Raw genomic sequence first — 109,974 nt, forward strand, 5'->3', positions numbered from 1 at the left:
AAAGGGGAAGAAATTGTTACCAAAGTAAACGGAAATAATGAATTTCATAAACCAAAAGTGTAGAGAGAGAATAATAGTAATAATCCAAAGCCTAAAGCTAAATCTGAGAAATTAACTAAAGAGAAGAGGCACCCGTATCTAACTTAACAAAACGTATTTATACTTAAGCTAAAAAAAATCCTAATTAAAAACAAAGTAAAAAATCTTCGAAATCCTCTTCATAATCATGCGCCCGATCGGGCAGAGATTTGCCCAGCCGGGCCCGCTTTTTTGCTTGAGTGGAGTCTCGCTCGCGCCCGGTCAGGCGCGAACCAGGGCGAAGCTTTCGTTCTTCTTTTTTCTTCCTCGCCCGGCCGGGCGCGCCTTAAGGCGAGGCCACTACCAGGTCGGGCGAGCTCTCGGGCAAGGGATCATCTTCGATTGGGCCATTTTCTTGGCCCAATCCGGATTTCCTCTTTGGGGCCTTTATAGCTTGGTCCAATGCCTTGGTCTCTTCTTTGCCGAGCCTTTAATCACCGATTTGATAAAATCTAACCGGTCTTGGGCTACAAAAAATGGTCATAAATCTCTAATGCTCGTAGTAGCTCCCATAAGTCTAGGAAAATGCTCCAAATCTGCAATTTCCTATAAAACAATACCAAATCTACGAAAACACTAGAAAACGCCTATTAGTAATAAAAGTGGCTCTAAAGAGCCAAAAATACTCCTAAATATGACCAAGGGACGGGGGTAAAACACTATATAAAATGAACATATCAAGGAGTTATATTTGAGGCATTGCCAAACACTGGCATTGTGCTCCGGATAGTCATTCCCTCGAAAAAATTTCAAGGATTAAGAGAATACTGCTCTCGGAGTCTAAGACTTCTGAGCAACGAACTCATAGATTCTTCAAAAAAAAAAAGAAGAGAAAAGAAAAAGATAGAAACTTCAAAATTTTGCTTAGTACAACGGAAAACGAAGTAAGACTTCGTATGTGCGAGTAAAACCAAGAAAACCCCTTAGAAATTAGAAGATTAAATTAAAACGTCAGATTTCTAGGGGGCAAGAAGCACTCAACAGCCCCACTCTTCCAGCAGCTGGGGACCAGACAAATCCAAGCCGAAGCTCAACACTTAGAAAATTTTTGCAAAGTTAACAAAGAGAGCAAAGTGCAAGACTAAGTAAAAAAGGCAAGGCAATTGGAAGAGAAAGCAGCGCATCTAAAGCAAATAGATTATGCTCGGATCATCGAGCTACATCAAGTCAAATCTTGAAAATTCAAGAAACCAAATACTAATCGGAAGTCGTCCACAAGACGGATAAAAGCAGCAACCGAACTAAGTACAACTACTTAAAAACAAAAATAAAGAGTTTGTGCATAAAAGCAAGCTGAAGCAAAAAGGTACAAGAGGCAAAAACAAATGCGGCATATTTTGAAATTAAGAGCAAGTTGATCAGCAAGACAACATTCGCAGGATCAGGCAAAACAGCTACACCTTGGCCATCAGAAGCTTCAGCACCAGCCGAGGACGAAGCAGGATAAGCTAAGGCCTTCTCGGCTTCCAGCTTTTGGGCCGCTTCTCTCTCTTGTCTTTCAGCCTCCTTCTTCTCTTTGGCCTCGGCCTCAACTTGGCGTGCCAGAAAGTTGATCTCAGCTTGACTGGGGTTTATCATATGAACATCCGTAGCATCCAAGGCCTAGATTTCTGCTTGGTCCTAATTGATGCTCAGTTCAGCATGAAAGGCGAGTCGCCGAGCTACGTTAAAGCCATTCTCATAGCCCTCGGCATACTCAGCCTCGGTGTAGATCCGCACCACCAGCAGCTTCTGAGCTTTCTCAAGCTCGGTCTGAGTGTTGGAGGATTCATCTTGTAGCAATTTCAGTTGATACTGGAGTCGCTGAATTTCATTTTGTAGTCCAGTCTTATCCTTCAACAACTCCTTCTTGGTTGCAAGGGATTTCTGCCGAAAGCCCTCGGCCATTTTATCCTTCTCGCCTTCAAGCTCTCGGATTCGGGACTCAAGGTCAGGGAACTCCTCCACTTCGTACTTCCTCAGCAGTTCTGCTCCCTGATCCATGAGTAGGAACAGATGCTTCTCCAAGTCTTGGAGGACAATGTCAGTATTCGTCTGGAGATCCTTCATTTTGCGGCCTCTTCTTCAGCACCTCTGACTCTGAGTCCAGCAAGGTTAGCTTGAACTTCGGCCTCTTCATGTCTGAGAATTAGCTCCTCGTTCATTTCCACAGCCAGAGTGTGGTTCTGAACAGCCTGTAGAGGTTAGAAAGCGATCAGCCGAAATAAAAGAGTTGCAAAAAAAAATCTGAAGTAAAAATGCTCAAGTGCAAGAGACTTTACATGCATCAACAACCTTAAAGTCTCAGAAAAAGGGTCAGGCACCCTTACGTTAGGCTCGGCTATCCGAGCAGTGGCCCTAAGAGACCAAGTCTTAGCCCTCTCCAGCTCGGGCAGGCCAGACAGGTCGCCGAAGAACGAGACGGCCGAATCTCGATGCGACCAAACTGGGTACTGTCGAGAACATGAAGCAGTGGAGCCGATTCGAACCCCATGTCTTCAGACTGGAAGGTTCAAAAGGAGTTTTCCACCGAAGTTGAGGGCACACCAGTTCCCTTCATAGTCTCAGGTCTCTTCTCAGCCTCAGCATCCCTCTTGGGATCCTCCTCTTCAGAATTTCCCGGTTGATCATTCAGTACCCCCCTACTATCCTCAGTTTGATGCAGTTGGAGGGCATCGGTCTCGCGCCGAATGTCATCAGCGAAGGGCCCTTCATGAGGTGGAAGAGAGGAATGCGGAACCTTATCTTCAGAAGAAATCTCTTGAACGATAACCTGCGGCTCAGGGGGGAGTTTTCTGCTGAACTTTCTCCTTGGTTGGAGCCTCAGGAGGAGGAAGGGTCTTCTCCTTAATCTCCTCTGGCTTTTCCTCTTCAAGCCGAGGTTTCTTCGTAGGAATTGGGGTAGCCTAAAACTGCCCCGGTTTCACATAGCTCTCCTTTTCCTCGGCCCGGTCATTTCCTCATCTGAAGAAGAGTGGGCAGTCGCAACAGGTTCTCTCTTGTTTCCTCCTTCTTTGTCAGACTGCAGATTAAGGAACAGGGGGGCAAAGAATCGTATAAGTATTTAAAAACAAAAAAAAAAAAACCAACAACAACAGACGAGTCAAGTTTGGAAGCTCACCGAAGTCTTGAGTAAACTCTCGTCTTCGTCTTCTTCCTCTCCAACTCCTGGAGCAATTTTTTCAGTTTGCTCGGCAGCAGGAGCATAGGTCCAAGCAGCAGTGGAAATTCTAGCTGCAGAAGAAGCGCGAGCTGCAGTGGCTTGCTCTTCGGCAGAAAGAAGGAAATAGGGGTCGCTCTTATTCCACCAAGATTTCTACTATTGATACTCAGTCGCGCTGACTACCTCGAACTTCTTTTCGTGCAAGCTGAGAGGTCGATCCTTCGAGTCAGTGATCTTTGGGGTGTTGGTGACTGGATTTTTCTCCCGATCGGTTTCGAGCACTTCGTAATTGAGGCCGGAATTCTCTTCGTACAACACTGAAAAGCCAAGAACAAAAGTTATCTTTGCCGAAGAATATAGGCATTAAAACGCGAAGAAAACTAAAAAGAAAAACGATAAAGTCCTCGGCCCCAGCCAAGCTTCTTACGGCCTTGGTACTTTCGGCTGAGGCCGACAACAATGAGCATCTTCTCTTGGAAGATGTAGTGGTAGCCAGGTAGTGAGCACGTCCTTCATTCGGCATGTGGCCCCACGCACTGTGGTCCGGCTAAAAAGTGTCATATGCTTCAAATCCGCTACGGAAAACTCATCAGGGCCAATGCTAGGCATACTGGGGTCAAGCTTTCTCAGAGACCTCGGCGCACCGAAGTAGTTTGGATGGTCTTTGTCTTGGGGCGCCCTTACCCAGATCCATTGACCCCTCTAGTCTTTATCCAAGGTATCGTTCGGCCAGACCGAAAGGTAGCCCTTCTCATCTTTAATCTGCCACCAACCGGGGCCATGAAATCTGTTGGCCTGGGCGTTCGGGACCAGTTTGTGCATGCAACGAAAACAATGAAAGCTCGACGTGAATCCGTAAAATAGGCACACCTAGAGATAAGTCATCACTCTTCGGATGCTCACGGGAGTAAGTTGACACAGCGAGATGTTACCCGTTCAGCACCGAGGTTATGAAGGAGTGAAGTGGGAACCGAAGCCTGTACTGCAACTGACGAGTATAAACCCCAATGTAGCCATGTGGAGGACGGTGAATCCTATCATCAGCAGATGGCATTTGGCACAATACCCATCTTCCTCCATAATTCCGTAGCAAACCTTAAGTTGCTCGACGAAGTAGAATTCGGCGTTGTTTTCAATCCACCATTTATAAGGCGGAGATGACATGAGGCCAGCGTTTTCATTTTCATCCAGCCACTCCCTTTCCTCAGGAGTCAAAGGCCTAGATGCTGAAGCCGCGCTTCAGCCAGAGGTGCTGGCTTGTCCCGAAGCACGGGGCGGCAAAGTAGTTAAAGGGACGACCCTAATTACGGAGCCGCTAGAAGCGGTGGCAACACCAACCCTAGCCCTAGGGTTCTGGTCGCAAAGGGGTGGCATCATCGCCAAGGGACGGTCGGGCCGCAAAGTTAACTGCGGAACCTCCTCCTCTTCTTCATTACTCGGTTCAGCCTCCACCTTTCGCTTTCCACGGTCGCCGGCCATTTTTTACGGTGGTGGTGCGATAAACGGAAAAAAGGGGGGGTACTAAAAAAATCAAGATAACCGAAGAAAATTCTAGGAAAATTACCTTGATCAGACGCGGAATTTGTCGATCTGTAAGTTCGGAGCAACAAATTTTAGTTTTGAGCTTCGGATTGCTGAATACGAGAGAGAAAATAAAAAAGGTTTAGCAGCGGTGATTAGCGAGAAGGAATTCGAAATTAGAAAAAGGAAATGATGAAAGAATGTGGGACGAGTAGCTTAAATACTTTCCATAAATGGGAATCTTGGGAGTCGCGCCACTAACACCCCCACTAACTCCACTTCATTGCTCCACCTCTCCGTCTTCGTCTCTGATTAACCTCCCACTAAACCATCCAAATTCTCAATTAAACTCCAAACTGTCGTTAATGCCTCAATAACCGCAATAAATTAAGTGCCAATTAATCATTTACTTCCCTCCATTTTGCAAGTCAAAACCCAACTCATCAAACTTCCGAATCGGGTCTGGGGGGCAAGTTGTTTGGGTCCAATTTACTCCAAATGGGCCGATCTAAAAATGATTCAATTACAAAACCCAAAAGAAGGTTCAACTCTCCTAACATGCAAAGTCAGTAAAAGGCCCGATCAACATGGCAAGCCCATTCGAACTCAAGGCCCAATTTGACCTCTCTCTCTCTCATTCACTTCAAGCCTCAAGCATTAACTCTCTTGCATAACTTTCTCTCTCTAAATACTGTAATGAATTCGGCATTAGAGGGGCCTTCCTCGGCACAACCCCCGAGACTAATTTACGTGTGTTTGCTGTGCAGGAAACCCTCGTCCCGGTCATCACTTGGACCGAGTCCAGTTTTCAGCCCACAAGTAAGATCCAGATGAACGATCTATTGTTTAAACCCGAAACAACAAGTATATAATAAAAGCCATTCATAAATCATAGTAAAGTCAATCATGCCACATAGCATTGTCTCTCACATCATCTCCTCCAAGTGTCGATCGTGATGTCATTTAACACACACATAAACATGGTTGATGTAAGTTTTGAAGGTTTGAACCACAAATTAAACTCACGTTTGATAACCTAGTTATCCATTAATTTACTTCATATTACATGATATTAATTCAAAACATAATCTAATAAATGACAATTGAAAATGAAAAATGATGTGAGTGCATTTAATAACTCGGGGGCATTGACTGACCCTAAAATAGCTAACATAGTTTCTTATATACAATTGAGATTATTTAACTAATACTCTCTAACTCAATCTATTCTAATATGTTAAAAATTTAACATTGTTGTTGCAAGGTATCAAACACTTAACTTTTGAAATGAAAAATGAGTACTTAACCACCATTTCAATATAACATCAATGTTTAATACATTGTAGTTCAAAATAAATAATAATAAAGTCTTAAAAATATTTCTTAACATATTTAGGCAAATGGTTAGACATCCAACACATTTTTATTAATAAGAAATGAGTATTATAAACATCTTCTATCATCGTAATTTATTTTAAAAAGCCTATTAATATAAGCTATTTTTCATTTTCATATTTGTTAGGGTGGTATGTTGAAATTATCAAACAATTACTTATAATGTCATGGCGTTAAAATTTTTCTCACAAGAAATAGATTACATAAAGTAGTTACTTAGAACATTGCCGAAGATACACACTAGTTTATTAATAATAATTAGTTTTTGCCATTTTGGCATGTACAATGCACAAGTCAAATATCAAAATAAATGTGATGTGATGAAAAAAAATCGGTGTTTTCTTAAAAATGACCTTCAATCAAATGTATATACTCTGTTACTTTTTTTTAATAGGAAACAAGAAAATGTTTATCAACTTTTCAACTAAAATATAAAAATATAACACACTAGACACTACCTTGTACGGAGTACTTTATAATAAGATAGACGGTGCTCTAATATAAATTTAAAATGGAATTCAATAAACATATTCAAGTATATATGATTCCCTAGTAAAAAAGTTCTAAGAGTTCTGTATTTATATATTTTTTGGGCGTAATATAATGTGTTACATGTTCTTAGTTTCTACTAAAATTAAATATCTAAATATGTTTTTGATCATGTCCTAACTTTGTAAAGGTCAATTTTAATTTTGTTTAAACTTCGAATTGTTTGATTAAGAATTAGCATCCCGAAAAATTTACCCGAATTCGATTATGAACCAACATGTTTGAACTCGGAAAATGATGACCCGAATCCCATATGACCCGACCTGAAACCAACCCTAGACCCTACTTAACCCGAGTATTTGACCCGAAACCGAGACCTCCAGCTAGTCATTCCGATTACATGACTTCACTGAATAATTAGCTAGCTCCGTAATTAATTCTGAACCCTCTATCGGAATAATACACTTATTCGAAGGACACCATAACAGCAAAAATGGGGTTACTCTTATATATTAGGGGGTTTATTTTTTTTTATAGTCAAAATAAAAGAAAAGGGTTACTTAAATGAACAAATGAGATTACTTATACTTTTAATTAGTGTTGAGAGCTAGGTCGGCTTGTTAGTTAAATCATGTACGTATACATATTACAAAAGATATGGGATGGTGATCTTTAATGATAGATGGGATTAATGAAGTTTTGTGTGCTTAAACAAGGTATTATTCAAAAAAAAAAAAGTATTCATAAAAATCTGTGCTTTAAAACAAGGGAATAAAAGGAATGGATTTTAAGTTTTAATAAGAATATACAATATAACCAATAAGTGGAAGTGTGGAACAAGCATCAATTCTAAAGTTCAGAGTGCTCAACTTAAATTAGTGCACGTTTATTTAATCATTTTTTCCAAATGTTAGTTTTAGCGTTACTTTAATATGTAGTAATTTAAGCTACACTTTTCTGTCTTTCAACAAACTTGAAGCTTATAGGCTTGCATAATTATCAAGATTTAAGAATAATCCCTTATTTCAACAATATTTGTACTATACTATACCTTCGTCTTTATATATATATATATATATATATATATATATATATATATATATATATATATATATATATATATATATATATATATATATATACTTTTACCATTTAATATATAGTATATATTTTCACAAGTATGATGTATCTTAGTGTTCTTAGCTTATTTAATTTATATTTTCACTTTTTCTACTTTTGGCGAGGAATTTTTACCATTTTAGCCTCATTTGGTCTGTTCACAATTCACGTACTTGCAAATTTAGAGGTGTCAATTCAAGTGTTCAGGTTGGGTTCGGTGAACTAGGGTCGGGCCGAGTTTATTTCTAATATGAGACATGCTAAATTATTGTGTCCAAAAAGTCGAAATTTAATTTTTTTTTTTGTTTCAATTTGGGTCGGGGTCGGATTGGTTTTTGACACCTTTGCTTGCAATGTGTATGTTAATAACTTAATATAGGTTTTACCCGAACATTTTGTATTGTTCGTTCATTTGTCAATTAATAGTCACTCTTCTCCCTACTTGTTGTCATGTTTCTACAATCTCCTCCTTATTGCTTTAATTTCCATGCAAATATGCAAATAATACGTATCAAGAACATTAAGAACAGATACAATACCATGTATGTATAGCCAAGTACCAGCATACTAGTTACTACGTACATTCGATCTTAGTACATCACTTTAGTTAAGCTATAAGATTTAGTACAAAAAAACCTTAATCATAAGTGGTCTTTTCATCATGATTAATTAGTTGCATGTATGGCTTATGTTATGCGGGTCCTATTAAGTTAAGCTGGCTAGCACTCCACTAATTAGTAGTTCTAATATTAATCATGTGTGAGACAGACTCCAAACTTTCTTATAGTATAAGCCAATACTCATACAATTAATGTATGAATTAGTTTATTATATATATATATATATATGAAATTGCTAGAATAGGAATGAGAATATGAGAAAATCAATTAAAAGTTGGCACATGTCCCACTTCCTAATTTTTTAAAAAACAAATATTTCTTTCTTATATACTTTGTACTTTATAATGAATACGTAGCAGTTTTTAACTGATTTTCTCATATTCTCATTTCTCATTCTAGCAAATCCCTTATATATATATATATATAAACTTACATAAGTTTAAAAAAAAAAAACATGATTTACATTAATTAATTAATTAATTAATATAGGAATTGTCTAATTGAAATCATAATTCGACTAATAATAGACGACGTTTGTAAGAATTGTAACCATTCTCCTTGAACCACGTGGCAAGTAGATTTTTTTGAATGAATCACCTTACATAGTTACGTAACATTTTACACAAGCAATTAGATAGGCTCTCCCACTACTTTATTAAACCTTAGTCAATATTGTTGGAATTTAATTAGTACTGGCATATATCGGTTTAATATAGCAAACTCTTTGGATTATTTAAGTGCACACAAGCACTACAAATTGATACAAGGCTCGAAATTGTGATCTCAAACTTACAAGGATACAACATAAGATTATCATCATCGTCTTTAACCAACTTGTTTGGCTAGCCGATGACATTAGATCCGTCTTCTCTCAACATTCAACACATAGTGTAAATATGGATTACACGTAAAAGGTAAAAAGGCAAATAAGAGGGATATACACGTCGGATTATCCCAATTGAATTTTGACATAGAACTGGTGCACTGACGTGAGACGTCGCAATCAAAGAAGAAAGGGTTACCCCCCACCGCAAAAAACAGTACAAATAAGAGGGGTCAGTACTAGTAAAGCTGTTAAAGCAGTGTAAATGTTGTTTAGTAGTGATGGCTTAATCATGTGTGCTACTACTACCTTGCTTCCAACTTTACACAATTTTTCAAATAATTTTGCCCTTGCTTAGTTGCTTTATCTTTGGTTTTTATCATTATGTCAACTAAGGAATACGGAGAGTATATTCCGATATTGATTATCTCATATCTCTAAAAGTACTATTATACTCTTTCTGTCTTTAAAATATTGTTCTAATTTAGTAGATATTTTATAAGCTACTTTCTTCAATTCGATATGTGTTTATTCCGTATGTTTTTTCAATATATGATCTCTTGCCTATTGACTTAGTCAATCCATGTGCTCAAGCTTTAAGAAAGTAAAAATTAAAATATATGGATCCTTAAATGAATAGAGGGGCACATGAATTAGCTTGCTTTGGTTTTTGGTTAGGTTTAGTGATGATTATGTGTTATGGTTTTCCAAGCGTGGTGTCGGAGTAAGTTAGGCCTAATTAGTTTTAGGGTGAGAGAAATCAGCTAAATTCGATCGAATGGATTAGGCTTCCTGATTAATAGAGGTCGAAAATTTATTTATTGACCAATTTTAACCAAATTTGAATTGAATTAGAATGCACAAACCAAGCCAGAGATGATCAAATCTAGTTGTAGGGTGAAGGTAGATCAGTAGATAATCCATGATTGCCCCGTTGTTGTATTATGAGGTTTAGGTTGAAAGTCTCAATTCAATATAACAAATCAATAATATTCGATCCTGCACTAGATCCCCTTGAATGTTAATATTCGATCCTACACTAGATCCCCATTAAATTGAATAATCTTTGGTCATCATTTTTTACTCACTTATACCATAAACTCAAGAATTTGAAATAAGAGGTTTTTTAGTTACCATTTCGCGGAAGATTTCTCTGTCCCTATTAGCTTGAGTCATTTATGAAATATGACACTAGTAATTTTCATTAGTATTAGGTTGTGCATATATAGTGGGTATCCATCTTAGTGCCAACTTATTTTTTCATAACAACCGCACAAATTATAATTTAACTAGTGTTTAGCCTGGGCGATGTCCCGGATCTATACGTTAAATATTCCTTACATCGTATTATAGTTTTAATGTATTATACTAATCTTAAATACTTTTTATTAAAAAAATAATCTTAAATACTTTTATTATAGATTTAGTTGAAGAAAATAATTTGTACCAAAAAAAAAAAAAAAAAACTCGTGCCATACATTAACTATATTTAAGAAGAATAAATAAACAAAAGTGTTAGATAGCAAAAATGTTATGACTTCTTATTTATTTTCTAATGGACCCGAGTTCAATTCTTGACATAAACATTTTTTAATTGACAAGTACCAATTCTCCTTGGTGATGTGGCATCTTCTAGGTGGAAGAAAGGGGTGACACGTGGCGTGTATCCTTGATTAAGAATGCTTTTTAATATATAGTATAGATATATAATAACAATATTTCTTCATTAAAATAAGCACGAAAATTTGCCAATTATTATAACCAGTAAAAATACCCATTTTGCATGTTACAACCATTTAAGTTAATTGATTTTTGCAAATTATAACCAAAAAAGTCACCCAATATATTAAACTACAAACAAACTCCGATTTTCGACCACTTTCACTAGAATATGACATCATTACATCATTAAATGGCTCCAACTATAACTAGGGGCTATTTTTAATATCATTAGATTATTAATGGCGTTATATGTAGATGAAAGTGGTCGAAAATCGGATTTGTAGTTTAAAATATTAGGTGGCTTTTCTAATTGTAATTTGCAAAAATAAACTTAAACGATTGTAATAACCTGCAAAATGGTTACTTTTATTAATTGTAATTAGCAAATTTCCCTAATAAGTACTACCTTCGTATTTTTTTAGTTTCTTTATTTCTCCATGTGCGGAGTTTTAGGAAGAATAGTAGAAAGTAATAAAATATGATGAAAGTGAGGTTAATTGAAGAATAAAAGAATCTATATATAAAGGCGAAAGTGAGTATAAATGACACTAATAGGGGTTCTGGGTCTCCTTCTCCTTCTCCTTCTCCTTCTCACGGAGTTCTAGGTGGATCGTATTATGCATAGTGTTTCTTCGGTGTCCTTCTCGATTTTTATAAATGGGGCACCTTTGGGGGAGTTTACTCCTAATAGGGGTTAACGACAAGGTGACCTTCTATCCTCCTATCTTTTTATTTTGTGTGTTGAGGCTTTATTTGGCTTATTGAATAAGGCGGTGGAGAATGGTAGTTTGCATGGTATTAGTGTGGCGCTGACTGCCCCGAGAATTTCACATTTACTGTTTGCAGATGATAGCATTATTTTTTCGAAGGCAAATGTGGATGAGGTGATCAAGATCCGGGAGATTCTTCATACTTATGAGATGGCGTCGGGACAAATGGTGAATTTGGGTAAGACGACGGTGTCTTTTAGTAAAGGAGTGCCGGAGGATAGAAGAGGTGAGTTAGAGAATTTGCTTGGTGTGCAAATGGTGGACATTCATGATAAGTACCTCGGGCTTCCGACTATATTTGGGAGATCAAAAAGGGTACTTACTAAGGGGGTTCGAGAAAAGTTGTGGAAGAGGCTACAAGGGTGGAAGGGGGGAATGTTATCTAAGGCGGGTCGGGGGGTCCCGATTAAGGCGGTTGCCTAATCTATCCCAACCTACGCGATGAGCGTGTTCAAATTCCCTTCTTCTTTTTGTGATGAAATGTGATCTTTGGTTTCTAATTTTTGGTGGGGGCAAAAGAAAGGTGAGAGGAAGATTCATTGGCTTGGTTGGAGGAAATTATGTGAGCCTAAGGCAGCCTGGGGATTGGGGTTTTGAGATTTTAAGTACTTTAATGTTGCACTTCTCGGAAAGCAGGCGTGGAGGTTGTTGAAGTATCTGAACAGTTTGATAGCTCGAATTTTGAAGGCTCGGTATTATGCAGGTGGAGATTACTTGTCTTCGGATCTTGGTAATAATCCGAGTTATACATGGCGTGGGATTTGGGGAGTAAAATGGGTGTTGAATCGCGGAATTAGATGGAAGGTGGGGGATGGTTTAAATATTCAGATTTGGGATACCCCATGGATTCCGAATACTTAAACAAGAAAAATAATTTCACCCTGCGAGGAGTCGAGAAGGGGAATGCGGGTGTGTGACATTATTCGCTTAGCTACGGCTTCGTGGAATATCCTACTTATTAAGGAGATTTTCCTTCCTTTTGAGTGGGATAGAATTCTTAGCATTCCTTTGAGTTTTAGGCTGCCGGAAGATACACTATGTTGGGACTTGGAGAAGAATGGAGAGTATTCTGTTCGGTCGGCATATCGAGCTGTTTTTGGAGAGTGTGAGGATGATAATGTGGCTCCCTCGTCAGGTTCATCGCCTCTTTGGAATAAAATTTGGAATGCTAACACTATACCGAGGGTTAAAATATTTTTTTGGCATGCTTGTAGAGGGGCCTTGCCTACTTCGAAGGAGTTGAATAGCCAAATTCAGAGTTGCGACCCAACGTGTAGTGTGTAAGGTGTTGAGGAAGAGATGGAGTTGCATTGCCTTCGTGATTGTGTTATTGCGAAAATGATTTGTAATAAGTGTGAGCTGAACTTGGAGATGGGGGAGAGGTGCAGTGTCTTTGCGAACTGGGCTATGGTCCTACTGGGGGACCTACAGAGCTCCTTACATGGTTTGCTAATGACTACTTGTTGGGCTGTTTGAATGGCTAGAAATAGGTGGATGTTTGAAGGGGAGGCTTGCAACCTGATCATGCCAATGGAGTATGTCACGAAGTTGATGAAGGAGTTGAGCAAGGAGGAGAAGGTGATTGTAGGAGGGGCAACGCTGCTAGGCAAAGATAGTAGCCTTCAAGTGGGAGTGTGTGCAAGTTAATTGTGGGTGGGGGTTCTCTGGTAGGATCTGGTGCATCTGTTGGTGCAGTGGTAAGGGATGCGGGGGGTAGGGTGAAGCTAGCAGTTGCATGGAGCGTGCAGGATCGCTGCGAACCGACCATTGCCGAGGCTAAAGCTGTTCTTTTGGGACTGGAGGTTGCGGTGAAGTTTGGGTAGCGAAGGTTAGTGGTGGAGAGTGGCTGTCTAAGCCTTTTTAATACAATTACATCACAAGAGAAAGGGGGGAAGTAGCCTACATCTTATTTTAGATGATATATATCATGTGAGCAGTTTATTAGATTATGTATCTTGGAGCTTTGTTCGTAGGGAGGGGAATAAAGTAGCCCATGAGCTTGCTCATTGTTTGCCATGGGATACTAGTTATCGTATTTGGTATTCAGATTTTCCTTATTGTATTGTACCTATTTGGAGCATGAAATCCCTGTGAATGAAAGCTAAATGCCTTCGGGCTTTATTTCAATAAATAAATAAATAAATAATCTTGAAGTGTGATCGATATCAAATACGCCTTCTATTCCTATTTTTTTGCCCCATTATAAATAAATGGGTCAAATTTCAAAGACTTTAACCATAAATTTTCATTAATCAATAAGAGATGATATAGTCATGTGGACTCTAATTATATTCTTCTTATTGCATATTTTATTAATATCAAGTTATTATAATTTTTAAATGAATTTATATACGTTCTAACACGCGTCTTGTAGATCGTAAAAAGTCAAATGGAGCAAAAAAATAGGAATAGAGGGAGTAAGAGGCTATTAGATATTTTTTGCATAACGATATAACATTGAAAATAAAATAATAGTTATATATACTTCGTACACTATATAAAAAAAATTAATAAGAAATTATTGAGAGCTAGCCTCTTTTTTGGGCTGTTGTCAAAAACAAATCTAATATATATAAATAAAGTAGACATTTTTGGAGAGCATTATAAAGTAGACATTTTTGGAGAGCATTATAAAGTAGACATTTTTGGAGAGCATTCAGAGCGCCACGTAAGAAAAAGATTTGTATTTTATTTTTGAATTAAAAAATTATGTCGCCACCTAGATAAAAGTAACGAATTAGATTTGATATATCTAAAATTTTAATGTCACGTAGATTATAATCCACGAATTAAATTATTTTTATGAAAAAAATAAAGTAAAAATATAGGAAAAGATAAATTTATTAATTCAATACTACGAGTATAAGAAATCCAAAATCAATATACTATAAAATATTTAAATGATAAACGCTTATAATAAAGTTTGATACCTATCATTATAAGATAAAGTTTGATAGTATTTATGATAAGAAATACAAATTGTTCGTTAATTATAATTAAATTAAAATTTGTGATACCTGCCATTATAAATTGACACATCATTCGACACAAACAAAATTTCGTATCAATAAAAAACTCCATCAAGCGAATTTTGTGTTAGTAGTTTTGTGTTAATTTTTGGTCATCAATGGTCGGGTAATTTTCAGCTTAATTTTTAAAATCCTATGTTTAAATTAGTATTTCTAATTATTACTTACATTGTATTAATATGGGATACTCAACGATTATAAGTTTATGTTTTATTTACTAAATATTTTTTTACATGCAGATTTAACACATCAAACGACACAAATAAAATTTCGTATCAATACAAAACTCTATCAAGCAAATTTTGTGTTAGTAATTTTGTTTTAGTTTTAGGTCATCAATGTCCGGGTAATTTTTAAAATCTTATGTTTAAATTTATATTTGTAATTATTAGTTACATTGTATTTATTTAGGATACTTAACGATTATTTGTTTATGTAATAGCATATGATTAGATGTTGTATACTTAATATATGGATGGCTTTGGTTATTTTTGGAGATAGATGACGAAAAATTCCAATGCATAGATTTGATTTTATATCGCAACAATTTTTCATTTATTGGTAAATATATTGATTTATTTTATATAAATGTAAAGATTTAATTTATAGCAATTTCAGTTTTGCTAACATTTCAAGGTTCAATTTATCCGTTGATGTAGTAGGTTGGTTGAAGACGAGGTTGGTGATTCTAACGAAATAAAAGATATGGTAAAACAATGAATAATGATTTAGGATTTAAATTATTAAAAATTTATATTTCACATTAAAGATTTTATATAACGGAAAAATATCATATTTACAATTTACCTATATTTAATAAATTCATTATAAATTATAGTAAAAAAAAATAAAAAAATATTAAACTTTTGTAATTTTGTTTGAAATTATTAAATACAATAAATCAAATAATTAAAAATCTTAGATGAAAAAATCGTGCATTGCACGGATTTCCATCTAGTAAAAAATAAAATAAAGTTTAAAGAATAGTGCTTTGTTAAAAGAATTTTGGAATTTTCTATCAAATATTATACTCAATTCAATTCCGTGTTATGCCTAAACTTAAAATGCCAGCTTTTACATATAATCAAATCAAAAATATAAAAGCCAAAAAGCTAAACACCGGCACTCTAAGGTGGACTTTAGGTTAGATAGGGAGGTGTTTGTTGCAACTACAATTTGCTTCTTTATTCACTTCTTCTTCTTGACCCATTTTTTAAAAATCATTAGTGGGGTTTAACCATACATCTTGAGATGACATCTTGGCTTGTCATTCAAAATGGTGCATCATTAAAGTTTAGTTTTCAAGGGTTGATATGATTTTGTTATTCTTAAATAAAGACATTCATTTACAACTCACTTACGCCTCTGTAATTCTATAGTGTGATTCGCTATCTTTTCGTTCCTATTTGTTTGTCTCATTAGATTTGACATATTTTTTCTTTTGTTAAAAGTAATAATAAGAAAGAAAATGATAAATAATGTGTTAGTATGGGGTTTTTCATTAGAGAAAAACAAAAGTAGAGAGAAAAAAAATATATATGTGAGAACAAACCTTTAGAATTAGGCCCGTGAGGTACATGCGCAAGCAAATGGATGTGCTGATAAGGAATGTTGCTCATTTTTATGTTAAAGTAATCAATTAATTATTATATATTCATGTAGTTCCTTAAATAAGTTTTCATTTGGATTTGACACCAAAATAAGGATAGTTGCTAAGTTTGAACAAATAATTGATGTCAATTACAGAGATGAAAATCTAAGAAAAGTGTCATATTTGATGGAAAAATAGACTAAAAAGCTTAGGTGAAATTAGGGTTGGGCACTGGTTGGTAGTGCCCAACTTAGAGCACGTTACGGGCAAAGGCTAGCTCCATGCCTAAACACCAACCATTAGTCCATGAGTGGTGGGCTGCTTGTCGTTTGCAAAACTCTACTACAAGGCAAACTTTCAGGCAAACTACTAAAAATGATTATAATGGGGCTCGTTGGCCTAGCAGGCACAATCGCACGAGAATCCATGAACTTTGATTTATGAATTCAATTCTTTCTAACAAAACAATATTTCCATTCCAATGTCAAAAGAAAAAAAAAACATTTGGACCATTGAAAGAAGCTAAGCATGAGAATTTCAAATAATGAAGATAGTTGTTCACTTTTGATCTACCGCTCCGTCCCTAAAAGAATGACCCTTTTGACTAAATTTTAGTCCCAAAATATTCATCCTATTTAAATTAAAATACCCTTCAATTTACAATAATATTTGTGCAAAATTAGCATCCTCATGTAAATTTTTCTTTTTCCATATACTTTTATTATTTTCTCTCTCTGTTTTTTTTTGCAAATTTCATGTAAATTTACCTTTTCAATGTAGTTTTATTAGCTTCCCATACACTTGTATTTCCCATTTAACTTCCTTAATACCGGTGAAAACTCCCTAAAAGGGTCGTTCTTTTAGGGACGGAGGAAATATTAATTAGTTGAAGTTAAATAACAAAGAAGGTCGTTGGAATTGGTAATCTTCTTAAAATAGTAAAACATTGTGAGGAAAAACACATTCTTAAATGATAGACTACAAAAATTGTAGTCATTCCCATTTAATCTCTCTTGTGGCTGAACTCAATAAAAACTCTAGCTACCAGGGGCGAAGCCAGAAAATAAAATTAGGGGAGGTTGAGACTAATATTAAGTATTGCAAAAAATTTGCTTTTGCACTCTATTAATTAAATTTACACTGTATTTTTTTAGTAGTATGTAAACAAAATGTAATCTATATAATTTACTCAATTAGAATTATAGGGAAATAAAAAAAAAAAAAAAAAAAAAAAGGTATGATTGAAATGAAATTGATAGGCAAACTAATTACTTACTAATTTTTTTTTTGAAAGAACTAATTACTTACTAAATAAAGATTGAATGGATAAAAGAAATGTACATAAAGCTGATAATACTTTTAAAAGAAATAGTGGAATTAAATAAAATAAGTAGAATAAAACAAATTTTAAAAATTGAATGGATAGAAAAAATAATATGCAATTGACACTTATTAAGAATCGAACTTGGGACTAGCGTTCTTGTAGTTGCCAAAAACTACTGCAGTCACTAAGCTATAACTAAACATAACAATATTTATGCACAGATTAAAATTTTATCTATATATCTATGGGGCTCAGATTTGAATATAAAGAGGCTGGCAGTTGGGCCATGGGGGCCAGGCCTCCACCAGGACCCCCCGGCTCCGCCCTTGCTAGCTACTATGGTTAAACATTGTCCTCGATGTTTAATTATACAATAAACTGCTCGTCTTTCTTATGTTTTCATGACATATGATTAAACATTGTGTATACTCAGTAAAACATTTTTCTTTCCGAACAAAACTAGGGATGTCATCACATATATGCACATAGATTAAGACATAATGATTTCCAAAAACAAGAGTAACATAAGGATGTGCAAGGTAAGCTACTACACGACCCCTCCAAAATTAAAAGTCTCTCACTCTCTTATATTAATTAATTAGTTGCATTAATAGTGATCAATATAAGTGAAATTTAGAAAATTAAACACACAATAAGGGCCTATTCTGTTCACCTTATTTTTACTTATTTCAAGTCTAATCAGTTCAGATAATTTCAGTTAAGTTAAGATAAGTTCAGTTTAGGAAAAATAAGTTCATAAGTTCAGTTTAGGAGAAATAAGTTCTAATAAGGGATACTCAAGAGCAAATTACAACTAAAATAAGTTTTATTAAGTTCAGTTAAGTTAAGATACGTTCAAATAAATGAAAATTAGGCGAAGAGAACACACCTTTTTTACGAAGTAAATAATCAAAGAAGAAAAAAAATGGAAAACTGTAATCAAACCCGGTGAAACACTGAAAACGGGTACACATGTGACATTTGCCACCTATTATTCGTCCGACAATCATTATTATATTTATTTCAATAAAAAAAAAAAAGTTTATTATCCATGATATTATCTCTCCCCCCTCAATTTAAAAATAATTTATTTGGACGTAATTGACATCGATAATGGCTTGTTGCTAGCAGACATTTTCACATCCATATTTATTCTTCTATAAATAATAATAATAATCCCTTTTATTTTCATTTTTATTTTTTACACTATATTATATATTATTACTATACAGTACATAATAATTGTACCACTTTTTTTTTATTTTTTTTATCATATGCTTAGCATTTTTTTTGTTCTTTGATTTTTGTAGCAGATTCTTCTTCAAACTCTCTCTCTAAATAATAATACTTCCAATTCTTCTTACCTTCCTTACTTTAGCTTGATTTGTGTAGTTTTCTCTAAGTGTCAAAATCTGCAACAACCCACCACATGTTTGATTTATTGCTCCCAATTTTAGTACCTTCCTTAGGATAAGCTTAAGATTTCCTTGTCAGATTCCTACTTTTTTTTTTTTTTTTTTTTTTTTTTTCATCTAAAATTTTCTAGATTATGCTTCAATTTGATCAAAACCTTGTCAAATTTATCTGGGGTTAGCTTGAATTTGATCAAAATTGTGAAAATTTCTGGGGTTTTTCCTCATATCTTGATTTGGGTTGTGGTTGGTTGCTATTAGGATAAGCCCAAATTCTGTTTGTTTGGTAAAGGAAATTTGGAATCTTTTGTTTCTGGGATTCCTTATTTTTAATTTTATTTTTGGGTTTAAATTTGATGAAGGATAAGTTAGCATCTTCTCGTATTTTCTTCTTCTTACCCTTTATTTTTTTTTCATTTTATTCTTGTCCCTCTTTTTCTGGGCATTTATTCCCTTCAAAATTTGAATTGTTTTTGATTTAATAATCTTTCTCTCTCCTACTTTGGGAGCTGAGATTACTAGTAGTTTACTATACAGTGGATGAGTTTGTTACATGTTCTTGGTTTTGGGTTAAAAGCAGGACATGTACTGTTACTGCTATGTTGTTGGTTTATCTCTGTGATCCCCATGAATTGGCTGATTAATGGTGGTGTAATGGACGGCAAGCCTAGTTTGCTTGGCGGCGGCAGCAGTGGTGGTGGTGGTGGTGGTAAAGTGGTGGGTGATTGGTGGTTGAATATCGCATCGAATAGCCGTATGATCCATCATTACTATTACCAATATATAGGGTCAATGAAGTTGAGGAAATCATGGTGGAAGAAGCTTTTGGTAGCTTGGGTAGTATTTTGGTTCATATTTTGTTTTGGGGTTTTTTGGTTCATGAGTTCATATGCTGTTGAAAAAAGGAAAGAAAGTCTTGCTAGTATGTGTGATGAAAGGGCTAGGATGTTACAAGATCAATTTAATGTTAGTATGAATCATATTCAAGCTATGTCCATATTAATTTCCACTTTTCATCATGGCAAGTATCCATCTGCTATTGATCAGGTATAAATTCCAATGAATTCTATTTGTTTTACTAAATATTTGATGATTTTGTTTTTGATTTGTAGCTCCGTGTATGTATCTGATTCAGATTTTTCCCTAAATAATTATGTTATGAGTAGGAAATTAGGAATTATGGCTATATTTATCATGTATGTGGGCGAATTATTGAGAATCTTTGCAGTGTATTATGATACCTGAAAATGATATTTTTGATGGGGGGTTGAGGTGTTATTTTACGCCTGAAATTGTACTTCTGTTGTCCGCAGAGCTAATGGCCCGTGGATATTGACCATATTCTGTCCGTATTGTCGGATTTTATCTGAAATTGCTGGTAGTAGGTCATTAGATACTAACTAAGGTGAGCTTGGAAGGGAAAGCTTTTCACTTGGGTAACCTGGATGATAGATAGAATGAGTACACATTCTTGTATGTTTTCGAAGTTAATCAATCAGTATATGATGCTAAAAGTTGAAGTATGCGGGTGATTGGGATAGTTTTTGCCTAAAGAGTTTGTCATTGTGGCTGTAGAATAGCTCACACTGCCTCAGAGGTTTTATTTTTGTTTTTTCTTTGTTAATTTGGATATGGTCTTTGTTCCTACAGGTTAAGTCTGATAGTATGCTGTAATGGTTTCATTGCTAGTATTAGACAATTAGTAATTAACTAAGGTGAACATTGAACAGAAAACTTTTGCAAGATATACTGAAAGAACTGCTTTCGAACGACCTTTAACAAGTGGTGTGGCATATGCTGTGAAAGTGCTCCATTCTGAAAGAGAACAGTTTGAGAAGCAGCATGGCTGGACTATTAAGAGAATGGATACTGTTGAGCAAGAACCTGTTCATAAGGATGATTATGCCGTGGAGAAGCTGGAGCCTTCTCCAGTTCAAGACGAATATGCCCCTGTGATATTTGCACAAGATACCATTTCTCATGTTGTTTCTGTGGATGTGCTTTCTGGGAAGGTATGCTCTTATTTATTGTCTTTTCGTTTTGCTCGTAATTATTTGATGTCCATGATACATGTATATCTTGAACTAAGGTGGAGTGGCATGGCTGATGCTGGTCTTTTAAACCCAAAGGCTTCTAACTTTCTAAGCAACCAACTGTTTGCCTATCTGATCTCAGTTGTTTTGTATTTTGATAGGAGGATCGTGAAAATGTTTTGCGTGCAAGGGCATCTGGAAAGGGAGTTCTCACTGCCCCTTTCCCGTTGCTCAAAACTGGCCGCCTTGGAGTTATTTTGACATTTGCAGTTTATAAAAGAGATCTTCCTTCCAATGCTACCCCGGATGAACGAATTCAAGCTGCTGATGGGTATGCCTGCGACTAATAATCTCATACGCTAAATGTAGCACCTTCTTTTCAATTTGTGACTCGAATTGAGCTCCCAGGAATAAAATATCAGTTTGTTTCATGCATTGTACTACAAACATCAGATGACTATGCACAACAGGAAAAATGAAAAGAAAATTATTCCATAGATGTCTCAAGCTGGAAAGATGATAAATGCTAATTTATTGATAAAATTGCATGACAGTTAACCTAAGCTAGTGCAATTTATCATTATGATACGTTGGTACTTTTGTTGAGTGGAACAAGGAACTTTTCTAACATTACATAAAAAGATCGCTTCAAATAGGTGAAAAAAAAAAAGAAGAGAATTTTGCTTTCTATTAGAATGGTTAGAAACTAATGAAGCATCAATACTAACACTGCTTAATATTTTGGTAAACTTTAGGCGTGGTTGTGTCATGCCTTCTTGCTCATAGTAATAGATGTGCATTCTTTATTGCGTGAGGATTTACAACATGTTGAATTGAGTCATGGTAGCAATTGTGGCAGCGGCCACGAAACAGAAGAAGTCACATTTGGTTCTAATTTCGCTTCACATCAAGAAATGGCCATACCAAAATTATAACTTGGTCATTCTAACTTACTATTTTCTTTTTTTGCATTTTCTTTTCAGAATTGTACTTCTAGATGTAGTTATTTGTAAAGAAAATAAGAGGCTCTTGCATCCATAAACAAGCGTAATGGTTACTAACTTACTATTGACAATGGAGGCTTTAACAACCCATGGTGGATGTTGCAGTGTCATTCTGGAAAACATAATATGTGCCAACCTGTCATGTAGCTGCAATGTGAAATTCCATGGTGTATTGGTCTATTTTTCAATCAGTGCCAGTGAACCATGTAGGCATGTAGTAATTACGTAGAATCCTAAGTTGCGCCAGAGTGAGATGTATTACGGATGATAACGTCCTATGTTTGTGGCAGGTATCTTGGAGGGGTCTTCGACATAGAATCACTGGTGGAAAAGTTACTTCAGCAGCTTGCCAGCAAGCAGACAATCCTTGTGAATGTGTATGATATAACTAATCCCTCGCACCCAATCAGCATGTATGGTTCAGATGTATCTGGTGATGAGTTGGAGCACGTCCCGCTAATCTTTGGAGATCCTTTTAGACGGCATGAGATGCGCTGTAGGTGAGAATACATGGTTTCTACATTGTCGCTTATAAAGGTGTGCAGTGTATGCCACTGCAGTTTGCATTTTACACACGTTGCAATTTCTAGGGCTTCAAGCTTACCTGTGAAGCTGAGCTCGTGACTTGTGAGAGACTGTATTGAAACTTTTGCAGTTTGGATAAGACTTCAATTCTAGATTTCATTGGTTTTTACATATTTGTGCAGATTTAAACAGAAACCGCCTTGGCCGTGGTTAGCCATTACGACTGCTATTGGGATACTAGTTATTGCATTGCTTGTTGGTCATATTTTTCATGCAACTCTAAATAGGATTGCCAAAGTGGAGGATGACTATCTTAAGATGACGGAGCTTAAAAAACGAGCTGAGACTGCTGATGTTGCAAAGTCACAGGTACTCAGTTCTTTTAACTCGTATACAGAAATTCATAAACAATTTCTATTGTGTTTAGATCTGATCATGTTTTGATCGTCCTGCAGTTCCTTGCTACCGTTTCTCATGAGATCAGAACCCCTATGAATGGTGTTTTAGGTAATTGTTGTCACAAATGTTCTATGTTATCAACATATTATTTGAGCATGTGAATGTACAATTTGAGTAACTCATTTCAAAATTTCAGGAATGCTTCAAATGCTTATGGACACCGACTTGGATGTGACTCAACAAGATTATGTAAGGACAGCTCAAGCCAGTGGAAAGGCTCTTGTTTCTCTTATCAATGAGGTTCTTGACCAGGCAAAGATTGAGTCTGGTAAACTTGAGCTAGAGGCGGTTACGTTTGATCTGCGAGCAATTCTGGATGATGTGTTGTCCCTCTTTTCGGGGAAATCTCAAGAGAAAGGAATAGAGGTAACCGCTGTTGATTTATCTTGTTTGCAGTGCCCATGTGTTCCATTGAATTTTCTTTCGGGACTCAAATTTAACACTCTTCAACTTTTGGTATTCTAGCTTGCAGTATACATCTCTGAGCAAGTACCAGATTCGGTTATTGGTGACCCCGGAAGGTTCCGTCAAATTATGACAAATCTAATGGGAAACTCAATTAAAGTAAGTAACAAGTTGCAGATCAAGTTTCCTTTTGTTAGTATAACATTCCTAAGAATGTTTGCATGTTATTAATAGGCAAAGTATGGAAATTTGATTTTTATACTAATGAACATTAATACTATATGCAAATAGTAGCAAAGTTAAGTCAATTCCCTCTTAAATCAGACAAATCTCAGGAGTCTCCTTTAGAATTGTTCATTTAGCTAAAAATATAGCATAACTTTGATGTATGATCACTTAGCTTGAGTATTTCTTGATTGTGCAGTTCACAGAGAGAGGACACATTTTTGTGACTGTCCATCTCGTGGAAGAGGTGAGAGATTTTATAGAAGTGGAAACCGAGTTATCATTGAGGAACTCCTTGAGTGGCTTGCCTGTTGCAGATAGACGGAGAAGCTGGGCTGGATTCAGAGCTTTTTGTAAAGATATGCCTAGTTCATTATCATTGTCCTCCAACAGTCTTGTCAACCTAATTGTCTCAGTTGAAGATACTGGTTGTGGCATCCCTGATGAAGCGCAGTCTCGTATCTTCACTCCCTTCATGCAAGTAGGTCCTAGAAGTGGAGGCACCGGGATAGGACTGAGTATAAGCAAGTGCTTGGTTAGCTTGATGAACGGGGAAATTGGATTTGCTAGTGTGCCCAAACTTGGTTCTACCTTTACATTCACTGCATTTTTTAGCAATGCTAACTCGAGTTCAACCAAAAAACAACCAACGAAAAACCAAAATAGTTCAGCATCGGCTGAATTTCAAGGCATGACAGCATTAATTATAGACCCAAGACAAGTTCGAGTGAAGGTGGCTAGATATCATATGCTACGACTTGGTATCAATGTTGAAGTAGCTCCAGATTTGAACCAAGGTTCTGTTATTATCAGTACCGGAAAGCCATGCATTGATATGGTGTTTATCGAGCTTGAAGTGTGGAACGAATACCTCAAAGATGACTCTTCATCTATCAATAAATTGAGAATTGTCAAGAATGGGACAAGGCTGCCTAAACTTTTTCTTCTAACGAATAGTATCAGCTCCGTAAGAACTTCAAACTCTGGTACTAGTGATTTTGATACTCCTTGCATCATCATGAAGCCCTTGAGGGCAAGCATGGTGGCTGCATCATTGCAACGAGTAATGGGTGTTGGAAAGAAAGGTAATTCCCCCAATGGAGTGTTGCCGACACTGCCACTCCAGCATCTTCTTCGTGGGAGAAAAATTCTTGTAGTAGATGACAATACTATTAACCTTAAAGTGGCAGCTGGTGCGTTGAAGAAATATGGAGCTGAGGTGGATTGTGTAGATAGTGGGAAAAAAGCCATCGAGAAGCTTTCTCCACCACATCATTTCGATGCCTGCTTCATGGACATCCAGATGCCAGAAATGGATGGGTATGTATCTTTCTACTGCAACTATGAATGCCTTTATTTTTGCCATTTTGTATTTGAAAAACCAAGCCATTGCTCTAAAGTCTTACTACCTTTTGTTCTAAGATATACTGTAATTTGTTACCTAGTCGATTTGATCCCAAGTCATTCTAAAAATCTAAAATGCCGATGTAATATTATTTGTAACTATGTAATACCTATACACTATAAAATGCCACTTTACAAGATCAATGCAGCTTTAAGTAAATTATATTACTACTTAACATGTGTGAATTTCGATAGAGCAATCTATATTTTGGATAAGATGAAGAATGTTAAGAAAGACAAATAGTAAAAGTATAATAGCAACACCTCCAAAGGACCTTATTTATCTTACTAAAGGATGAGTTCATAGGTGCAATTTGAACTTGACTCTATGCTTTAGAAATTTTCAATCTTCTAATCTGAAATCTTCAAGTAACTACTCGTAGTACCATAATGTATCCACTATCCAGAAAGCTGTTCTTGTGGATTTTCTTACTAGTGGTGTTTTATCCTCTACTACATGCAACTGTTTGTCTGATGTCTTGGAGTCTGTCTTTTCCGAATTCCTTTATGCAGATTTGAAGCTACCAGGAAAATCCGTGAAAAAGAGCACTACATTAATGAGCGTATCCATCATGGTGAAGAAACTGCTGGCACCTATAAAAACATTTCAAGCTGGCATGTGCCTATCTTGGCCATGACTGCAGATGTTTTTCAAGCAACACATGAGAAAAGCCTTGAGTGTGGCATGGATGGATATGTCTCAAAACCATTTGAAGCAGAACAACTTTATCGTGAAGTGTCGCGCTTTTTCAATAAGAGTTCGGAGCAATGAGTAAGCCTCTTACCTTCACAGGAAGTTCCTCAGATGGTCTAAGCGCAAGCTTCTTGTCTGTTGGATGCTTTGGGCTTCATAAGTGGTCTTCTAATTTGCATATAAGTAAGTTTCCCGAAACACACCTACGAACTTGTTTTAGCATCCTTGTTCATTTTTAGTTTTGAGTTACTCCTGCCATTATCTGACCACTGAACTTTTATATCCCATGTTAACGGTCACCTAGAATATCAGTATACTATTCCTAGCAAAGATTAAAATACCATTGCAATGTTATTAACAACTTCGTAATCTCTGTGCATAACCTTATTAGTCACTTATTTGGGAATGGGACGAGTATGTTAGAAAACTAACATCAAATTGTATTTAGTGGTTTTCAGTTTTTAGTTTTTGATTTCTTAAAATTCAGATACATTTAAAGTAGCAATTTTTGAATTATATCCATTCTGCAGGGTTGTGACAGTCTTCAGATGGTATGTATATTCCATTTATTAGTATTAGTGTTTATTGCATTCACTTATATTTTCTTCTGTTGCATAAATTGCAGAAAATGATTGATTTCAAAATGAGAGATGGGATACACACCATACTTGATCGGTGATGTTTGGTTGCTCTTAGAAGCCAAATTCCTGACACATTTGTAAGATTCTTTCCGACAGGAGACAGATGTGTAGAATAAAAACCCCATGTATGTGAAGAGCCTTTCTTGAGCCTTTTTTCAGAGTTCATAGCTCCTCACGATGGGCTTTGAAAGGATTTGCGTGACTCGAGTTTGGTGCCATAATCCTCATTTGGACAGTATTTGTTTGTATCATAGATTAGCGTTTGCACATCAACACAGCGTGTAAAGAATGCGCCATGTATAGATTACTTGAAAAATAAGACATACATATCCTGTCATATATCATCACATTTCCTTCACTCACTAATTGTGATGGGAGAGGGATTACAGTATTATAATCACCATTTGAATGTAAATTATTGAACATGTATGCTGAGTATAGTTTGTGAGTTGTATATAATCGACTTTCAGTTTTATAATGTGAGTATACTCTGGTGACTTTCTTCTTCATAAGGTATCAACTATGTGCATGAACTAGAGGTTTGATTCTCAGCTCTTTGCTGTTAAAATTTACATAATCAAATATATGAATTCTGAAGGGTTAAAGGATGAAGATGTCGACAAAAACGTCTTGAATGTAAAATGAGTCATCAGTCATGCATGAATTGATGAACATATGTGCAGCTATAGAAATTACTGTGGTATATGTTGAGGTCTGTTGAAATTTGAAATCTAAGGCTACATATTTTTTTTTTTCCATTTCTCTGAGTTCATCAATAAAAGAACCTATGGTTATGTCAATGGAAAAAAAATATGGTCAAAAAAATATCCACCAAATAGAAAAGGCAAAAATTGGAGGGCAATCTGTAGAATTTCCCAAAATAAATTCATGGGATTGTAGAATAGTCGGGCCTAAGCCCAGCAATGAACTCCTTGCAAAAAATATGCAAGTTATGTAGTTGTTGGACCTTCTATAGATCAGTAAGATCACAAGAAAAAATTTCTCCCTAGCTTTTTTTTTCTCTTTCTTTTTTACAGTATTTTTTTTTAAAAAAATTTAGGTCTTTTTAATCAAATTTTAATGCTCTAACCATCAAAACTAGTTGTTTATCAGTATTAATATGATACAGAGTACATTAATATTTTGCGACTCATTGAATTGAATATAACATAATCCTACACGTTAATACTTGTATTGAACTATATTAATGTATGAGCAACCTATTCAACCTTGTGAGTGTAGTATCATGTGATGATTTCAATTTGGGCTGATTAAATTTGAGCTTTAGGTGTATGTTAATTTATATTGAGTCAAGGATGAATCAGGTTAGTATTAGACTAAATGATACATCATTTCTGGTTAGTATCTGATCAACATAATAATAAATAGAGGTGTAAGAAAACTAATCCGATCAAATCAAATTAAACATGACAAAGATTGAAAGTAAATTGATCCATAATTTGACTTGCATGGTACAAATCATACAATAGTTTATTATGATTTAAACTCTAACTAGACTTGACCAACCTTGACCCAATAAGTCAAATGGATACCTCTATAATATTACCAGATAAGTTATTACGGTATATTACAATATTCAACCCATATACCCTTAGGGACCGTTTGGTTTACACGGGGTAAACGGAATGAAATGAACAAAGGGAAAGAAAGAGAATGAAGTGAAAATACCTAAAATTTACTATGTTTGTTTTAAAAAACAAAGAGAAACAGACCACCAGTCCCACCACCATACAACATCCTATATCCTTTGCTTCCCACCTTTTCCGGCCACCACCCAGCCATCCCACTATTTGCCACACCTCCCCCACCACTTGCCTCGCTTCGCTGCCTCTCCCCCGTCCCTCCCCTCCCCCCAGCAAAACTCTCCCCTTCCCCAGCCTCGTAAAACCTTAGAAACCCCTTCCCCCTCCCCGTAAAACCGTCGTCCGCCCCTCCACCACCTTCGAGGGTTTTGAGGGTTTTGTGGGGGGAGGGGCAGGGGAGAGGCGGAGAGTGAAACTGCAGTAAGCAGTTGGGTTTTCCGATGGTGTAGGTAGGTAGGAGGGTGGTGGTATGGTGGTGCCTAGGGAATGGGATTAGAAATACCTTGGGGGGTAATCAACTTGAAAGGATTTGGGGGGAATGAAGAGAGTAAAGGAAATGGAAAAAAATGCCTAACAAACAACAATAAAAGGAATTAGGGCAGGTGATTCCTTTTCCCTTTGATGAATACCCCAACCGAACAACCCTTAATCCTTTTTAAAAGCTTATAGACTAAAATCTAATTCTATCGAACATACCTTTGAAAAAAACGCGTTGTTTATTTCACCCCCATCCGCACCTGATTTGCCCCTTTTCCCCAGTGGCGTAAATCTGAGGCTACCCACACCAAATAAAGTATAAAACCACCTTCACTCCCAAATCACACCCTTCGTGATCTTCATTTTTCCTGAGAGAAGAGGAGAGAGAAAACAACAACTCTACTACTCCAGAACAAAAATTAGGGCACAAAAATGGATCCAGATTCTGTAGCAAAGGCATTCGTTGAGCACTACTACTCCACATTCGACGCTAATCGTCCAGGATTAGCGAATTTGTACCAGGATTCTTCGATGTTGACCTTCGAAGGCCAGAAGATTCAAGGTACTCAAGCCATTACTGCTAAGCTCAACAGCCTTCCTTTTCAGCAGTGTCAACACACCATCTCTACCGTTGATTGTCAGCCTTCCGGCACCGGCGGCATGCTTGTTTTCGTCTCTGGTAACCTCCAACTCTCCGGCGAACAACACGCTCTCAAATTCAGTCAGGTAATTCAATTTTTTACATTTTTTTTTTATTTTGTTTATGATACGCTTTTTTTGTTTGTTTGATTGTGATTAATCGATTAATTAGGGTTTTCTGCATGTTTTCGTGAATTTTTTGGTTTTAATTTGCTTATATATACTCATTTGGTGACGGTTTATGCTTTGTTATGTTTGATCTGTGTGTTTAATGCTGATTTTCTGAGGTTTTGTTGTTATCGTTGCGGTAATTGGATGATGAATTGACTATACTATTGAAGTTAGGGTTTTTAGCTGTTGGAGACTTATTTGGAGGTTGTTAAAGCATTCTTAGGGTTAGTAATGTGCTATTGGTACTTGGAATCGATTGTCGAGTACCTGGAATCGATTGATGATTGTGTGTACCTGAAAGAGGAAGGAGAGGGCCGAGGCGTTAGTTAGAATTGAACATTTTGAATCAAATACTCTGTTGTTTTGGTTATTGTTACCGCTAATTAACTTCTTTAATATTCTCCTCCTCATTTGGCTTGAATAGAGTTTTAATGTAATGTTGTATTTGGGACTGTCCCCTGCATTTTGAAGGTGTAAGGTTATTTGAACCTTCATATTGAAACATTAATGGTTGTGATTTGTGAATGTTACAATTGACGTAATTAGATTTACAGGACGAATGATTTAATTTCGTTGTCTATCTGCACAAATGACTTGAACTCCTTATGATGGTTTTTTTCTATATGTACAACTGTAAAGATTTGATCAGTTATTTGCAGTATTCTACATAAGTTTTATCCTGTTTACAGTTAAAAAGCTTTCCTGACTGGCATTTCAACTGGGCTTGACTAAAAGGGGTTGCCCGGTTCTGATCCTTTAAAACTACCCCGTCCTCTTCTATTGTTGATTAGAGAATCTTATCGAGCAGTGGCTTCCTTTTGTACTACTGCACCTTTTTTATGTCACCAATTGTTAGAATTATTATCATTTAGGGTATTTATTTTGAAAATGCTCTAAGATGTTCCATAATATATGAGAAAATTCATTGACTGTAAATGAAATGGTGTTGTTCTCACTTGCTATTGTAAAGCTACCTTTAGCTTGGAATTTATATCTGAAAAATGAAATTCCATCAATCAGTAACACGGTAATACCATGAATCCCCATTATTTCCATGGTTTACTAGCTTCTTGATGATTATATCTGAGTTCTACGTTAAGTAAAATAGTAAAATGTGTTAAATTTTAGATGGCTAATTAAATCTTTTTTCACCTTCTTTTCCTTCTAAAATCTCTGCACACATGGTTGCTCTTCATTGAGAGAATCTTGTCCGTTGACTCTTTTTCCTTTGGCTTCTGATTTTTTCCCTCAGTACTCCGCAATGCTTTTGAATTGTTGTTATTTGGGTGATATAAGAGATTATATAACCTTCACTTGAGGTTGCTGAAGCCCTGTTTTTTCTCACTATCGTTCATGGTTTTTTCTGCTAGATGTTCCATTTGATGCCAACACCACAGGGAAGCTTTTATGTGCAGAATGACATATTCCGGTTGAACTATGCTTAGATACAGTGATAAGGCTCAGTTTGTCAACTAGGGTCGAAGAAATGTGTGGTCTTTGATTGTCCAAGATTGGTGATTACTATGTTGTAGTTCCATAACTCTTTGGAAACTGGAATTATTTTTGGCTGGTCATGTTTAATCATTGTCTGAATTTGCTTGTTACATTTGTCTTTAAAAATTTGGATTCTGGCATTTGTATGGGCAGTCTTTGGATGTTACGCTGAACAAACACCCCCATTCTTCAAAATTACATATACCAGAGCTATTTTTTAAATTGTTTTCCTTCTGTCTCTGTTTGTCTATCTCTCTGATAACACATTCGTGTGCTTGTGCCCATACTTGTGCTTTGGCAGGAGCCAAGAGGGGCTGTAGGTATTCTGGTATTGTTTTGTGGATACGGTTGTAGCAGGATGAGCAATGTTGTTCATAGTGCTGCATATTTAAATAGAATCTGTGGAAGAAAGTGGTGTGTCTCGCGCATGCAGAGAGAGAGAGAGAGAGAGAGAGAGAGAGAGAGAGAGAGAGAGAGAGAGAGCTAATAAAGCAAGAGATTGAGATCCAGATCCATAGAACCTCATGGATCTAATGATAGAAAGTGTGTTATACGAGTTGTTCATAGAGGGGTATACAATGGCCCATTTTGCGGTTGAACCCCCTTTAATGGAGAGGAACATGTTATTTTGAACAATTCTCCTCAGGGTTTGCTTAATTTGGCGGAACTCGATGATGCTAACAAATAGAAGCACAAAACGAGGCATGTGCACTAGGACAAGACATGAAAACACTTTATCCTTAAAAAAAAAAAACACTTAATTTGACAATTGAGGGTAGTGTTTGGCTTGCCTTCTAGGTTTGGAAAGTATTATCTAAAACTAAAGGCTATAATCCAGCCATTTGGATCATTTCAGAGGTTTCGCGACTTGATGTCAAAAAATTTCAAGATATTAGAGGATGCATTCTAAGGTTATATGATGTTATTTGAAATCATATACATCCAATAGTCGGTCACATAAAGGTCTGTGATGGCGTTAAGTAAATTAAGGGTGGTGTGCTATAAAGACAAAGTCGATGTTTGTGTTGTTGGGTTTGTGGGAAGCATTGTGACCTTTTTCTTTCGCGGATTTGAAAAAATCGAAAATTGTCCAAAACTGAGATAAATCATGCTTTTGGGCTAATGTTGGTATTTTTTTCGAAATTAAAGTGAATGTATGGGGTGTCTCATAGGGGCTAGGGTTATATAACTTGGTTTGGAACAATAACATGCCTACCAATAGGTGTATAAAGTCTTGAGAATAAGCGTGGTTTAGACATGTGGCTATTTTAGAAATATGTTACTATCACTAATAGTGAGATTGAGTTGCTAGAGATGGTTTCAAATTTCCAATGATCAAACTTGGCATCTCGGAAAACTACTAATGTGTATGCAATACTTCCTCTTAATTTGTGCTGTTGATTCCCAAATTCATAACTTACCATAGCAACAATACATAACGTGGTTATATTATACTAATCCTTTCTTCTTTATAATAATTACAATAGTTTGGCTAACATATGTGTCAATCAACAACTTTGACCATAAATATTTGTAATTATACATTAGTATGAAACATAAACGGTGAATATTATAAATATATACATAAGGATTAGTACAATAATATTTTACTACGTATGTGACAACATTTTTTTTTTTAATATTCTAGTAAACAATATAGTGAAAGTACTAGGTTAGACTTGTGCGAAATAAATAAATGGAAGAGAAGTCTTTCTATTTCAAGATTGAAGGAGAATGAGAGATAGCTCAAGTGGTTAAAACTCCATCCCGATTTCAGGAGATCCTGGGATCGATTCTCATCACCGCCCTTGTGGCTCTCTAAACACCAAAAAAAAAAAAAAAAAAAAAACTCAAGATGAAAAAGTATCCATAACCTCATAATGGAATATAACCTAATCTTATCTTATGGTTGTTAACAAGAATAATCACTATTGATATGGAAATCATCACACTTTCTTTGTTTTTCCCTTTTTATCTTATAAAATACATAAATAGGGATAATATATTTACATGTTAAAAAAATATTCTACTTTATGTGAACATAAACATATTATGTAAGTAACATATTTAATGTGCACAAACAATCCGTCCTTCCCTCAATCGCCTTATTCAGTTATTCCCACGTCAAAACAACCCCCAAACCTCAAAAAATGCTCAAAACGGGCACTCCCTAAAGAACTCTTTTACATAATGAATTGAACTCTTGATTATCAAAATTTAAAAAGCATACAATAGTTTCTTTTGAACAAACTAAGTTTGAAGTTTTCATAACTCAATTCATAGTGAAAAACTTTACACTTAACCAATGCGAGAAAGTTAAAAAAAGGAAATGCAAAACTGTCATCCCCCGTCCCCATTTATCAATCCTGCAATATCCATGCTGGGAAGTTTAAGAGGGTTCTCAGGCGTCTCTCTCCCATTTACCTTAGCTAGCACCGAACTTTCATCTGCTTCTTCCTCATGAAATGCACGGCGTTTAACCATTCCAACAAACATTTTTCCGAGAGATTTAAATGGATTACTAAAGCCAGACTTCAGCTTTAGTAACAGGGAGACCTCAGAGACTTGCCAAGCGACAGTGAGAACAATAAGAGCTGAAAGTAACCAATGTGTAGTTCTGTTCTGTTTATTTAATTTTTTCAGTTCTTTAACTACATCTTCTGCTTCAACCGCTGTGTTTTTCTTAGAAGCCTCACTTTCATCACAGCTCTTTGTTTCTTCTTCACTGGCTCTACCTGTAGGTACCTCCTTTGGCTCAACTGATAGTTCATTTTGGTTGGTAATTTCATCTTCTTTCATGGTTTCCAACTGTTCATAATAAAACAAATAATTAAAATTGCCTCTGAATTTTTTAGACAGAAGTTATCATTATAGGTAGTATGCAAAATCTTCCAAATACAAGAATGTAGACTGATATGTTCTCGAGAATCAGCAAAATTTGCAGATTACAATTACCAGAAGCCTCTTAAATAAGTACTACTAGCATTATTTGAATAACCATCACAATAATGTACCACCACAGGACCACAGCCATCTAAAAGTACCATTATATAAGCATGTACGACCACAAGATTTTAGAAATACTAGCACACATTCACTGCACCACCAAAAACATGGAATTGGACAGTTCTGTTGATCCCAGAGATAAACTTGAAATTCTTCACAATTATAGTAGCAGCACACATTTCTTACATTTAGGTAGCCTATCTATCTCCTACCATTAATGGATCATCCAGATTCTGCAAGCTTAACAGCTTATTGAGCATACATAGTAAGACTATCATCTATCACTAGGTTTATGACAGACAAGAAGCATTGACTTATGGTTTTCCAGAAAGAAGCCTCGAAAATCTATATTGGACAGACTGCAACTATGTTCACTCCCTGGACCTCAGACTATTATATAAGTTCGTATTAAATGGCCAGAAGTTAAACAATTCATACACAAACCAATTATACCATATGTCTACTAGATATACACTATAATTCTATTTCATGTCCCACCTACTTCAAGTCTTGAGCAAATCAGTTTTTTATTTCATTATGTGTCATTGTGTCTCATCGGCTATCCCAAATATTTGTCATCCTGCTACATCACCAACTTACAAAAACAATGGATGAAATGGATGCATCATAAGGAATGTGGTACATTAACACACAAAATAGGGCAATATATAGGTTATATGATCTGAATTTCAATCAATTCTGAGCCATCATTTAGATATCTCAGCTTGCTAAGCGCACTTAAAGGCTTACAGCAGACAGATTGTGCAAAAACAGTTAATTATATGCACAGTTCAATAGTCAGACTACCACATAAAACCTATCTTCAGCTGTACAACTGATGAATTCAGAGCATTTTAGCTCAGGCACTTTCTAGTACAAATAAATAGTCGTAGCTTTCCGGTCACACATCATCCAAACCACATTACGATCCTAGATTTGTAAAGAATTTCACTACTGTGTAGCAGCCAATCGGCCGCTGCTGACTCAATCATCCTCAACTAACACCAATTAACCAAAACATAGAAGCATAAGAACAAAAATGAAAAGTATTGCTAGGTAAAAAACAAATTAACACCTTGTTTTAACGCTTTCAATAATTTGATTAAATAATACTCCTGTCCAAACTTAAGAGAAAATACAAGTTTATCTCTGTGTTAACTTGTTTATTATGGGAAAGTGTAATTTTTGTAGGGACAATTTGTTTATCACAGAGATTAACTGGCAACCTCCAAACTTAACAGTCTAGTCTCAGTCACCCTACACTTAGGTTATTTATCACAGTATCACAAAACAAATTACGAAGTACTTGTTCCATCCTCTCTCCACCACTCCATTCGTTGAAATGGTATATTCGAAAATATAAGCACAATAAAAGAATCTGTTTTAGGAAATGTAACAACTTTTTTTAATACGTGTTCCGTGAGTATATGACTATTCATTCAAGACTGAGGGAGTAAATATGTCACTATTGGATCCTCAAACGAGTGAAAACGATTTTACATACTCCTTACCATTCATTTCACACATAATTCTAATCTAACTGCACTTAATCAACCCAGAATTATAAAAAATTACATGCACATATTCACATACACATCAGAAAACCTATGATTCATATAAATTATACTCCATATATATAACATAAAAATAGCAAATTATATACGAAGTAATTATCAACAATAATCCGAATTGTTGGTACCTGAGAAAGCAGTTTTACGAGGAGCTGGCGTTCGCCATCACTGTCATTTCCCATGGAAGTTTCTGTAGCTGATGATTGTTTGGATTCAATTAATTGGTGAATAGTTTTCTGAATTTGATCAATATTTTTGCGGGTAATTGCTGAACTTTCCATTTTTAGTAAGGATTGATTTATTATGTAATGGGGAATTTTTATGTATTTGAGAATTTTGAGGAATTTTTAATTAATTGGGAGGATTTCTAAGTATTTTGTGACTAGAAATTAACAGATTTCATACATTTCGGATGTAATTTGACTACTTCCTTCTTACCCAGTTACTCAATTAGACAAGAGAACAAGACACTGCCATTTTTGGTATTATGTAGCTCTATTTAGATTAGATTATTATTACGGAGTATTATTAATTTGATACGTATGTACTCGCAACACTCGCAAGTCGCAACTGGTTGTCATTTGGATAAAAAAAACTTTAATTGCATACAAAAAGATAAGATTGGGGATCAACCATTATTTAATTTAATTGTAATTCTGTCATACATATTTTAATTATTAATAACTTAAACAATGTATCTAATGTGTAAATACTTATATACGGTTGTTTATTTATAAGACGAAGAGAGATTTTGTTATGAAAAAATAAATAAATGATATAAATCTACAAATGTAACAATATATTTCTTCAAAAAAATAAATAAATAATGTAACAATATACAAAGATTTTTTTTAAAAAAAGTCACAAAGGATAAATGATATATACTCCCTCTATCCCTTATTTTTTTGCTTCCTTTTTACGGTGTTCAAGACGCGTCTTCAAATATATATATATATATATCCATTTAAAAATTATGAAAATTTGATATTAATAAACTAACATTCTAACAAGATTCCACATAAATATATTATAACTTATTGATTAACGAGAGTTCATGATCAAACATATTTTTGTAATGGGGCAAAAATTAAGGGACGGAGGGAGTACTTTGTACTACATAAGTTGGATATCATTTTCCATAAGGAGTACTTTTAAATCTTTAACCATCTAACTTAGTTAGAATCTATCTAACATGGAATTTAATGGTAAGTTTGTAAAAAAAAAAAAAAAAAAAAAAAAAAAAAAAAAGAATTTATTGGCAAGTTATAAAAAAGGCTTTTATGGCCACCCTTTTCTTTTCTTCAGATTTCTAAAGTTTCTTGTTTGTTGGATAAAGCACAGATATAAAAGTTGAATTCTCTAAAGTTTTTAATTCAAAATATAGTTTTTAAAAAGCTTTTTACTAATCGTAATCGTAGCATCATTTTCATCAGTGAATGGATGATGTTTTTGTTGCATGCTTGTGTTTGTTTTTTTAAACTGTTTTTGTCGACATTCGAATTCGAATAATTAAAAGTTTAAAGGATATTCCCCTTCCTTGCCCTGACTGAAAGAGTGTGGACTTATCCATTTAACTTCCTAAAGAGGAATACAGGTCAAGTAAAAGAAAACGAAGGAAGTACATAGAAATCTACTCCGTATTTGCTTAGATAACTTTCTGATGTCTTGAACTTGGTTCGCCTGCCATTGGGTGTGTTTCCAGACCGATATTGCTCTCGTTGCATCTCCAAGCAGCCTGTCTTGAGGATCATATTGCATTCTCTTTCATTGGCCAACTCGTCCATCCAATTTATCAGAACTCTATGCCTGCATCACGGTTTTGGCAATAATTCGGCTCCGCCCCTCAAGATGAAGGCCACCCTGCATTTCTGCTGTACATGAAATAGCAACTCCCCATTCACCAGGCTTTTTCGTATTAGGATCCTTCCATACCCCATAGACTGCTAGGGAGATGAAGCCACACGAGGAAGGTTGGCCTGAGGACCATGTGTCGTGGTTTCTGGAATTGAGTTGCACTTCAACCCATTTTTGAGACGGAAGTGCACCTTTATTTTATCTAGTCTAGCAAACAACTTTTTTTAAAAAAAAAAGGAAAAGGCAAACAAATAATTTGAAGTGGCATTCGATTGTACAAGCTAGTAATGTCGTGCCTCAAAAAAAAGCTAGTAATGTAGTAAAACAAACTTCGTATAATATCATGCAAGTGCCATGGTAAGACATTCAATATGATCAAATTCGACAAGGTATAGAGATGAACAGAAAGCTCTGGAGCACATGTTACAGCACTCTTTTTCAAACTGTCATATGCAAACTCAGTTCGCTAGCCAATGTCAGGTGAATGAGGATGCACCTGCTTAAATATTATTAGACCCGAAAACCAAATTATTTACAAACATTTACATCAACTTATGAATATCCTGAGCAGTAATAACCATATACTAACAATGGGTAGCTGTAAAATCTAGTACATATAATCTAGATGACTAGGAACAGCGCACAATACAACGGCTATCTATTCAATATATATACCTTGACGAGACCAAAGTAAACTAATACTGAATCCAAACCAATCTAGTAGCTTGAGTTAGACCAATCTTGTACCTACAAAGGTGAATCAACCAGAACTTTCAAGGAAGGTGAGGATATCATCATTGTCCATGCTGGAAACACAATCTTGGGAACCTGAAGCCCCTGAGCTTGTTAGGAGTTGGACCTCAGCCTGCAATAAAATGAATAGACATTCAGAGCCATATACAAGTTAGACCAGTGGACCTTCGGAAGTTCTTTTCAGATACAGAGTCCTCGTAAAATATAGAAAACTGCAATTACTGAATAATAGGAAAATAACAGTATGGTAAACTACAATAAATATTGCTGTATCCATAATTCTGAACAGTTTCTGTGCAAGAAACCGAAAAGTGAAAGTTTTAAGCTCAGTTAACATCTGCTTGAGCACCAAAAGTGTTTGCATGAGAGAAGCTTGGTGTGCAGACAAACAGCTAGTCAGACAATGAGGTTACACCTTAGGACATAGTTGCTCAAAAGATGTCAGAGGATCGTGCATGTTAATTGGGAAATTTTAGAGTGAGGAAAATTGTGAACCATGAATGGTTCTCCAGTAGTAGTTTTAGTGGAGGGGTAATATAAGCCATATATCAAGCTAATCAAACAGTTGAGATATGTTTTTAGTTTTCACCATAAGCCATAAGGCTTGTTTTCAGTAGAACCTGCCCATATATAACATTCAAAATAACTTTTTTTTAAAAAAAAAACAAAAAAAAAAAAAAAAACCTCAAATTGAATAATACGTTTAAAAAAAAAATTTGAAAAAAAAAAAAAAAAACTTCAAATTGAATAATACCAAGTATAAATTAATGTAATCCAAATGAGCTCAAGCTCAAACTACACATCCACACCTAAACTGCTCAACCTCAACCTGGTGGCTGGAACCCGAGTACATGATCAAATTTGAACTGCAAAATTCAGATCCAACAAACTCAAGTTTTAAGTTTTGAACTGAGCTGAGACTTCTTTCCCCTCCCCCACCCCCTCCACGTTTCAAATTTCACCTGCTTTCTAATCTATGTTATGTCTCACTAAACTTATCATATGTTCATTCTCTAATTGGATATTTTACTAGTTTTTCCAGCCTAGCATTGGTTCCCCCATAGTACTACAAAAAGGATCAATAGCCTATTTTGAGATTTGGAAGTACAGGAGCAATCACATACAATAAAATCATCCGCAAGAACCTAGGCAAAAGTATAAGAAATGCCTTCATTTTGATGGTAGGCTACTGGGCTGAGGAAGCAATGGATAAAATAAAACTCTCTCGGAAAATGAGGCCATAATGACAGCAATTAATTTTCACAGCTTATATATGTGAGAATACATTGGACATCAATATGATATTCAGCATTATTATTACCATGGCTTCTTGAGATCTTCCAAGCATGCGAAGATATTGTTGGCGGGCTTCTGGAGATTCGACCATGGATAGCACTCTTGTGACAGCCTCATCAATAGCAACATTGACCTTTTCTTTCCGGAAGACCTTAATAATGTCGTCATCATCTTCGTCTTCATCAACACAATCTGACTCAGGTCTAAATCCTCGCAAACCAACTCCTTTGCGGCGCCATCGCAGTATAACCTTGTCTAGAATACCAACTGCCCAACAAATAACCTTGTACTTTTTTCGAACCTGATAACCTCTCACATGTGCCTGCCAATAGCAGAAAATAACAGGATATAATATTCTCAAGGCATATACATTAGAATTAATTGTAAATGTAGTTCTAGCTCTAACCACCAAGCTTGATGAAAATGGTGGAGAACTCATCTTGTGACTTTAAGATCATAAGTTGAGCCTCACCATCTACTTGTATTTGAAAAAGGGGTTTCCCTTACCCTCCCCCCTCCCCCCCTATTTTCAATTGCTCAAGTGTTGCCTGTGAGAGGTGTCGGTTCAGTTTGGTCCTTCTCCCTACCCAAAAAAAAAAAAAGTTCCTCCCATAGTCCCATCCCTCTGACCCCAACCCAAATCAAAAGAAAAGTATAAACATATTGGACGTGACATGGTTATCACATATTGAAAAAACCATAACAATATTGAATATATAGACTTCTCTCTCAAGAAGGTAAAAGATATTGTAGGATAGTGTGAAAGAGAAGGGTATGAAAAAGAATGAGAGCAAGAATGACGATGTGGAGAAATGGTGAGGGGACAGTTAAGGAAAGACTGTATTATCAGTATAACAAATTACTATTTCTACAGAATTATACAGTAGGTTCTCCATATAGATGACAGCGTAGAAAGGAAGAGCTGAAATCTCATGTCATGAAGTGAAAGCAGATGTGTACCTGTATCTTCACAACTTTTTGGCGCAAAGTCAGAAAGTCTTTCCGGCCTTTCCAACCCCTATAGTTCTTCTGAATAGATAACGCGGCCTTTTGATGGTCATGCAAATTGTGAAATACCAATTTGGAAAGGCCCTGAATGTCATTTATAGTGAAACCATACTCATCTAGATCAGAAGCAACTTCCGAGCTAGGCCTATGTTGCCTCTTTTTGAAGGAATGGGCACGAAAAGCTGCTTGGATGCGTGCAGCAGCCTGAGCTGCATTCCTAACTGCTGCCAAGGTGTGTTTTAGCGAAAGTTGATCCTGATCAGTTGAGTTAATGTTCTCCTCTGAAAGGTTATTAATAGTTAATTCAGCCTCAACATTAGCAGAGCCTTTGGAGAGTTCACTTTCTTCCAGGTTGAGGGATGAAAGATGGCTAGTTAGCGCCAATTCTGACAAATAACCAGCGAGTCCCTTGTGCCCACTTGCCTCAGCAATGTATGCAGCATTTCTACCAGTTGGATCATGTGTACTGGGATCAGTCAATGCCACAGCTGATGCCCCCAAAGCAATAAGAGCAGCAACCATTTTTTCCCTGTCATAGAAACAATTTGTCATATGTCATTGCACAATATTCGAAAGTATTTCAGTCCAACAGTTAGGGATTGTAAGCCTAAATAAATATAAAAAGTAAAAATGAAAGCTTCCAATCCTTAATTCTCATATTAGGTTCCACAATGACATTCCTCACTAGGGGCTCCTTTATGAGATTATTAGAGAAAGAAATTCCAGATCGACGCATGGGCGCATGGCAACCTGGCCTTGAAAAATTAAGAGTGGCATACACAATTACACATCTCGACCATCAGTGAAAATCCAACCTATTCTATAACCAAAAAGCAGGAAAAGATATGAAAGCTCTTTGTAGATTTAAGGACTTAATCTCAGACCCTACTCAAGCATATGGTGACAACATAACTTGTCCTTAATCCTATAGCGTCATAATAAAAGTTAGAAAAGCAGATTTTGGCTATTTCTTTTCATAACTTGAAAAGCTTACCCAGGAGGGTTCACCAACTTGCGTCAGTCATCTCACAAAATTAGTAAAGATATTCATAATGGTATGAAGTTCTCAATAAGCACTTTGAAAATAGCTTGGTCTAGGAAGCTTATGACCTCATAAGAGTTTAGGTTGTCAAGCCTTTCAGCTTAGGATTCTGAGATTGACCCTTGTATTATTAAGATACCAATTCCTAGTTCTCGTCAAAAAAAAAAAAAAAAAAGAAGATACCAATTCCTAGTGGAAGCAAAAATATTAACACATAAACCTGTGGCTAGAATTCTAATTACCTGATCAAATTTTAAGGTACTGATACAGTCAAAAAAAAAAAAAAAAAAAGGAAAGTAAGAAAGACTTGGCTAAAATTACTTTAGATTGAGGCATAAGAAGTTTACTTTCCATAACAATCAATCAAAGCCTTAATCCCCATAAGTGGGGTCGGCTACATGAACCAAAAGTGATTATTCTGTGTATTCGTCGACAAAAATCTTCCTCCTCCATCTCTTACGATCAAATGTCTTATCCTCATGCAAATCCATATACTTCATATCCTTCCTAACTCCTTCCAATCAAGTCATTTTCGGTCTCCCTCTCCCTCGTTTAACCTCTTCATGGTCCCACTCTTCCACTCTTTGTACCGGTGCATCCTCGGGTCTCCATCTTACATGCCCAAACCAACGCAGGCAATTTTCTCTTAGTTTGTCTACAATTCCTACCACACCCACTTTCTTGCGAATAACCTCATTTCTAATTCTATCTCTTAGAGTGTTCCCGCACATCCACCTAAACATGCGCATTTCCGTAACCTCCATCTTTTTAATGTGCTCCTTTTTAGAAGCACTACCATACAGTAACACTGGTCTTATGGAAGTCCTAAAGAATATCCCCTTCAACTGTAAGGGAATGCTTCGGTTACATAACACTCCCGTGGCTGCTCTCCATTTAAGCCACCCCGACTTGATCCTGTGGGTCACGTCTTGATCAATGTCACCATTTCCAGGATGATCGACCCAAAGTATTTAAAACATACACTCATGGTCAAGTCCTTTCCATCCAAACTCACCAAATCATCGCTTGTCCCCCTCTAAGTACCAAAGCGACGTACCAAATATTCACTTTTACTCCGACTTAACTTAAACCCTCTAGATTCGAACCTTTGCCTCCATTGCTCCAATTTGACATTTACCCCATCTTTAGTTTTATCCACCAAAACGATATCATCCGCAAACAGCATACACCATGGAACCTCATCTTGAATTGGCGTGGTTACTTCATCTAGAACCGTTGCAAAAAGAAAAGGGCTTAATGCAGACCCTTGATGCAATCCAATTGTAATAGAAAAATCTTTTGTCAACCCTACACATGTCCTCACATTTGTTGACACATCCCGATACATATCCTTAACCAGGTCCACGTACCTTCGTGGGATACCTTTTATCAACATTGCCCGTCAAAGTACCTCTCTTGGCACCTTGTCATATGCCTTCTCTAAATCAATAAAGACCATATGAAGATAATTTTTCTTTACCCTATAAAACTCCATCATTTGTCTTATCAAATGGATTGCTTCCATAATAGATCTCCCATGCATAAAACCGAATTGGTTATCCGAAATGCTTGTGCATGCCCTCAATCTATGTTCAATCACACTTACCCACAACTTCATAGTATGGCTCATAAGCTTGATCCCTCGATAGTTAGAACAATCTTGAGCGTCTCCTTTGCTTTTATAGACCGGGACCAAGGTGCTCTTCCTCTAATCTTGCGGGATCCTTGTAGCCCTCCATATCTTGTTAAAGAGGTCTGTTAACCAATCAATACCAATCTTACCCAAACACCACCACACCTCTATCGGTATACCATCAAGGCCAACCGCCTTCTTAGGCTTCATCTTCTTCAATGCAATCTCTACTTCTACTCACCTAATCCTCCGCACATACTCCACACTGATTTCTTCATCATTCACATAAGTATCTACTGTCACAACTCCATGACTTCCATTAAACATTCCCCTTTCAAACCTTCCCCCCCCCCAAAAAAAAAAAAAAAAATTAAATAAAAAAAATAAAAAATATATATATATATATATATATATATATATATATATATATATATATATATATATACAGCCAATTGCTATTTCCAGAATTTAGCCACAATTACAGTACATACATTTTGTCAAATGTTACCTTATGGAGAAAAACCTTAAATTACAAACGGAAGTGAATAATAGCATATAAATTGCAGTCAATCCTAAGTTCCATAGTCAAATCCATATCATTAGAAAAAGCCACTTTTGACATTTTGAAAAAGAAGCATTTAAGAACACTGTTTATGAAAGTGGTACAGTGGGCTAAGAAAGTGAGATTTACCTTCCAAATCTAGCAGCCCAGTGTAGGGCAGTCCAACCATTGATATCACGAAAATTTATGCCAACTCCACATCCCAAAACTGGGTTCAAAGCCCACTCATATCCCAACCCAGCAATCATATGAATTACTCCTTGTTCCTTTCTTGACAAGAAACAGTCATCGCGCTCCCTTCCTTCCATGGATCTGGAGGAAAGCCATTGCTGCAATTTGTCCTTCAGAAGTTGTTGCAACACCCAATCAAGGGTGTCACTTGAAGAAGCACCATCAACCAGGAGACCTTCGATGATTTGATTCCACATATCACCATCAATCTTTTGTTTATCAAATCCCAATTCATTGTTTTCTCCGTGTTGGGCAGGTGGATTTGAGAAAATCATCTGCACCAATCGGACGAGTAACAACATCTCATCTGTACTTCTAGTTGTTTCTCCTTCATGTTTATTGCAATGTACACAAGTAGTAAGCTTATCACGGTACTCAAATTCTCTAATCTCACTGCAGGACTCTCGATTCCCAGAAGTGATGCAGAGGGTCACCTTTCCTGATGAATGAGGTGGAGCCTGGCAACTAAGGACGCCATTCTGGACAATTTGTAGTGGAACTTCAACATCACCAAACATGCAAAGCCACTCAGATTCTGACGGATCACAGAGAAAAGACCCAATAATAATGACCTGCATCAGAAAATAAAAACTGCATGATTGATAAATCAATCTGAGGATTTATATAGCTATAAAAAAAATGGAGGAAAAACAGAAAAAATAAGGGGAGCAAGAAATTAGAATGCAGCATTCCAGAAACCAATAGATATCAGCTTTCCAGCTTCATGCAGCACTATGATTATAAAGCACAAATAAGTGACATCCCCAGGTCAAATTGTCATTAGCATCGAAGAAGATATCATGACAGCCTCAAAAGTACCTTAGTAGAATCATCAGTAAATCCCCATTCTGGAGATATCTCTCGAATGGTAAATCTCTGCTCCTTCGCAATTGTCAAGCTTACATTAGAGTCAAGAGATAATCCGAGATTTGGATCAAGCAACATGGTGGAGAACTTTGGGCTGGAGGAATATATTGAAGAGGAATAAGCTAGGATATCTGTATCCTTGGAAGCTTCAGTCCCTGTTTCATCAGTTGTAAATAAAAAGCGACTGTCAAAGAGAAATACTTATTCACGCTCTATAATGAATTAAGATCCATGGGAGGGACCTTTACAACTTCGAGAGTTAAAAGAAAGATTACATTTTTGAGCAATATATGCCTCATAATCTTGAGGTTGATGGCTTTCCCGCTCATTTGGCCTCGCAGAGGAAGATGGTTCATTTCCCTGGCATGTGATTATTTCCAGAAATGTGTAAATAAACAGACAATATAATCCATGTTTAAGCTGAAATCCTACAGCATAATAGTGGCTTAAAAAGATAATTAAATAATAAAGACTGACTGTGTGTGATCACATACTGCAATAAAGTAACTTGAATTCTCTCCACTGAGCAGAGTATAAGGAAACAAATTTAAACACCCCCCCCCCCTCTAAAGAATAAAAACAAGGAATCATTCTAGTCCTTATGTTTTCCGTACCTAAATCACTTTCAATAACAAAAAACGCAATGAGTTATGACCATCATAACATAGTTAATCCAATAGTTAAATGAAAACAAATCATGGCCTATATGATTATAGTAGTTTTATGAAAGATGGTCTAGTCAACTGTTTATCCGGCAATTCAAATTAGTATAAGAACAGCAAAAAAAAAAAAAAAAAAAAAAAAAACTTTCAACATGCCTGGATTGAGTGAGTAACCAACAACATTATTGCACTTTCCTGCCTAACTCTTCTAGTCATACTGTAATTACAACCTAATGCAGAAGGTGTTACTAAGGTTGCATCATGTCTACAGCTTTGAACAACTCAGGCCATGGCTCAGGAAACATCAATCACACATCACAAAGCTAACCTAAGAAAGATTTTTTTGAAAAAAAAAAAAAAAAAGTACCCAAAATTTAATTTAAAAAGACATGTAAATGAAAAGACAACCATCTTATATACCTATGAACTTACATTTCCAATTACAATGTATGATTTCTCCCCTTCTGCCTTCTGATTAAGGGAATTCTTGGATGTATCAAAGACATCATTCCAATATAAAGAATCATTATTTTCAATACTTTGTGCCATGCCAGGAGTAACATGGTGATGCACTTCATTGCCACCTAAAAATCAAATAAATTTCAGTGACTAAATATCTCTTGATTACTGCATCTATCAATCTAGTGTATAGAAGCTTGGACACAGCAATATACTAATACAACTGTTCACCAATATGTGTAAAATAACAAAATTTGCGTCAGAAGCTCTTAGACATAAACTTTACACCTTAAAGGTCTAAATTTGGCTGAATAATTTCTTATTATTTTGTTGCAAGACAAGTTTTTTATATTAAACAACTCCCTCCGTTATAATAGTTCCAAACTTTTCTCATACAACTGTCGCATACATATACTTCTATAATATCAAGTTTTCTTATATAAAAAATATTGAAGGGACAATGTGTGTTGGGATGCATAACCCCCCCCCCCTTCTCTCTCAATGTTGCAATATTTAGGGAGCGGAGGAATTACATAATTATAAACATGATCATGTCATGTAAGATCTTAGATTATTTTCAAGATGTAGTTCAAAATTTCAAATTTTCAGATTTATTTTTTACTCATAATTAAAGACATTGATAAACCAAAGGTGTAAAAAAATTTAATTTTTTTTTTCCAAAATTGATCCAATTGTGAATTATATAGCCTACAATAGTACAATTTTACATTATTTTCACATTTTCCGAAAGTAGAAGGGATAGAGGACGAGGTGCTTCCCATGGACTCCATGATATCCTATGAGGCTACTAGAGTGGTTGGGACTATCTACTCTACCTCAACTTAGCTTGTTACAAATACATCTCTTGTCATTAACACGAGGCCATTCCGAGCCTTCAAAAGATAGAATGATAGATAGTGGCATAAAAGGTTCCAAACAACCTCCTATGATCCTAAGAGACAACTTCTACATCCACTATGGTTTTGGAAATCCTTCACAAAATTGATCCAAAATTGTGTTCTGACAGTAGAAATGATAGTTGGCAAGGTGCTTCCCATTGACTCCATGTGACAACAAGATGCTACTTGAGTAGTTGAGTGGTTGAAACCATCTACTCTCCCTCTTAACTATCAATTTAGCCTATTACGGATACGTCCCTTTCCAATAACTAAGGACACGACATTTATGTATGTGACTGAATAGTGGGCATATATGGTTCCAAACAACTTTTTATGAGCCCGAGAAACACCTATATTCACTATTGTATACATATAAATCATAACATCAATCAGAATTTGTGTATTACATATGATTGAGGACGAGGTGTGTCCCATACAATAGTCTCTTAACTATCAGCGTACCACATATGTCTCTCGTCATTGACTCAATTATATACCGGACGCACATATGACATATTAGTGGACATGTATGGTTCCAAACAACCTCTTGACTCTTGAGACCCCAAGACACACCTCCTACGCCCACTTAAGTTTTGAATAAATTTATGAAATTAATATAAATTTGTGTAATATAGCCTACAAGTTTACATGATTTAAAAGGGGAAAGGATAGAAGACAAGGTGTTTCTCATGAACTCCATGATACCCTGGGAGGCCATAAGAGTGGTTGGAACCATGTACCTCTAAACTACGAACACCTCCTAGACACACTTCAGCAATATTGGTTATTACAACCTCTAATTTTAGAGAGTTTTAGAAATTCTCAGAAAGGAAAGGATAGAGTATGACATGTTTCCTATGAACTCCTTGAGAAACCAAGGAGGTTACTTGAGTGGCTAGTACCATCACCTGCTACTTAACTATTAATTTAGCCGGTTACGGACACGATTCCCATTATTGACTTATCCCAAGCTTTTATATGACTAAATAATGGACACATATTGTTTCAAACAGCCTCACATGACCCACATATACACCTTTTACATCCACTTTAATTTTGAAAAACTGATCCAAAATTATGTATAATAGCCTAGACTTTTACAATTCTTAGAACTTTTTCGAAAGCAAAAAGGGTAGAGGACAAGGTGCTACCCATGGACTTCAAGATACTTCTCAAGGCCCCTATAAAGGTTGGAACCATCTACTCTTTGACGAGAGTCACCTCCTATGTCCACTATAAATCATTTAACAGTTTGCAAAATTGATCCGAACAATCTTTTATGACCTGTGAGGCCACTTACGTAGCTTGAACCATATAACATGTCTCTTAATTGTCAACTTAGCCTGTTACGAACACATTTCCCGTCATTGACTAAGGCCTTCTCGTGTTTATGTGACTAAAATGTGGGTAAACATATGATCTAACATTATTCTGAAAGCAGAAAGCAGAAAGGACAGAGTACGAGGTGCTACCCATGTACTTCATGAATCGTGATACCCAAGAGGCCAATACAATGGTTTGAACCATTTACTTTTCGGCCCTGTTCCCTTCACCTTATTTTTGCTAAACTGAATTTACTGAACTGAAATTATTTTTGCTGAACTTAAATTATTTTTACTGAATTGAAATTAATTTTGCTGAACTGAAAAATTTACCGAATCTCTATTATATTTCTTCTTTGAAGTTACTGATTTTTACTAAACTAGACTTATTTTTACTGAACTAGACTTATTTTTACTGAACTGAACTTATTTTTACTAAATATTATTTTTTTAAGATAAAGTGAACAGGGCCTTCCTTTAACAATCAGTTTAGCCTCCTACAGACACGTCTTCTACCAATAACACAAGGCCATCTAGAGCATTTACAAGATAGATTAGTGGGCATATATGGTTCAAAACAACCTCTTATGACACCAAGAGACACCTACTACATCTACTATAGTTACGGAAAATTTCCACATAATTGATCTGAAATTGTATATTATAGACTTCAATTTTAGAAAATTTTAATTTTTTTAGAAGCGGAAATAATAGTTGCCGAGGTGCTGCCCATAGGCTCCATGTGACTCCAAGAGTCTATTTGTGTGGTTGGAACCATCAATTTCTCCTCTTCACTATCACTTTATCCTAATATGGATACGTGACATACATCTCCTTTCATTGACTTGACATTCTGAGCATTTATGTGACTGAATAGTGGGCATATATAGTTCCAAACAACCTTTTATGACTCAAGAGACATCTAATACATCCACTATATTTTTTATAAGAAATTTCTTGAAATTGATCCGAAATTGTTTATAATATCCTTCAATTGTTCATAATAGGGTCATAAAACTCCAAAATTAAAAACCTATCAAAAGGAACTCAAGCCCTAAGGAGGGCCCGGATAGCCCAACCAAAGCTCTTGTCATTTGATTTTTGGTGCAAAAGCCTATAATTCATGACTCGCTCTCACTCTCCCTCTCATTTAGTAGGATCAAAGAGAAGGCCTGAAAAGCCTTGCTGCTGTAGTCTAAACATATTAAATGACACAAAACAGCCTGAAAGGAAATCAAATATGAATTTACATTACAAAAGTTTGTACCTGAGTCATATTGTGATAAACCATTTGAATTAGATGACACTCCAGCATACTTACTGTCATATTGATCATCCAGCGCTTTATATATGTCTGCATCCCCACCTTGATCATCAACTGGAGTATATTCTTTGAGGATGTCATCATCCAAGCTCAGTTGCACCTCTAGTCTTCGTAGAGCCTGGCTAACCTCATTCTCAGGCAACATACTCATATCTTCAGTTATGTTTGACCCATTTAAGCAGTCAATCCCTTTCCTCACAGCTGCATCTGAACTGACTTCTATGGATCCAGGGCTCGCGTGACTCTGGTATGATCCATGAAAGTCACTCAAACAAGACGATCCTGGGTTTTGCATAGTGTATGCGCTGGGGCTCTGACTGTATGTCGAAGATGTTCCCGGTGACAAGTCTGCAATGGATCCAGAACTAAGCTTCCCCTGCGCATATAAATGAAAGGACCTGTATAAAGATAGGTTTTAACTTTTTTCAAAAAAAAAAAAAAAAAAAAAAAAAGGTTTTAACTGAGAGCGTATAGTCCACGCCCAAGCCATGGCCTACAGGCTACAGCTATTGTGTAATATTTCAGCCTGCAGACAATTAGAGGGGTCTGGGTTTATCAATATTGAGGGTTGGGGGGGGGGGGCATCAGCTCCTTAAGAAGAAAAAAGAAATCTGAATCCTCCCTTTAATCCAACGTTTATGTATACCTAATTTCTTATAATCCAATAAAATGTCATTGTTAATTGTTAGTATGTTACAAGTAAACGATAATATCTACATAGAATTATAGGCCACTTTTCTACCATCAATGCAATATCAAATGTCTTTATACAATAACAATGCAAATTTATTGAATTAAACCAAGTTCTTAAATAAGTTTTCCCTCCGCTTCTTCATAGATTTATTTTATTCCAAAATGTATCCCAATATGTTCCACTCATGAAGCCACTACATCCTTTTCTAGAAAAGAAAGTAGCACATGAGGTTACTTAAATTACTTCTCATACGATTCTAACAAAGAGAACAATTCCTGGTTCGTAGAGGTGTATGTACCATGCGCATAGTACATACGTTTCATTAAAAAAAGCGGAAAAGAACATATTATAGATATGTAATGAACATATAGCTATAGTGAAAAGAACATACTATTAAAATGTAATGAACATATACCTAGAGTGAAAAGAACATACTGTTAAATAATGTTCTTTATCAGAAAACATGATATACTTTATATTAGTTTATAATGTAAATTTAATTATTAATACTATGTTCTTTTCATATGTTTATTATTATATCAGATAATAATCTTTATTAAATATATTGATAAACTATTGTAAATGTCCATGTTTTTTGGTTGTCAGTGTAATGTACTTTTATTTGTGACATAATGTTCATTGCTTATTGTGAAATGTTCTTTGAATTTTGTCTTTAGATTATGGTGGGTAAATATAAATAATGTTGATTACATAATATTATCATGTTCTTTATTAAAAATATGGATGTTCTTTAGATATACAAAAAGAACATAAAGCTGGATGTTCTTTACAAAACAGCTATATGTTCTTTACAAAGGCTGGATGTACCATGCTTGATACATACGCCTCTACCATAAAAATTTCACAAAGAGAATACATATAAGATTCTAAGAAATGGAGTAGCACATGGGGGTTGCATTTGTTTCTACCTTGATTCCAGCGAGGAATAACAAAATGAAACAGAGGGAATATTGAAGTACCAAAAGAAAGAAAGAAAGTGAGACTCCTTTCAGTGTGTCTTACCTCACGTACAATTAATTGTTGAGGCATCCATCAGCTATTGTTAAGCCCCTTTTTGTATTTGGTTTCAATAATATTTTCTATATTAGGTTTAGTCCATATAAATAATATAGATGGTCTCTCCATTTGTGAGAGGTATCTCTTCTCTCCTTGAGTGTTGTTAGGTCTAACTAGTAATTGGAGTTTTCTTTGCTCCTCTTATTGTTTTGAAATGAAAATTTTCCAGAAATTTGGTTTGTAAAGGTTATGATAAATGATTAATTTACGATATAGATATCACATTTGAAACAACTATTGCATGTATTGTGAGGTCTTTAACTTACAAAGGATGTATCCGTGCAAAGTGTTTTATGGGAAGACAGAACCCATGGGCATGTAACTGTGCTAGAGTATGAACATTTATTAGCATTTTATAGATGTAATGTTTGTGTTAGTAGTTTAAACTTACGTTCTTTTATGAAATATGTTCATTGTAAATGTCAAATGGCTTTTCTAATGATATCATAAAAAATAAATATAAAAATAAACATGAAAGTAGATTAAATGATATACATTGTTTATCCACCAAAGCAATGAAAAAACTCAATGCAAGAAAGTTTCATCTTGATTCTAGACACAACTGTCAAACCCATCAGTCCATCACCCTTACAGGCAAGGTGGGGGGGGGGGGTGAGATTTTTGTAATGAGACAAGCAAAAAAATGAAAGAGCATGAGCATAGTACAAATTTGGAAAAGTCATCAGCACCAAAGAAACAAATAAGGAAAAGCCATTAAGCAGAATATGAGGCCTTGGAAGTTCTCAAAACCCACTGTGCCAAGATGTCAGAGTCATAAAAAATGAATAAGACTTCTCAAGCTCAAACAATGAAGATAAAAACAGTCAGGAAAATGGGCTGTGATTGGTTAACAACATTCAAATGTTAAAATAATGAAAAATCTAAACACATCATGAGCAAGTCATTGGACTGGTGCCTAGAAAGAATCAAGAGCTGACAATGGCAATAGTTTGGAAAAAAATTTAATTGAGTACATCATGCTTCTCAACTTACCTCTGTGATCTCTCTGTAATGAACAAGAACAATGTGCTCATGCTCCCTACAAAAAAGAGCATGTATTATTAGAGTGCGCGAGTAGTCATGTATGTCCATCACTATCCTCAACTAGTAGTTTCATTGGCACCAGCGGATAACTCTTTTACAAGGGAAAACTATTCTTTTGTTAAAACTAGGGGAGTCGCGCGCAGATGTTTAATTGTTATGGTCGAATTGTAAAAGCTTGCCCTAATACTGGAAGCTTGTTAGGTATGCTTTTAAACACATACTAAAGAGCATTGCCAACACTGCCTTATTCTCTCTCTACTCACTTTCTCACTCCTCTTGCTCATTAGTATTTTAAAGATCATTATTTTATCCCACCGATGATCAAAAAAAAAATTATTCACCATGACACCATTTTCTATCTACCACATCATTCTCTCTTACTTTTACTATAAAAAAAATAAAAAAATAAAAAAATTATATAATTACTTTTACTAATATAATTCAATTTATCATATGGTCAGGGTTGATTGAGAGATCTAACTACACAAAATAATTAGCTTTAATCTAGAACAAAGAATAGTCATGGTTAACTATTTAAATTATAGAATACAATCATGTGAATCAAATGGAAGGATATACAAAAACTTTTTGCAAGAAACTATAACAATTTAAAGGTGCATATGTAGTATATACAAAAACGTCCAAATTATCTCTTGGTATACAAAAAGGTTGGTCACCCTAACCTACATAATCAAGCGTTACAATTACAATTTTAAAAAAGCAAACAAATTAACACAAGCAACTTAAATGCTAATTTTATCAAGCAATTAAACCAAGTCCTTTGGCCTTCCTTAACTACTATATCATGCTTATTTAAAATGTAAAAGCAAAAATATAAGGGTAATATGTAAATGAACTTTTTGAGGGATACATTTGTCTCAACACTATGAGTGATTCTTTTGAAAAGGTAGGGATGTCACTTATTTGATACAGCAAATTATAGCTTATCTGCCCAAATTAATTGGTTCACTTAGGTGATACTAATGTGGCAATTATACAAGGAATGGCCGAATAATATAATTCCTTACGGGGCTTCCCTGCAATAATTGGTAAATTTATTTCTAGGTGAACCAAACAGCCTAACCGAGATGGTTGGCTCTATTTTTGAAATGAAAACTGCAGCACATGCATGGAAAAGAAATCAGAACAAAGGATTCAAGTGAACTCACCGGTCCAACATCCAGTAACTTCGCCGTTGAAATTTCGGATTATCCTCTCCATGTGCGTAGTAGCAATTTAAAGCTTCAGAATTTCCAACCTAGCCAAACAAATGGACATTTAAGCCTCTAATTTCCAGAATTTAAGAAACTAAGCACATCCTCAAACTTATATGCTACAGTCTAAAGTAATAGTGGAAGATAACTAGCTTAGTTAAAGTCTAGGGGGGTGGTATTCAAGACTCAGCATCATTTGCCCTTGTTTTTACTCTCCTTGTAATCAGCCAAACCCCACTATCTTATTTTTTACTCCCCATATAATCAATCAATCCCACTATCTTGTTAATTATATTCACCTTTAAACAACCAATGCCTAGTATCTTACTATTTTATTCACCTTCTAAAAAATGTGTGAAAAAGAAAAAAGAAACTTCTATTTGGAGACGGAGAGTATATAAGGATTTTTCTATTGAAGCAACTCCTTTTTTTTTATTCACTCATTAATAAAGCCATCGAGAGAAAAACATAGCCTCTGTGTTGGCAATGACCTCTCAAAGACTCAAACCCAGCATATGATCTCTGAATGGAGCAGTCGATTCTTGCTTAGCCTACATGAGGAGGTTCCTCATTCTCCTTACAATTCAGTGTTAGCGAATTCAACACTAAAGTCTTTGGACATAATTTCCAGATGAAAGAAAGGTACACAGCCACTAGTTTCATCAACAACAAAAAATTCACAACCAACCAAAGCAAACCTTGAGACGCTCGTGTGCTTCCCCAACAGTTCTGCCATCCTTCTTCTTTCGCCAATTATGGCCGTCTTTCCGAAAAAACCTAAGAACCCTCTTGTTGAAAAGAAATAAAGAACCACCTGTCCAAATTTACATCAGTACAGTCAGGTTAAACAATTAAAAAAAATGCACTGATACAGTTACAGTAGAGCTTACTAGATGGCTTTTGAGGAGCTTCCTCAGTTATCTTGTAGTTTTCATGATTTTGTAAAATGAATAGCACTTCCGCAGGTTTTAGCCAACGTGTCTGAGCTGCTTGTAGTAGTTCTTTTATATCAAATCCTGAAAGTACAAACAAGACATATTAGTCAACCAGCAGCTCATTCAACATCTAATCAGAGCGGCTGCAGTTAAGTTGATAGCTTGATATATATAAATCACAAACAAAGTTCTTTGGTCCAAACAATAATAACTAATACCAAATGTTTTGGGAAATTGACCAGAAAGCCCTTAGCCTGATTTGGAAAACGAAGAAATTCACTAATCTCTTATTTTTGAACAAATAAACAGCTGGTGCGGTTGTCTCTCATATTTTCTCTATGCCAAAGCTTTCAAAGATGTACTCCGGACCATGAGGCAAGGATAAAGTACAGCTAACTGTTAGTCTAGGTCTCCTTCAAATCACTTGTTTTCAATCAAGCTTAGAAAATCCTTACTAACCATCCCAAATTTTAAGATAAAAAATCTCAAAGATACTAGACTTTGAAAAGGGCTGCTTAAAAATCCACTTCTTTCCAACTTGCACTAAGTGAATGCTGTCTAGGATGAGAAAGATGGGCAGATACATTGACAAATTCGACATGGGTTTGCTGCTATGCTGAAACTATAGCAAATGCCCCAAAAATATAAAGATAATTGTTTAGAATTTAGATTAACTTTGCACCAATATGTCCCATGTAAAGCGGATACATGCAGGTCACTTCCCAAAAAAATTAGACATTGTAAGTCCTGCAAAGTTGTAGCCCAAATTCCTATAGCCTTATGAGTGCCTAAATCTGGTAAGTTAACTACCATGAAGTTCCACTTACTCGAAGGGGCTAGGTAAAGGGTAAACAGCTAACCCTTGTAGAAAATAGAACTTCCCAACAAGTTGTACTATTATTCTACTCAACTAAACAGTTTCAAGTTTCTACTTCTGGAGATGTACAAATTTATATGTCACAGTATGTCAACTAAATGACTCCCAATTGACAGATGCAAGCCTTTGAGACACATCTTTGACCTATATTATCTTTTCCACATTATTTGGAAAAATAAGTACCCATAAGACCCATATTGACAATTACAGGACTCTTTGAACAACGAACATAAGGTTATGATATTTAGGAAAAAGATACACTATTCAATTTTAAATATGAGGGCAAAGATATGCTTTACTGCTTTCAACATCTCAACAAGTTATGACCAAATTGTTTTCAATTTGACTTAGACTATCAATAATTGTTGGGTCGACATCCAAATACATGGAAAGTAGATATAACTTGAAGATTTGCTTAGTAGACACAAGCATACAAAGTCCAGTAGAAAGTTTTACTTGCCATAAAACGGAGAAAGTTGCTTACCTTCCCCATCAAACCGCCTCCCCGTCCCCCTCCCCCGCGCGGTAACTTAAAATCCCCATGAGAATTTCAGCTTCCTACGGTAAACCAAGCAATTTTACTCATTTCTTAGAAAGTGAAGCTCTCTCTAGGAATTGCAACCTAACAGCTAATTTGACCTTAGGAATTCAAAACACTATTACAATCATCGTACACAATCAATCTACTCACATCAAATATTTTTTTAATTCCAAAATGTCACCATTAACCTACCTCCATCCAACTCATTATACTCCTAGACAAATTGACAATAATAAACACAAAACTATTTACATTAATATATTTCCTCTGCTTCAAATGAGTTGCAACATTTCTCTTTTAAAGATCAAATTCACAAAATTGAAGTACGGCTTCCAATAGGAATAATGATTAATTCAAAACCCCAATCTTTTTTTGAGCAATATTTTCTGTATTCCTATAATATACGAAGTACATGTGTATTTTTTGGGTAAAAATACTATATTTGGGGGAATTTTTAATGTTTTCACCCATAAATAAACAAAATTACACCAGAGATTGTAACTTTACACGAAAAATTCAATCTTTAAATCTTTAATTTCATAATTTTCCCACAAATTCACAATTACAATCAATAACTAGAGCAACAACATATAGAAAAACATGCAATTCGCAGAAATTACATAATTATTATGAAAAATGTGAATAAATTGAAGATAGCAGAAAACTTACCAGACTGCATGACTATGAATAAACCACAAACGATCAAAATCAATACATAAGCTGAGTATAAATTTGTGTTTTCATTCAGAAAAATCGAACTAAAATTGAAAACCCGTTGACTAAAATTGCAGATCTTTTGTAAATTGAAGAGAAATCAATGAAATGGAAACTGGGTAGGAGAGAGATTGACTGGAGGAAGAAAGTTGTTGGGTGAGCACTGAGTAGACTTTCGTGAGAAATTTCGTCGAGTGATTATAGAGAAAGAGAGTGATCATGAAAAAAAAAATGACTACAACATGAGGATTTTTATTTTGAAGTAGTTTGTCAATTGGAGCGCACTTGTGTAAGTTGTGTTATATTGTCGTAATCTAGGAGCGTAATAGGAAAATTAGCCCGTAACATACTTTGTATCTTTTTACTATGCGTACATAAGTTATTAGATTTTTTACGAGTTGTTAATTTATTTTCACAGTTTAAAATTGAATTGATAAAGAAGAATATTAAATGTAAATAACGATACTTGAATTGTAATTTTCTAATACTTGAGAAGAATAATCTATGAATTAACTAGTTTGATGGGTGCAACCATAAATAAAAGTCAAATCAAGAACAACTAACAAAATATCCATTATGCTTGTATTTATCAAACCATGATAAGGACTTGAGTCACTTGACACACATTGAGTACAACATTATCATACATTGTGTTATTGTTTGATCAAGGATGTTATATGCTTTACAATTGTGATAATAAAAATATGTTTCACTCTTTTTATAAGTCAAACTATTCAGTTTAGTTTTCGTAAAAAAAAAAAAAAATAGTCATAAAGTTTAAAGCCACATCCTATTACGATGAAATTACTCTTAGCAATTTTTCTTGTAATTTTATAAACGTTGAAGTATTTCTTATTTATCACATAAATTATTGTATTTATGGACTTGCCAGCATTATTTCTAACAATGCAAAATAAAGCAGATAAAGCTGGAATTCACTAGCTTAGGGAACAATAATCTGGATTAATAATTTCCACAAATATAATATGCTTGGATCATGCATGTCATGTGTGAAATAGAACATAAATTAGTGGTGTTTTATTAAATGAAGACCAATCATCCAACTACTTGTTAATAAAATAAAAGACAATAATATATTTTCTAAGCACAAAGGACAAAAAAATTGACCACAAGAAACTTATTTTGCATTATATTAATATCTATCATCATGATTTTCTTATATAACCCTATTAATTATTTAAAAAAGAATATTTTAACCTTATGTGAGTTGACGCCTACAATGATATTACAGTTTATTAATTTATGAGTTTAACAATCAAGTTATTAGGGAGGGTTTGGTGGATCATGAAGAAAATTACTGTATTTTATAATGTCAAAATAAAAGCTTAACAAGAGATTATAAATGCAAGGTTAAAATAAAAGCATTGACTGATTGACATTAGCAAGAGATTATATATGCATCGTTAAAATAAAAGCTACAATGAAACTAGCTTGGTTTTTAATGCCACCTATCCCATGCCTTCCTACTTTCGAGTATATCAATCTATGTTGGTTACGTAAATGTTCAAGGGTTCGCCACCTTTACTAAAGAGTTTAAAAATTTTGTTGCTCTTATTTAGAATCACATTTTAAGGTATTTACTGATGTTTGTATCAATAATTCAAGAGTGCAACCAACTACATTATCAAAACTTATACTATAATGATATTTTCTATGTTTTGCACTGAGTACTCGCATTAAATTATCAATCTCATACTCTACATACTTGAAATCACTTGGAACAATTTTGATTAGTTTTGACCTGATATGCATGTGTTGCGTAGTGATTATTTATTAATATGTATATATTGACAATAAAACTAATGGTTATTTGACTCATACCAAATCTAAAATCAAGTCAAACAAGTCTTATAACTTGACTCAACTACAGATGAAAATAATAAGTTTTTATAGTGCACAAACTTTCATATGTAGCTGGTCATACCTTGTGGCCAGCCATATTTTTTTTAAAAAAAAATGGTCGGAGTTACTTGGTCAGGGGTTACTCAATCATGGGGTTATTTGGTCAGGGGTTACTTGGTTGATCAGAGGTTATTCGGTCGGTTAGAAGTTACTTTGTTAGGGGTGGGTTACTTACTTATTTGCTCAGGGGTTACTCAATCAGTTAGGGGCTACTTGGTTAGGGGTTACTCGGTCAGGGGTTACTTACTTATTTGGTCAGGGGTTACTCGGTCATTCAAGGTTATTTGATCAGAGGTTACTCATGCGTTAGTTGGCCACACACAAAAGTTGCTGAATAATTTAAGTTCTTTTAAGGTAGTGTTCCCTTTACCTTTACACAAACTTTTATATGTGGCTAGCCACACGGTGTGGCCAGCCACAATTTTTTTTGTTTTTTTAAAGTCGGGGTTACTTAGTCAGGAGTTACTCGGTCAGTGGTTACTCGATCAGTTAGGGGTTACTCACTCGGTCAGTGGTTACTCGATCAATCATGGGTACTTGGTTAGGGTTACTCACTCGGTCAGGGGTTACTCACTCGGTCAGTCAGGGGTTACTTACTCAGTCAGGGGTTATTCACTCGGTTAGTCAGGAGTTCCCATATCATGGCTTCACCCCTGCCAAACACACACAAAAGTTGCTGTTTATAGTGATCTTAATGATCTGCAAAGGCATACAACTGATAGATATTATATTGTTATAATATTTGTCATAGATTTAGGATATATTTTTTATATATTTTGTATACTTATCATACTAGTTTTCTAACGTGATTAGGACTAGTCTTGTAACCCTATATATGTATTCATATGATACACATTCCAATTTAAGAAGTTTTCCGGAATCTATAGTAATACGAAGTTTATGTTACAATAGTAATATATAGTAACCCTATATATTAATAATGTTCTAACCCTTATGCATTTCATGCTTATAGTAATATAGTTTCCTATAGTTTATTACGTAGTTTATGTTAGTAAAGGGGGATTTAGGGGTCGTTTGGTTGGGGGTATTCATCAAAGGGAATGAGAATCAACTGCCCTCATTCCCTTTGTTGTCGTTTGTTAGGTCTTTTTCCCATTCCCTTTATCCTCTTCATTCCCCCAAATCCTTCTAAGTTGATTCCCCACCCCCCTTAGGTATTTTCATTCCCATTCCTTAGCCGCCTCCACCGCATCACCATCTATCCCCCACCTTTCACCGCCCCTCCCCCACCCTCGCCATCCCTCCCCTCCCCCGAAATGCTTGTCGTCCCTGCAAAAACCTAAAAAAACCCTCCTCTCTCCCCGTGAAACGCCCAGCCGAACACCCTAGGTGCAATATTCCCCACCACTGAACCACCTAGCCACCCTACCGCAACCCCTCACCGCCCCACTTTATCCCGAAACCCCTCTTCTTCCCCACTGAAAACCCTAAAAGCTCCTCTCCTTCGCCATCTGCAACGGCTAAGATCTCTCTCCCCTTGTCAGAAAAGCTTTCGCCGCCGAACTTCCTCCTCCACGCGCATTTTCAGTCAATTGATGATAGTAATTAATTGTATAGTGGTATGATGGCGTTGTTGTCAATTGTGCAGCCATTGCTGAGCTCTCTCGAGGGCTAGGTTTTTGTGGGTAGGGAGAGGGGTGGCAGTGGGTTGTAGTGGGTGACTAGGTTGTTGAGATATTCATAGTGGTCGGAGAAAAAAAAGTGAATTGGTAGTTTTGTGGTGGTTGTGATTTCTTTATTGTATAAAACAAACAACATTGCAAAACAAAGGGAATTACATTCCATTCTTTTCCTTTCCCTTGGTTTTAAGTCATTCCCTTTTCCTTTGATGAACCAAACGACCCCTTAGCGAATCGAGAAGAAAATTACAGAATTTTTTTTTTGTTATATATTAAAAAAGTTGCACATGTGAACACATGCATTGATATAGGAAAATATTTACCTTATTTTATGATTTACAATATTTACCTTATTTTATGCTTTCCCTAAATAATACCACAAAAGATCCAATTATCAAAGTACAACTGTTTTTTGAATAAATTTCTACTTTAATGTCCACAAGTATGTGTAGAAAAATCCTTTTTTTAATTGATTCAGCGATTTTTAAAACTGAGTTACTTCAAGTAGCGGTTTTCATACTTCAATTAGCGATTTTCAGTTTTTTCATACTTCAATTAGCGGTTTCTGCTTTTAATTTTTTTTTAAAGAAACTCTAGAGATTTAGCTACAAGAAGTTCTTCAATTCATCTAGAATTTTCTATAATTTCAATAATTACATCTTACTACTTTAAATAATGCTACATATATATATATATACCAAAACTCAAATAATAAAAACTCAAAATTAAGGCATAAAAAAATCAACAAACACTATTCAAAAAAAAATCAACAAACAAAAAACAAAAACAAATTGGACATAACGATAATACTCCGAGATTGATACCACTCAAAAAAAGAATAAAATCGAACCAATTAAGATTGATAATTCTCCAAATTAAACAATAACAAAGCTAAGAAACAGAACAATGATATTTACCCTAACAAATTTTCAATTATAACAATAACAATCACAGTAATATAATAATAACAAAAAATCTCTCGATCCGAGTTTGACTAAAGTCTTGGCTTGAAATGACCCTACCTACAAAAAATAAAATAAATTATCACATAAATTGAGAAAAAAATTAATAGGTGGAGAGTGGGCCCCACCGACGGTGATTGAAATAAAAAGCGTAACTCCGTTAATAGCAAGGTCACTGTAGAGTTACTAGTTACGATAATGTATAACTTCTAAAAGGAGGAGCAAAACGCAATATTAGAGGGTCACTAGAATTTATTATTATTTTTTTAATGATTTGATTTTTGGCTTTGAATAAATATGACGCATAATCCCTCCGTATTTCAATTAGTGCTATACGGTAGGAGTGAGTATGGGTCGGGTACCCGTACCGTTAACACTATCGGTTCAGGTACCCGATAACCAATAACACTAAAAATGATCTCCATTAACCGAACCAATAAGTTCGGGTACCCGAACTTTGAACTTCTGGTACCCGGATTTTCGGATCGGTTATTGGGGTACCCAATATGATATCCAATAATGAAAATTTAGACTTTATAATTTAGTTTTTATGATATCATTCAACACTAATTAACAATAATACAACATGATCATCACTAAATTACTAATAACATTACTAATCATTTAAATTATGAAGTGATTATGAAGTAAAGTAAGAGTTTAGATTTTGGATAAATAGATTTATGTAGGAAAAAAAGAAAAAATTGCTTATCGGATCAGATCGGGTATCCGTTAATTTCAAAATGATACCTGATAATCGTACCCGATAACAAATTATCGGATCGAGTACCTGAACCTTCATGTTTATCGGAACGGGTACCCTAATTTTCGGTTACGGGTCGAATTTTCGATTTTTCGGATAATTTTGCTTAGCCCTACTATGCGGCCGTGTTTTAATAAGTGTTACACTTTCTTTTTGGCAAAAAGCTACATTATAATATCACGAAGTATATCTTTCTCCTTTCATGACCCCCTTTCCTCTTATATTCGTTATTACTTTTCAATAAATTATTAACCCCATTATCTTTCTTTTATAATTTTTTTAATAAAATCTAACTACTCCACTTACCTCTTACTTTATCTAAGTCAATTAAATTGCCTAAAATTATGTACCGATCAGTTAAAGTGTAACACTTATTAAATATGGAAGAAATATCAATTTGTTGCACAATTTTACTTCCCTAAATTTCAATTATTATTATTATTATTATTATTTTTTTTTTTTTTTTTTTTTTTTTTTTTGTAATATATGGAAGGTTAATACTCCGTATGAAATTACTATAAGATACCATTTATTTGCTTCCATATTAATAATTGTAAAAACGATTTTTGCCCTTAATTATGTCCATTATTTGGAAAGTCATTACTCATTACTCCATAATTATAATCATGGGGGTATTAGATACGATTATAAATATTAGGAAAAATAGATATACGATTTTGTAATCATCGAATATCTGTCCTCCTCCTCTCCGACTTGTGATATTTCAGTATTTGTATACTCCATTGAAGAGCTTTCTGAGGTAAGATGTTGTTTCTTTTTGTAATCATCGAATATCAATTTCACAGTTTTATCGTTGATTTAAATTATCAGTATAATTAATTACCGTTAATTTAGTTATCAGTATCAATCTCACAAGTCAATTTATGGCTGCTCTAGAGTCTGCTGTTGAATTATTGGTTATAATTACTATAAAAATTGGTAATTGAATGAAATTTGGTTGGTAAATAATGTGTTGCAGAAGCAGAACCGGTTAGAAGTCGGTTGGTTTTATATGTTTAATATTGTATATTTGTCAAGTTTATCTTGTTAAGAGTTTTAGGCAAGTTGGGTCTTATTTTGTGTATTGTATATATAGAACGTTTTTCCAATTTGAGCTCTAAACGTAAACTATTGACAAAAATGGTTGCGTGGCAAAACTATTTACCAAACTAAGCTTCCAGGGTAAATCGCTGTCTCGGACAGCGTTTTACCCCTGGTTTTTTTTTAAAAAAAAATTCAACTGGTAAACGTTGTCCCAGACAGCGTTTTACCTTCTGTATTTTTTTAAATTCAGTAGGGCATAAAACGCTGTCTCGGACAGCGTTTTATCCTTGGGTTTTTTTTAAAAAAAATTCAATGGGTAAAACGCTGTCCGAGACAGCGTTTTATGCCCTGTTTTTTTTTTTAAATGAAACGCTGTCCGGGACAGCGTTTCATGGCCATATATCAGCATGTTCACTTCAGCAGAATGCGCAAGAACTCAACCTCAACCTCAACGCTTTCCCTCCTCCCTCTCACACTAAACCACGACCGTACTCAAACACCCGCATTGCCGCCGCCGCCCACCCTTGCGCCACCGCTGCTGCCGCCACCTTGCTGCTGCCCTCCTCCCTCTCACACTCACTCACTCAATTTCGTGGTTAGCCCTAAACTGAATTTAGTGTAATTGCATAGTTATTGTGGTTAATTATTGTGAATTGTATGTAATTGCTCTTACTTGTTGTTAATTCATGTCAATTGCATGTAATTGTTGCTAATTATTAATGAAAATGTGGTACATTGTTGATAATTATTGATGGTGATGTGGTACATTGTTATTGAAATTGTTCATGACATTGGTGAAGTTGATGATGGTGAAAATGTTGAAGTTGTTAATGGTTGAAATTGGTGAGAAGAGATGAAATTGTTGAAATTATTGAAATAGTTTAGGTTGAAATTGTTGAAATAATTCAAATTGTTCATGAAATTGTTGAAATTGGTGAAGTTGTTGAAAGTGAAGTTGTTATAGGTGAGAAGAGTCTTATTTCAGTGTTGATAATTTACCTCGCTCTAGATTTCGATAATCCTAAAATGTGTTTTGGTTATGTAGAATATGGCGTCACAAAATGTAGTTTTGTTATGCCGGTGGGGAGGAGAAATTCTGTTTGATGGACCCCGGGTCGAGTATAGTGGGGGAAATATGGAACCACTAACACTAGAACCGAACATGACTATGAATGATTTGATGAATGAGGTTCATAGTAGTATTGGTTCAGACCCGATGACCGTTGACGTACACATTAAAATGAGGTTTGAGACCGGCAATGGGGTTCAAGTGTTACCGGTTTCTACGAATAAGCATGTGAATAACGAACTTTCTGTGTATGATGTGTACACAAATGATGAGGCCGATAGCGGAGAGGAGGAAGATGGACTTCAGAACATGGATGTAGAACCTGCTCGGATGGAAGTGGGCGAGCCCCTGGTTAGAACTCCCATTCCTTGGTTCAGTCAGGTGAACGAGAACTACGAAGTTGATCAGGATTGGGCCGAATCGGGTAGTCATACGTCGTTTGTTCCGGGGGGGAATTTGAGAAGGGGATGTGGTTCGAAAGTAAGAAAGTGCTCCAAGAAATGGTGAAGATGTATTCCATACAGAGGAATCAGTTCTACACCACAATTACATCGAATGAGAGTGTGCTTCATTTGCGGTGCAAGAAAAAATGTGGTTGGATGCTACGGGGTACCAAATCTAGTGAGCACTCGCGTGGCTTCGCCCTAGTCACATACAAAGGCCCGCACCGGGAGAACTGTGTCACGGAAGTACTGTCCACTGATCATGTCCCTAGTCGAGTTCAAATTCCGTTCACCATGTGGTCCCTCTTTCACGACGCTGGACGTAGATACGGGATTTGCACTACTAACTTCTCTGAGACATTCAACAACGTGTTGAAGGGAGCACGGTTTCTACCGATCATGTCCCTAGTCGAGTTAACTTTTCATAGAGTTAACAAATATTTCACTTTGAGAAGGGAGTCTTCTGAGGCAAGATTTGAACAGGGACTTGCATACCCCCCCCAAGGTCACTGCCATTCTAGAGAAGAACACCGCAAAAGCCAGATATCACAGAGTGGATGCGTATAACCGTCGATTGCATATTTACCAAGTTACAACAGAAAGGGGAGACCGACTTGGTAGTAAAGGAGGCCATAAACATACTGTTAACTTTCAGTTAAGAACGTGTACCTGCAACAAACCTACGATATTTCACCTCCCATGTTCTCACGTTCTAGCCGTATGTGCAACGTACTCACTATCAGAGCGGCCGTGGGTTGACCCGGTGCTGCAATCGGAGGCATACACGAGCACATACGCGCCGCAATTCTGGCCAATCCCTTGCGAGACAACCTGGACGCCCTATAACGGTCCTAGAATCATTCCCGACGGGAGCATGTTGCGTGGAATAGGGCGACCAAGGTCAAAGCGCATACGTAATGAAATGGATGAGACTAACCGGCCCGCGAGCAAATGTAGTCGTTGTCACGTTCAGGGCCATAACCGGGCAACGTGTCCATCGAGACCCTCAGAGGACCCATGACTGTTAACTGAAATTCGTTGTAATCGTAGATGGAGGAATTATTTTGTAATAGAAAATTTTGATTTAATAACATTTGGAACATTTTGATTTAATAACATTTGGAACATTTGATCGTTAACATTTTGGTTAATTGCTAATGCGTTAACTCTGTTGGGATTTGTTAAATTGCATGTGAACAGATACGATGGACGGTGAAGATCGTACGCCTGGACCCGTTGACCCTTCTGTGCTTACACTACAGGGCACACACCGCAGCGTTGCCGTATGGGATCAGACGGTAATATTGCATTTGTTTGTTCATGGACTACAGCTTGTTGAGTTTATATGGTATATGATCTTAATTTCTTTCTAACAGGTTGATCCGGCAAAGCAGCTCGTTTGCAGGCATTACACCACCAGGTTCATGGTGGGGTGGGGAATCGATCCTCGCGTTTTGGCGTACGTCGAGTTTGTCGGTTTAGGTGGTTTTCACCGTATGGCGTATAGGGAGATCGATCGAGCGCTTGTCACTGCGCTCGCGGAGAGGTGGAGACAGGAGACGCACTCCTTCCACCTACCTGTTGGTGAGACGACCGTTACGTTACGGGACGTGGCGATTCTTACGCGCCTTCCAGTACATGGGTCTGCGGTGACAGGACACGCGTTAGTCGATCCCGTCGGTTTGGTTGGTCGGGTACTTGGTGTCCAGCCAGGTCCCGCCGATATTAGGGGATCCGGGTTGAGGACCGGCTGGGTCCGTGAGACTTTCCGTGAGCTACCACCAGGGGCTGATGACGCCCAGGTTCAGAGATACGCCCGGGCGTACTTGTTCTTCCTCATCTCGGGCGTGTTGTTCGGGAATAAGAGCGGGAGCCATCTCCAGCTCATTTACGTGCAGCTGTTGGACCACGACTGGGATCATATCCGAGGCTACAGCTGGGGTAGCGCCTGTCTGGCGACGTTGTATCGCCAGCTGTGCAGAGCATCCCACGTAGGTGCTAACGAGATTGGAGGTCCCCTGATTGTCCTCCAGGTACCTCACTTATTTCTGTACCAAAAAAACTATTTCACCACGCACTTACATATTTCATACTGAAGCTAGTTTTGTGTCTCTGTGTGCCAGTTCTGGGCTTGGGAGCATATCCATGTAGGCAGACCAGGCAGACCTGCGATACACCGTCGGGGGGAGCAGGACCAGGACGACCAGTACCAGGCGTACGATGCTCCCCCGCTCCCTACACCGGATGAGGCATATGGTTGCAGGTTCGATACAACTTTCATTGAGTTAGGCTTTATTTAATGCGCGGGGTTGTTAACTGAAACATTGTTCGATATTAGGTGGGTGGTACCCAGGCTGACACATGCTCATGCGGCGAGGGGTCTTCCGTATTACCGAGACGCCCTAGACCGACTCACCGAGGACCAGGTAACAATTTAAAATACAGTTTTAGCTTTTTTGTTTTAACATTGTACTTGTTGCGAACTAACATATTCATAATATTACTGTTGATGTGTATTTACAGGTGACATGGGACCCGTATGTACCTGACTTGGTAGATGCCATGCCTCCACATCTGCTAGACCATCAGGCGGAGTGGCGTGCTAGGGTCCCCCTGATCTGTTTCGAGGTTGTGGAGAGTCACCTGCCCGACCGAGTCATGAGGCAGTTTGGACTACGCCAGACTATCCCACAGGGGTGTGACACTAGTGTACAGCTTCACGGCATTGATCGTCGGGGAAAGGGGGAGACCAGCTGGGCGCTGGAGCATTGGCGTTTCCTTCAGCTATGGGAGCAACGGTTGGAGTTCATCGTTGGAGGTGATCTAATGCAGGGGGCTATGGATCCCGACGATCCGTACATGGTGTGGTACAGGCGTATCACACGACGCTTCATCAACCCCAGCTACGCACCACCATCCACACATTACCATCCAGCATATGACATCATTAGCGGATATGTGAGTTATTATTTTTCTACTCCTTTTCAACAATTTCCATATTTGTATGCCATAGATCTGACTGATCGATGATTACTGCAGGCGGCGGATATGGTGGCGATGGTTGATGCGCTATCAGTCTCCCTTGAGTGCGGACCCACTAGAGCCCAGGTCGAGCAGGTGCGAGATATGGGCGTCGCTACCTTACGGAGATATGGTCACGCTCATCTCGCCCACCGGCGGGACGGTCATGATGGCAACTCACAGTTCGATCTCGGCCAGAGCAGCGGTGGATGTGATCCTACGTCACCCAGACACGCAGAGGATTACAACATCCACAGTACTGCGCCCTCTGGTACCCAGGAGGACCCCTCGTCCAGTCAGCTGACTCCCCCACCGCCCCGAGACCCATTCACCACCGTCACTCATTACAGGCGGCGACGTGTCAGACGGAGGGCCGACACTCAGGAGGCAGGACCTTTACCCCGAATAAATGAGTCGGGCTAGTATTATCTGTTGTATTCCCTGTTATTTTGTGTAATGATGTACATAACACTTATGAAATTAATATAATAAATCTTTTTTGAATGACTCCGTGTGTGCTTTGAAGTTAATTTGGTGGTTGGACTGTTGTTGGGCTGTTTCGAGTTTTCTGTAGTGCTTAAAGTTGACGGAACTCCCAGAATATGGTGGTGGTACGTGGTGGGGAGTGGCGGAGTTGGTGGTCGACGGTGGTGGGGTAGGGCTGTGGAGCTGGCTGTTGTGGTGGCTGTTGGAGGACTGCAGCATGCAAGCTGTTTGCTGAAGCTTGTTTTCTGCCTGGATGCTGGTTGCTGTTTCCAGCAGAAAAGCGCTGTCTCAGACAGCGCTTTATGTTCAAGCATAAAGCGCTGTCTGAGACAGCGTTTTATGTTCAAGCATAAAGCGCTGTCTGAGACAGCGCTTTATGTTGAACATATAAAATAGTTGTAGTTGAATTTTTTTTTTAAAAAAAAAACCAGGGGTAAAACGCTGTCCGAGACAGCGATTTACCCTGGAAGCTTAGTTTGGTAAATAGTTTTGCCACGCAACCATTTTTGTCATTAGTTTACGTTTAGAGCTCAAATTGGAAAAACGTTCGTATATATATGTCGTTAATATCAATACAAAGGCTAAGCCGTTTTCTCCGACCTTTCTCTACTTCAACAGAACCCTTGTAATGGTAGGACGGAAGTATGAAATTGGAGTGTTTGATACTGAAACTCTAGAGCAGGGTACAAAAGTTGGTGATTATCTGTCATGGTTGCTTACTCTTCAACGACTTGTCGGGTTTGTTGATGGACACTCCATGTCTCCACCCCCTTTATACCTTCTTGATCAACACGGCCATCAATATCAGAATCCGTCGTATGCTCACTGGACGCGCACCCAACAGCTTTCGCGAGATGTTCTTGCTAAAGTACAACATTTGGTTAACACGTCTGGTTTATGGACTAGTGATCTTGAGCATCGTTTTGATACTTGTACTTTAAATGCTGCATTACTTCAATTAAAACGAACCTTGATCAACCCCGACACTGCCACTCAGCAAGCTGCTATTCATTCTTGTAATTTGACTGAAATTGTGCGTCAAGTTAAACTTGTTTCGGTAATCTTGCTTCCCTCAGTATTAACATGGCTGATTGGACTAATTTGCCAAAAGATGTTATCATTAAGATTGCAGGTTTTATGTCTTTTTATCAGATTTTGAGACCTTGAAATGGGTTTGTTCGTCTTGGAGATCAGCCGCTAAGGAGGCAAAATTCCAAGCCAACAATTAGCATACACTCCCGTGGTTGATGTTACCCAAGAGAGACAGCTCGTCTAGGACCTGCTGTCTGTATAGCCTTTGCAACTACAAGGTTCGCCATGGGGGCGCCCCCATTACTCACTGTGAGAAACGTTTTTGTTTCTCACAGTGATAGTTTCGTAAATAAAATGTACCACTTTAGTCACGGTGGTACATTTTATTTACGAAATGGATGATAAAATTGCACCACTTTAGTCACGGTGGTACATTTTATTTACGAAACTGCCACTGTGAGAAACGTTAGTGAGTAACAGAGATTAACTGGTTCGCCACATCAATCTCCCAAATACCTTACTAGACAATGACACAAAAAGGTTGTTATCTTCATATGGGTGGTTGCTTTTGACCTTAGAAAGAAATAAGCTCGCTCTCTTCAACCCCTACTCGGGTGCTGTCATACAACTTCCCAAATTTAGCTTCTATTACGAAGTGCACCAGGTTATCAGAAGGCGGCCTGATAAATTCATCTTGTCAGCCAACCCCTCAATCACCTCAGACTTCATTGTCTTCCTTTCTTTGGAGGGCTTTCTTTTTGTACAAAGGAAGATTCCAGCAATGCTACTTTATTGGAAGAATGGGAGTGATAGTTGGATCCCAATAGTGGATCCTGCAATAAGAGAGGATGGTCAAATGATCGCTGATGATTTTGATTTTGAATCAAGTTTCCTTGAATCACCTTGCCGTGACATAACTTTTTATCAAGGAGAGTTTTACGGGGTTAACTTTCGTGGAAAGGTAGTAAAATTTAACATTTCCCAAGATAGTCTATATTATACAGCTATCACTACTTTATTTATTGGAGAAGATGATGAATTATGGTATTATTACTTGGTTGAATCGGTAGGTCAATTGTTGGCTATCTGTCAAGTGTACAAGGGCTGGCTGTTGGCGTACACCACAAGATTTGAGGTACTTGAGCTGGATGGTGAATTTAACAGGGTTGAGGAAGTCAATAGCCTGGGAAACAGAGCAGTTTTCGTAGGTTCCAACTCTTCTTTTTCTGTTGAGGCATCTGTTGCTCATGGTTTTAAGCCTAACTGCACTATAACACTGATGATCATGTAACATGGTTATGGACCGGATCCGGACCTGGTTGCAAAGATATATGCTTCTACAATTTGACGGATTGATTACCAAGGTCCATCACTAATTGGTGAGCTAACTCCATTCATGTGGGTTGAGTCTCCTCATTCATCGGATGCATCTCGTATCTAATCATTCTCATCATAGCCTCTATTCATATTTATTTATTTTATATATTTGTGTCCAACTGTTATTTTCCATATAAAGGTTTAAGGTGTCCATTTTTTTTAGAACAAGTGAGTTATTCTTATCTAGCTACAAATATCAATTACCTCAGAATTTCAAGCGTTTCCTTTCACTTGCTTCATCTTATTTGGGACTAATTTTCTTACATTGAAAGATGAGAAGATGAATAATATATACAGTTCTATGCAATACTCTACTTATTTACATTTGGTTTAGAATGAGCTTGAAGCTCAATAAAGATAATGCATGGTGCCACAACATATTATAATTCTAGCCCAAAAAGGATCCGGTTGGTGTTGTAGCATTGTATGTACTTGTAGTCAGTATCTCCTTTGATACAGCTTGGTTAAATTGATTGTAGGAACTATAAGACACACCTTTACTCTAACTGAATGCGGTAGGCTAACTGGCTAGTCCATTCAGACCCTCTTTTATAATAGAATAACTTTCATTGTTGATGATGGATGGAATAAGGGCTAACTCGTAAAATTGGCACAATACAATGTAAGACGCGGGAGACATTTTAAGCTCCTTCCATCTGTAAATAACAGTCTCATATACTTTGGAGGTGAGTTAAGTGACTATTTTTTGTCAAGGGTATATATAATAGTGAAATCAATCCTTAGGGGTTGGGCTGATGCAACGACGAATTAAGAAAAAACCATGAAACATTATATATGCAGAACCTATAGACCAAATCACGCAATTTACAAATCAAAATGAGCTAGAAACCAATAACTCATGACATGGTTACAGAGCCGACTGATTATAGCTAATCTTATGATTCCTATCCTTTTTAAAAACAATTGTTAGTGGCTCACATGGCACGGATCAGAATTTTCATAGAAGTCGCGGCAAATAATTAGAAACAGGGTTCATCCTTAAAGACTTTTCTCTAAAGTGAGCACAGGCAGATCAAAGGCTTTCATTGACTATTATTGCAGAATTGAGAATGAAACTATGGTTCTATACATGCTAGATCATGAATAAGTAAATTGCATCCAATCTCCAAATTTTGAAGTGTAATATATTTACCAATATAAACATTACATTATACTAAGTTTCAGTATCAAATCCGACGTTCTAAAATCCTTCAGGGGTCAATGGAGGTGCATACATGTACCCTATGCCTTGAAATACCGTTATCGAATTTTCTGTCCATCAACTTTAGCATTGGAAAGGACAGCATCATAGAATTTCTCATCATCTGAACTCTCCGTAGTGTCGATTTTTTGCTTCACTTTGTTCAACTCGCATGCCACCACACTAATTCTAATTACACACGCTCAATTATTTACAAGTAGCAAAATAGAATTCTAACCATAACTTTCCTAATGACTGATTGCGCAACGACTCAATGAGAGAAGTGAACTTAATGTCGCTCAATTCTCTTAAAATAAAATAAAATAAAAAACCAAAAACGGTTGTATGGAAGTGAAATTCTTGTTCTAAGTTCCAACGACAAACAGATTGTCACCACTAGAATTAAACTCAGGCAACTGAACCTACATTAACTATCATTACTCAAACAAAAACAAAAACAAAAAAAAATTGAACGAATCAATTGATAGAGTTACGAGAAACAGAATGTTGGAAAGCTTGATTATATTGAAGAGTATATAAGAGTATTTATAATACATAAGTAAGCTTTAAGCTATGACTAGATACGTTAGAGTATATGTCTAGGTACATTAGACAATAGTTAGGGATATCTTTGACTATCAACCTAAAGAGTAAAATCAAGGGATTATACAAGTAACACAATAACTAATAATGATATGATTATACTTTACACGCCCCCGCAAGACGGACGTTTGGAACGAGAGACTGATCTTGGATATAGTATCGAAATCTTGTTCATGTAGGAAGTGAAGTGTAGGTGAGAAAGGTTGTGTTGTATTGTAATTCTCTGGGAGGGTTTGGAGAGAGTTGAGGATTGAAAGTTTTTTTTTTTTTTTTTTTTTTTTAAGAAACAAAATATATAGAGAGAATAAGAAGTTGCTTAATGGGTGTTTTTCACGATTGTTGTAACACGGAAGCCATTAACTGCAAAATTAAAATGAAGAATTTTTTATTTTTTTTTAAGAAACAAAATATATAGAGAGAATAAGAAGTTGCTTAATGGGTGTTTTTCACGATTGTTGTAACACGAAAGCCATTAACTGCAAAATTAAAATGAAGAATTTTTGCTAGCATGTGCTTGCAAAGTATGAGAGAAGAATAAAAATATAGGGATTCCTTCACAACTATTGAAGGCAAGATAGAAAAAAATGTAATGGTATTGATGGTGGTTTAGAACGGAAAGAATGTTATGTTTCTCCATAATGGTTTTGGAATGAGAATTTCATGTTTGGCAACACTTGGTAGATAAACTACGGGATGCCGAACAGGGATTGTTTCTCCATAAGGGATTTAGAGAAAAAAAAATGATAATTGACATCTCTTGGTATGTGAAATACGGGGTGTCAAAAGAGTTGGTCGAAAAAGTGTGATTTTGGTTGAAGCTTTCCGAGAAGGAAGTTTGGTGTGGTCACCATCATTTGTCGGCGTCAGCAAAGGGTTTTGATAGTGTAGCCATGGTAGTAGCGAAAGCAAAAAAAGATGGATCAAAAGCTCGTGATACCATGATAGAGTTATGAGAAAGAGAATGTTGGAAAGCTTTTTTAACTATCTAAATTACACATCACATCTACATTAACTATCTAAATTGATAAGCTTTTTTAACTTTATTTATTTATTTATTTATGTACATTACATTTTTTTTCTTTTTTATTTTTTTTTTTAAAAAAAAAAAACGGACGAATTTACCACGTTTTCTATATTTGATATTTTTTCTTTTATTTTTTTTAATCGACAAAAACTACAGCAAAATTAAAAAAAAATAAAATACAAAAAATCAAAGGTTGACCGTGTTGAAGATTATGTTCATGCAGATCACTATTCTGTTCAAGCTGATCACTCTCACTTGTAATGACTGAGGTGGCAAGTTGAAAATAGACATTTCCATCCATTGAAGTTAAAATCACACAAATCACCTTGAGTGTTCAAATCGTGAGAGAATTTACATCCGATTGAAGCACTTCCCTGCCGTCCGCAGCTCACTACAGTAGTGGCTCTTGTACCAGCGAGGAGGACGAGGAAGAAGTTTTGCAAGGTCGGAGTTGTCTTCTACGAACCTTCTAATCTCAGCTTCAAGCATCTTGATGTGATTGATGTAGTGAATCGAAGAATAACGACCCACCACTTTGTTGACGATGGTAATAACGGAAACAGAAGTGTTTTCCTCCATGTTTAGTTCCTACAAAATCACAAAAAGAAGCAGAAAGTAAGACAAAAGAATTGTAAATCAAAAATGACGACCAGAAAAAAAAAAAAAAAAAAAAAAAAGAAGTTCACCTGCCGTATATCAGAATTGATGTTTTTCAGTAAAGTTGATTTCAGGAAATCAACTCTTTCCTTCAAGTTATGTAGCTCGCGATTAGGTTGAGAATTCTCCATAACACGAGAGAAGAGAGAAATGGAAAAGAAATTGAGAGAAAATAAGAGAAGAGGAACAGAAAAATGGGGGAGAGAGAATGAGAGGGAAAAAAAAGAGAAGAGAGAGAAACAGAGAAATGGAGGAAAGAGAATGAGAGAAAAACAGAGAAATGGAGAAAAGAAATGAAGAGAAAAACAGAGGAATGAGATAGGCGGGAAATTGGCTTTTATAAAAATATGAGCGTGGAGGTTCACACGTGTGAATTGCTGTTTTCTTCTTTTTTTTGTTTTGTTTTTTTAGGCAAAAGCTAACGAGCGTCCCCAGGGTTAGATAAGAGAACTAAAATTTAAAATATTAAAGTAAAATTAATATTAATTACACCGATTAACGCATGATTTTGTCATGCATTCCGAACTTATAACTATTTTAAGTAATACATTAAGAGCAAGATTAGCCCTAGGTCTTAAAACTCTAGGTGACATCATCAATTTTTGAATTTGTGGTATTAGGACTAGACTTTATTTTTTTTGTATGCATTTATGTGGCTTGGTTTTAACAAAATCTCAAGTGGATTTTTGAAAATTCAAGACTCAAATTAACACTTACACGGTGTTTTTACCTATATACACATCAAAACACAACGTTTTGATTAAAAAATTAATTAACTTTTTTTATTTTTAAAAACATTAATTATTTTATTTATATAAAAAAAATTGTAATTGTAGGTTGTAGTTTTCTTTTGGAAATAAAGTGTATGCATCCAGCTGCAGCAAGACTCACTCAAAAACCTGAAAAGCATCCATACCCATCCTTGGATTTTGGACCTTCATTTTATAAACATGTTACTATGTATAAACAATTTTAATAATATAAAAAAATTAGTTTTAAAAAGTGAAGTAAGCAACTATTTGTGGGAAAGTGATATTTGAATTTAGATCAATAATTTTACATTAGTCAGTATTTACATTTACAACTATTTTAATGCAATATGTGTGTGTGTTTTTTTTTTAAAAAATTTTTTTCATGTATTTTAAAAATTTTAATTTCATGTAATTCCATTATAATTTATTTTTATGAATTATATTATTTTTTATGAATTATATTATTTTTTAGCGATGACATTTAAATAAGATTAGCAATTTGTAACACTAATGTGAATTTTAATATTAAAATATAATATTTTAAATGGAAAAAAAATGATAAATATTTTAAGGAAATCTAAAATGAGTCTTAGAGATGAAGAGATATTAAGATAAGATTATGCTAATCTTGTTCTAAGTAGTTATCTAACGCCGCAAACGCTTATTAGCAAATTTTTATTTTTTTTAATAAAGAATTGTTTCTCATTCATCCATTGAAGTGGGTTAAGTGAGTAAGTGTTACATTGAAGCGCATTTCGAATTCCGACCATTCTCTTATCTCCTCATTGAAGCGTATCCGAGGTAAATTTTTTCTTTATTCATTTTCAATTATCGAATATCAAATTCATAAGTTAGGGTTTGTCGTTAATTTAATTGTTGCGTGTGCTACCAAATTGGCGTTAATGATGCTAGTAATTGCATTTTGCATTTCATATTTCCAATTTTTTCTGCTGGTAATGGCACTTTAAATCAGTATTTGTGTTCCTCCTAATTCCCCAATTGTATATTATCACCGGTGAAATTATGATTTATAGTGGGTTTTGTTTTTGTTTCTAAAGTTATGGAATAATGGCAAAATTTTGCAACAATGAGTAATTTTAGTGACTTATATCTTCTATATTTTTTAAAGCCAAACATTGGAAACTTGTGTAAATCACAATGATGTTGCTGCATTAAAGTCAAGGAGAAATCGTATGGCAAAACTCCAAAAACGTCAATAACACAAACCCAGGCTTGCCACAACAATGGCGAAACACCGGCAAATAGCCAAAACCCACCTTTTTTTTTTTGTGTATTTTACAAGTTTATGAACCAAACATATCAGATGATTTAAATTCTTTGCTGGTATAAGTTACTGTGATTGTTCTGAATGCTTCTTTAAATGTAAGATGACTTTGCTGAAGCTGATTTTTCAATCAAACCCTTGGCCAAACATTGTTATCAAATTGAAGTTGGCTCGTTGTTCAAGCTTTCCAGTTTCCACAATTCCTGTTGGAAATTTTTATAAATAAATTCAGTGGGTGTTTCTGATCAATACTAATGTGACCGTTAATTGATTATCTGATGTCTAAAATATCTTCTTTGTGTATGTAGTGACTTTGTATACATTTTTCTTATTATTTGGGTCTTATATTCTCTTGAAAAAGACATGGACATTGTATAAAGAAGTCATATAATATCATGAGATCTATAGAAAAGCACTCATATACGATGCAAGTGACTTGAAAGTCGAGGCCTTCCATTGTTATTTGCTTTTAAGATGATGGGCGAGTTTTATTAGTTTCTTATATATTTTAGGAATTACAATTACTGTTTTTTTCATCTTAGAAGTCTGTTGTATTTGGGAATGAAACAGGATTTTTTGATACTGGAACCTAATTAGATACAGTATTTATGTCACAACTCACAAGGAAACGATTTAGATGCTCGGCATGCTCAGTAGCTTCGATCTAATGATGGCATTGTTTTTAAGAGTTTTGGAATCATTGGGATGATGTTGATGATTATTATTTTCCTTGTAGTTTGTTTTGTTATTTTGAGATGAAGGGTTTTCCTTGTTTGAAAATAGTGGAGTACCTTTTGCTAAGTTTTGACTTTGACAGTACATAGGATGTTGTGGTTGATCATTAGAATTAAGTTACCAATATACTCAACATTTTTGTGTTATTGTTTTGATTTATTTGATTGGGTTTAAATTGAAGTAATTACTACGGGGTTTGGTTGCTAATTAAACTCCTTTTTTCAGACTGTTCATTAGAATTGCTCAAATTCTGCCATTTTTGTTCTGTCCATATATCTTCTTCTCTAACCTTCCACTTTTTCTGTTTCTGATTTTTTTTTTAAATTCTTTTTTACGTTAGGGTTTATGGCAATGGAAATTGACAAGACTTCATCTCTGAAGTAATCACCATTTTTAAGAAGCAAAGAAAAGATCGAGGCCAAATGGGGGATCAAGGACATTCCTGTAATGCCTATATTCCAATGTAATTCTCCAGATTCTTTCAGCACATTAATGTCAAATGGCATGGTAAATCTAACTTACAATATCCTATGTTTATATGATCCATTCACTTTCCTGAATCTTTCAGGGCATAGATTTCCTTACCAAATTAACTTTCCTGTAGGATTTGCATAATCTGCCTTAATTACCTTATGTGATTTAATATCTGACAGTTTGATTTATTCACCCTTGGTGATTATTAGCACACTCTAAAACTAATTTTATCATCACTTTTCCAACTTGCTTCTTAGATTTTTGATGCTTGCTGATGTTTTAATTGTAGATTTCTGCCATTTTCTTCTGGCTAGTGTTATTGCTGTGTGTGTGGGTGGGTTTTGGGTGGGGGGGGGGGGTTGTTAAGCTAGGAGACATGTAAAAGCCGGTGCACTACTTTTCTGATTTAAGTTTGCACGCAAGCTTTTAAGCTTTATATTGTGGAATGTTTGGAGTGCTATCCATGCATAATTCCAAGGCTATCCTGGTCATATTCAGGACCACAAAACTCAGAAGATGTTACCCTCAGTTTTGAACAATAAGGATGAAGCTTTACTACCATCCCAAGAGTCTGATGCTGATTATGTCATAGAAGTTTCAGGTGCGATCAACAGTAATGCAGCATTTTATAGGTTAGTTTCATGACTTTTGTCATTCTGTGTTTCAACTGATTGCCCAACTAGCTGAAGCAAAAGGTATTTGACAATCACCTCTTTCTTATAGTTTCTTGTGAAATATGCTGCTCAACCAGCATCTCATGCTTACACGACTTTTTCACAACGTTCTCCTCCAGAATCTGCTGCAAATGATTTCTTATACAAGTTAACCAAATTAGAGTACTCATTGTATGGGTGAATTTTCAAATGCCTAGAATGTTAAGGGGTTTTATCTTTTCTTTTTTTTTCAGTAGTTAATGTACAGTCATCTATGGTTGTCTCAGAATCAGCCTTGCTGCTCCACCAACTTCAGTTGCTGTTGACAGAATTCCATCAGATTATGTTAGACAAGGCTTCATTTTAGCTTTGACTCTAAATGATGGAAGTAATGGGTTTGGCGAGGTGACTGGCTATATGATTGTATTCGATTTATATATGATGAACCATTGCATTCCAAGTGATAGAATTGAAAGTTGTGTTCTTCTGAATATGCAAGCTACTGGTAAATCATAAAAATAAAAAAAAAATAAAATAAAAAAAATAAAAAAATTGTCTTGTATATCTTATTAACAGATTGCACCTCTTGCAATGCATGAAGAAAATTTACAAGATGTGGAAGAACAAATGTGTTTCCTTCTCCATGCCCTAAAAGGAGCTACTAATTGCTATCAGCTTCCCCTGTTGAGAGAGTCCTTTTCTGTGGATATGGAAAGTTACTGCAGTTCCGGTAAGATATCTAGCAATCACCGTTATAATACAAATTTTTGTTTACTCTTTTATTTTGCATCCCTTGCTGAATGGCAAGAAAAACTTAACCATGCATTACATTTGACATGCTAGTGAGCATAGATGCATCATACAGCGAATTTAATTTGAAGCCTTTGGTTGTCCCAAATTTTCTACTTCTTCCCTCTGAAATGTAAAAACACTAAAAAGTAAGATGACTTCTTGTGCTATAATAGCGTCACAACTCCTAACTTGTAAGAGCCTGTGGATTACACACATTTAGCAGTATTTGATGCTTAACTCTAAAGTCTAAACCCAAGAGAACTTACTTTGGCAGGGTTGAAACAGTAACCATAAGAATGTTTGGGAAGTAAATGTTACTATCAGGGGTCCACTTGAATTTGCAAGTACTGTCTTTGCTCTTGTTGAAGAAGGATTTTGTGCTATTAAATTAAAGGTAATGCAATGAAATTTGAGATATTTGTTCCTAATTTTAGAGGGACAAACAAATGAGTTTGATGGTATTTGGGTGTCATAAGAGATACAATTTTGATGTAAAAACTAGATAATGCCCGAGCCAATGCTCGGTTTATGAAATTAATACAGAAAAGTAATTGAAATATAGAAGTCTCTATATAAATGTAAGTCAATAGTCAACCCATAAATAATAAATAATGAAGTTTGTTAATTATTTAATTTGAAGTGTGTAAGAAAATGTGCATAATAATAAATAATTAGATAATAATGCTCTTAGGAAAATTAATATATACAAGTATGTAAAAAAAACTATAAAAATAAAAAAAAATAAAAAAGAAAGAAAGAATAAAGCAGAATTTAGGAGGGAAAATTCCCTCCATAAAATATAATGCTGTAGTATAGAGTAATAGATTGTTTTGAGGTGTTTTTGATAAGTTTGTAGGAGTTTTCAAAATGGTTGAAGGAGTTGAACATTTAAGGAATAGTATATTAGTTATTATTTATCTTTACTGACTTATGTTGGCTCAAAGCTGTGACTTGCAGCTTAATCTGCAGTTTCTAAGACCTGATATGACTGTTGTGTATTCTCACAGGTAGGTCGCAGAGATGATATAATGGAAGATGCTGCAGCTTTTAATGAAATAAGAATAAATATTGGTGCTGGGGTGAACTTCGTGTTGATGCTAAGCCGTAAATGGACCTATGAAAATGCTATCATGTTAAGGATTGTGGCTTACAATATATTGAGCCAATTGAGGTATGCCTAATAGATTCTTAATTCTGTTATCTGTTTCATGTGATAAAAAATATTCTTGCTTGTTTGTGGGTAAAAGATTATCTTGTTATGTCCCTTTTTCTATATCGGACGGTTCTTTATGACGATTCATGTTAGATGACCCCAAATCATGTTGTTGTTTGTTTGTTTGTGGGTAAAAGATACACACTTTTAAGCACTGAGTTTGCAGTGTTTCCTCTATAAATCTCATACGCTTCTATTTTATTGCAATCTTTTTATAAAATGCTGAAAGGTGGAAGAGATATGGTTTTTCTGTTGCTTGATTGATCTGTATTTTATTGCAACCTTCTCTGAAAGTTCGACTTGACTGATTTTTCCAAATTTCAATACACATCCTTGATCATTAATGTCTTTAACTACTTAGTGGAAATGATTAAAAGTTAAAAAAATTACATTGACATTACTCCTAACTAGATCCTACGTACTAGGTTTTTTTTTTTTTTTTTTTTTTTTTTTATACGAATCGTACAATACGGTCAAACTTGTTGTTTTATTTTGACCACATTGAAAGTAAGTGGAGTTAAACAATTAAGAACAGGGGAAGTTTAAATTTTAAGATTGAAGATCAAGGAACTTATTGCAACTTAACTTGATTGTGATTTTTGGTTGGATGATATGAACACAGATCTTTACATTGTAGAGAAGTAAAACACTTTGGTCAAGTTAAACCTACCCTGGGTTGGAATTTATTGTTGTTTTAACATTATATTTTCACTTATTTAGGAACCTGTACAGTGTGAAGAAGGAATTGTGAGGTTCTGTGAAGATACTGGCTTGCCAGTTGCATTTGATGAAACTATAGACAACATTCAAGGAATTTGGCCAGATTCACGCATCCAGGAGCGGTGGCTCTTGTATATTCAGCCTAATTGCACTAATGTTTTGTTTTTCATTACGCTACAAACTTGCAAGTGCTTCAGTGGTTTTTTCCTCTCTATCACTGAATTGGTTCACAATAAGCTATCACCATATTTTCATCATCTTTCATTATATTACCTAGCTTCTTATAGACTAATTTTCACCTCAACAATCTTTTGCTAGATTTAGGCACATAAATTTTGAAATCAACAAAGATTAGATGCAGTTACCTAAGATGATCATGTTTGTGGTAAACTTGTGGTGGTTCTTGATGACTGATACAGGATTCTTAACTTGCCGCTGTATCTTGGCCCCGAAATTTCAGCCTTTCCTACTTGTAGAGTTGTAGCTACTTTTTTCTTTCTCCTTGTCCAAAATAACAAAGCTCAAAAGTTTAATGATTTTTTGCTATTAGCATGTAAGAGATGTTACTGAATACACTGATAAGAATTTGCTTTGGTAACACTTCTCTGCTAAGATTGCCGTTTTTTCTTCTGTTAGGTGATTAAGCCAAGTGTTGTTGGCGGGTTTGAAAATGCAGCAGTAATTGCATGATGGGCTCATATTAAGGGAAAAGTGGCTGTTGTGAGTGCAACCTTTGAAATTAGTCTCGTATTGTCTTCCTATGTTCAGTTTGCATGTTATCTTGGGATGAGAGGTGCAGAAATATCCCAAGCAATAGATCTTAAAACCGACAAAATGTGTAGCTCATGATTTTGGAACATACAAATGGCTGAAAGAAGATTTAACGCTTGATCCACTTGTTATAGGAGCATCAATTGAGGATGCTGATCGTGCTTATCAGCTTGGCATGCAAATAGAGGATTGTTCTTAAGTGTTCAAGATGCAAGAGATGGGAGAAAGTAGAGATGTGTGTACTGGTAACCTTCTTAACTTAATTTATTAGTCGGAAGCATAAAGAATGATAGAATAAAATGTTGGCAACTAAAGTCTAGATATGTACTTGGTGTATTTTCTTAAGGTTCTGATTTTCTGATCTTCAAAATGTAGAACTAGTACATAGTAATCGCAGATTATGCTACCATCATTTTCCTCTTAGAACAACTAATCATTGTTTTTCAGAATTTCAAATCCAGACTTATCATAGAACCATTTTCTCTGGCATTATTTAGTGAGCATTCTCAGACCCTGCCTGAGGCGAAAGTGGCAAGGAACCAGAGAGTTTCACCATTGCAGAGTTTTTATTGGTAAAAATGGCGGCATTTGACTGCAGACCTCCAGCCTTCTCCTCTCTCTCAAATCTTCTTTCAGCGCCTTTCATTTGCAGTTTTTTTTTTTTTTTTTGGCTTCTGTTTATAAAAATTTGCCATTTTGTTTAGCTTTTAGAGGTTTCTTTCTATCCACGGACCACGGCTACAATATAAATTTTTTTTTTTTTGTTTTTGTATGGGTATTAATTGTAATTTTGTTTGCTTTTGTATGGGTATTGATATTTCTTCATTTGCATATATGATCCGAAAAACAAATGCTTGTATTGGACTTACTTTCTCGTGCTCGTGTCAAGTGGCCAAGTGCTAAGTCTATGCACCACTTAGCCCACTATAATCAACTCACATCCTTTTTATTTTTATCCATATGAGATAAATCACATACATAACATTAAAGTTGGAAATAATTCCAACATAAACAAGTTACCTTAAACTTATTTTACGATCAATTATACATAATTTAAGTCTTTGAAGAGAACATATCAAATTATCGCTACATCATACAAGTAATTTTTAATCTGTACATAAATAAAAATAAATAAACAATGCTTTTCAAAAATCATAAAGTTCGAGGTTGAGACAATTTAGGACCTTCCATTCTTTGCAATGGTAGCTTAATTGTTTTTTTTTCTCCTAAATGACATATACCATAGTTTTCATCATTTCATGCATGCAATGTGACAGATTTGGCAAGTGGGGCGGCAACAGTGAATCAAAGATAACTTGCTCCATAAAATCTCCTCATTGCTAAATTTGTAATCTTCTTTACGTCTTAACAAAGTTCTCTACCATTACTTAAACCCCTTCATTCTTCTATTCATAATCATCCCACAATTTATAAAAACCAATTTTATCAGCAAATTAAACCCAATTAAATAAATAAATTACATAATTTTGCTAAAAAAAATAAAAATGGGGCACAAGCATGGTCATGATTGGGGCCCTGTGTTTATTGCAACAATCTTGTTTGTTCTTCTTTCACCAGGGTTGCTGTTTCAAGTGCCAGGTGGCAAAAGGTGCATTGAGTTTGGGAGCTTCCGTACTGGTGGGGCAGCTATTTTGATCCATGCTCTTCTATACTTTGGCCTTATTTGTATCTTCTTGATTGCCCTTGGAATTCACATGTATTGGGGTTAATTGATCAAGATCAATTACATTGCATTCAACCCATATTGTTCCTATCTTTATTTTATTTTCTTTGTTTTGGGAGGTCGGTCGAGTTTTATTGCAGTATTAATTTCTATTTTAAATTGAAAAAACCGCTCTTTTTACGTATTATTATAGTATGTTGGAAAAATATACGAAATTTTAAGAGGATGTAATAAAGTGGTGGTTCAGAGTCATTGAGTGTGTCTCTTTTGTTATTTATCGAATTAATTAAAGAACCATTTGTCATTGTTTTCTAGTTATTTTAAATTTGTACATGTTTATTGTTGGCTTTTATTACGGCAATTTATAGTCATTATAATTTTGTTGGCTTTCCCTCTCATAGCTAATTATCCAATGGTAGAAAAGCCCCACGAATTTGAACTAGTACTCAAAGATATGACCTGCTACCAATGCATATTTTAATGGAATGGATAGCAAAGGCGATTAATCAAATCTCAAAAATTAAATGCACCTAAACTTGATGCTAAATGTTTTGATGCTACAATTATTAGGTAGTAGTTTAAACTCATTGAGTTAGATTATGTACAAAAGAATTACTTGTACATATATAATTACCCATTCAAATTTTGAGAGTCCATATATATGAATGTATGATAATAAAAACATGAAGTATTATCAATTAGCTTAATCTATTAAAAGATGCGTTTAAACGTCTAATCATTATTTAATTCTCATCATAAAATTTTAGCGGTATAATTTCTGAATATAAACTAAAATTTTACTCTATGATCTTGCCATTTAGATAAACATGCATGACTCCAAGTGCATACGGTATTTTATTCTCTTGCAAAATACTTCATATATCCTTAGTCATATTGATTGTGCATTTACAATTAGCACCAAGAAAAAGAGAGAAAAGGTAGAGAAAAAAACTTTCTATTCGTGATAAATGCATTTAAGTACGGAATAGACTGATTATTAGTTAAAACCAATTTCCTTATAGATATTACTTTTTTTTTTTTTTTTTTTTTTTTGAATACAATCTTATAGATATTACTAGTGCTTTTACTTTTATGACAAAGTGACGAGTGGGACTATATTACTCGTATTTCCTATCTTTGAGGCTACAAATTTAACATTTTTTTTCTACAATTTTCGAATAATATAAGAAGCATTATAAATTACAAATAGGTGTGGAAAAATTTAGATTTGTGATCCATCTATAATTTCTACATTTTCTCTACAATTATACCCAGCCTTTCTATAGTTTCAATATCTCCCTCTCAAAGATCTTGAAGATCAACCTTATTACAAACAAACAAACCAAAAAAAAAAAAAAAAAAAAAAAAAGAAAAGAAAAGACAAAAAGACAAAAAGAAAACATAAAAACAAAGTTACATTATTGAACGATTATCTGTATACCATAATAATAATAATAGTAATGCAACGTTGTAATTAACAATTTGGAATCTATTAAAGCCTTGATGACTAAGACATCTTTAATTGGTCACATTCCTTTCTTTGCTACCACATATGCTATGCATGCCAAACACGCTAATTACCAGCAACTACTAATATAAAAACACTAGAGAAGTTTAAATTGGTAACTCTAGTACGTACATTCCTAGAGCAAGCTAAGAGAGAGTACAGTGTGTGAGAATGGCGGATTGGGGGCCGGTCGTGATCGCGTTGGTGTTATTCGTGTTGCTATCGCCGGGGTTGCTATGTCAGATTCCAGGGAGGGGAAGGATGGTGGAGTTTGCTAACTTGCAGACAAGCGGCATTTCCATACTTGTTCATACCATAATCTACTTTGGTCTCATTACTATCTTCCTTATTGCTATTGGTGTTCATATCTACACTGGCTAGTTATATTATTAAGCCTTCAGCTTAATTAATTATATCTTGTTACTAATTGTGTTATTCATTTACAATTTTTGGTGTTCAAATTGTAAGTTTGGTTGTTTTGGTTCCTTGTGGTTTTGAGTGTCCTTATTTATCAACACAAGTATGTATCATGCACTATTGCACGTGACAACTACATACAATATTTATGAAGTGTAATTAGCTAAATTATACGATGTACATGTTTTGCGAAAGTATGTGATCAATGTTAATGTCAGTTATTTAATTCTTTTCTCAGGAGTATTATGATGATGTTAATTTTTCTCCCTATGTCTAAATAGTAATAGTCTCATTATGTAAAATACAAAGCTATTTCACAGTCTCAAGGTTGCCATCTTTCTTATACAAAAATTATAATATACCAGGGTATCGAGAAAATACAAGTTTATCACCTTAATAAACATTAACGGGTAATAATGTACTTTTAAGTGAGCTGACAAGGATTATTTAGTAAACTTACTCCCTCTAGTTAACGGGTAAAACCTGTTTTCTTCCTTCATTCGTTCTCATTTTCTCCCTCTTGCCCATAGGTAGATTTCTCTATTCATTGTTAGCAGCAGATTTGTTTTTTTTTTTAAACTTGGTAGAAGCTTAGCAGAATCTAAGAAGGTGGTAAACTATTTGAGTATCAATTTTAGTTTCACGAATAAAAGTCTTTCTTTCATCTTCTCTCACCAGGGTATTGGTAGTGATAAAAATAGAAAATACAATTATTATTCAAAAGGTATGGAGTAAAATTATATGACTTTCTAATCATAATCATATTACTGCACCAAAAACAACAAAGAATTAATTTTATGATTCTATGTCGTTTAGTTAATTAAAGGTTAAAACAGTGAAACAACTACGAAGTATTTTCGAAGAGGGGTACAATTATTTGATATTTTATTGCTTTCTAATACAGTACGGAGTATTATCTAACCTACATAAGAGTATTTCTATGTTTCTCTGGGTCCTTCCAACTAATAGACACGGGAATCACGCAGGACAATAATTGTCCCTTGTTTGCAGCAATGTAATCGTATCAATATTACATTAACACTGTGATCACAGAGACAGGCCAACAATGTCAGGCAGACGAACTCTGCTAATACAACAACGATCACATGATCCAAGTTACAGAGCAACCGAAGAATGGCTTGAATAAAATTAGAGTTGATCATGGCCCGAGCCAAGACCAAAAACCAGGCCTTATCAGCCTAAAGCATCAGGCCGAAATGGGCAGTGCAGCCTGGCCTGAATCAGACCGGCCATACAAAGATCACCTCTAACATCACTGCAATAATGACAGCTATGACCCAGTATAAAACACGGTTTTATTTAAATATATGCTTTCATTGCATTCTTTTATTCTGTAACCGTGTTCTCCATTTTTCTTAAAGAATATCGGAAATAAGATCCGGAAGCCATATACAGATATAACAATGCCCCATGGCTTTAAAATTACACATTTGGGATCATCATAGAGAGCAGCATGGTCATGATATGAAAATAATAATTTCAACACAAAAGAACCTTCATGTTCTCTACATTACTATAATATCCACTGCAGTAGGCAACTGTCATAACCTAAAAACAAATTTGTCCCCAAACCACCCCCCCCCCCCCAAACAACTGAATGAAGAAGCCACATATCCACAAGTTCTATAACAATCTTTAAAGCCAGTTACCCGCAGACCACAATCCAATAGCTTTCAGCTCATAGCAATTCCATTGTATATCAAAAGAGAAGCTATGGATTACGAATGCCCACCTTCTCTATTGATGCAATAGTGCCTCTGTACCTCCGCAATATCCTAGCCATCTTTACATGAATTTCCAGGCTGCATTAATACAGATTACAGGGAACAAATGTTATTTTTTTTTTTTCCAATATTATTGTAGATGTCAAGGAAACTCAAAAATGACAATACTAATAGTCAACATCATCAAATAAATACAGCATGAATCCACAAATTACATACAAAGTATAAATCACTGCTTCATACTGATTGCTCAACATTAAAACAAACAGAACTCAACCAACACAATCATAGACAATTATTGATTACTTTATTTGTTTAATCAATACTGGGGTTGTTAGAAGCTAAGCTTCAATTAGTTGCACAATATACATGACAAGTGGATGTATTATGACACATTTGATAAAGTTTGTGACGTTGTGAGATCTGCAGCACATATCATTGAATGACTAATAATTTTCCATTTTTTGCATTCTAAAAAGCAAACTTCTAAACGCTTGAGAATATGATATCTGTGTGACAGCTCGTGAGATCTGCAGCATCAATCATCAGCTACATAAGGCAAGCCAACGAAGCATAAACAAATATATATACTCTTAGAAAATTCTACCCTCCACATATATAAAAGATGAATCTAAAATCAGCAATCAAATAGCAATCTAGGAAAAATTGACGTTATATTAATAAAAACCATAACTGTGACTACATTTGATGAAGACTAACTAGCATATTAGTTCATCAGCACATTTACCAGGAGTAAGGACTTCATCAAACGAATACACTACTAGGTCTAGAACAATATAGCACCAAAGCTTCGCTAAATAGGCACATTGCCCCACAAACCAGAACATTGAAAACAGAGGTTAGTGTTGTCTTATTGTGGTGTCCTAAACCACCAACATGAAGGGAAAGTTTATAAAGCAATAATAAGACCGTGTTAACCTGGGAATGTAACTATATGTAGAATAATTAACCTCAAGGATACAAGTTCAGACCCGTAAAGTCGTAAACCCTTCATTCAAAAACTAAGGTCATGCAGTACATTATTTAAAATTGTAGCATAAGATCAAAATGAGCACAAATTTCAAGATTCCCACAAAAAAAGAGGGGGGGGGGGCATGTGGTTAAATGAACTCTGGAATCCAGATGATGACAATTACCAACTAATTAATACATGGTTGTTCAGATGACAATGATGGGAAACAGGACAAGGCTTTTGATTAAATAAGTCTACACTCTTGTCACAGTTTGCCAGTCAAGAAAAATACCAACAAGCAACTACATGTATTCAACCTCCAAAGAATAAACTTGTATTTTATGTTATTATTGTTATATACGAATTACTAGAGACCAACTCAAATTCCTAATCACTGAATTACTCATTATAAAAATATATTAGTACAATAGTACAAGCCCATGATTCATCCCTAAACATTTCCCTGTTTATCAAACACATGAAACATGCTAATACAAAGTCAAAATGCCTTTTTTTGTTTCTTCACCACCATAAGCAGGAACACACGTGTTAACCATCACTTAAAAGGACTACCAATCAGGCAATCACATTAAACCAACAAAATGCAATTCATATACACACAAATTCAACCATTTTCGAATCATGATCATTCTCAAATCTAACCAACTCTAGAATAATCCGTAACGAACATAAATTTCCTACATAAATACGGATCCCACCAATGACAAAGTCTCATCAAAGGTCCAAATATAGCCCAACTTAGCCGAATACTCCAAATTAATCCAAACGCCGTGAAATATAAATCCTGCCAATGCCAAGGTCTCATCAATGATCCAGGTTCGTATCCTAACACCCAAAACTACAAAACGCCGTAGGATAATGATATATGTAGCGCTAAAGGCCAAATATATAATAAGCTAAAAGTAAAAACCCTCCGCATTAAAAAATACAGATCCAATGAGTGGTTGTGTCATAAATTCCTAAACTAAACACCAATTTCGAGATCTATTTAATGCCATTATTTAAACTTAATAACCCTTAATCATTAAAAATTATTATTACAAATATAATTACTCCGTATTATGATTATCATTATGCAATCAAAATCATAAATTTCCAATACAAACATAAACAGGACCAAGAAATACAACAATTACCGCCAGCAAAATTAATTTTTAAAGGACAAAAAAAAAATCATGAAATTAATTATGCAAATCAATATGATGATAAGAAAATATACCAGGAATATCCTTCCGAGGGGAAGACGGAGAAGAAGGCGGAGCAGAGGTGGCGTAACAGAGAAAAGTCCGACCCAAAACCGAAATACTGGTAACCAAACCCACAAAATAGAAGACCATAACAAGCCCAATAACCCAAGGTAACAACATGAAACCAATGAAGAAGGTGACCGATCCACAGAGCATCAAAGCCAGAGAAATTCCTAACATCAACGACGCAAAACCCGCCGGCGTTATCTGTGGAGGAACCCTAACCGCCGGCGCCGACGACGAAGACGACGGCGGCGCAGAGTAGAGATTATGGTCGGAGAAATTGAGCGATGATGGTGATGGAGGGGATCGTAGGATGTTGAGTACGAGTGAAGATAATTCGTATAAAACCCTAGATTGAGGTTGATGATGGTGGTGTTGATGATCTTGTCTTCTCATCATATTGAAAATTCAAAAAAAAAAAAAAAAAAGAAAGAAAAACCCAAAATTGGAATTGAATTTAATTTTAGAAAAAAAAATTAAAAACCCTAGATATATTGGGGAAAAAGTGCTAAAATCGAGGTAATTGGATAATGGTGAAGTTAGAGGGAAAATCGGTGTTACAGGTGGAGAGGTGGGGTTAGGGAGAAAAAAGGTGGGAGTTTTTGAGGAGAGAGAAAGTTTTGGGGGAAGCTTATCTGGTAATGACGAAGAAGAGGGAAAAGGGAACAAGGAAGAAGAAAGAAGAAAGAAGAAAGGAGGGGCTGACTGCTGCTGTGTTGTGGTGGGGGCAAAAAGGGAAAAAGCGAAGTTGAATTTTATTCAAATTAATACTCCGTAATTATACATCATCTGTCGATTATCTTTTTTTGTTCGACTTATTTCAAGTTAATTTTTATTTTAAGTTTATTTCAAGTTAACAAATACAAATTAATTATAGAAAAGTTAAATAAAATAATAAATAAATGAAAAAAAATAAAACGAGACTTGTTTACCATAAAATTAACGTATATCCGCCTTATACAAAACTTATTGTAAGTGAAATCAGGTAAAAAGAACACACATTTTATCAAAGTGTTGCAATTACTATAGAACTTAAAAAGGTAATTATCCAATAATAATATTGAAGATTTTATCAGGAAGCAAACGTAGAGGAAAAGGCGGGAAGACGCGAGGGGGAAGGTGGCGTGAGGAACATGCATAGTTATGATTGTAGAAGAGAGAACTGTTTAATAAAAAAGAGGTTGAGTAGTCAATATTAGAGGGAGAGGGTGTGTGGGGTCTACTTGACGTGGACCTTATCTTTGTGTATAATGTTTATTACGTTGCCTCTTTTACAAGGTTTTGTTATTATGTAGATTAGATCTTGTGGTTGTAAATTGGGTTCTTATTAGAGATGAGATGTTATGGAGAGTTTAATAAACTTGTTGCACTTTCCCTAGGAAGAAGAATGTATGTAAGTTGGCCCAATTTGTTATAAATAGTTTTAAAATTATTTGATCCATATGATTTTCCTTTATTTTTGAGGTAAAGGAAGATTAATGAATGATAATGTAGATCAATCATATCACGTGGGTGCAAATAAAAAAAATAATACTTCCTTTGTTTTTTAAGTGTTACATTTTCACCAACATATAATTTTATTTAATTGACTTAGGTAAGTGGAAGTGAGGTATAGTAATAAAGTATTAAAAAAGAAAATGTTTTGCGTGAGACCGAACTCACCGTGAGTCCAATATATATGACATTAATAATCTAATATCTGACATTAATAATCTAATATCTAACATGAGAAATCTAATATCTGACATTTCTAATCTAATATCTGACATTTATAATCTAATGTCAGGTATTAAATTATTAATGTCGAATATTAGATTATTAATGTCAGATATTAGATTATTAATGACACATATATTGGACTCACTCAATTTTTTTGATTAAAATATTGTAAAGTAAAGATAGTGGAGGTTAATATTTTATTCAAAATTAATAAATGTGAGAGAAATAAATAATTTTAAAAAAGTAGTAGTGGATTTGAGTGAGGATCATTAGAGAAGAGACTAAGAGAGACGTAATATTAAAATATCGTAGTAGTTTTTTTCCATAAAAGAAAAATATAACACTTGATCAAATGTAGATAAGAAGGTGTAGACACCTGATTGTGTCTCCCCAAAAACCAAACACAGTGATGAATACATTTTATGTCTTTGATTATCGAGTTAGGTGAAGGGTTGAAGAGTCTTGTGAATTTCCCTTTAGCCTTGACCACTTCTAACCTTTCCTTAAATGTTTTAATCCAAAGTCATTTATTTCATGTCTTTGAAAATCATTCATTTCGTGTCCTCTTTATAAAACGTCCAAACCTGATTATTTTGGTCCATAATCCTGGTCCAATTATTATGTAGTTGGATGGGGTTTGAAAAGAGTATTCCAACAATATATTATAAGCCCAAATCCAACTTATAACGAAGAAGTTATGGCCAAAATACTAAACCGAGCCCGAACAAAGCCTTACCTGCGACCCAATGATCATATGGAGGGTCCTTTAACCTTAACCTCATTCCTAAACTAATTAGGATTTATTACAAGTTTCTAGAATCATCTAGAAGGTTGTTTTCGATCCTAAATCCATTAGGAATTATTGTGAGCTTCTAGAATCCTCTAGAAGGTTCTAATTTATCCTGTTTTCGAAAAGGTAAAGATTTAAGAATTTTACATCGGATAAAACATATGTTTTTCAATGATCCTGATCCCGGTCAAATTAGAATACGTACGGAAATTTGATTAACCCAATCCGATTGGAAATCGGATTTCGTACAAATCCTATCTTTCCAAAACCATCGCTGAGCGACAGCAATCGCGTTGCGATGAGAAGCGTTTTACTCCGAGTCGGATTCTGACTCTAATCTGATCCTTCGACCCTCTTTTTTCCTTATAAATAGAGGTCGTTTCACCCTGTTTTCAATCACCAACAATCATCATCTAATCCCCTCTCTAATACACTACAAGAAAACAGCTGAATTCCGACGGAATTTTTCCGTCGGAAACAGGGTAAAATCCGTCGAAAAACTGCCTTCCGTCGGAAACTGTCTCTCGGAACAGCCCTTGTCGGAAATTCGACGTTTTCCGAGGGAAATTCCGTCGGAAGCCACTTTTCCGACGGAATATATTCTATCGAAGCTAGTTTTGACTTTAAACGAAATTCCGTCGCAAAGTTCCGACGGAATTTTCCGTCGGAGCTGAAGTGGATTCCGACGGAATATTCCGTCGGAAGGGGAATATTCCGACGGAAATTTTCGTCGGAATATACTGTTTTCGACGGAAATTTCCGTCGGAAAATTGAATAAAAAAAAAAGCCACCCCCCCACCACCACCAGCCCAGCCCACCACCCCCTGCCCTGCCCCCTGCCCTGCCCCCTGCCCCACGCCCCACAACCCCCACCCACACCCACACCCACCCCACCCCGTAACAAACTAGATCCCCATTCCACCCAGCCCACCCACCGTAACCACCCAACCCACCCTACACCATAACCACCTTCCACCCACCCCACCCAACCCACACCGTAACCACCTTCCACCCACCCCACCCAGCCCACACCGTAATCACCCACCGCAACCACCCACCCCACCCAACCCACACCGTAACCACCTTCCACCCACCCCACCCAGCCCACACCGTAATCACCCACCGTAACCACCCCACCCAACTGAACCACCCAGCCCAAATCGGGAAAAAAAATAATTAAAAAAACGAAAATTTTTGAAAAAAAAACATATCTAAGCCAATTTAAACCAATAAAGATCACAAAATTATACTCGAAACAAAATAAATTGAAACCAAAACAAATCCATACACATTAAGCAAATGAACAAATACAAATCGAAACCAAAAATAACAGATCTATGCAAATTAACAAAAAAAATTACAAAAAGTAAAAACAACGAACGAATTTGCTTGAATTTGAAACTTGAATTTGCTTGAACAATGAACAAATTTGCTTGAACGAACGGTTGAAGGTGTTTTTGTTGCGGTTCGTTGTTGATGTTGTGGTTGTTGTTGTTCCAGTTGTTGTTGTTGCGGTTCGTTGTTGATGTTGATGAATACAAAGAAAGAAGGAGAAAGAGGAGAAGGAGAAAGAAATGAGGAAGAAGAGGAGAGAAGGAGGAGAAGGAGAATGAGAAAAAGAGAAGGGGAAAGAGAAGAAGAGAGGAGAGAGAAAGAGAAGCAGAGAGGCGGAGAGAGAGGAGGAGAGGAAAGAGAATTGAATAGGGTTGGGGGAGGGGAACCGGTTTTAGGGTTAAGTTTTTTTTTATTTTTTTTATTTTTTTTTATTTTTTTATTCCACAAATATGTAAGGGTTTGTTTTTTTTTTAAATAAAAACTTAATTTTCCGACGGAATATTCCGTCGGAAATTTCCGACAGATTTTAATTCTGTCGGAAAGTCATTGGATCAACGGAAAAATCCGTCGGACACTTCCGACGGATTATATTTCCGTCGGAAAATATATTTTCCGACGAAATATTCCGTCGGAAAGCCCAAAAATTCCGAGGGATTTTTATTCCGTAGGAAATCCGTCGGAACTTTCCGACGGAATAAAAATCCGCCGAAATATACAGTATTTCCGACGGAATTTTGTGTCCGTCGGAATCTAGCCTTTTTCTTGTAGTGATATTCTCTCTCTCTTTTCTTCATGTTCTACACGTCCTAATCCACATCCTTAATACTTTTCCCTAATCAAATACCATACCTCCTTCACGAGCTTCGAATACTCCCAGCCAACCTCGAAGTTGCCTTCGACCTCGACGTGAAAGGTTGATAGTTCTGAGGGGGTTTGGTCCCAAATCTATATTTCAATTCTTATTTGATTTATTTGATTTCATCTTTCTTGAAATTTACTAACGTGTGTATTGTCTTGATATAAATAGATACGAGACATCAAAGTAAGTAATTCGATTACTTAATTGTTCTTTTGATAGAAATCATGCTTAGAATATTATTTTCATTTCTAGTATCATGTTAAGATGTTGATTTTGATTCCTAGTATCATGTTTAGGGTGTTAATTAATATTTCTAATGTCATGTTTCTAGTATCATGTTTAGGATAATGCTTTGATTATGATTATTAGTGACATGCTAGAGTTTGTTATTAATTTGTCTAGTATCATGTCTAGGATCTTACTAATAACGTTTTGATGTTATTATTATGATGATGATTGTTGTGTTAATTATTACAGTGCTTGATTATTCATGATTGGTTGTTATTGCTTGATCACGCCCCTTCTTGTAAGTTTAAAAAAAAGGAATGAAGAGTGAGACTTTGATTTAGTGAGAATATAAAGCTGGTTAGTGAAAAGGGAAAAGATTGAGGATTATAAAGACGCCAAAGGTGAAGCTAGGCTATTTTTAGTTCATATGATTTTATCTAAACTAAATTTTTTTAATCTGATTTTTAGATTTGACAAAAGTTAGACCTAATTTGTACACTAATTTGTAATACTTCCTCCGTTTCTTTTTTATTGCACCATGAGTGATTTCATGCTTGTCAATGCGTACATTACTTTAACTATTAGTATTTTTAATTATACTTTTGTAAAAATTATAATATTTGATATTTGAAAAGTAGATTTCGAGACGAACCTAACTAGATACCACATAACTATATTTTACGTTACGGATAAATCACAAAACATGGTTATGTGAATAGTGTAAAAGTCTTTATGGTTCAATAAAAGAAAATTGGAGGAAGTATAAAAAATTCATTGAATTGAGTGGGATGTCATTAGATTTGTATTAATATAAAATTTTCACATATGAGATTTTCATAATTTTTAAATTACGACAATAAAAATATGCAACGATAAATAATCGCAAATTAAAAAGTAAGTTATTATTTGATTTGATTATCTCTAAAATAAGTTGACATCAACTTAAATAAGTTGAACTAAACGTAGCCTAAAATCAAAATCGTGGCTTTTTTTGTGGTGTTATTTTCCAATTTAGCCTTAAAAATACCACTGTAATAATTAAAAATTGCAAAAATTATTTGAATTTACCAGTTAGCTATCCTATATGCATCTCAAATAAATAGCAGCTATGCGCTTAGCTGCACTCTCAGATCGATTCAGATTGAATCAGTTGTGTACGGCCGTACGGGTAAATTTTAAACAAAACACACACACACACAAAAGACTTAAGCCCTAAGAATTAAGTCTCGTGTGCAAATTAACTTCCTTATTATTAATTGTTTCAAATTAAACCTATATCTTTTGTAATATGTGCAATCAACACCTATAGACGTTTTTCCGGCCACATCTAACCTGTAATTTTTAATTCAACCGGATTATAATTATATGTTTTCAAATTTATCGGAATACAACTATATATTTACCACTATACAATATAACTCTTATACATTTTAACTACGAAGAATTTATATACTTAGTACATACATGTAAAACTTCATTATAAATAGAACATCATTGAATACAAATCAATTTATATTGACATGAAATAAAATTTTTCAAGAGTAGCCACGCAGCAGTGGAAGTACCGTTATAGTCTAAGATCTCCATCCTCTTAATTTGTGTAAGACGAATATCTCATAATTACAGTAACACAATTGGGTTTCTTCCCCTCTTCTTTAATCTGTGGTAAATGGGCTCCAAAAGATATCTTGACATACTCAAAAAATTCCATCCATAAACATTAATTTAGAAACCTAGGGTTTTCAATTTGGGACTTTTTAATTAAAAACTAAATGTGAAATTTTATATACAAAATACTTATCATTAAACATCATAGAATCATCACAAAACCCAAAACAATAATTACATTAAGGCTAGATTTAATTAAAATAAAAAACAATAACAATTTTTTTTTTAAAAAAAAACTTGGCGAACAAACCACCATGGCTAGGCGGCTACCGCACGCCCGCCTGTTGGCCGCCGCTGCTGGTGTGCGCCGGTGGTGGTGTGTGGTGGTGGTGTGTGGGTGATTTAAAATGAAACATTAAAATTCAAATAAAGGGGAAGGGGAAAAATTAAGGAGAAAGAAAATAAGAGGAGAGAAAGAGTTTACCTTAAGGTGCACTTCACCTTAGGCTTATGATGGGTATTTATACCCCCTCTCAATATCCTTCCTTACTTAAAATTCCTTTACCACCCTTAATGATTTCTTTCCTAATCAAACTTGTTTTTTGACTTTTCATAAATACCATTGACTTTAAAATTTATCTTTTTATAAAACAATATTCCCCAACATCTTTAAATTTATCTTTTTATAAAACAATAACATCGGGCTTCGGGATCGGCTAGTATTTCTAGCCGAAGCGCGGATTCAGCATCTAGGCCTCGGGCTGAGGAAAGGGAATGGCTGGACTAGGCGGCAAATGCAGGCATTATGTCGTCCCCCCCTTACGGCTGGTGGATTGGGAACGACGTCGAGTTCTGCTTTGCCGAGCAAATTGAGATTTGCTATGGAATTATGAAGAAGATGGGTATTGGTGTCGAATTCCATCTTCGGACGAAACGATTCATCGCCCTCCGCCAGGCTACATCGGGGTTTACACCCATCAACTGCAGTACGGGCTTCGGTTCCTACTTCACTCTTTTGTAACTTTGTTGTTGAATGGGTACAACATCTCGTTGTGCTAGCCGACTCCTGTGAGCATCCGAGCAAAGGCTGATGTCGTACCTTTGGGTGTGTTTATTTTTCAGGTTTACGTCGAGCGTCCATTGCTTTCGCTGAACGCATAAGTTGATCCCGAATGTCCAGGCCAACAAGCACCATGGTCTTGGTTGGTGGCAAATTGAAGACGAGGAAGACTATCCTTCGGTTTGGCCGAATGACACCTCGTACAAAATTGGAGGGGTTAATGGATCTGGGTAAGGGCGCCCCAGGAAGAAGACCACCCAAACTACTCGGTGTGCCGAGGTATCCGAGGCAACCCGATCTCGGTATGTCCAGCATCGGTCTTGATGAATTCTCCGATGTGGACTTGAAGCAAATTGAACATTTCGGGCGATCTACAGTGTGCGAGGCCGCTGGCCGAATGAAGACTGTCTCTACCACTTGGCTGCCTTGCTACCATTACATCTTTCAAGAGAAGATGTTTGCTGTCGTCGGCCTCAGCCGAAAGTACCAAGGCGGTAAGGAGCTTAGCTGGGGCTGAGGGCTTTATTTCTTGTTTCTTTTATTTTTCGATGTTTGTTTTCTTCAACGAAGCTAACTGTTGTTTTGTCTTTTCAATGTTGTACGAAGAGAACTCGGGCATCGATTACGAGGTGCTTGGGATCACTCAGGAGATGAATCCGATCACCAATACTCCCAAAATCACTAATTTGAAGGATCGGCCTCTCAGCTTGCACGAGAAGAGGTTTCAGATAGTCAGCGTGGCTGAGTATCAGCAGCAGAAACCTTGGTGGGAGAAGAGTGACCCATTCTTTGTTCTGACTGTCGAGGAACAAGCCGCTGCAGCTCGTGCTTCTGCTGCTGCTAAGAACTCTGCTGCTACTAAGAACTCTGTTGCTGCTTGGACTTCTGGTCCTGTTGCCGAGCGAGCTGAAACTGCTGCTCCAAGAGTTGAAGGAAGTGAAGATGAAGATGAGCGTTTGCTTAAAACTTTGGTAAACTTTCAAACTTGACTTGTTTTTTGTTGTTGTTATTGTTATTATTGTTGTTGTTGTTTTTTTTTATTACTTTTTTTATATTTTTTTATACTTATATGGTTCTTTGCCCCCCTGTTCCTTTTCTGCAGTCTGAAGAAGAAGAAGAGAACAAGGGAGAACCTATTGAAACTGTCCAGGACTCTTCTTCAGGCGAAGAAATGGTTGAGCCGAAGAGGAGAGCAATCATTAGGCCAGGGCAATTTCAGGTTGCTCCTATTCCAGCGAAAAAGCCTTGGCTAGAGGAAGAAAAAATAGAAGAGACCAAGGAGAAAACTCCTCCTCCTCTAGAGACTCTAGCCGAGGAAGGAGTCCGGTAGAAAACTCCTCCTCTTGAACCATTGGTCAACGTTCAGGAGAGTGAATCCGAAGAGAGGATTTTGCGCTCCTCGTCCCCCCTCGAGAAGGACCTTTCACCGACGATATTCAGCGGAGATTGATGCTCTTTTGCTGCATCAACCCGAGGACGATGTGAAGGTTCTGAGCAAAAAACGAGAGGGTTTTGCTGATGAGGGTTTGAAGAAGGATGTTGAGGCCAAGAAGGAACCCGAGGAAGTGCCTTTAGCTTCGCTAAATCAGTCTTTCAAGACCTTCCAATCTGTTGACATGGGTTTCATTTCAGCCCCTCTTCTCCATATTCCTGACAGCACGAGGGAGATTCTCTGGTTGCACCGAGATTCGGCCGTGGCCTTCTTTGGCGACATGTCGAGCAAATTCGAGCTGGAGAGGGCAAGGACTTAGTCCCTTCGAGCTATAACTGGGATAGTTGAGCCCTCTGTGAGGGTTCCAGATCCTTTTGTTGAAACTCAGAAGCTGCTGATGCAGGTAAGGCATTTGGCACTTAAACGTTTTTTTTTCTTTTTCCTTTTTTTTTTTGCAACTGTTTTGCTTCAGATAACCGGTTTTTAACCTCTGTAGGCTGTTCAGAACCACACTCTGACTTTGGAGATGAACAAGGAGCTGAGGTTCAAATAAGAGGACGCTGAACTCAAGGCCAAAGCTGTTGAGGAAGAAGCTGCTGCAGCGAGGGAGGCTTCGGAGACCATGGTCTAAAACTTGGAGAAGTACATATTCCCTGTTTTGGACCAGGGGTCCATACTGCTAAGGAAATATGGGGTCGAAGATATTCTTGGCCTCGAGTCCCGAATTTAAGAGAACCAGTAACAGCTGCAGGAGGTTCAACAGAAGATGGCTCAGGAATTTCGACAGAGGTCTATCCTAGCCGAGGAGGAGTCGCAGAAGAGACAAAATGAGCTGCAAAATGAAATACAACGGCTTCAGAACGAGCTGAATTCCAAACAGGTGGAGTCCTCCAAGTCTCAGGACGAGATCAAGGAGAACAAGAAGAGTCTTCCAAGACTCAGGCTGAGCTCAAGAAAGCTCAGAAGCTGCTGGAGGTGCAAATCTACACCGAGGTTGCGTATAATGAAGGCTTTGAGAACAGGTTCAACGTAGCTCGGCGGTCAGCCTTCCATGCTGAGCCCAACATCAACTGGGATCAGGTGGAGGTTTAGGCCTTAGATGAGCAGGATGTTCATCTGAGGAATGCTAGGCAAGCTGAAGTTGAATTCTTGCTTGTCAGGCAGAGGCTGAGTCTCGAGAGGAGGAAGAAGCTGCAAGGAAAGAGAGGGAAGCAGCTTAAAAGCTGAAGGCTAACAAGGCCTTAGCTCATCCTGCTTCGTCCTTGGCTGGTGCTGAAGCTTCTGATGGCTAAGGTGTAACTGCTTCTCCGCCTGATCTTGCAAATGCTGAAGCATAGGAACTCGAGCAGTCGTCTACAAAGTCTTGCGGATTAACTTGTTCTTAATTTTAGAATATGCCGCATTTGTTTTTGCCTATTGAACCTTTTTGCTTCAGCTTGCCTTTATGTACAAACTCTTTATTTTTGTCTTTGAGTAGTTGTACTTAATTCGGCAGCTGCTTTTATCCGTCTTGTGGACGGTTGCCGATTAGTATTTTGTTTCCTTGGAATTTTTTCAAACTTGATTTAATGTAGCTCGGTGATCCGAGGATAATTTGACTGCTTTAAATGCGCTACTTTTTCTTCCAATTGCCTTGCCTGTTTTACTTAGTTTTGCAACTTTCTTTTTGTTAGTTTTTGCAATAACTTTTCTAAGTGTTGAGCTTCGGCTTGGAGCTGCTTGGCCTAAAATTGCTAGAAGAATAAGACTAAGCTGAGTGCTTTTTGCCCCCCAGAAATCTGAAGTTTCAGTCTTCGGATTTCTAAGGTGCCTTGGTCTGTTTGCTAAGACGAAGCCTTGCTTTACCCTGCTTTTAATTACTTAGCAGAATTTTTGAAGTTTATGTTCTTTTCCGTTTTTCTTGCTTTTTCGAATACCCTTCTCTTTCCGTTTACCCGCACATCCACCGTTAAAAAAGGTCGATGATCGTGGAAAGAGGAAAGTGGAGGCTGAGCCGAGTATTGAAGAAGAGGAGGTTCCGCAGTTGATTGTGCGGCGGAACCGCCCTCTGGCGATGATGTCCCCCCTCAGCGACCAGAATCCTAGGGCTAGGGCTGGTCGCGCCGTTTCTGCTAGCGGCTCTACCATCAGTGTCGTCCCATGACTACTTTGCCGCCTCAGGCTTCGGGATCGGCTACTTGAAAATTTTTCGGGGGAATGACTATTTGAAGCACAATTCCAGAGTTTGGCAATGCCTCGGATATAACTCCTCTAAAACACAGTGCCAGCGTTTGGCAATGCTTCAGATTTGTCCATGGCCCCTTTGGCCCAAGGAACTAATTTATCCAAAGTACCGTGCCTCCATAAGGCTATACTTCGTTGGTGAAATCATTGTTCCCTGTTGGGCGGGTTTGGTGGAAATCCGAAGTATAGTGCCATTGTTGGGATATACTTTCAACAGTGCCGAAGAGAGACCCTTTTCAAAAAATATAGAAGATATGAAACAGAAACTTGCAAAATTGATAAGAATGGTGGCTCGAAGGCCTTTTATTAATTTTAAAAGATGCACTTATATAGATTGTTCTTCCCCGAAAGGGCTTATACTTGAAATTATTTCATTACATCACCATTACAGTGGTTCTTCAGTTCGGTTCCATCCAACTGACGAAGTCGGTAGGTTCCAGGCTGAAGTTCATCATAAATTTCATAGGGTCCCTCCCAAGTGGCTGAGAGTTTCCCATGAATGCGGCCTTTCTGTACTGCTGCAGCATTTTGAAGAACCAAGTCCCCAATTTTAAGTGGTCTTGCATTGACCCTTCGGTTGTAAAACTTGTTGATTCTTTGCTAATATGCAACCATTCTATCTCTAGCCGAGCCTCGTGTAGAAAATCGAGGGATTCTTTCATGAGTTGTTCATTTTCTTTGGTTAAGAAGTGGTGGACTCGCAAACTTTATGTGCTAATCTCCACTAGAAGGACGACTTCGGAGCCATACACCAACTCAAATGGTGAATGTCCTGTAGCTTCCTTTTCAGTTGTCCGAAGTGACCAGAGGGTTCCAGGGAGTTTCTCTATCCACTTGGACTTTTGATCCTCAACCCTTTTCTTGAGTGCGTTGAGAATCTGCTTGTTCGCTGCTTCGGCATGACCGTTACTCTGCGGCAGATTGTCAGTGTACCGCCTCAGCGGCAGATTGTCAAATTGCCTCCCATGGTCGAAGACAAAGACCTTCGGAATTCCGAAGCAAGTGATAATGTTTTGCCAGATGAACTTTTTGATAGTTTGCTCGGTTACGTTTGAGGTTGTCTCGACCTCGATCCATTTGCTGAGTCAATGCCGACTATCAGCCATCTTTTCTGGTACGGAGCATCTGGAAATGGCCCCAAGATATCTAGCCCCCATTGAGCAAATGGAAGGGGATTCAGAATCGGCTGGAGATCTCGGGCTGGCTGATGGATAACTACTGCAAATTTTTGACATTTCTCGCAATTTCTAACCAGTTCCTTCGCATCCAAGACCAAGGTGGGCCAGTAGTACCCTGCCCTCAATGCCTTGTGGGCCAAAGTTCTCCCCCCAATGTGGTTCCCACAGATGCCAAGGTGAATCTCCCGAAGGATATAATTGGCGTCTGTTGGCCCCACACATTTTAGCAATGGGGCTGAGAAGTATTTTTTCAGTAGCTCTCCTCTGAAGATGATGAATCTTGAGCTGATTCTTTCCAGCTTGGAGGTTAGGTTTCTATCTTCGGGAATTTCTCCCCGAAGTATGTAAGCTAGGATGGGGTTTATCCAGCTCGGCTCACGTGTGACGCAACAGATTTCAAGGTGCTTCATCAACATTCCTTTCTTGCCGTACCTCCACATAAACAAAACAGTTCAGCTCGGTCAGAGTCGAACTTGCAAGTTTGGAGGGTGCATCGGCTTGTGCGTTTTGACCCCTTGGGATCAGCTCGAGTTCGAAAGTTCCCAGCTTCGCGATTATCGTTTTGATTTTTGCGAGGTAAGTAGTCATTGAGGGCTTTTCGCCTCATACTCGCCTCGAATCTGATTTGCGACAAGCTGAGAGTCTGTTTTTAAACAGACATGCTCGACCTCCAATGATATGCACAGCTCTAGGCCAGCAATTGCTGCCTCATATTCTGCTTCGTTGTTCAAAGCTCAGAATACAAATTTGAGCACATACTCAAAGGACTTGGCCTTTGGTCGAGGTAAGTACTACCCCCGCCCCTGGACCATTTACGGTGGAGAATCCATCCGTAAAAACGGCCAGGTTTTCTTTTCTTCGTCTAGTGTTTCCTGGTATGAGCATTCGGCTAGGAAGTCCGCTAGAGCTTATGCCTTGATGGTTGTTCTGGGCTAGTAGCTGATGCTGAACTTGGTGAGCACGAAGGCCCACTTTGCCGGCCTACCAGATTTTTCGACTTTGCCGAGAACTTTTTCCAGTGGCTGATCAGTTAAAACCACTATTTGATGATAATCGAAATAGGGCCTCACATCCGAGCGGCTAACACTACTGAATATGCAACTTTTTCGAGTAGGGGGTAGCGAGTCTCGACATTTGTCAGAGTGTGGCTAACGAAGTAGATCAACTTTTGGATCTTATCTTCTTCCTTCAGCAGAACCCCGCTTATAGTGGCAGGACTAACTGCCACGTATAAGTATAAGGTTTCTTCTTCGACTGGGCGTGCCAGCGTTGGGATTTGAGCCTGGTGCTCACGGAGCTGCTTGAAGGCCTCGTTTTTCTCGTCTTCCCAGATGAGCTCTTTTGTATTCGGGAGTTTCAAGGCCTTGAAGAAGGGTAGTCCTTAGTCCGAAGCTCTGGAGATGAACCTAGACAGGGCTGCCATTCTCCCGATGAAACGTTGAACATCCCTCTTTGTTTTTGGCTCGGTAAGATCGAGCGTTGCTTGAACTTTGGCGGGATTGGCATCAATCCCCCTTATGCTGACTATGAAGCCCAGGAACCATGAAGACACACTTCATCGGATTCAGCTTCATTTGATGTTTCCTTAGGGAGGCGAAGGTCTTAGCCAGGTCCGCAACATGGTCTTTGTCCTCCTTGCTCTTGACGATGGAATCGTCAACATAGACTTCCATGTTACGACCTTTTTGCTCGGCGAAGACCTGATCATCCACCCTTTGATATGTTGCCCCGACATTTTTGAATCCGAAGAGCATCATTTTGTAGTTATACACCCCGACGTTCGTAACGAATTCCTTTTTGCTCGGTCGTCGTAGTGCATGAAGATCTGTTGATACCCCGAGAATGCATCCATGAAATTAAGCAGAGCATGGCCACTTGTCGAGTCGACTAGCTGATCGATCCTCGGCAAGTGATAGAAGTCCTTTGGACAAGCCCTATTTAGGTCCGTGAAGTCAACGCACATTCTCCAGGTGCCATTTGCCTTCTGAACCATTTCAAAATTGGCCATCCATTCCGGGTACATGCAGGGTTTGATGAAGCTTGCATCCAAAAGTTTTTTGACTTCGGCTGCAATGTCTTGGTTCTTGTTAGCGGAATAATTCCGCTTCTTTTGCTTAACGGGTGAACAGGTGGGGTCGACGTTCAGCTTGTGAGAGATGAGGATCGGGTCAATCCCAGGCATGTCTGCGGTTGAGAAAGCGAACACATCTCGGTTGTCTTAAATGAGTGGATAAGTTCATCTCGGATATTCGGATCAAGTCCAAGCCCGATGCTGACACATTTTTCTAAGTCTCCTTTAGTCAACTCAATTAATTCAGTTTGCTGGTCCGGCTCCATTGCTTTGGAATCGGACTCTTTACAATCAGGCCTACTGTCAATGAGGTAGGCGTCCCAGACTTCGACTGGCTTTCCGAATCTTTTGCTTCGGATGAGGAGCCAACATTTCCTTTCCCCTTTGGTTTTTCTTGGGCAGGGGTCCCCTGGGCTGAAGCACTTAAGCCTTTCTGCTTCTTGGTGCTTCGATCTTGCTCTTTTTCTTTTTCCTCCTTATCCTTGTCGTCACGACGAGCTTCGGATGGCTTGAGGTAGTTGCACTTTCGGGCAACCTCTTGGCTTCCTTGAATCCTTTCGGAGTGGCCTTTGTCAGACACATATATCATCATTTGATGATACGTGGAGACCCCTCCTTCGATATGGTGAATCATGGGTTTCCCCATGATCACATTGTAGACAGATGGAACGTCCATGACAAAAATTCGGCCATCACGTTCCGAGCTGCTCGGTCTCTGCCAATGGTGTCGGGAAGGGTGATCTTCCCATCTGGACATGTTGCTGACCCATTGTATCCAGACACCAGGTAGGGTACCGGACTCAGGTCTTTGGTTTGCAGCTTCAGCTGTTCGAAAGCATCCCGAAAGAGGATGTTTGCCCGTTACCACCGTCGACGGGGTTCGCTACACGTTGTGGTTTGCAATCCCTGTAATGATTACCAGCGGGTCATCATGGGGGTATGCCACCCCCCGGCACTCTTCGGCTGTGAACGTGATGTTCGGCACTAGAGACTCTGAACCTCGAATGGAGGCGTGGTAGACTTGATGGGTCAAACCTCTCAAGTGGCGCTTTCGAGCATTGCGGGAGCTCGTCCTCCCGGAGATGACAAGGATGTCAGGATTCTCCTTATCCTGGGTCTTGTCCCTCTTCGGCTAAAATCCAACTGTTGTCGAAGTCTTGCTCGGCTTTTTTCTCTTCGCGGCAATCCGCGAGATATTTTTTCAGATACCCCTTTTGGACCATATCCTCGATCTGATCTCTCAATTGGATACAGTCCTTGATGTGATGTCCAGGAGACTCATGGAACTCACACCATCGGTCCTTATTTTTGTTTTGATGCCACAATGAGAGTAGCCTCGGGTTTTTCCAATTCTCTTCGTTCTTCGTTATGCTATAGATTTTAGCACGTGGAAGAGCGAGAGGAGTGTCTGATTCATATTTCCCTACAAATGGGGTTTTTTCTTTCTTTGGTTCAGCTGTCGAGGACGGTTCTGAGGCTTTCGCTTTCCCTTTCCTCTGGCTCTGGCCTTTGGACGGTTGTCCTTTTGCCTTACCAATCCCAGTTTGAGATTAGGACTTGATCTTGTTCCATTCCTCAGCTCGGATGTATTTATCTGAAGCGCCGAGGGCTTCCTCCTAGGTCTGCGGGGTGTGCATGACTATGAAGTCCAGGAATTGGCCAGTTCGCAGTCCGTTTCACAGCGCGAAAACGACTAGCCCTTGGTCCAGATTTGTGATTCTGGACGATCGTTGCTGAAGCAAGTCAGGTAGTCTCGGAGGCTTTCATCCTCCCCTTGCTGCAAGCTCATGAGCTATGCAGTTGTTTTCTCTTGGCGGTTTGCCGTTGAGAACTTGCTCATGAACTTGTTGGAAGGGTCTTTCCAACCGGTAATCGAGCCTTCCTTTACCCCCTTGGTGATCCACGCTTGTGCAATACCTTTGAGAGTAGTCGGGAAATATTTGCCCCAGGTCGCTTCGGACCTTGGGTTTAGGTACATGTGCCCCTCGTAGGACGCATTATGGTCCTTCGGATCCGAAGTACCGTCATACGTAATGTGTGCCGGGATTTTCACCGTCGGCACTCGCTCTTCCAGAATCCAGCTCTGGAATGGGTAACTGGAGGGAACCATCACGACTTTCCCCTTGTTCCCAGCCGATGGGACCTCGCTTCCCCCTCTTAGAGAGGTAGAAGTGGTTTTCATCCTCGGCCGGGACGATGAAGGGTAAGGTGCGGTTCCTTCGGGGTAGGTGAGGCGACTGTGCACGCTTTCCTCCCTTGGGCTAATACCCTCGTGGACGTTTTGGCTTCGGGATAGGTGAAGCGGTGTAGCTGCTTTTGAAGCTTCGGGGTTCGGACTCCTTGAAGAACTGGGGGTTTCTTTTCCTTTCTCGTTTAGTTCTCCAGGTGTCCTCCTCCCAATCTTCTTCGAGTTCCCTGTGGGATGGAACTCGTTCTCCCTCTCCTTGACCGATTCTCCTTCTCAGGATTCTTGGTTGCTCATAAGTATCAGCGTGCACTGAAGGAGAAGGAGGTAGGAGCTAATGGGTTGCTTGAGCCTTCATGAAGTCCATGAGAACTTCGAGGGCTCTTGCCATCTCCTCCGTAATGGCACCCGTTTGGGGCGTCCCCATTGAACGAGATAGGGAGTGACGACTAGGAGTTGGACTCTCAGCATTTGATTGGCTCGGCCGCCAAGAGTTGGATGGTTGACCAGAGTTGTGAGGTGATCTCTCCGGTGTGGCTTTCTCAGATGAAGTAGCCTCCGAAGATGAGGAAGAAGGTGGACCCTTCTTTGAGGGAGAAGATGGAATTATCTTCGAGGATGTTGGGCCTTTCTTCGAGGAAGAAGGGTCGTTCTTTTTGGCGCTCTTCCGCTCTTAGTCATGTTGCTAAGATGATGGATTTTTGGCTTGCTTTTTGAATGTCTTCCCCACAGACGGCGCCAAATTATTTCGGGTGAAAATAATGGGTCCTTCGTCTGGACCTTTCTTGTGGGCTGAAGACTGGACTTGGCCCAAATGATGAGTGGGACGAGGGTTTTCTGCACGGCAAACAGACTAAAATGGCCTCGAGGGTTGCGCCGAAAAAGGCCCCTTCGATGCCGAAGTCAGTACAATGTTTCTAGAGAGAGAAAGTTGTGCAAGATAATTAATTGCTTGAGGCTTGAAGTGAATAAATTGAGAGAGAGTGAAGTGAAGGCTTTTATACCTTGCTTAAATAGATAAACTGAGGTTTGAAGTCAAATGGGCTTGTCACGTTGACTGGGCTTGATTAACTTGACATACTTGAGAGAGGGTTGAATCTTCTTTGGGGGATAATTAAATCATCTGTGGACTGACCCAATTAGGATAAATTGGACCCAAACAATTATTATCCCCGATATATAGCCCATAATAAATAGAAAGATGGTAGTGTCGACTACCAAGCAAGTAACAACCAAAAAGCAGGGACAATTGACAATTGTTGCTCTGCAACCTTGACACTGGATGACTCATGAATAGACACATAGCCAAACACAACATGTAACACTATCTATTTTCTAGCGGTCGACTCTTTTACTATCAATCTTTTACTTTGTATTATTCGAATGATTCTCTTAATAAAGTTTTCTGTTTTTTATATTACTATAGTAATAGTTCTATAAATAAATCTAATAAAAGTGGTATACTGGTATGTTTGTCCAAAATTCTAATTTGCAACTATGTACAACTTTTCCACCAACCCATAAGAAATTCAAGAACATCTTCAAGATATCACAAATTGCAGTCTTCAAAACTAATGTAAGCTCTTTGGTAAATGTTTTCCCATCTCTTTCTCTTCCTTTAGATCATCATATACATGCATTTTAGTTTTGTTATAATATAAATTACTTATTACTATGAGAATAGATCGTAGTGTACTCCTGATTGGCTTAGCTGATAAAATGTTAGATAATCAAAACTATGGTATCAAGATTGAGTCATGTCTATGTCACTCCCCTTATTATGTCGCTCATTTTTTTTTTTTTTTTTTTTTTTTTTTTTTTTTTTTTTTTTTGTATCGATACTAGTCATACTACATTCTTGACATTTTTTTGGGATGTTTTTATTATTGTTAAAAAGAAGCTAGGCATTCCTTGTACTTGACCTGTTCACGGATCGGATATCCGATTTGAAATGTGATTTTGGATCAGATATCCGAATACTCGGGTATCATAAACTGATATTCAAATCCGATTCGAAAATTTTGAATATCCGATTTCCGGATCGGATGCTTCGGATATCCATTATCCAATATTAAGTAAAATTGATTATGATTATGTTCTAAATTTCACTAATTCTACCGCTTTTTTATCGTTAAGTTGAACAATATATTTTAACAAAATAGTAGTCATTTTGCAATAAAAATTATCATTAAATATATTAAGAATATAATAAGTTAATAATACATGGTCAGTTTTATATGAACAATTTAAAAAATTTATATATATTTCCCTATTTTAGCTTTTATATTTTGGATATCGGATATGTGAAATTTTGAAAATTAATATCCAAATCCGTATTCGATATCCGCTTTTTCGGATCGGATATCTGATCCGAAATGAAAATTGGGATCAGATATCCAAAAATTCGGATCGATTGCGGATTGAATTATCGGATTCTCGAATTCTCAAATAGTTTTGTACAACCCTACCTTGTACTAGTAGGCCCAAAGATACAGATCTGAAGAGTAAAACCAATTCCAGCCCTTTTGAAATCATGATGCATTTCATCCTCTCAGTCCACACACATTTGGTATTCATTGTAGATTTGTAGCTGCATTTTTTTTTATTCAAAATTTTGGATTTGCTTCTTATTTAATGCCTATTTTATTTTTGAACGCACCCTAAATACAAGCATGCAACTATGCAAGCATAAAATGGTATTAGTTGTATCATACATTCATACTATCATTGTACTCCCTCTATCCCTTATTTTTTTGTCTCATTTGACTTTTCACGGTTTCCAAGATATGTCTTCAAACGTATATATCTTCATTTCTATATGCGTAAAAATTATAAAAACTTAATATTAATAAAATATATTATGTGATGATTCTAACAAGATCCCACTTGAATATATTATCACTTATAGATTAACGAGAATTCATGGTCAAAATTTTAAGAGTTTGACCCATATATTTGCAATGGGGCAAAAAATAAGGGACCGAGGGAGTATCATACATTCATACTATCATTGTAGGCTGCTAGGCTTTGTTAAGATAGGTGAGAACGCACCCTATCCAAGCATTCCAGTGAATAAGATTTTCAGATTTAATGGAAAAAATCATTTAGCCAAGCAATATTATTAAGGAAAATGATAAACTTAGTGGTAAGGGGTATGTATAAGAAGCTGAAAAAAAAACAGTAATTACATCGATCAGGTGTGATTTGTCATGAATTTCCAACTTAATTCTATTTTAGAAAATATATTTAATGCTTATACAGTTTTATACATAACCATAAGGATTATATATCATTACCATATTATTATTAATGCCTAATACTTTTTTATCCTCCCGCAAAATATAATTCAGATTGTGCTATTTTAAAAATATCAATGTCACCGTTAAATCATTAATTAATCCCATGTTAATTAAGATGACATGCTAAATAAAGCCGCTACACGTGTTAATGTGTTACCCTAATACTTGCCTTCTTGGACAAAAAATAGAGTATCACCGATACCAAATGAGTGAATTACCATTATCGGTTGATTCGTTTCCCATAGTTTATGCAATGAAACACGTACCAAAAAACCTAACTAAAGTGGTGACACTTGTTTATTTAATAACCAGTGTACTTGGCACCAAAATATCTTCTAGCGGTTGATGCGATTTTTACCAAAATTCCAATGCACTCGTATTTATCATTCATTGGTTACCAAAAATATGCATTTACGATTTATACCAATTCAAGGTTTTAGTTGATTATCGATATAATTAATTAGCTGCCTGGTAATTAATCTGTCACTTATATATCTTTCTCTTCTTTTATACTTCCTCCGTTCTAGTAATATTGTAACAACTGGACTTTTACACTATTCATTGGGCTTGTTTGACCACCACATATTATGATTTATACGTAAAGTAAAATATAGTCATGTAGGATCTTGTTAGATTCGTCTCGTAAAATAATTTCATAATATCAACTTTTTACAATTTTTACACTTATATAATTATAGATATGTAGCATATAAAATGTGTTTTGAAATGCGTAATTTCATCCTTGTTGTAATATTTGTGGAACAGGGGAAATATATCTTGATCAATTTTCTTTAATGTACTTCGTATTTAATACTACGTTTTTTTTTTTTTTTTTTTTTTTTTTGTTAAAGACTTCGTATTTAATATTCATCACGTATATCTTATGATCAATGCAGGCAATTATATCTCAATTGCAACATCATCACGTTGCGGCCGCATTGTAAAGAATTTAGAACTGAACTCGATGGTGTTACTGAATCTCGATTGCATCATTATCACGCTGCGACCGGATTTTGTTTATTAATCTTTTCATTGAGTCTGTAAGTTAAAATCAATGTATTATTTTTAATGTATAAAATATTCTATTACTCGATTCTATAGATTTAGTTGTCCTATTAGTAGTTAAATTACATCATCAAATGTAGAGCTATTTCTTGACAGTATCTTTGATGTTTAGGATACCGAAGATTATGGATCATTATACTTGGAAGTTCAACTTTTTGAAGACTTCAATCTCTTAGACGAATTGATGATGGAACAAATCAAGCATGCAATGACAGAGTTACAAATCCTGAGGCATTGCAATTCATTGTAAGTAAAATCATTCAATTTTAACTGTTCATAATTTCATTTGA

General features: G+C 36.5%; 10 protein-coding genes across 19 annotated transcripts; 7 read left to right on the forward strand and 3 right to left on the reverse strand.

Moving 5' to 3' along the window:
* Positions 1 to 19,575: 19,575 nt before the first annotated feature.
* LOC110711104 (histidine kinase 3-like) lies at positions 19,576 to 26,932 on the forward strand. The gene is made up of 11 exons (XM_021889474.1): positions 19,576 to 20,082; positions 20,766 to 21,047; positions 21,230 to 21,399; positions 22,363 to 22,572; positions 22,780 to 22,966; positions 23,053 to 23,104; positions 23,193 to 23,422; positions 23,522 to 23,620; positions 23,886 to 25,006; positions 25,604 to 25,967; positions 26,410 to 26,932. Exons 1-10 carry the CDS (start codon positions 19,576 to 19,578, stop codon positions 25,860 to 25,862), a joined length of 3,117 nt encoding a protein of 1,038 aa, XP_021745166.1. The 3' UTR covers positions 25,863 to 25,967; positions 26,410 to 26,932.
* A 1,845-nt stretch (positions 26,933 to 28,777) lies between these two features.
* LOC110711118 (nuclear transport factor 2-like) lies at positions 28,778 to 30,983 on the forward strand. Its single transcript, XM_021889495.1, has 2 exons — positions 28,778 to 29,232; positions 30,687 to 30,983. Exons 1-2 carry the CDS (start codon positions 28,939 to 28,941, stop codon positions 30,759 to 30,761), a joined length of 369 nt encoding a protein of 122 aa, XP_021745187.1. The 5' UTR covers positions 28,778 to 28,938; the 3' UTR covers positions 30,762 to 30,983.
* A 148-nt stretch (positions 30,984 to 31,131) lies between these two features.
* LOC110711112 lies at positions 31,132 to 35,961 on the reverse strand. Its single transcript, XM_021889484.1, has 2 exons — positions 35,516 to 35,961; positions 31,132 to 33,618 (listed from the first exon to the last, which is right to left on the reverse strand). The coding sequence occupies exons 1-2, from the start codon at positions 35,666 to 35,668 to the stop codon at positions 33,151 to 33,153; spliced, it is 621 nt and encodes a 206-aa protein (XP_021745176.1). The 5' UTR covers positions 35,669 to 35,961; the 3' UTR covers positions 31,132 to 33,150.
* Positions 35,962 to 37,639: 1,678 nt separating this feature from the next.
* On the reverse strand, positions 37,640 to 56,663 carry LOC110711125 (calmodulin-binding transcription activator 4-like). 2 transcript variants are annotated; one of them, XM_021889514.1, is made up of 13 exons: positions 56,351 to 56,663; positions 54,219 to 54,344; positions 54,027 to 54,142; positions 53,284 to 53,372; positions 52,064 to 52,109; positions 49,297 to 49,675; positions 45,728 to 45,879; positions 44,909 to 44,993; positions 44,586 to 44,788; positions 43,665 to 44,338; positions 40,251 to 40,827; positions 39,316 to 39,612; positions 37,640 to 38,106 (listed from the first exon to the last, which is right to left on the reverse strand). In XM_021889514.1, the coding sequence occupies exons 1-13, from the start codon at positions 56,358 to 56,360 to the stop codon at positions 38,002 to 38,004; spliced, it is 2,859 nt and encodes a 952-aa protein (XP_021745206.1). In that variant the 5' UTR covers positions 56,361 to 56,663; the 3' UTR covers positions 37,640 to 38,001. The 2 variants fall into 2 exon arrangements, with proteins under 2 accessions (XP_021745206.1, XP_021745199.1); XM_021889507.1 differs by having other exon boundaries at positions 49,243 to 49,675.
* A 5,325-nt stretch (positions 56,664 to 61,988) lies between these two features.
* LOC110711149 lies at positions 61,989 to 69,128 on the forward strand. Its single transcript, XM_021889533.1, has 2 exons — positions 61,989 to 62,443; positions 68,365 to 69,128. The coding sequence occupies exon 2, from the start codon at positions 68,375 to 68,377 to the stop codon at positions 68,903 to 68,905; it is 531 nt and encodes a 176-aa protein (XP_021745225.1). The 5' UTR covers positions 61,989 to 62,443; positions 68,365 to 68,374; the 3' UTR covers positions 68,906 to 69,128.
* Positions 63,036 to 67,825, forward strand: LOC110711140 (serine/threonine-protein phosphatase 7 long form homolog). Its single transcript, XM_021889523.1, has 7 exons — positions 63,036 to 63,322; positions 65,440 to 65,537; positions 65,616 to 66,272; positions 66,363 to 66,502; positions 66,578 to 66,665; positions 66,763 to 67,197; positions 67,279 to 67,825. Exons 1-7 carry the CDS (start codon positions 63,040 to 63,042, stop codon positions 67,681 to 67,683), a joined length of 2,106 nt encoding a protein of 701 aa, XP_021745215.1. The 5' UTR covers positions 63,036 to 63,039; the 3' UTR covers positions 67,684 to 67,825.
* Positions 69,129 to 74,998: 5,870 nt separating the features above from the next.
* LOC110711159 lies at positions 74,999 to 83,013 on the forward strand. 8 transcript variants are annotated; one of them, XR_002509288.1, is made up of 7 exons: positions 74,999 to 75,193; positions 76,753 to 76,919; positions 77,385 to 77,518; positions 77,827 to 78,044; positions 78,141 to 78,269; positions 79,339 to 79,502; positions 80,265 to 83,013. XR_002509288.1 is itself a non-coding variant. In XM_021889543.1 (6 exons), the coding sequence occupies exons 2-6, from the start codon at positions 76,860 to 76,862 to the stop codon at positions 79,353 to 79,355; spliced, it is 558 nt and encodes a 185-aa protein (XP_021745235.1). In that variant the 5' UTR covers positions 74,999 to 75,193; positions 76,753 to 76,859; the 3' UTR covers positions 79,356 to 82,971. The 8 variants fall into 8 exon arrangements, 2 of the variants coding, with proteins under 2 accessions (XP_021745235.1, XP_021745253.1); XR_002509293.1 differs by having other exon boundaries at positions 80,901 to 83,013; XR_002509301.1 differs by adding an exon at positions 78,606 to 78,725 and having other exon boundaries at positions 79,339 to 82,971.
* Positions 82,445 to 83,033, forward strand: LOC110711199. The gene has a single exon (XM_021889581.1). It carries the CDS (start codon positions 82,541 to 82,543, stop codon positions 82,763 to 82,765), a length of 225 nt encoding a protein of 74 aa, XP_021745273.1. The 5' UTR covers positions 82,445 to 82,540; the 3' UTR covers positions 82,766 to 83,033.
* Positions 83,034 to 84,290: 1,257 nt separating this feature from the next.
* Positions 84,291 to 84,880, forward strand: LOC110711207. The gene has a single exon (XM_021889588.1). It carries the CDS (start codon positions 84,398 to 84,400, stop codon positions 84,605 to 84,607), a length of 210 nt encoding a protein of 69 aa, XP_021745280.1. The 5' UTR covers positions 84,291 to 84,397; the 3' UTR covers positions 84,608 to 84,880.
* Positions 84,881 to 85,957: 1,077 nt separating this feature from the next.
* Positions 85,958 to 89,589, reverse strand: LOC110711188. Of its 2 annotated transcripts, none has more exons than XM_021889573.1 (2): positions 88,602 to 89,425; positions 85,958 to 86,466 (listed from the first exon to the last, which is right to left on the reverse strand). In XM_021889573.1, exons 1-2 carry the CDS (start codon positions 89,029 to 89,031, stop codon positions 86,450 to 86,452), a joined length of 447 nt encoding a protein of 148 aa, XP_021745265.1. In that variant the 5' UTR covers positions 89,032 to 89,425; the 3' UTR covers positions 85,958 to 86,449. The 2 variants fall into 2 exon arrangements, with proteins under 2 accessions (XP_021745265.1, XP_021745260.1); XM_021889568.1 differs by lacking the exon at positions 85,958 to 86,466 and adding an exon at positions 86,494 to 88,166 and having other exon boundaries at positions 88,602 to 89,589.
* Between the last annotated feature and the right edge of the window lie 20,385 nt (positions 89,590 to 109,974).

This window comes from Chenopodium quinoa, unplaced genomic scaffold, assembly GCF_001683475.1.
Source record: "Chenopodium quinoa cultivar QQ74 unplaced genomic scaffold, ASM168347v1, whole genome shotgun sequence".
Classification (NCBI taxonomy): Eukaryota; Viridiplantae; Streptophyta; class Magnoliopsida; order Caryophyllales; family Amaranthaceae; genus Chenopodium; species Chenopodium quinoa.

Excerpts from the sequence above, each read along its gene's own strand:
- LOC110711207 (XM_021889588.1), top strand. The coding sequence starts at position 84,398 with ATGGCGGATTGGGGGCCGGTCGTGATCGCGTTGGTGTTATTCGTGTTG.
- LOC110711199 (XM_021889581.1), top strand. The coding sequence starts at position 82,541 with ATGGGGCACAAGCATGGTCATGATTGGGGCCCTGTGTTTATTGCAACA.
- LOC110711188 (XM_021889568.1), bottom strand. The coding sequence starts at position 89,031 with ATGATGAGAAGACAAGATCATCAACACCACCATCATCAACCTCAATCT. Across the intron at positions 88,167-88,601 it reads CCCTCGGAAGGATATTCCTG|GATTTATATTTCACGGCGTT; the intron begins GTATATTTTCTT and ends TGGCATTGGCAG.
- LOC110711118 (XM_021889495.1), top strand. The coding sequence starts at position 28,939 with ATGGATCCAGATTCTGTAGCAAAGGCATTCGTTGAGCACTACTACTCC. Across the intron at positions 29,233-30,686 it reads ACGCTCTCAAATTCAGTCAG|ATGTTCCATTTGATGCCAAC; the intron begins GTAATTCAATTT and ends TTTTTCTGCTAG.
- LOC110711125 (XM_021889507.1), bottom strand. Across the intron at positions 40,828-43,664 it reads TGGGCTGCTAGATTTGGAAG|GGAAAAAATGGTTGCTGCTC; the intron begins GTAAATCTCACT and ends TTTCTATGACAG. Across the intron at positions 39,613-40,250 it reads AAAAAGTTGTGAAGATACAG|GCACATGTGAGAGGTTATCA; the intron begins GTACACATCTGC and ends TGCTATTGGCAG.
- LOC110711149 (XM_021889533.1), top strand. The coding sequence starts at position 68,375 with ATGGTAGGACGGAAGTATGAAATTGGAGTGTTTGATACTGAAACTCTA.
- LOC110711159 (XM_021889543.1), top strand. The coding sequence starts at position 76,860 with ATGCCTATATTCCAATGTAATTCTCCAGATTCTTTCAGCACATTAATG. Across the intron at positions 76,920-77,384 it reads CATTAATGTCAAATGGCATG|GACCACAAAACTCAGAAGAT; the intron begins GTAAATCTAACT and ends GGTCATATTCAG. Across the intron at positions 78,045-78,140 it reads TCTGAATATGCAAGCTACTG|AAAATTTACAAGATGTGGAA; the intron begins GTAAATCATAAA and ends CAATGCATGAAG.
- LOC110711112 (XM_021889484.1), bottom strand. The coding sequence starts at position 35,668 with ATGGAAAGTTCAGCAATTACCCGCAAAAATATTGATCAAATTCAGAAA. Across the intron at positions 33,619-35,515 it reads TCGTAAAACTGCTTTCTCAG|TTGGAAACCATGAAAGAAGA; the intron begins GTACCAACAATT and ends TATTATGAACAG.
- LOC110711104 (XM_021889474.1), top strand. The coding sequence starts at position 19,576 with ATGAGTTTGTTACATGTTCTTGGTTTTGGGTTAAAAGCAGGACATGTA. Across the intron at positions 22,967-23,052 it reads CTGATGTTGCAAAGTCACAG|TTCCTTGCTACCGTTTCTCA; the intron begins GTACTCAGTTCT and ends ATCGTCCTGCAG. Across the intron at positions 23,621-23,885 it reads TAATGGGAAACTCAATTAAA|TTCACAGAGAGAGGACACAT; the intron begins GTAAGTAACAAG and ends TTGATTGTGCAG.
- LOC110711140 (XM_021889523.1), top strand. The coding sequence starts at position 63,040 with ATGGGTAAAACGCTGTCCGAGACAGCGTTTTATGCCCTGTTTTTTTTT. Across the intron at positions 63,323-65,439 it reads CTCACTCACTCAATTTCGTG|ATACGATGGACGGTGAAGAT; the intron begins GTTAGCCCTAAA and ends GCATGTGAACAG. Across the intron at positions 65,538-65,615 it reads TTGCCGTATGGGATCAGACG|GTTGATCCGGCAAAGCAGCT; the intron begins GTAATATTGCAT and ends TCTTTCTAACAG.